This window comes from Hemitrygon akajei, chromosome 22 (assembly GCF_048418815.1).
Source record: "Hemitrygon akajei chromosome 22, sHemAka1.3, whole genome shotgun sequence".
In the NCBI taxonomy this organism is placed as follows: Eukaryota; Metazoa; Chordata; class Chondrichthyes; order Myliobatiformes; family Dasyatidae; genus Hemitrygon; species Hemitrygon akajei.
In genome coordinates this window covers 29,352,016-29,496,194 of record NC_133145.1, presented here as the reverse complement: position 1 = coordinate 29,496,194, position 144,179 = coordinate 29,352,016, and the positions used below count along the sequence as shown (strand labels likewise).

Genomic DNA, 144,179 nt, shown 5'->3' with positions numbered 1-144,179 from the left:
CAATATAAAATTTGGGCTGGCTCACCTTGATTTTAAAGTTTTCAATAAACACAAATGTTTCATTTTATTACATCCAGAAAAAGTATATCTGCTCAGATGCTACACCTTATTATTTACTGCAAGGCTTAAGATGTCACTCTTCTGGTTTTTGTCTACTTTTAAATTATCAGACCATTTTTCAAACGTTCAGCATTGAGAAACTAGTAAAGCAGATCAGAGGCTCTGAACTACAGCCCACGGATATCCTCTCCATAAATTAATTTTATTTTATTAGATGGAGAAGGCATAACAGTCACTGGGGCCAGGAGTTGGGGAGGGTTGAATTGTGTGTAAAGGCTCCAGCAGAGAAATAAGCATCAGAAACATTGGTGTGGATGAACATTCAGTTACTTCGTTGGATTATGTTTGGACTCTGGGGAGTATTTGTGCAGGGTCATCACATGGCACATGAAATGAATGGGGTGATATTCAGGAGATATTAGAGAGATTCTGTGGAAGATGAAGCTATTTTTTGGATAAATAGCCTCCGTTTTTTTCTGTGCTTCCTGATATCATCAATCCAGAAAGTCCACATGGAATACCAGCAACAAAGCTTCACAAGCTCTCTTCCAGACCTCTCAATGGGAACTCTTCCTCAATTCTACAGGAATTCAGAAGGAGGATTAAGCATTACATGTGGATCAAACATGAGCACTAGGACCATGCAAAGAGTCCAGTCTTACCTCTGCTATTCTAAAACAAATACCCAGAGTCTCTGATGCTCTTAGTAACAATCAGGATCAACTCTTCAGTTCAAATTTGCTGTGTTCAAATTCTGCTCCACATAAATATTTAAAGTTATGAAATATGAATGCAGATCTTCAGCCGAAGAATGAAGCCTTTTTTCGTCTTAACATAGCTAATCACATTTTTTTCCATTTAGAATGAGCTGAACAATCGGCACCGACAGAATTTTTCTTCCTCATAAGTCTCCTCTGCTCACTCATGCTTCAGTTTCAATCTCAGCTCTGCCTCTTGTAGAATGGAAATGGCTTGCTAAATAAAATTACAGTGAGAGATTAAAGATTAAACATTAGTTTAATTTTGTCACATGCACGTTGAAACATCGAAACATAAATCGAAATGCATTGTTTACATCAAAGACCTACGCAGTCCGAGGATGTGCTGGGATCAGCCCAAGGAGCATTCCCACAGCTTACTACCTAACCCTCACATCTTTGGAATGTAGAAGGAAACCAGAACATCTGGAGGAGTCCCACATGGTCACGGGAGAAAATACCAACTCCTTACAGACTGCAGCAGGAATTAGTGCTGTAAAGTGTTGTGCTAACTACCCCATTATTGTGCTGCCCAACAAGCTCTTCTCAAGCACTATATTTTTGTGTTCTCTGTATTCTTGCTTCTAGGAATAATAAAACACCCATTTAAGATTGAATGTCTGAGACTGCGTGGATCGTGAATTCCAGAACATTTGTTTTGGCTCTGCGCAGGGCCAGCGCTCAGGAAGAGTATGGACACTTGCCAAGAGGCACAGAGGTGTGAAACACACTCTTTGGAAGCCCGCACCATAATTTTCAATGCCATCTGTGAGCCATTCACGCAGAAGTCATTCCTCATAGTGCTTGTTAAGGGTGAATTACTGAGGCCTCTCTGAGCAGATTACTGTTGGGAAACTTTCTCCACTTCTCCTCACTCCAGCCCCCATTTTAGCAAGGTACTTCTTCATCCAAGCATGTGTACTTTACCCAGAACCCAATCCAATGATCTTCCATCTAGAGTAACCCAACGTAATCCCTACACTAACACCCCCTAACACTGTCCCACCCCATCCCTCAAAAAATGACCATACCTTCTCAACAGCAAACCCTAACCAATAGCCTGTCCAGAGTGACCCACCATCACTGGCAGTCACACACCCTGTAGCCCACCACCATTTGTTGGAGCCAGCCCTCACTCTAACTTCACAAACACAAGGAAATCTGCCAGATGCTGGAAATTCAAGCAACACACACAAAATGCTGGTGGAACGCAGCAGGTCAGGCAGCATCTATAGGGAGAAGTACAGTTGACACTTCAGGCCAAGACCCTTCATCAGAATATGAAGACGAAGGGTCTCGGCCCAAAACGTCAACTGTACTTCTTCCTATAGATGCTGCCTGGCCTGCTGCATTCCACCAGCATTTTGTGTGTGTTCCTCACTCTAACTTGTCTAGTTATGTGCTCACACCTGACACTATCACATATCACCAATCTCTCTCCACTATGGTTGCCTCACCCCAGCCTTATCCTATTTCCTTTATGTACTCTATACTGAGGAGCCACACATCAGACCAGTTCAGCAGTGCACAGAGGCCTTAAAGGTTAAGCAACTGAATTTCCAAGCATTAAACTCCAGAACAAAGTTCTCACTGGCTGCAGCCAAATGGCTGTTCATTTTGCCGTTGCATTGAACAGATTCTGGGCCCTGATCTCCTCACCTAATGACCCATAATAAACCTACATCAGCAACAGGTCTCTCCAGCTGAGAATTGTACACCTAGGCACATAACTGGAACAAATTAAATTCTGTATGTTGGACCTAGTGACCTTAGATAGGGAATTGTAACAGGAGGGTTTGCTCAATCTGACCTGCCAGCCCTTAGAATCACAGAGTTATTTATTAAAGAACAGGCTCTTCGGCCCACTGAGTCTGCACTGACCACTTAGCATCTTTTTACAATAATTCTACAGTAATTCTTTTTTTAATACTTCCTACATTCTCATCTACTTCCTCAAAATTCTAACACACATCTTAATACTTGGGGCAATTTAATCGGCCAATTAAAGCACCAGCCAATATGTCTCTTGCAATTGGGAGGGAACCCATAGTATCCCAGGGAAAACATGCAAACTCCACACAGAGGACACTGGGCATTAGTTTTGAATCTGGGCTTTTGGAGCTGTGAGATATGGCTGCTTTGTTGGTGTGGCATTTGCAAAAGTGAAAATGTTAAAGATGCAAGGTTTCAAGCCAATACATCGACAGCTCCTTTTCTTCCCACAGATGCTAAGGTCCATATTCCTCCATCAGAGCATTCGCTGCTCCAGTATGTTAAAACTGGGCATCCGAAAGCAAGGACAAGGCGTCTCTCTGTCACAGGGTGAATGTGCTGTTGGAGGGAATCATTACTGAGGGAGAAAGTGGATGAGGCCCTGAAGCTTCCTGTGAGCTCAAGAGAGAAGTCCTTTCATTCTTGGGCCAGAGCAAAATAAAGCCAAAACTAATTACCTCATTTCCACTTATCCTGACTGCTGTTCATGGGGTGGCCACATCAACTCCATCCATAGGTGGGTGTTGCATAGATGATGTCATATTCAAAGAGAGTTCCACCATTTCATGACCATGGGTAGTTAAGTTGCCTATTCAGTTCTAACATAGTTTCCCCATGCCCGCACCAAAATTCCTCCAGCTTTTTTCTCCAGGACCCCCAACCATTAAAATAAAATCTTTTCACATATTTTTGTGATTTGTTTTTCTCTCTTTCCCACTATTATCCACCTCTACCCTAAATTCAAGTCCAATAACTCTTTCCTCCTTGGTCTCTCTCCTCCTTGGTCTCTCCCCTATCTGGTGAAAGTTACAATGAAGCACGATGTACTCGGAGGAGTTCTGCAATCAAAGCACCCAAATAGATTTTGTTCTATCAGTAGTAATTGTTTTCTCTTGCTATAATTACCCTTCTTATACCCAGAATTGAGGTTATTTCATTTATTGTTGATGCAATGAAACGTCTCCAGAAAACACTGCACAGACCCATTCCACACACAAAACTTATCTCTGTAATTGCTCGAGGGAAACGTGCATCCCATGCAGATTTATCAAAGAGCTTCCACTCTCTTCAGTTCTTCATATCAGCACCGATAAATTGGAAGCTGCCAAGAAAAAATAATTACTTTGTTTGCAGATAAATGTTAAACTCCCACCTTCTGGTGATAGTGCTGTTCGTATTAACTACTTTCATTTCAGGCAACAACAAAAAAGACGAAGAGAACACAGCACGTTAAAATCCATGAACAGTATTATCATTAACAGAGTGTATCATACTGTCCCAGCTGAAGAAAAGGTGCTCAATGAATTTATTTAACTTTTCTTCAAATGGGAAATACGTAGACAAATCATACTTTTATTCCACCTTTGACCACAGTTTTTGTCTTGCAGAAAATCACCTCAAATTTCAGAGTGAGAAAAGTATCTGTAGTTCTGAGTGTATCTGTAAAGAATCATCAAACAAGTATCACAGAGAATGAGTATTTTAATGTTAAATAGTCCTCCATCTATACTTTGTGTGTCTGCAAAATTTCATTATGGAAGTGTAACGCTCACTCAATCGGCTGGTGTATGTCTAGGGGAAATTCCGTCCACCCGCCAAACCATGTCTCCCGTATACGTGGATGCTGTGAAATGCACACTAGCAAGCTCTCACACACACAATATCAAACCGCATACCAGGTATGTTTACGGAATACACTTTACATATCTTACTAGAACTAAGTGATTAATAGTGAGACAATATATATGAAAGAAAAGAAAAGGCTCCAGCACTTATCAGGGTTCAGTCAATTAGTGCACAATCATTGGAGCTCAACCATCGAAGTCTTCGGTCCACTATTCGATCTTCTCCAACCTCCACGACCCACTGCCTGGGACCACCCACAGTGATTGACCACAGCGCCTCCAGCACTGTCCACTTTCCTCGCGATCTCCTCTCCAACCCTCCAAAAGTCCGCGAAACCACAGCTCACAGACCCACAAGAAAGAATAACATCTGTCCCAATTGGTTAACAAATGAATACAATTCCCATTATCAGTAACTGGAACCCAAACTAGCTGCAAGAGAAAACTCTCTCTCTGCAGTTACATAACAAAGAAGCATTCCTACTTTTAACATAACAAAGAAGCCATTTTGATTAACATACGCAGTAACATACAAAACCCTCTACAGAAGCATTCCGTTTCCAAGAGTTCTTGTGCTTCATTAATTTAGTGGACGGGAGGAATTATAATTGTTTCATCTTTTTCTTTTCCATTTCCCTGCCAGGGAAAAACATGCATAAAAATTGGATCCATCTCAGTTACATGAAACGATTGAATTGTTGCTTGGCTTCACCCTCTTCAATTATGCCATAGGACTGAGTTGGAAACACCCTCAGCAACTAACAAGATGCTGGAGGTACTCAATGGCTCAGACAGCGTCTTTGGAGGAAAATGGACAATTAGCATTTTGGGTCTTGATTACTTAATTATTTAGATATTATCTTTGGAAGAACATGGGTGGGTGATCACATGGGTTTGGGCGGGATGAATAATAAAATAAAATGGGCGGCATGGTGCCCTGTTGGTTGGCACTGTTGCCTTGTGGGATTCGGTGAAAACTAGAGTTAAGATTGGATCAGCCATGATCTTGTTGAATGGCGGAGCAGGCTTGAGGGGCCGATTGGCCCACTCCTGCTCCTATCTCTTATGTTCTTATGTAAGAACAGATCCAGCAACCAGACTGTACCAAAGTCTCCGATCTTAGCTAAGGAAGTAATGAGAATCAAAATCAAGTTTAATATCATTAACATGTCGTGAAATTTGTTGTTTTGTGGAAGCTGTTCAATACAACACACAAAAATTATGTATGTGTATACATATATATATATATATATATATATATCGGGTTGGTTCACTGTCCATTTAGAAATCTTATGGTATGAGGAAGAATATGTTACTAAAATATTGTGTGTGCTTCTTCAGGCTCCTGTCCCTCCTCCCTAATGAGAAGAAGGCATGTTATTATGATAGACGCCACCTTTTTTGACATATTTTTTAAGATATCCTTGACGCTGGGGAGACGAGTGTCGATGATGGAGCTGTCTGAATGTGCAACTCATTACAATTGTTTCCAATCCTGTGCAATGGCCCCTCCATATCAGTAAGTGATGCAACCAGGTGCATGCTCTCTGTGGTATAGTACATATGCAGAAATATGCACTCTTTTGTTTTCATTCCATGTCTCCTCAATCTCCTAATAGAATATAGCCGCTGATGTGCCTTCTTTGTAACTGAATCAATTTACTAGGCACAGGATAATTCTTCAGCGACATTGAAACCCAGGAACTTGAACATGCTCATCCTTTCCACTGCTGATTCCCCATTGACTGGTATGTGTTCCCTCAACTTCCCCTTCCTGAAGTCCACAATCAGTTCCTTGGTCTTACTGTTGTTGAGTGCAAGGTTGTTGTTGCAATGCCACTCAACCAACTGATCTAACTCACTATGAGTTGTTACATTTAGCACGGTTATTACTGGAATGTGATATTGGCATGGAGAAAGACAACACGACAAATCACATCTCATCCCTGATAACAATTCATTGATGTCTACTTACAAAATCATGCAGCTTTCAGTAGGAGAAAAAATTGGACTGAGTTTGATGTGCAGAGGCTACTGTCTTAATTGTTTGTGATCAGAATGAAGCTATGAGAATCTGGAGAGGATGTTTAAGATAGTACAGTCAAAAGGGAGAATATCCTGGTAAGAAATTATTTGAATTTCAAAGGCAACATGGGTTTCGGCCCGAAACGTCGTCACTACCTCCTCCCATAGATGCTGTCTGGCCTGCTGAGTTCTGCCAGCATTTTGTGTTTTTATTTGAATTTCAATCTGTTTTAAATCATATGAGTTTGAATTTAAGGCTTGGGTTGCAAACACCTTTGTCTGATCAGTGTTGAAGAACATCTATTTGGATTTTAAACCAATTTTACAAATGATGCAATTGCATTTGTTAATTCCAAAACCCTTAATGGAAAACTAAAATAATTCTCAAATCCCATCCAACATCTCGTATTGTAGATGGTACACTTTAGATTATATCATCATAATGATGAAACTAGTATCCAGAATCTTGGATGAGAATCTGGAAGCATTAACTCAAATCCTACTATGGCAGGTAAAAAAAAAGATAAATCTGGATTTAGAAGCCATTTAATGGGAATTATGGCCTTGAAAATAGCATTTTGTTGTGAAAACACAAGAAGCTTAGTCTTCATAAACAGAATCAGAATCCAGTTTAATGTCATCAGCATACGTCGTGAAATTTGTTAACTTGGCGGCAGCAGTACAATAAAATACATAATAATATAGGGGACAAAAAGTAAATCAATTACAGTAAGTGTGTGTGTATATATAGTTTTAATATGTGTGTGTGTGTATTAAATAGTTTGATTAAAAATAGTGCAAAAACAAAATAAAAAAGTAATGAGTTAGCGTTCATGGGTTTAATGTCCATTTAGGAATTGGATGGCAGAAGGGATGAAATTGTTCCTGAATCACTGAGTGTGTACTTTCCAGCTTCTGTACATCCTTCCTGATGGTAACAATGAGTCTTGAGTAATGGGGGAGAAGGAAAATTTCAATCTTTTCTCAGATGTTCTCTGTATGACACCAGACCCACAACAATGTAACTAAAGCTTAATTGCCCTCAAAGTGGATTAACAATCCATTTAAATTCAGGGCAATGAGGAGTTTACAAGAAATACTGACCAGCCAATCTAGTCCACATGCTATGAATGAATGAATGAATAAAGTCTTTCTATTGTTGACTCTCTTTGTCAATAAAGTAAATTCATCAATCAAATTCCTTTATTTTAGTAACACGTTCACAGTCTCAGCAAGTTCAATTTTCCATGGAAAAGTATTACGCAGCTCTGAAATCATTGCCTTTAATTCCATAAACAGTACAGGAGGGACGGGCAGTCTGTGAAGTTTACAGCTCCAAAACCACATTGACTCAAACTCTGTTATTTACTGAGAAAACGTGTTTCCCAATATTATTGAGATTTCTGTTATTTTACTGGTAAATGGGGCCCTGTATAATATTATGATGAAAGTACAGTTGATTTGAGTCTACTCATATTTTGTACTTCACAATACTCCAAAGGTTAATAAATCATCAATGAATTGAAATTATTTAAACTTGTAATTCAATATTTTATCCCTTTTATGATTTCGATCTAAGAATATACCAAACAAGCACATGGTATGTTTATATAGAACTGTTACATTATTGCCCAAGTAATAATGCAAACTCCCAGTGCTGGCCTGGAAATTTGTACTCTGAAACATTCAACAGTATTGGAGAAACTACCGGTAATCATCAGCTGTTTACGTGCAATTACAAGTAACTTGTTGGAGAGAAAAGTCCAACTGGGTTCTATTTCTTTTCACATTATTAACAAATGTAGGTATTTGCTCTCAGCTTCTGCTTGGGTGTGCTACCAAGAGGTCCATGGTCCAATACTTGCAGTACTCATCAGTGCAATATTATTCTTCAGTCAATGTCATAAAAACAGGTTATTTGAACATGAACATATTGCTATTTTAAGGGACTTGCTGTGGGAAAACTTGCAGCTGGATTTCCTTCACTATAACAGTTTTTAACTTCCTTTGTTGTGAACTGTTTGATGTTTATTGACGTGAATGGCCTCCATTAACGCAACCTCCTCCTTTCTTTCAATATGCAGAAATCCTGGTGAGGGGAATAAAACGATGAAAGAGATCCCCTGCAGTTTTAAAATGTATAAATATTGTCCTAAGGCTCAAATGGTCAACATGATGCTTTGGCAAGCCTATCAAAATGAGAAAATAATGATTTATCCTAGGTGATTACAGAGTTATTGAAATAAGTAGAGGCATAACCATGGTTCCAATAACTTCCTTTATGCAGTCATCTCAACCAAGGTCCTTTCATACATTCAGGGAAATGAGATTCTATAATCAACATGAAAATGATTTGAATAATAAAAGCTACAAATGTTTTCAGCACTGAACCTCGTCGTTATCCGTACTAGTTTTTCATTAAAATTTCCTGTACAAGTTCAGATCCTCAATGGAACGACAAAACCTAGACGTGTTCCTCATCCAGTCTAGTCCAGCATCACTGGCTATACCTTTTAAATCAGAAATAATTAAATCAGTCTGTCAAAAGGATTGTCTGAGAATACAGCTTCATTTTATGCTTTGATTATCTCAATCATACAGTGCCACGTGCCTGTGCCTGCTTCTAGGAACTTTATTTTGTTTATTCACAGAACGTTGTCACCAATGGCAATGACAACATCTATTGTCTATCTTTCAGTGCGTCTGAACTGGGAGCAGAATTAAGAGTCAATCACACTGATGAGCTTAGAATCACAAGTAGACCGGAACACCAATGGATTTCCTTCTCTGAAGGGTATTTGTGAACCAGCAGCTTTTTAAAAATTTTTTTAGTATTGCTTCATGTCTTTTTCTAAATGAGACAAGTTCTTTAAAAAAGCTACAATTATGCTTAATTATTTTAATTTAAATTCTTATGTTGCCGTGGTGGGATTCAAACATAGGTTTTTGGAATAATGGTCTAAAACTCTAGTTATTAGCCCAGTAGCTAAACTATATCTTTTTTCTGAATTGTCCTACTTGCCTGTCTTACAAATTGTATTCTGAAACCAATCCAAGGCATGCAAACTTCCTCCTCATTTCCATTGCCAGATCTTTCAATTTAATTATGAGTTCCATTGGACTAGAGTCATGTCCGACCACATTGTTGCATTCTTGGTATTTTTTAAATGTTTCTTGGCCTGGGAAGATATGATAGTTTTATTAAAATGGCTTCAAATAACTGGAACAGGCCAGATAATACCGTGAAATGAGCACCACTTCTTTGACTTGACTGTTACCCTTTGTAGCTACAGTTCTGTGCCATTGCATACACCATGGCTTTATTCAAGTCTCACTCCCAATGCAGAACACAGGTCATTTTTCACTGAACCTCCTCAGAAAAGAAAGGTTTTTCTTTTGGCCAGGAACTTCATACACATAAATTTTGCCTTGACCTCAATGACATAAAACTGTTAGTACCCACTGGATGCTGATAAAACACAATTAATTGCCAGAAAAAAAAATGCTACAGTGAACAACCTTTAATGTTAATCTTTTTTTAAACACACAGTAAACTTTACTCCAAGCTTCTCAGCTTTGCTTATGTTCAACATCTGCTTATGCAATTTACTGAGCTCTTTCTTTCAAGTATTTTATTTAAGCTAAAGCTTAAATTACAACAAGGATCTACCATCATTCCACATTTTATAAAGAAAACACCACACTTTATATTTCTAAGCAGAATCAACTTGCCTGTATATCTGAATATAGTGCCTTTAAGAACAGGGAATGAAGAAACTGTATTTGACATTGAACTATACAGATAGATTTTGCGATCATCAACAAAATGCTGCTTTGCAGAAAATCCAAAAAAAACTGCAAATCCTAGAAGTCTGAACTAAAGACATAAAAATGCTGGAAGAATTTAGCAGATAAGACAGTATGTGTGGAAAATGATTCTGAAATCAGAAGAGCAAAAGGGTGCTAGTGCAGGACTCCCTGAAGGTTAGCTTGCATGTTGAGTTGCAAATATAATGTTAGCATTCATTTTAAGAGGACTATACTGTATGAGTATACTGTATACTGTAAGAGCAAGGACGTAACTAATCTATTGGAGTTTTTCGAGGATGTAACCAGGAAGTTAGACAAGGGAGATCCAGTGGATGTAGTGTACCTCGATTTTCAGAAGGCATTTGATAAGGTCCCACATGGGAGATTGGTGGGTAAAATCAGAGCTCATGGCATTGGGGCTAAGATATTGACATGGATAGAAAACCGGTTGGCAGATAGAAAGCAAAGGGTAACGGTGAATGGGTGTTTCTCAGAGTGGCAGGTGGTGACTAGTGGGGTGCCACAGGGCTCGGTATTGGGACCACAGCTGTTTACGATTTACATCAACGATTTAGATGAAGGCATTGAGAATAACACCAGCAAGTTTGCTGATGATACTAAGCTGGGTGGCAGTGTGACGTGTGATGAGGATGTTAGGAGAATTCAGGGTGACTTGGATAGGATGAGTGAGTGGGCAGATACTTGGCAGATGACATTTAATGTGAATAAGTGTGAGGTTATCCACTTTGGGAGTGAGAACAGGAAGGCAGATTATTATCTGAACGGTGTAGAGTTAGGTAAGAGAGAAATACAAAGAGATCTAGGAGTCCTTGTTCATCAGTCACTGAAGGTGAATGAGCAAGTGCAGCAGGCAGTGAAGAAGGCTAATGGAATGTTGACCTTTATTACAAAGGGAATTAAGTACAAGAGCAAGGAAATCCTTTTGCATTTGTACAGGGCCCTGGTGAGACCATACCTGGAGTATTGTGTACAGTTTTGGTCTCCAGGGTTAAGGAAGGACATCCTGGCTATAGAGGAAGTGCAGCATAGATTCACGAGGTTAATCCCTGGGATGTCCGGACTGTCTTACGCAGAGAGGTTAGAGAGACTGGGCTTGTACACGCTGGAATTAAGGAGATTGAGAGGGGATCTGATTGAAACATATAAGATTATTAAGGGATTGGACAAGATAGAGGTAGGAAATATGTTCCAGATGCTGGGAGAGTCCAGTACCAGAGGGCATGGTTTGAGAATAAGGGGTAGGTCACTTAGGACAGAGTTAAGGAAAAACTTCTTCTCCCAGAGAGTTGCGGGGGTCTGGAATGCACTGCCTCGGAAGGCAGTGGAGGCCAATTCTCTGGATGCTTTCAAGAAGGAGCTAGATAGTTATCTTATGGATAGGGGAATCAAGGGATATGGAGACAAGGCAGGAACCAGGTATTGATAGTAGATGATCAGCCATGATCTCAGAATGCTGGTGCAGGCTCGAAGGGCCGAATGGTCTACTTCTGCACCTATTGTCTATTGTCTATTGTAATGCTGAGGCTTTATAAGGTGTTGGTCAGATGACTGTTAGAGTATTATGAGCTGTTTTGGTCCCCATACCTAGGAACAGATATGCTGACATTGGAGAGGTTTACGAGAGTGATCACAACTATGTAAGGGTTACATATGGGGAGCATTTGATGGCTCAGGGCCTGTGCTCACTGGAGTTTAGAAGGATGGGGGTGGTGGGGGGGTGGGGGGGGGGAAATCTCATTGAAGCCTACCGAAATACTGAAAGGTCCAGATTGTGTGGATGTGGAGAGGATGTTTCCGGTAGTGGGAGAGTCGAGGACCAGAAGGTACAGAGGTAAGGATGAATTTCTTTAGCCACAGAGTGGTGAAGCTGAGAAATATATTGTCACAGAGGCTGTGGCGGTCAATTCATTGGATATAATTAAAGCAGAGTTTGATAGATTCTTGATTAGTAAGGGCATCAAAGATGACAGGGAGATGGCAGGAGAATGAAGTTGAGAAGGAAAATACTTGATGGGCTGAATGGCCTAATTCTGCTCTTATATTTAATGGTCTTTGGTCTTAAAAGAAACTGAGTTAAAGTTTCTGATCAAAGACCCTCATTTTAAATTGAGAAAGAGAGGAAACAAATTGGTTTTAAGTTACAGTGAGTGCTAGGGGTGACGAGGGGGAAGAGATGGATAAAACATTGAGAATGTCTCAGATAAGGTGAGCCCATGGTTGCAAGGAGATGATGTGTAAATTGACAACATCCCGTCAACAGGTTAACAAAATACAAGAGACGTCCGATGCTGGAATCTGGAGCATCATATAAAACTCCAGAGGGTTGTCCATTTCCCTCCATAGATGGTGCCTGTCCCACTGAATTCCTCCAGGGTTTTGAGTGGTGTAATGGGTTAATGAGGGCAGTTGGAGAAAGAGAACATAGCAGGGCTGTAGTACATATCCAGTTGTTCAGTCTGTGGTGACGGAGAGAGGAAAACTGAATCAATTACACAGGAGGACTAGCCAATTCAGAGAGAGGCAGAGAAAGCAAGATCAGTATAGCCTAACATCCTGGTCATGTGCAATGCAGATAAACCAATCAATTCAAATACAAAGCAAGATTAGCATAGTCTGACCTGCTGGACATAACTTACACCTCTGCATTTCACAACTTTTACATTACTTCACTTCTGTTCTTGCCTTTTGAAACCTTGACTTTATAGCTTATAGTTTCCTTTACTCAACCTCTTTTCTCTCTTTCCCAATTCTAATGAAAGGTCTTTGACCAGAATCACTTTTCTCTTTCCACAGATACTATCTAACACACTGAGAGTTTCCAGCATTTTCTAATTTTATTCATTTTTTTAAAAAGCAAAAAAAATCAATTGCAATGTGAGTGAGGTGTAGAAGCAAGGAGAGGTCCAAGGAGAGAATAACGTTGATTGTGATTCTGCGGAACAAAAGTTTAGTCGTTAGTGGTGGAGCAGACTTAACCAGGATGTAGAAAAAGATAAACCCAGAGATTCTGACAGGATATCAATTCTTGCAGAGTTCTAAAAATGGAGAGGGATAAACTTGTGGGATTTGATGGAAGTTCTTACACGATCTGAAAGGTACTCAGTTTACCATCTCCCCTGACAGAGCATTATTCCCTCACCAGTTTCCTGCATTGCATGCTTAAGGCACTGCAGCAGGACTTGAGGCAATAACCTTTTGAGGAGGGTGATATCAATAAGCTTACACTATGCTGCAGAAGGTCCAGGGGCACCTAATGTTTTCCAAGTAAAACACTCCTCACCCATTAGAGGAATGGATTTTCTATTTTGAAGGAACTTTACACCTAGTGAGAAGTTTTATAATAACCCCAGTCTCCAGGATTATCAATGTAGGTCTCAGCCTTTTGCCCATTACACAGCCCCAACATACTGGTTTTCATATCCACCGGAGTGCCTAATGTTCACCGGGCCACTACCTGATTTTTCACCAAATTGTGCAAGATCTTAGAATGTTTATATAAATCAGTACTGAAAGCATCAATGTGTCTGAACTATTTCAGTTTTTGTTAGATCTAAAACCACCTGTTAGAATACTACAACCACATAAAATAACTGCATCTTTAAAGAGGAACCATATCCACACCACAGCCTCTGCCATTTTATACTCAAAACATGGAGTTTGTACTTGAAAGGATGCTATGAGTTTGAAAGGCCCACCCCTGTCCCTCACCTCTAAACCTGTCTGCTATTCCTAAAGCAGTAAATCAGACCAATTTTCCTAAACAAAATAGCATTTAGTTCTATAGATTGCAATCAGGACATTAATGACACTTCAGCGATTTATTGTATCATAAATACACATCATAAAAATAAAAATTGTTGGAGTGTTGTCACTCCCGATTTATTTATTGTCTCATTAGGTTTGGATGCCTTTGTTCTTGACATTGCTCTCTGGGTCTTGTGGAAATCTGATAGTTCTCACCCGTCACTTAACCATATAAATGCTTTTGAATAAAACAAGTGCCACCCGCTGTGTAGGAGGTGATTTCAGATATCAGTTCAATGTGTTGTTTCTATTCACTGTGCAAGGTGTCCCCACTTAAAAAGAATCACCGCATGAGGTAGAGTTCAGCTATCAAGAAAACATCCAGTTCTAGTTGACACTGGGAGCTGCTCTGTGCTTGTCTCCAGAATTACTAAAGCTGCAACTAATCCTTCTTTCTTAGAAATTGTAGATCTGACTCTTGTGACAGTGGAAGTTACTGGAAACCTCCAATCAACAGTCTACCTGGCACTAGTGGTCACTTGCTAATTCTATGTCCAGGGTAATTTGCTTCTGAACCTTCAAGGTCTCTTGTCAATAATGTATGTCACACCTTCTATATTCACTTACTGTAAGCCAGATCCAGTTGGAAGCAATTTTACTTCCGACTCAGGAGACACAAGAGACTGTAGATGCTGAAATATGGACCAAAATCTATCTTACAATCCAGATCTCGACCCAAAATGTCGACAGTCCATCTTTCTCCACAGATGCTGCCTGACCAGCTGAGTTCCTCCAGCTGGTATTTTGTATTTCCGGCAGACTGCTTCAGACCTCTGAAAAGAAAAACTCATGTTAAAGCCAAAACAAAAAAACAGCACAATGTCTATAATGGTGGATCTATGAACAGATTAGTGTGGTTCCAAGTGTTCTACACACTCCTTCTCTGCTCCAGTCAGCACCTGTCCACTCGATTCATTATCATCATTATCTGACATGTCCTAAGATGTGAGCAATCACAGTCTTCCATCTGTCTTTAATCTGAGGTTCTAATAAACTCTTCAAACATTTTGCCTGTCCAACCCTTAATGCAACTCACGAATATGCACTGTCCACTGTGACTTTTTCTTTCATCAGTTTTTCCCGTCACAGCAAAGTGTTCAAGCTTCTCTTTTCTCAGTACATGTCCCAGAAATTCCAGCCGCCTTTTGCTGATTGATATCAGCTCTCTTCTTATTCTGGCTTTTCACAACACTTCCTCATTTGTTACCCTGTCCTTCCACGATATTTGCAACATTCTTCTCAAAAAACACATTTCTGCAGCTTTGAGTCTTCCTTCATTTTGCTTTGATATTGTCCAACATTTGCTCCCATATATTGGTGTGGCATGAACGTAGCACCCCAACACTCTGTGTTTCGTACGCACAGTAATGGTGTTATTTGTTAATATCTTATTCAAATGCTCATGTATTCATCAATCCTGATCCTTCTATTTTCATCATTAACCCCACCGTCAGTTGTTATCGTGCACCCTGAATAATTGAACTTCATTGCCTACTTTCAGTTTGCATTTTGGTATTTCTTTTGTCTTTCTGATAACCATACATTTGGTGTTCTTGGAGTTGATGGTCAATCCTCTCTTTGCACTTTCTTTGATGACTTTATCTAGTATTTCCTGGAGCCTCTAATTAGAAGTAGCTATCAGCACTGTTTTCTGCATATCGTAGGTTATTCAAATTGTATCCACCAATTATCATGCCAAAAATATTGCTAATTTCTCTTAGAATCTTCTCGCGATAAAGATTGAATAGGTTGGACAAGAGAACACCGCCCTGTCTGACTCCCCTCTTAATCTGGCCACTCTATTACCACCTACAAAATATACTGATCAAGGGGCATTAATGAAGCATCGGAAAGCTACATCAAGGTGGAGTCATTCTTTTGCACTGTGTAACTGTGGGCCAGGCTTTGATACCTTACATTCGGTTTTGTATGCTGTTTGTCTTAACCAAAAAAAAACAATCATTTCCAACATGTGCTATGATATGAGCATACATAGTCAGTCTCAAGGCATGAGAACTGCAGAGGCAAAAGGACTTGCATCCACAGATCCTGCTTGACCCAATTAGTTTTTCCAACATTCTACTTTCAGTGTCAAGGCTTTAATTCAAGGTTGATGCAAACCATTAGAATGTTAACTCCACCTCCCCTTGGCTACTTCTTTACTGCCCCAATCTTGGGATTCTCCATTCCTAACTTTATTTAAGCTTACTTACAATTGTGAACTGAACACATATGCAGCCAAATTAACGGTAGGGTACTCGGGACTTCAGGATCCTTTCAGAAAACAGGGCAAGAAACAGATGTTTCATCAACTCAAAGAGTAAAGCCAATTACTAAGTCAGCTAAGCCTTGAGACTGGATTAAATTCAAACCTGATATGCACTTTGATACGGTTTACATCTTTGGAATTCAGCTCTTTCATTACCACTGCTAATCACTACCATTATGCCTGTTATGTTCTCTTATGCAGTTGTGTGGTAGCTGGCAATAATAGACGCACAATGCAACATGCTGCAAGGTACAACAAACAGGGTCAGATGCCAAGAAGGCGGAGTGGATGGGGGATGGGAGGGTGGGGGCTGGTGACTGGTGCTGGCCTTGCCTGAAAAATAATTAATTTTTTTCCAAAGATCTCTGCATTGCTTATAACCCTGTAGCCAAGAAGGGATTCAAATATAGCAGATTATTTGTGTTTTCAAACAACGTGGATCCAGTTTTCTTTTTTCTTTTTTTGGCTTTTAAAGTTACAAAGAAAAGAAGACTTTAACCTTGCTATTAATGCTGTAAATACGGTTGCAACGATCATAAAAGGTAACTTAATGACAAGAGCAGCTCTGGTAGCTAGGAAAAAAAATCTGGTGGTGTTACAAGACAGCTGTCATCTTAAACCTAAGCTAATCCTGCAGTGTTGGCCGAGTGCTGACTACACTGGAAAGAGCGCTGAACGCCACATGGAGCAACTGCGCCACCTACAGGTAATGGCTGTGAAGGAGGAATAAAATGTCTAACCAACAGGAATAACAATGCATCATAATGCTGAAGAGAAAAGAAAACAGGAGGGGTGGGGGGGGGGGGGGGGGGAGAATATACATAAAAAGGAAGATAAATAATGGCTGTATTAAAAAGACAATGATTATGCTCAGAAGCGGGAGAAGTAATTGCTATATCAAAACACTGGATGAGATAACCCCAGCCCCAACCCCAATTGTTCTGGGAACATAAGAGACCACAGATGTTGGATTTTGGACCTACAAACAATCTGCTGGAAGAACTCAATGGTTCGGACAGCATCTGGGGAGGAAATGAATTGTCAACATTTCAGATCAAAACTGTGAATCAATCCTTTGCTCCCACAAATGCTGCCCGGCCTACTGGGATTCTCCAGCAGATTGTTTGCTACTCTATCAAGTACTTGAATCATTTTGTGAATTATGCATTTCAACTTGATCAAAAAACAGTCATGACACTTGTGTATAGCTAATGGAAATCAGGAAGTATGTCAAAGGTGCACTGTATTTACAACATACATGTAGACAGAAGATGCCAGACGTGTATAATGTCAATACATGCGCAGCTGGTATGAGCCAGAATGTAATTGACAGGGTTGATTTGACAGTAGTCTAAAGAATTGCAACCTTATCTGGCCTGCTGAGGAATCTCATCAGTTCCTTCCTGATTTTCTCAGTTCACAACCAGCAACTCCATCAGCATTTAAAGTCCCCAGCCAACACTCCCACCACAGTGGTCTTCCCAGCCAATCTCTACCTCTGTTCTGGACCCTGAACCCATTCGGCAACCTAATTCAGCACTGCTAACACACCACGCCACCCAAACCTCTTAGCACAATACCAAAATTTGATCAGTCTTCAAGACACCCGGCCCCACTAATGTTCATTTCTCTGCCAATGCCCCACTTCAGTCCACTCAGTGAACCCTTCAACTCCCCCCCCCCCCCATTCTTCCCCTCCCCCAGCTGACATGAAGCTCAGTTTGTTTTCCTCCTTTGGGTTTGGACTGGGAGAGATGGTGAAGGAAGGGCCTTTGTAAGCTCAGAGGCTGCAGAACCCATTCCTTAATAGCTGATTTCTTCATCTTCTTGTCTGATTTAGCCTGTCCAGGGCAGCCGCACAAAAGTGACAGAGGAGGCCTCCTTATGTGTTCAGGCATTGTACAATTCCCAGCCTGCTGAATGTTGTTTCCCTTTCTGAGAAAGGGAAGGATAAAGATGTTAAAAAATCTGAAACACAAAGAGTAAAAGGCTGGAACAAGGTCTACAAAATCTGAAAGGCACATTCAAATTCCCAGAGGAGTTTATAAACAGATGTCAGCCCATGGCCCATGTCAGCCACGTTGCCATTATAACACAAAACAGATCACTCACTTCATAATACCTGTATCACTCATACGTCTTCAACTCTTGCACTGTATTTCAGTCCAAACCCCTCAAATTTTTCCTTTAAATTTACAGGCCAATTTCCAAACAGATTTTCCTGGGGAAAAGAAAACATTAGCTGAGATCTCTCAGGTTCACAACCCATGATTTTTTTAAACATTTCAATGAATCAACGGAAAATTAAGTTACTTGGGCTGACAATATCCTAAAATAGGGCTTACTTATATGTACCACTCCGTAGTGCAAGCAGCCAATCAGAAATCAGTGTTACACTTTTCTCTTTTTCTAAAGCCCAGTGAACTCAATTTGAAATTATGTTTTTGACCTGGGATTTGTTGGCAGGGGCAAAGGCATTCTGTTACAAACTGCCAGCATTTACCCACATTAACAATGAAGTTTGAGACTTCAAAGTATATGTGGCTTAATACAAAAGTCCTGAACTTCTGACAGATTGCTGTCAGATTGCTGTTGGACAAATGGTTTATTGCAATTAAAGTTCAAAGATCAGAGTAAACTTATTATCAGAGAACATAGATGTCACCACATACAGCCCTGAGATTCTTTCTCCTGCAGGCATACTCAGCAAATCTATAGAATAGTAACTGTAACAGGATCAATGAAAGATCAATTAGAGCATAGAAGAAAACAAACTTTGCAAATGCAAATATAAATAAATAGCAATAAATAACCAGAGCAAGAAGTAACAAAATAAGGAGTCCTTAAGTGATGTTCCTACAAGCAGATCATTGGTTGTGAGAACATCTCAATAGATGGGCAAGTGAGTGTAGTTATCTCCCTTTGTTCAGGAGCTTGATGGTTGAGGGGTAGTAATTTTTCTTGAACCTGGTGGGATGAGTCCTGAGGCTCTTGTGCCTTTGACCTGACAGCAGCAGTGAGAAAAGAACATTGCCTGGGTGGTCAGGATCTTTGATAATGGATGCTGCTCTCCTACAGCAATGTTTCATGTAGATGTGTTCAGTGGTTGGGAGGGCTTTACCCATGATGTACTGGGCTGAATCCACTACCTTGTGTAGGATTTTCTGTTCAAAGACATTAGTGTTTAAATGCCAGGCTGTGATGCAGCCAGTCAATATACTCTCCACCACACATCTACAGAAGTTTATCAAAGTTTTTGATGTTATGCCAAACGTCTGCAGACTCCTAAGGAAGTAGAGGCGCTGTTGAGCTTTCTTTGCAATTATATTATATGATGGGTCTAGAACAGATCTTCTGAGATAGTAACTCCCAGGAATTTAAAGTTACTGATCCTCTCCAACTCCGATCCTCCGATGATTTCTGGCTCATAGACCTCTGGGTTCCCTCTCCTGAAGTCTGCAATCAGTTCCTCAGTCTTCCTGACAACGAGTGAGAGGTTGTTGCTATGATACCACTCAGCCAAATTTTCAATCTCCCACCTGTATGGTCATTCATCATCACCTTAGATACATGGATTTGTGACAGGAAAATCAAGTTTGATACAGTTCCCTGATAGAAGTACAGGGTTGATAGAAGGGAACCTGTAGACATAGTCCATTTAGATTTCCAGAAGGCATTTGATAAGGTAGCTCATAAAAGACTGTTGCAAAAGAGCCCATGGTATCAGTGACGATTGTTAACATAATTGAAGACTTGTTATCATGCAGATGACTCAGAATAAAAGGGTCATTTTCAGACTGTTAAAAAGTGGCTAGTAGAGTGCCACTTTGATTGTCAATTATTAAATAACCATACTTACTGATGAGGAAGAGGAAGTTGATGATAATACCAAAATAAATGAGAGGGCGCATACAGCTTTGAGGAAATTTGGGCACACATCAAGCTGTAAGTAGGTTGAGTGGAAAAGGTTTTGGCAAAAGGAACTTAATGTAGGAAAGTGTGAGGTCATACATTTTGGTAAGAGAAATCAGAAAACTATTATCTAAATGGAGATATATTGCAGAGGTATGGAGTACAGATGGATCTAAGTGTTCTTGTGCATGAAGCACTAAACATTAGCAGGCAGATACAGCAGGAAATTAAGAACGCAAATTTCAAATTGGCCTTTATCACTAGGGGCTGGATTTTAAAATTAGAGGAGTATTGCTACAATTACATGGTACATTGGTGTGGTCACATTTGGAGTCTGTGAAGAAAATATATACTAGCATTGGAGCCAGTCTGAAAGATTTTTGAGTAATTTCTGAGAGGATTATCTTACCGTAAATGGCTTTAAAAGTACTATCTATATTCTACGGGTTGGTTCCTCAGGGTTGTTATAGCTGGAAGTGATTGTGGGGACAAGCTCCCACTACCTTTTAAATGCTGCCCATGGCGTGAACCTCAAATAGCCTCTGACAACCAAGTCCAGCTCCTGGCCTTCACGTGTGGTTTAGCTACTAAGCTCGGCGGAACCGTTTCGATTGACAGAAAGATGGGTTACTGGCACCTTAAAGCCAGTCACTTGGAGCAGATGGAACTCGTCAGCTATGGTTGGCAGCTCATCTAGAAGGGAAGCTCTGATCTCAAACCTCCGCTGCCTTGAGCCTATACCCAGTCATGGGGAAGGCTGCAGGAGTACACCCCAAGGGAAAAGTTCAGAGTTGGTGTGTCTAAAGCAGTCTTACATTGAGTGCAATGCTGACGAGCAACTCCTGCAACGCTGCTGCTCACAAACTGTATCGGTCTCTGCCGTTCCTTTGGGTTCATCAGATGCATGGAGAGGGGGAGAATGCAACAGCTTGCTCTCCGTATCGTACTGCCTAGGTTTGCATATCTAGACAGCTAGCATGCAATATCCATGATCAAATCTGACTGATAGAGGCACTTATATTCTATGGATTTCAGGGAAAAAAAATTAAGAATGATTAAGAAATTATAAATAATTCTAAGAGGACATGAGAGGGTGGATGTTATGGTGATTCATTCATGAAAAGTTACTCAAAGAAGGGGCATAGTTGCAAAGTCAAGATTGTAAAAAAATCAAATGGGACTTTTTCTCACAGTGGGTAGTGAATCTCTGAAATGTTCTGCATTACTAGGTGGTGAGGTATATAAAAGGGAAAATATGTTTTTGAAAAATGTGGGAATTGAGAACTACATGGAATAAGCACACAAGAGGAATTGGAATATGGGACATATTGAATGGCAGGAAGAGTTTGAGAAAGTCAGATGGTCTGTTCCTGCTCCAATCTTCATGTGTACACTCAGCAATGGAGTCCAGCAGGGAAGAATAAACCTGTAGAAAATTCCCAGGAATTTAACTGAGAATTTCTGTCACGTTAGACCTCGCTCAGAAACTACAATTAAATTATTTTTTTTGTTTAATTGCAGGCTACCTTCCCGTTTGACTTTTATGCCATAATCAAAAATGAAACTCAGGAGCCATCAGGGCAGGCATTCATTTATTTCCTTTTGAAGCCATTCATCTCTCATAGATTTCTGCACTAATGGACAAAATGCAAAACCCACAAATAGGTCCAGTGTCCTCATCCTCCAGTGGAAGGCCGGTTACAAGTTATGGGCTAGTCTATCTCTCTCTGCAGGTTCCAGGTGTTGCAATGCTGCCCTGTTTCTCTACTCCATTATGTCAGAGCAACAGCAAAGGTACAAAACTGATTTAGGTTTTCCAGGTGATAATTTCACCTCCATTCATGCAGGAAGCTGCTTGTCAAAAAGCAAACATCTACAGACACTGGAAATCTAAAGTAAAAACCAAACATGGTGGAAATACGTAACAGCTCATCTCCACACTGGCCACACCGTCAAGGATGGTACACTGTGTCTGCTGTAGTCCTTGTGGGTTGTCTTGGTGGCAGTACTGTGTGTCTGTGTTTTCATTGAGATGCAGCATTTTCAGTGCTTACTGCTTGGTTGGTCACAACTCCCCAGCTGTTGGTGATACCCTTCTGGCAAAGACATAGTCAATGATGTTTGTATCTATTTATTTATTTATTGAGATACTGCACGGAATAGGCCATTTCAGCCCTTCGAGCCACACTGCCCAGCGATCTCCCAATTTAATCCCAGGCAAATCATGGGACAATTTACAATGACCAACAAGTACATCTTTGGACTGTGGGAGGAAACCTGGAGGAAAGCCACACTGTCATGGGAAGATGTACAGACTCCTTTCAGACAGCAGTGGGAATGAACCCAGATCACCTATGCTGTAAAGCATTGTGCTAACCACTATGCTACCTTAAGCAATACATAATGGGAAGGCTGTTAAAGATTGGGTTTCCAAAATCAAGATAAAATTTAACTTCAGAGTTCCAGAAGAAAATAATTGAGGAAATGAAATCTCACATCTGCAGAAGGTAAATTACACCAGAGGATTAAAAAAAAAACACTAACATTTCCTGACCTTATTTAACTCAGTAAATAACTTGATTATACCTTCCTTGCCATTCATTCATATTTTTCTCTCTCTCCATATAGGTTGAAAATTTAAGCGATCAATTAATGAATTCGATGTCGCTGAGCTCCTATACATTCTGTCTTTGAGTTACACTTCCAACAAAGTTTAGAACAAACAATGCAATCTAAATGACGAGGGGAAGAAAATCAAACCTAAAGAATTCCACCAAATCCTCATTCACTTCAACAAATTCCAAGCCAGTGCTAAGAAATGTATGTTCCCAATATGGAGACACAAAAACTATCTTCTTCTTCCTTTGGATATTTAAACTGAGGTCCTGGCAGATGTCTAAGGTCATTGTATATGATGGCATTCCACAGTTTCAAATAAGAGCTGGAAAGTTGTCACTGGTATCCTTGTCAATGATTATTGCCCAACTAACATTATCTAAACTATTATTGAGACCTTATTGCAGTCAGTGAGAGTCTTCCCTGCAGAGACTGTTTGTGGCTTTTCCTACACTATAATAGTAGCTACAATTCATAAGTACAAAATTGATCTTAGAACCTTTAGAGATAATATGAAAGGGATGTCAACGGTGATAAATAATTACATGCTTTCTTCCTTCCCCTCCCAACTTCCCTAATCATCTTTCGATAAGCAAGCTAAAAACTCTCAATCACTGAACCTGGCAGCCCCTAGGGTTTAAAAAAATATAAAATGAGATCATTACATTCCAAATGACAAATACATTTTTGTTTGTTTAGAGCAGCACTTACTGAAAAGTAGTTGGGATATAAGAGGTGGAAGAGTTGTTTAATTTCAAATCATTGGACTGGAGCCAAAACAAATTGATTGGCTCAAAACCATCAACAGAAAAATTCAGCTGACAAAAATTTGAATGTTTTGAACATATAATATTAATAAATTCTGTATTTACTTTCAATTAATCTGATAAAAGGTTCTGTGTCTTAAACTGTAAATCAAGGATATGGTAGTAAACAAGGACTGGGGATTTCTATCCAACTTTTCCTGTGGAGTTGCCTATTGAGATAGTCAAGCCAAGTCCTGAAGTCATTGTACAAGAAAGATGAATGTCTTGCACAGGTTAATAATAACAGACCCGCCAGGAAGAAATTATGTTACATAATATTTGACTCAAAGTATATCGAACAATGTGCAGTTGAAACATGAAGAGGATTGAAGTTTGATTGAATGCAAATAAGAAGCCAGGCCCAAATGTATTGCCAGATCAAAATGAGGCTATAAACTGTCACTTTCTGTTCAGTCTGTCTACTTGCACTCTGATTTATACCATGGTGGTTACAACATGTGTTAGCACTTACCCTAAATAAATCATTCCAGGGAGCAAACTGTATTTACTAGCCTGCTCCCAAAAACTGGGATATTTTTCACCTACAACCTGCCAAGTCATTTTTTAATTTGATGTTTTGTCTTCCAACTATCTTTCATTTTTGAGACCAAGCAGTCATTTTGTGTGAGCAAGAAGGAAAATGACCGATTGCAAAACAAGTTGTTTGCTTGTGAATTCCAGTCAGCTTTCCACACTTCACTGGCATTGAAGTTGCAATTGCAAAGGCTAACTGCGGATTCATAAGTTTATGCAACTTCAGGTGGCCAAGCATCGCATTGAGGACCTGCTGACTGGCATTTGGCTTCATCCAACTCACTGAACCTCCTGAGGGGCAGTAACAGAGCAGGGAAGCGAGGTGTGACAGCTCAGCCAGGCAAGGAACTGTAATCAAGGAGTGTTGAGTTGGAATTCATTCAAAATGGGTGCAATTGGGCAGTACAGGCTCATTGAACTGGAAGGACCTGTAACCACGCTGTACCTCTAAATAAAAATTAAGACTAGCTATGTTAGTGCAAAACAACCAATGACAGAGTACACAGAGGCCACCTCTGCTGGCTGAAGCTGATATTCTGCTGCTTGTACTGTCATTTTCTGGTCTAGATTCATGTTGGCAGGAACCTCCAGAGTGCTTATTTTTAAGCTCTTTTCTTAATATGACATTCATAAAATACCATTATATGCACATAACATGGTGTTAACTTCATTCACTGTGCCAAGCATACCATGAGATTCATGTACAATATATCAACATGCCTAATGTACCAATCCCAAGCATTCCACCAGCTTTAAGTTTCCAAGATTATTTCCCAGGATCCAGTCTCTCAGCATTGTTTGGTAGGACTCTTCAATATTGCCTTCCCCATGGAAACCTCGTGATGGCTGCATTGAGCTTCAGTAGAAGGGTACCAATCGGCAGCATTCAGTGACGTACAACTGAACAACTGGAAGACCGAAATCCATTCTTTGCCGAGCTGATCATCTTCCAGCAGCAAATGTTTGTTTCAGTCTGTGTCACTAGGAACAGCCCACAGAACCGCGTTACTCAGCTGCTTGCTACGAACAAGCAAGGCTCATTGCACCTCCTTTCAGCCTACAAAGAGATTGACGAACGCAAGGTATTCTGCAGATAGATGCTGGAAATCCAGAGCAAGGTACAAAATGCTGGAGGAGCTCAGGTCAGGCAGCTTCTACAAAGGAGAATAAACAATCAACGTTTTGGGCCAAGACCCTTCGGCAGGACTAGAACAGAAGGCGGAAGAAGCCAGAAGAAGATTGTGGGAGAAGGCGGAGTACAAACTGCCAGGTGATAGGTGAAGCCAGGTAAGAGGGAAGGATGGTGAATGGGAGCGGGGGGCGAAATGAGTTGGGAGGTGATAGGTGGAAGAGGTAAAGGGCTGAAGAAAAAATATGACAGGATAGAGGAGTGGACCATGGGTGAAAAAAGAAGGGACACCAGAGAGAGGTGATGGGCTGATGAGAAGAGGAGGGGTAAGCGGGGAGCTAGGATGCGGAATTGAAAATGAGAGAAAAGGAAGAAGAAAAAATTACCAGAAATTAGAGAAATTAATGGTCATGCATTCATGTTAAAGGTTATCCCGCACACTTTGAGGTGTTTCTCCTTCAACTTGAGAGTGGCCTCATTATGGCAGTAGAGGAGGCCATGGATCGAATGGGAATGGGAAGAATTAAAATGGGTGGTAACAGGACAATTTTTCCTATTGTGACAGAGTGAAGGTTTCTTGATGAAGCCATCTCGCAATCTACGATAGGTGTCACTAATGTAGAGGAGTATTGAATATAGTAGGTGACCCTAACAACCTCACAGGTGAAGTGTTGCCTCACCTGAAGGGACTGTTTGGAGCCCTGAATGTGGTCAGGGAGGAGGTGTAGGGGCAGGTGCAGATCTTGTCTTGCTTGCTAGGATAAATGGCAGGAGAGAGATTGGTAGGGAGGAGCCATGTAGATAAGGGAGTCATGGAGAGAGCAATCCCTGCAGAAAGTGGTATGTTGGGCGGGGGGCAGAGGAGGAGCAGGGAAAGATGTGTTTAGTGGTAGGATCCTGTTGAAGAGAGCAGAAGTTACAGAGAATGATATGCTAAATGCAGAGGTTCATGGAGTGATAGGTAAGGACAAGAGAAACTCAATCCCCTGTTGGAACCTCAGGGAGATGGGGTGGGGGCAGATATTTGGGAAGAGATTGAGGTGTTTTATCGACCTCACAGTCACTTCAAGGGCAGCCTGTAATGAAAATTCCATCTATGCAAAGGATTTGAAATGGACTGTCCTTCTGCCCAACAGACAAGTCAGATCTTAGTGCTTGTTTGAAAGTTTAGTGGCATTCTACCAAATAACTTCAGTAAGTTGCTTAAAGAACCACCTGGCAGAATCCTATCCCTTTGGTTCTTGAGAAAGTTCTGTACAGACCACTGACAAATTGCCATGTGGGAAAAGGGCCACCATTTCTACAAGGGGCAGATGATGGGGCACAGTAGAACTGAATGGAATACGTGCTGTGGTATGGACCTCAGCATGTAGGAATGGTTGGTGTTCATGTATACAGACTTCAGGTATACGATCATACACCAAAAGGTGGCCGTCAGAATGATGGTGACCCTGCATATATTTTTACCTCCATTCTCTGGAGTTGAAAGGATGGGTGGGAGATACTATAGGACCATAAGACGTAGGAGCAGAAATAGACTTACCCTAGACAAGGGCCCTTTCCTAGTCACAAAACTAGAACCAGGTTTTAGGGAGGAACCTTTGGGATACAACTGCTCTACATGGTCATCAGTTATGCAGAACAAATTAATGTGAGGAAATGGAAAACTTCCTGATCCAATCTGATACGGGTGAAGCCCCCTGTATTGGTTGTGTGCTGCGTTAGGCCTTTTGCCTAGTCCATCAGGAAGACATGGGCACAACAGGAAGTGATTGTGGGAATCTGTCCTGACATTCAAATTCTAGAAATATTCCTCCTTAAAGTTAGAACTCCATTCACTGTGGAAATGTCACAAGTAGCCTTTTGCAACACTAATCAGCAATGAAGAAACACACAATACTAACACTGATAAATAGAACACATGCTCACATTAACTAGTTTCAATCAAAAGACCTATAAATCCTGCAAAAAGAAACTTACATAGACCCTCAAGGCACAAATCTGCACTAAAATGGTGCTAAAAGGAGGCACATATTTGATTTATTTATTAATGATCACAGGAGTCCATTATATTTATTAAAGTCCATTCCCCCCATAGTGAGAATCAACTTAATAAAGTGCAGTTTCTCAGCCTTAAAGATGCACCTCCAAATGAGGCTGACAGACCCATAGAAGTTCAGGGACTTGTTAAAATAACCAGACACAAAGGTGACCAAATTTCTGATGGCCTAGTGTATCACTAAACACGAACAGGATCAACAGCTGGATTGCATCAGGAGGAACCCTTGAATCCACTTCACAAAAGAAGACGCTCCTTCAACTGTTTCTTGAGGAAACAATTCAGTACTAATCCCACCCATGTGTTTTGTGGCTGAAATAGTCCACTCTTCAAAAAAACTTTTCACTTGATGAGTAAAATGGAAAATTAATCAATGACATTACTTTTAATAAGAGACAATCATGGACTTCCGGTAAGATGGCAATTGTTTAGCTGCTCCGAACTTTTGTTTCGTTACTGTCGCTATCTTTGCACTAAATGTCTCCATGTTTTAAACCTTAGTTAGGAATTTTTTTCGGTATCTCTTACTTGCCTGTGAACATATCTAACTTATAATGTCAAGCAAGAGTTCTAAATCCGGGAGAAAGGAAGCTACGGCTCCCTCAGACGAGACTCTGGCTGCGCTTGGAAAGCTCTGAGATGAAATTTTAAAGGAATTTAAAACCGCTTTCAAACAGTTGGAAGACAAACTGGATCGGATCAACGATAAAGTGGACAAACATGCCGAACGCCTATCTCGCATCGATTCGACTTCTGAAGATTTAGAAAGTCGTGTTCGATACTTGGAGACTCTCTGTTCCAGCTTAGAGGAAAAATGTAACAAACTCCTTTCCAAAATGGTGGATCTCGAAAATCGCAGCAGATGCTGCAATCTTAGAATTCTTGGATTGCCAGAGGCGACTGAACATGGTCCAACCGTGAAGTTTTTCGCCAAGTTTCTCTGTGAGATATTCGGGAAAGATTTGCTTCCGAACCCACCCGAGCTCGAACGGGCACACAGAGTTTACGTTCCCCCCGGAATTCTGGGCTCCCGCCCGCGACCAGTAATCTTGTGCTTCCATCAATACCAGGTAAAACACAGTCTGATTGTAGAGGCACGTCGCAGGGGTTCTTTTCCTTTCCAGGATACAACCATTCGCTTTGTGGAAGATTTTGCACCCCAGACCTTAAAGATGCGCGCTGAGTTTAAAGGTGCAAAGAAAGTGCTTTTTGATCGTGGTTTTAAACCCTCTCTTCGCAATCCTGCCGATCTACGAATCAAGCTTAATACTGGAAAATACAAGTGGTTCAAATCAGTGAAGGAAGCTGAAGCACTTGTGGCAAGTCTTCCGGCTATCCAGTCATCTTTGGAATCCGATCGGACCTCCTAAAATGGTGGATAAGTACTTCTCGTAGTAAAATTACTTTTTCTGGACTCAGATTTTACTTGAATCACTCAGACATTATTCATTGAAACTCTAAGGGCTGTTGACAATCTCTCCCTGGATTTGGTGTGTGTGTAATCTATTTTTATTCTTGTATAACTTTATCTACAGAGTTCTACAACTGACTCTAACTTGTTTTGGAGGTTCGAAGTCTTTAGTGAAGGCCTCCCTGTTTGTTGGTTCACAGTTTAATTGCTAATTTATTTTTCCTTTTTTTAAATATTTATTTATTTATTTTTCTTTTCTTCACCCCTTTTTTCTAATCTCTGAATTTTTTCTCTCCTCTCTGTAAATGGTTGATAAATACTCGTCTTGAATCTATAACTTTCCTCTTCCTCTCCTTTTTTTTAACCTTTTTTTCCCCTTTCTCTTACTTTATTCTTCTATAATTTTTCGCGGGTAGGTTAGTTTTGGTTTTCTCCCGATTTTCTCTGTATTAAGTTTTATATTTCTGCAGAAGGTGTTCTAATCTGTAGTTATGTTTTCTAGTGCATAAACTAGTTACTATTTGCTATAGTATTTATACGGGACTGCTGTTAATGACACAGATCTGGAAGTTGTATTTGGGTTAATTTTTTTGGTAGAGCTAGCTACTTGTTTTGGTAGTCGTCTAGTTTTGGGTTGTGTGGGTGGGGTGGATTTTCCAGTTCCAACATCACTCACTGTACTTATTGTTTCTCTTTATTGCTCAGGACATGTATATGTTTTGATTTTACGAATCTATGTTTACATCTCTGCTCCCAGACTGCTATTGTACTGCTTGACTTTTTATATGCCTGCTGCCTTTTATGCATTAGTAATTGATAATGGCTAGTGCACTTAAATTCGTGAGCTGGAATGTAAAGGGATTGAATCACCCTGTTAAAAGGAGGAAGGTATTCTCACATATCAAACAACTCAAAGCTGGCATTGCTTTCCTTCAAGAAACTCATATTCGTTGTTCTGATAACTCCCGGCTTCTGTCAAAGTGGGCGGGTCAGCATTTTCATTCATCCTTTGCCGCTAAAGCTAGGGGAGTCTCCATTCTTATTAACTCAAATATTCCTTTTGAACTCCATAATAAAATATCTGATACAAATGGCCATTTTATTATTGTTTCTGGTAAACTATATAACACTAAAATTGCACTAGCAAACCTGTATGCCCCCAACTTTGATGATGTTAACTTTTTTGAACGGTTTTTTTCCTCACTACCAGACTTAAACTCATACTCTCTTATACTGGGTGGTGACTTCAACTGTTGGTTGGATCCTAATCTGGATCGGTCGTCCTCTGTTACCAGATCACCTACTAAATCTGCCTTAGCTATCCGATCGTTTCTCTCTAATTTTGGTATCTCTGATATATGGCGTTTCCTCCATCCTACGGAGAGAGATTATTCTTTTTTCTCACATATTCACCATACCTTCACTAGAATTGACTATTTCTTACTCGATAACCAACTTATTCCATTTGCCCACTCTTGTGACTATCAGAGTATACTGTTTTCTGACCATGCCCCAATTACCCTCTCTCTGAACTTTCCTGGTCTCCCTCAGAGAAATAAACACTGGTGGTTTGATTCAATTTTATTATCGGATGATGATTTTAAAAAATTTATTAAGGATCAGATAACCTTTTATTTTAACACTAATACATCACCTGAAGTGCCATCCCAGATTGTCTGGGATGCCATGAAAGCATATCTGAGGGGTCAAATAATCTCTTACACAGCAAATCTCAACAGAAGATCCCGTGCAGATCGATTAGACCTCACCAACCAGATTAAAGATTTGGATCAAATATATGCCCAAACTAAGAACCCTGAATTATACAAGAAGCGCGTTGAACTCCAAACTAAATTTAACCTTCTGTCCACTCAACCTGTTGAACGCCAACTTCTCGAAAGCAAGAGTCACTTTTACATTCATGGGGATAAGTCTGGTAAATTCCTAGCCAATCAGCTGAGGCGTTCCAAAGCCAAACAACATATTACAAAGATCCGGAAGGAGAACGGAGACTTTACATCGGATCATTTAGAAATTAATGATGCATTTAAAAATTTTTATTCTCAGCTTTATTCCTCTGAATCTCTGAATGACAATATCTCTGTTGATCAATTTTTACAGAATCTGAATATCCCCTCACTTTCATCTGATTTCAAAGCCAAACTCAATGCGCCTATATCATCAGAAGAAATATCTTTTGCAATTTCTGCACTGTCCTCAGGGAAATCTCCTGGACCTGATGGGTTCCCTGTAGAATTTTATAAATCATTCTCTTCACTTCTTTCTCCTCAGTTACTTTCAGTATTATCTGACTCATTTAATTACGGCAAATTGCCACCCTCTTTCAATGAGGCATCTATTATTCTTCTCTTAAAAAAGGGCAAAGACCCAACAGAGTGTTCCTCGTATAGGCCGATCTCTCTGCTCAATGTTGATGTAAAGATCTTAGCTAAAGTTTTGGCTCATAGATTAGAAACCGTTATTCCCTCCATTATCTCTGATGACCAAACAGGCTTTATTAAAAACCGTCTCCCTTTTTTTAACATTCGGCGTTTATTTAATATCTTATACTCAGCTCCAACTGGGATTCCTGAATGTGTTATTTCCCTCAATGCGGAGAAAGCATTTGATCGTATAGAGTGGAACTACCTTTTTGCAGTCTTAGAAAAATTTGACCTTGGCCAAAATTTCATCTCTCGGATCCAATTGCTGTACCTGTGTCCTACTGCTTCTGTTTTAACTAATTTTCAGAAATCCCAAGTATTTAATCTCAAACATGGCACCCGTCAGGGATGCCCCTTAAGTCCCTTTCTCTTTGATTTGGCTATAGAACCTCTGGCGATAGCATTTCGAAACTGTCCTGAATTGACCGGGATTTGGAGAGGGGGTGTTGAGCATAAAGTTTCTCTCTATGCTGATGACTTATTACTCTTTCTCTCAAATCCGTCTACATCCTTACCTCTAATGTTTTCACTTCTTGACCAGTTTAGCCAGATCTCTGGCTATAAACTTAACTTACATAAGAGTGAACTTTTCCCAATTAATAAAGAAGCACAAGAACTAACATTTCATGGTCTCCCTTTTAAAGTAGTCCATAATCAATTTACTTATCTTGGAATTACAGTCACAAGGAAGTTTAAAGATCTCTTTCGTGAAAACTTTGTCAATCTTTCATATACTATAAAACAGAGTCTGGTACAATGGTCACCTCTATCTATGTCTTTGGTAGGTCATATTAATGTTGTTAAAATGTATGTTCTCCCCAAATTTTTATACTTATTTCAATCTATCCCAATTTTTATTCCTAAATCTTTTTTTGATTCCTTAGACTCTATTATTTTGTCATATCTGTGGCAGAATAAGCGCTCTAGAATTAATAAAATCCATCTCCAAAAATCTAAAAAAGAGGGTGGCATGGCTTTACCTAACTTTTGTTTATATTATTGGGCAGCTAATATACGTTGTGCTACCTTTTGGTCTTTCTTCCTTGGCCAACCCGAGTGCCCTAACTGGGTGGCAATGGAGTTGAGCTCCACTAAAGAATTATCTATCTCTGCACTTCTTGGCTCTGCACTCCCTAGTAGTCTGCCCAGATCAATAGCTAATCCTCTTGTTAGACACACTTTGTGTATATGGGCTCAGTTCAGGAAATGCTATGGTTTCCAGGGGTTTTCCGTTTCCAGCCCTGTCGCACATAATCACCTTTTTTTACCTACTACGTACGATTCAGCATTCCATGTTTGGTATAGGAAGGGCATTAGACATTTTGAAGATCTTTTCATTGATAATCGCTTCGCCTCTTTTCAGCAGCTCTCTGTTAAGTTCAATCTGCCTAAAGCTCATTTTTTCAGATATCTCCAAATCCGACACTTTATTGCTCCTTTAATTCCTAACTTTCCTGAAATGCCTGCGAAAAATGCTATGGACCTATTTCTTTCCATTAATCCACTAGGTAAAGGTTTAATATCAATTATCCGAGATAAACTAGCAGCCTTACGACGGGCCCCTGTGGATAAAATTAAAATGGCCTGGGAGCAGGATTTAAATATCTCCTTAACCGAGGAGAGCTGGGACTCAGTTCTCAAATTGGTTAACTCAACCTTTCTTTGTGCTCGCCATTGCCTTTTACAGTTTAAGATTGTCCATAGAGCCCATATGTCTAAATCTAAACTATCTCGATTCTACCCTGGCATTAGTCTGCTCTGTGATAAATGCAAGAGGGGCGTGGCCTCTCTCATCCATATGTACTGGTTCTGTCCTAGCTTGGAGAAATTCTGGAAAGATGTCTTCACTACGTTATCGTGTATTCTGAATCAGCACCTAGAACCAAACCCCTTAATTGCTCTGTTCGGTTTTTGGGGTGAGACAGATTTATATCTGGGTCCGACCAAATGCCGAATACTATCCTTTGCCTCTCTCCTGGCTAGACGCTTGATCCTCCTTAGATGGAGAGATGTTGCCCCGCCCACCCATGCGCAATGGCTTAACGACATTATGGCCTGCTTGGACCTCGAAAAAATTCATTATTCAGTTCTTAATTTGGATCTAAAGTTCCATAAGGTCTGGGGACCTTTTATCGAGTACTTTCATAACCTTCCTCTTGACTAGGGCTTTTTTTTCTTCTTTTTTTCGGTCCCTTGCTTTCAGCTCCCTTTTTTTTTCTGGTAGTAGACATTATTATCCTCTGTTGCTAAGTGTATTCACAGTCTGGAAGTTTGACTGTCCTGACTTATACTCTCTATATTGTGTTGTGGTCGGTCTGGAGTTGTTTTTTTTCTTGTGTTGTGGGGCTTGGGGAGGATACTAAGCTTACCTGTCTTTAATTTAGGTGCTTTTTTGTTAAATTCTCTTCCTTTGTAGCATATTGTTATTGTATGCTTAATTTTGCACTGTATTAATGTTCCTCATTGGATTTGGGGTTTTTAATTTGTAAAATGTTTCGAAAAACTAATAAAATTTTTTTTTAAAAAAAATAAAAAATAAGAGACAATCAGCACCTACACCCAAAGTTTCACTAAAGACTAGAATCTTAATTGGAATAGTTGGCAATGTGACAGCAGCTTCCAGGACCACTTCCTAAAAGATTGTCACGTACAATACACAATAAAGTCCACTGCTCTACTTTCTCTACAACCATGACTCTGTGGCTAGGCACTGCTCAAATGCCATCTATAGATTTGCTGATAATGTAACTTCTGTTGGCAGAATTTCAGATAGTGATGAGAGGGCCCACAGAAGTAAATCAGCTAGTTGAGTGGTGTTGGAACACTCAACATCAGTAAGATCAAAGAACTGACTGTGGACTTCAGAAAGGGTAAGATGAGGGAACACACAGCAGTCCTCATAGAAGGATCAGAAGTGGAAAGTGTAAGTAATTTCAAGTTTCTGGGTGTTAATATCCCTGTGGATCGATCCTGGGCCCAAAATATCAATGGAACTACAAAGGCAGCTATACTTTTGTAGTATACTAAGCTATACTTCAATACAAATTTGAGGAGATTTGGTAAGTCACCAAAGACACTAATTTCTAGATGTACTGTACAGAGAATTTTAACTGGCAGCATCACCATCTGGTATGGAAGGGCTACTGCACAGGATCAAAATAAGCTACACAGAGTTGGAAACTTAGTCAGCTCCATCATGGGCACTAGTGTTCATAGTATCCAGGACACCTTCAAGGAGCAATGTTTCTAAGAGGCAGCTTCCATCATTAATAGTTGCACTTCTTTGGCCTTAACATGCACCTCAGAATAATGGCTACAGACGAAGTTAGATTCCTCAATAGTGAAATCATAATCAGTCCACTTGGCCAATGGTGGTCATCCCCAGTATGCAACAATGACAGGAAACCTGAGCACATCTTAAAAGCAGAAAAGCCATTGCGCAGGGGCAGTTCCACTCTCTTAACCCTGGAAATCCAGGTCCAGTGGTATGGGTAGCCATCACAAACTGGAGTCTTCCTTGGTTGCAGTGGATGGCCATGATTTCTTCTGCACCTCATCGTGCCCTTCACTCTCCAAAGAACATTGTAGAGCTGCTTTCCAGGCCACGGTATCTCACTATTGAGCTGCTTGGGCAGTACTCTATCCAGATCAATAATTGGATTCTGCATTTCAGTGGTATGCAGTTAAACAAGTTGCTTCAGCAGCACCTCTTAAACCTATAGGTAAGAGCACCAAATTCTCTACCAAATTATGCACTAATCCAACTTAATTATACATTATCATTCCCCCTTTGCCAAGGGATCAAAGTCCTGGAGTTCTCCACCTGAAGCTTTGTTCGGGTGTTTTCACCACATGGACTGCAGTGGTACAAGATGGCTCATTTGGCTCTTTGTCACCTATCTTATAAAATTCCATAATCTGCAGCTCATACATCACCCCATCAACTCCCAGAATCTGTAGGCATCTCCACCCTTCCTTCCCCCACCTGACTCTACTTATCAAACACTCTCCTGGCTCCGCCCATCACTTGCCAGCTATTTCCACCACCCCTACCTACCTTTTCATACTGGCTATCTCTCCTTTGTAAAGATGAAGCATCTCAACATAAAACGTTGTCTGTCCATTTCCTTCCACAGATGCTGCCTGATTTTCCGTGTTCCTCTAGCAGCTCGCTTATGTTTGCGCGCAGGAAGATGGCTCAGTTCAACTTCTCCAAGTATACAGACATTAACCAGCTTTACAATGACAAAATCCTCAGAATAGCTGGGGCTAAAGGGAGTGATGAAGTGTTATGCCTTGTAATTGGAAGTTCTCCTCTCAGCTTATAGTAAATGACAACTTGAAATTTTAAAATGCAGATTTAATTTCAAATTAAATGACAATTCATATAAACACCCCACAACAGACAATTTACAATTAAATAAACACAGTTTGCTTTATGATTTTCCCTATCATTAGCCCTTTCCCTGACCGTACCATTGTACAAATTTTTATGGTTCAAGTTGGTTACTGAAACTTCCCTTTACTAGAAAGATTTTGTCTGATATTTTAAGTGAAGATAAGAGACATAGTAATAGCATACAAATATTTCAAACATTCTTTTAAAAATGAACTATTCCATGTTTTTGTAAAGATAATAAATGATGGCTTATTATTCAAAACTATAAAGTGTCAAGTCAATAAGTGAGTTGCATGTCGCAGTCACCCAGAAGAGTCAATGGAATGATAGACTGCTTATCTGGAACTCATGAAACAGAGTTACAAGACCTCCATTAAGTTTTTAGTCCACGTACAGATATTCACACAAAAAAAGCATTTACTGATGTCCTGCAAGAAAAAGCAGATAAGGTGCCTGATACAAGGAAATATCCAAATGAAATTGGGTGAGTTTGTTTTTAAAAATGGAAATCAGAAAATGAACAATTCTTACAGCTCCCACCTTCACTCCATATCAGAGTTGTCGAGAACTGAACTGGCAGTGATGCAGGACTCAAAACTCAAATGGAAAAAGCCGAGATTCTTACCCAAGGCTAATCTATAAAATATCTTGAAGTCATAATCTTGAAGTCTTGAGGTAGCAGAGTTACAAGTAGTTCACTTATGTTTCTAATTCACATTAGCAAACAGATTCAGAAGTAATGAATAGGCAAAATGATAAAAGTTAGAACTTGTGCGAGTTAACTTTAACAAATACAGCACCAAGGGAAAGGAAACACATAGTATTATTATTCAATAGATCTCATAACAGCTGAACATTACTCAAAATACAATTTTGAGATGTTAGAAATTCTCAGCATATTAGACAGCAATAGAATTAACACTTCTGGTCAATAGGGTAGAGACTAGGATAAACTAATGACTATGTGAACAGATCAAATCTAATTAACAATCCTTCACACCCTCTTTGAGAAACCACCACCAAATTTTCTTCCTAAAAGGTTGCTAGCTGTGCTACCAGTTGTGTCAGGATACAGGGACCTATAGAATGAGTGTGTCAGTAACTAAATTCTAGAGCAAGCATAGCCCATAAACTCTGTGGTCTATGTACTGTGATCAGTCTTCAGTACTTTCAGAAGCTACCTAGTCATGTTTTCAGAATGTGTTGCTTTAGATAATGTTAAAAGTGCTATGTATTCCTTTTGCACAGATTAGCCACATAAAGCATGGGTGAGGGAGAAAATGGGTATTGTATGACAAGTAACATACTGGACGTGCATCTGATACTGGAAAATGACTAGTGGATCAACACAATTGGATACTAATGTGCCTTGGACAGTTTACCTGGAAATAAGCTTGAATACAACTTAGACTGTGTTAAATAGACTGTTCCATGGTCTCTGCTTAAAAATAGCATTAAATCAATTTGTAAGCTTCTGTGTACTGGAGAGTGATACAATCAATTAAGCCAACAGTTTAAAATAAATAATTTGTCTTACAGTTTTCAAAAAATATGTACAGAAGTTCCATTTTGAAAATAGATTCCTTGGAGAGATGAATGCCAATATGGGGAAATATAAAAGATGTTGGTTTATTTTTTATTAAATTCCAACACCGGCCATGCTCTCTTCTCGCTGCTGCCATCAGGACTCACAGGACCAGGATCAAGAACAGTTACTACCCCTCAACCATCGGGCTCTTGAATAAAAGGGAACAACTACACTCACCTGCCCCATCATTACCAATCACTTTAAGGACTCTTTATTGCATTAACTGATGTTTCATTATTTATTGCTATTTATTTATATTTGCATTTGCACAGTTTGCTGTCTTCTGCACTCTGGTTGATCTTTCATTGATCCTGTTATAGCTACTACTCCATAGATTTGCCGAGTATGCTCACAGGAAAGTGAATCTCAGGATTGTACTGTATACGGTGACATATATACTTAGACAGTAACATTTACTCTGAATTTTGGACGATTCTATTTTAATGCTCTAAATAAGAATGCAGATTTTTTAAAAACCCTCCTCTGAGCCACATTAATTGTCAAGAATGACCCTGGTATGCTGCCTGCCAGGTGCCAGGGTCAGAGATGTCTCAGATCAGACCCATGGCATTCTGAAGGGGAAGTGTGAGCAGACATAAGTCTTGGTAAATATTGGCACCAATCACAATCTCCTGAAGGGAGATTTTAGGAAGCAAGGAAAAACATGAATAGCAATACCTCCAGAGTAGTAATCTATGGATTGCTGCCTGTGTCACGTGCCAACAAGGGTAAGAATAGGATGATCTGGCACATGAATACGTGGCTGAGGAACTGGTGCAGGGGTCAAGGGTTCAGATTTCTGGATGATTGGGATCACTTCTGGGAAAAGTATAAACTGTACGAAAGGGATGGATTACACCTGAACCTGAGGATGACCAATATCCTTGTGGGCAGGTTTGCTAGAACTGTTCGGGAAGGTTTAAACTAATCTGTCAGGGAAATTGGACCTAGAGTGATAAGGCTGAGGATGGGGTAGTTGGTTTACAAACAGAAGAAGTGTGCAGTGAGACTGCTAGCAAGGGGAGGCTGACGATAGGGCAAAATTGCAGTCAATGGGATGAGCTGCAACGCAAAAGGGGGACAAAATCCAAAAAGTGTGATGAATACAGCACTGAAGGTATTATAGCTGAACGCACACAGGACTTAGGACACAGGGTTAGGACTGAGCTTAAGTTACCATTCAATGTATTTTAGTAAACTATTTAAGAACTTTTTAAAAGCTATTTATTAATGCTTTTTTTGAGAGGGTGATTTTAGATGCATATCATATTTATACTGAGTTAAGTATTGTATGTAATTAGTTTTGATACAATAAGTGTATGGGACATTGGAAAAATGTTGAATTTCCCCATGAGGATGAATAAAGTATCTATCTATCTATCTATCTATCTATAAACAGAACAAGGTACATGAACTTGTAGCACAGTTACAGATTGGTATGTATGACATTGTGGGCATCACTGAATCATGGCTGAAAGTAGATTATAGTTGGGAGCTTAACGTCCAAGGATACACATTGTATCAAACGGACAGGCAGGTAGGCAGAGGGAATTGAGTGGCTCTGTTGGTAAAAAGAAATCAAATCCTTAGGAAGAGGTGACATAGGATCAGAAGGTGCAAAATTGTTGTAGGTAGAGTTAAGAAGTTGCAAGAGTAAAAAGACCCTGATGTGAGATATATAGACCTCTGAATAGTAGCAAAGATATGGTCTACAAATTACAACAGAGGATAGAAAATGCATGTCAAAAGGGCAATGTTATGATAATCATGTTGGGATTTCAATATGCAGGTATATTGTGAAAATCAGGTTAGTGGGATCCCAAGAAGAGGAATTTGTAGAATGCCTGCAGGAATTTTGGAATGGGTGTTGTGCAAGGAACTGGAATTAATTATAGAGCTTAAGGTAAAGGAACTCTTAGAGGCCAGTGATAGAACTCACCTTGCAATTTCAGAAGCAGCAGCTAAAATCAGATATATCAGTATTACAGTGGAGTAAAGGAAATTACAGAATGGAGAGAGTAGCTGTTTAAAGTTGATTATAAGGGGACACTAGCAGTAATGATGGCAGAGCAACATGACTGGAATTTTTGGAAACAATTCGGAAGCCACAGGATTGATACATCTTAACAAAGAATTCTAAATGCAGGATGATGCAACCGTGGCCGACAAGGTATGTCAAAGCCAGCATAAAAACCAAAAGAGAGGGCATATAAAGGAGCAAATATTTGTGAGAAGTTAGAGGATTGGGAAGCTTTTAAAAACCAACAGAAGGCAACTAAAAAGTCATAAAGATGCAAACAAGGATATCAAAAGATTTTTCAGATTTACAAAGTGTAAAAGAAAAGCGAGAATAGATATAAATTGTAAATGTCACACCACTCTTCAAGAAGGGAGAGAAGCAGAAGAAAATAAAATATAGGCCAATTAGTCTGACCTCAGTGGTTGGGAAGGTGTTGGACTCAATTGCTTAGGGTGTTGTTTCAGGGTACTTGGAGGCACATGATAAAATAGGCCAAAGTTACATGGCTTCCTCAAGAGAAAATCTTGCCTGACAAATCTGTCAGAATTCTTTAAAGTAATAATAAGCAGGATAGACAAACCAGAATCGATGGATGTTGTGTATTTGGATTTTCAGAAGGCCTTTGACAAGGTGCCACACAAGAGGCTGCTTAACACGTTAAGGGCTTATGGTATTACAGGAAAGATACCAACATGGATAGAGCATTGGCTGATTGGCAGGAGGCAAAGTTGTGGAATAAAGGGAGCTTTTTCTGGTTGGCTGCTGGTGACCAGCGGTGTTCCATGGGGCACGGTGTTGGGATTGCTTCTTTTTACATTATGTCAATGATTTGGATGGTGGAATAGATGGCTCTGTGGCCAGGTTTGCAGGTGATATGAAGATAGGTGGAGGGGCAAGCAGTGCTGAGGAAGTAGACAGGCAACAGAAGGACTTAAAACAGATTAGGAGAATGGGCAAAGAAGTGGCAGTTGGAATACGGACTCCGGAAGTGTATGGTCATGCACCTTTGTAGAAGAAATAAAAGCATAGACTATTCTCTAAGTGGAGAGAAGATTCAAAAATCTGAATTGCAAAGGGAGTTGGGAACCCTTGTGCAGGATCCCTTAAAGGTTAATTTGCAGGTTGAATTGGTGGTGAGGCAGGCAAATGTAATGTTAGCATTCATTTCAAGAGGACTTGGATATAAGAGCAAGACTGCAAGGTTGAGGCTCTATAAGGCACTGGTGAGGCCTTACTTGGAGTACTGTGAACAGTTTTAAGTCCTTGTCTAAGAATAGATGTGCTGACATTAGAGACAGTTTAAAGGAGGTTCACAAAAATGATGCCAGGATTGAAAGGGTTATCATATGAGGAGCATTTGATGGCTCTGGGTCTGTACTCACTGGAATTCAGAAGAATGAGGGGGGATCTCATTGAGGGAATTCTTCAGCCAGAGAGCAGTGAATCTGTGGAATTCGCTGCCACAGGCAGCTGTGGAGGCCAAGTCATTGAGTATACTTAAGGCAGAGGTTGACAGATTCTTGACTAATTAGAGTATGAAGGGATACAGGGAGAAGGCAGGAGATTGGGGCTGAGAGAGAAATGAACAGCCATGATGAAATGGCAGAACAGGCTCAATGGGCCAAATGGCCTAATTTTTCTCCTATGTTTTATTGCCTGATGAATAGGAGACCCAGAAAATAAACACTCGCTGGTGCATCACATCAACAATTCCATTATAAGTCCTTCTCGCAGTTTTTTCTCTGCACGAAACAATTCTAGACTATGGGCAACTTCTGTTGGAGTGCTGGCCAAAATCATCTGGCTTCAGACTTCACTTAAACCCTCCCTGAACTATCCAGTATCTGTCCATGCTGGTTTCAAAATGAGTCCTAGCAATAAACCACCAATGTGATCATCAATTCTTTCATGCAGACCTTACTGCAAACTGAACAGACAGCAGCTATTTGATACAGATTTGGCCACTGTAATTGGTGATGTAAGTCCCGTCTGCTGCTTCTTACTTCTTCTGATTTGTGGTACCTTTAACCATTCTTTTTTTCTGAAGGAAGTACTTCCGAGCCTGATGTCTCTGTAGAACAGCTATAGCTTCATCAACCTATTTAGAGCCAGAGACCACAGAGAAAGTAAATAAGGCGAGCACAGCAATAAACTGATCACAGTTACATAATTTTCACTATTAAAGTGCTACTTAAGTATTTCAATCATTACACCATGTATCTATCTGTGTGTAAATATAAAAACCTGAATACAATAATTTCAAAAAACCTGAGTGCACAGCCAGCTGGCAGGACACTAACCACTACGTTTAGCAACACTACCACCACATTGATCACTTTGCACTACATGGCACTCTTTTGTTATATTTGTCTTCTTTCTTGTAAAACGAAGCATATAATTTATGGTTAATTGATGACTGTTCTGCGAACACTGCTTTTATTACTCTGAGTCTGTAATGCTGCTGCAAGTAAGCTTTTCACATGTGCATATGACAATAAATTCAGATCATCACTGCTGATCTTCAAATAGAGTTAACATATTCTGAAGCTCTTGGAGTCTCCTAGAGTTTACTTCATGCAAAATGCATCAGCTCTACAACAGTCATTCACAGCTCACTTCCCAATAAACTGCAAATGTTGACCAAAGTAACTTTGGGCAACAAAGATCTTGCCTTCTGAATACTTTTGGGTGTATCTTATGGATTTTGGACTGCTGATCATGAAAATCGCTATGAAATTTCCCTATCACACACCACTTTTTTGAAATCACCTAAATTTGTTATTTCAATTCATAATTCAAGTAAGAATAACTGATGCCAGGATTAAGGAAGACATTTTTGTTGGTCTACAAATCAACCAATTCATCATCAACAGGTGATTAGAAGAATGAAGAAATTCATGTGGAAGGCATTCAAGGATTTTGTTGGCAACTACAGAGCATCAAACTATGTGCAGATGGTTGACAACATGCTTCAAGCATACAGAACCATGAAATCACTAAAGATTCATTTTCTGCATTCCCATTTAGGCTTTTTCCTTGGCACTGTCAGTGGTGAGCATGGTGAAAAATTTCTCTAGGACATTGTGGTCATGGAAAAATGGTATCAAGGCAACTGGAATCCATTAATGCTGGCTGATTATTGTTGGACACTTCAACAAGGAGCCACGGGCACTAAGAACAAATGAAAATAATCAGCACGAGGAAATCAGCAGTTGCTGGAAATTTAAGCAACACACACAAAATGCCACTGGAATGCAGCAGGCCAGGCAGCACCTACAGGGAGAAGCACTGTCGACGTTTCGGGCCGAGACCCTTCGTCAGGACTAACTGAAAGGAAAGATAGTAAGAGATTTGAAAGTAGGAGGGGGAGGGGGAAATACGAAATGATAGGAGAAGACCGGAGGGGGTGGGGTGAAGCTGAGAGCTGGAAAGGTGATTGGCAAAAGGGATACAGAGCTAGAGAAGGGAAAGGATCATGAGACACGAGGCCTAGGGAGAAAGAAAGAGGGAAGGGAGCACCAGAGGGAGATGGAGAATAGGCAGAGTGAAGGGCAGAGAGAGAACAAAAAGGGGAGGGGGGAAAATAAATAAATCAGGGATGGGATAAGAAGGGGAGGAGGGGCATTAATGGAAGTTAGAGAAATCAATGTTCATGCCATCAGGTTGGAGGCTACCCATCTGGTATATAAGGTGTTCCTCCAACCAGAGTGTGGCTTCATCTCAATAGTAGAGGAGGCCATGGATAGACATATCAGAATGGGAATGGGACGTAGAATTAAAATGTGTGGCCACTGGGAGATCCTGCTTTCTCTGGCGGACAGAGTGTAGGTGTTCAGCGAAACGGTCTCCCAGTCTGCGTCGGGTCTCACCAATATATAAAAGGCCGCACCGGGAGCACCGGACGCAGTATACCACACCTGCCGACTCACAGGTGAAGTGTCGCCTCACCTGGAAGGACTGTCTGGGGTCCTGAATGGTGGTGAGGGAGGAAGTGTAAGGGCAGGTGTAGCACTTGTTCCGCTTACAAGGATAAGTGCCAAGAGGGAGATCGGTGGGAAGGAATGGGGAGAACGAATGGTCAAGGGAGTCGTGTAGGGCGCAATCCCTGCAGAAAGCAGAAAGAGGGAGGAGGGAAAGATGTGCTTGGTAGTGGGATCCCGTTGGAGGTGGCGGAAGTTACGGAGAATTATACGTTGGACCTAGAGCCTAGTGGGGTGATAGGTGAGGACAAGGGGAACCTTATCCTGAGCAGGGTGGCAGGAGGATGGGGTGAGGGCAGATGTGTGGGAAATGGGAGAGATGTGTTTGAGAGCAGAGTTGATGGTGGAAGTATTTTCTTCGGCAGTTTAACGGGGGCACGAGTGCGCAAGTGCTTGTAAGTCAAACTGTGAAGCAGTGGAAGTATTTAAAGAGAGCAGTTAGACGGAGCGGGTGACGGAGTAGAGGGAGACAGAGTAGGAAGGCTTTGTCTCGAGAGGTTTCGGCAAGCAGTGGCTGAGGACGAGCTTCACTCCAAGTGAGGTAAGGCCCGGTAAGTTCCTTTAAAAGTTGAGGCAACGTATTGGGTAGGTCATGACAGCTGAGATTGGCCCCGTGGTTTGTTCATCCTGCAGCATGTGGGAAATCAGGGATACTTCCAGTGTCCCTGACGACTATGTGTGCAGGAAGTATGTCCAGCTGCAGCTACTGGCAGACCGCATTGAGCGTCTGGTGCTGCGACTGGATTCATACTGGAGCATCCGCGATGCTGAGAAAGTCGTGAATAGCACGTTCAATGAGTTGGCCACACCACAGGTAAAGGCTACACAGGCAGAAAGGGAATGGGTGGCCACTAGACAGCATAGCAGTAGGCAGGTAGTGCAGGAGTCCTCTGAGGTCATCTCTCTCCTAAACAGATATACTGTTTTGGATACTGTTGGGGGAGATGTCTCATCAGGGGAAGGCAGCAGCAGCCGAGTTCATTGCACCATGGGTGGCTCTGCGGCACAGGAGGGAAGGAAAAGGAGTGGGAGAGCTATAGTGATAGGGGATTCGATTGTAAGGGGAATAGGTAGGCATTTCTGCGGCCGCAAATGAGACTCCAGGAGGGTATGTTGCCTCCCTGGTGCAAGGGTCAAGATGTCTCTGAACGGCTGCAGGACATTCTGAAGTGAGAGGGTGAACAGCCAGTGGTCGTGGTGCACATAAGTACCAACGATATAGGTAAAAAACGGGATGAGGTCTTACAAGGTGAATTTAGGGAGTTAGGAGATAAACTAAAAAGTAGGACCACAAAGGTAATTATCTCTGGATTACTACCAGTGCCACGTGCTAGTCAGAGCAGAAATAGGAGGATATTTCAGATGAATATGTGGCTTGAAAAATGGTGCAAGGGGGAGGGATTCAAATTTCTGGGGCATTGGAACCAGTTCTGGGGGAGCTAGGACGGGTACAAACAGGACAGTCTGCCCCTAGGGGGAGCGTTTGCTACTGCTGTTCAGGAGGATTTAAACTAATGTGGCAGGGGGATGGGAACAAGTGCAGAGAGACAGAGAGGTGTAAAATGAGGGTAGAAGCAAAAAGTAGTAAGGTGAAAAGTAAAAGTGGCAGGCAGGCAAATCCAGGGCAAAAATCAAACAGGGCCACTTTTCAACATAATTGTATAAGGGCTAAGAGTGTTGTAAAAACAAACCTGAAGGCTTTGTGTGTCAATGCAAGGAGCATTCGTAACAAGGTGGATGAATTGAATGTGCAGATAGTTATTAATTAATATGATATAGTTGGGATCACAGAGACATGACTCCAGGGTGACCAAGGATGGGAGCTCAACATCCAGGGATATTCAATATTCAGGAGGGATAGACAGGAAAGAAAAGGAGGTGGGGTAGCATTGCCGATTAGAGGGTAGATTCATGCAATAGAAAGGAAGGACATTCGCCTGAAGGATGTGGAATCGATATGAGTAGAGCTGCATAACACTAAGGGGCAGAAAACGCTGGTGGGAGTTGTGTACAGGCCACCTAACAGTAGTACTGAGGTTGGGGATGACATTAAACAGGAAATTAGAAATGCGTGCAATAAAGGACCAGTAGTTATAATGGGTGACTTCAATCTACATATAGATTGGGTGAACCAAATTGGTAAGGGTGTTGAGGAATGCCTTTTTGCAAAGGCTGAGGAAAGTCCATCTCCCACCCCCCATCTTCATCACATTCTACAGGGGTTGTATTGAGAGCATCCTGAGCAGCTGCATCACTGCCTGGTTCAGAAATTACACCATCTCAGATTGCAAGACCCTGCAGCGGATAGTGAGGTCAGCTGAGAAGATCATCGGGGTCTCACTTCCCGCCATCACGGACATTTACACTACACGCTGCATCCGTAAAGGAAACAGCATTATGAAGGACACCATTCACCCCTCATACAATCTCTTCTCCCTTCTGCCACTTGGGAAAAGACTCCGAGGCATTCGGGCTCTCACGACCAGACTATATAACAGTTTCTTCCCCCAAGCGATCATACTCCTCAATACCCGAAGCCTGCACTGACACCTTGCCCTACTGTCCTGTTTATTATTTATTGTAATGCCTGCACTGTTTTTGTGCACTTTATGCAGTCCTGTGTAGGTCTGTAGTCTAGTGTAGCTTTCTCTGTGTTTTTTTTAATTACATAGTTCAATCTAGTTTTTAGTACTGTGTCGTGTAAACCATGGTCCTGAAAAACGTTGTCTCATTTTTACTATGCACTGTACCAGCAGTTATGGTCGAAATGACAATAAAAGTTGACTTGACTTGACTTGACTTGAATGTGGGATGGTTTTCTGAACCAACAGGTCGAGGAATCAACTAGAGAGCAGGCTATTCTAGATTGGGTATTGAGCAATGAGGAAGGGTTAGTGAGCAATCTTGTCATGCGAGGCCCCTTCGGTAAGAGTGACCATAATATGGTGGAATTCTTTATTAAGATGGAGAGTGACATAGTTAATTCAGAAACAAAGGTTCTGAACTTAAAGAAGGGTAACTTTGAAAGGTATGAGACGTGAATTAGCTAAGATAGACTGGCAAATGATACTTAAAGGGTTGACGGTGGATATGCAATGGCAAGCATTTAAAGATCACATGGATGAACTACAACAATTGTTCATCTCAGTTTGGCAAAAGAATAAACCAGGGAAGGTAGTGCACCCGTGGCTGACAAGGGAAATTAGGGATAGTATCAAGTCCAAAGAAGAAACATACAAATTAGCCAGAAAAAGCTGCACACCTGAGGACTGGGAGAAATTCAGAGTCCAGCAGAGGAGGACAAAGGGCTTAATTAGGAAAGGGAAAAAAGATTATGAGAGAAAGCTGGCAGGGAACATAAAAACTGACTGTAAAAGCTTTTATAGATATATGAAAAGAAAAAGATTTGTTAAGACAAATGTAGGTCCCTTACAGTCAGAAACAGGTGAATTGATCATGGGGAACAAGGACATGGCAGACCAATTGAATAACTATTTTGGTTCTGTCTTCAGTGAGGAGGACATAAATAATCTTCTGGAAATAGTAGGGGACTGAGGGTCTAGTGAGATGGAGGAACTGAGAGAAATAGATGTTAGTAGGGAAGTGGTGTTAGGTAAATTGAAGGGATTAAAGGCAGATAAATCCCCAGGACCAGATGGTCTGCATCTCAAAGTGCTTAAGGAAGTAGCCCAAGAAATAGTGGATGCATTAGTGATAATTTTTCAAAACTCCTTAGATTCTGGATTAGTTCCTGAGGATTGGAGGGTGGCTAATGTAACCCCACTTTTTAAAAAAGGAGGGAGAGAGAAACTGGGGAATTATAGACCGGTTAGTCTGACATCGGTGGTGGGGAAAATGCTAGAGTTGGTTATCAAAGATGTGATAACAGCACATTTGGAAAGTGGTGAAGTCATCGGACAAAGTCAGCATGGAATTGTGAAAGGAAAATCATGTCTGACAAAGTGAAGATGTAACGAGTAGAGTGGATAGGGGAGAGCCAGTGGATGTGGTATATTTGGATTTTCAAAAGGCTTTTGACAAGGTCCCACACAGGAGATTAGTGTGCAAACTTAAAGCACATGGTATTGGGGGCATGGTATTGATGTGGATAGAGAATTGGTTGGCAGACAGGAAGCAAAGAGTGGGAGTTAACGGGACCTTTGCAGAATGGCAGGCAGTGACTAGTGGGGTACCGTAAGGCTCAGTGCTGGGACCCTACTTGTTTACAATATATATTAATAATTTAGACGAGGGAATTAAATGCAGCATCTCCAAGTTTGTGGATGACATGAAGCTGGGCGGCGGTGTTAGCGTTGAGGAGGATGCTAAGAGGATACAGGGTGACTTGGATAGGTTAGGTGAGTGGGCAAATTCATGGCAGATGCAATTTAATGTGGATAAATGTGAGGTTATCCACTTTGGTGGCAAGAATAGGAAAACAGATTATTATCTGAATGGTGGCCGATTAGGAAAAGGGGAGGTGCAACGAGACCTGGATGTCATTGTACATCAGTCATTGAAAGTGGGCATGCAGGTACAGTAGGCGGTGAAAAAGGCAAATGGTATGTTGGCATAGCAAAAGGATTTGAGTACAGGAGCAGGGAGGTTCTACTGCAGTTGTACAAGGCCTTAGTGAGACTGCACCTAGAGTATTAGGCAGACAGACAGACATACTTTGTTGATCCCGAGGGAAATTGGGTTTTGTTACAGCCGCACCAACCAAGAATAGTGAAGAAATATAGCAATATAAAACCATAAATAGTTAAATAATAATAGGTTAATCATGTCAAGTGGAAATAAGTCCAGGACTAGCCTATTGGCTCAGGGTGTCTGACACTCCAAGGGAGGAGTTGTAAAGTTTGATGGCCACAGGTAGGAATTGTGTGCAGCTTTGGTGCCCTAATCTGAGGAAAGACATTCTTGCCATAGAGGGAGTACAAAGGAGGTTCACCAGATTGATTCCTGGGATGGCAGGACTTTCATATGAAGAAAGACTGGATCAACTAGGCTTATACTCGCTGGAATTTAGAAGATTGAGGGGGGATCTTATTGAAATGTATAAAATTCTAAAGGGATTGGACAGGCTAGATGCAGGAAGATTGTTTCCGATGTTGGGGAAGTCCAGAACAAGGGGTCACAGTTTAAGGATAAAGGGGAAACCTTTTAGGACCGAGATGAGGAAAAACTTCTTCACACAGAGAGTGGTGAATCTGTGGAATTCTCTGCCACAGGAATCAGTTGAGGCCGGTTCATTGGCTATATTTAAGAGGAAGTTAGATATGGCCCTTGTGGCTAAAGGGATCGGGGGTATGGAGAGAAAGCAGGTACAGGATTCTGAGTTGGATGATCAGCCATGATCATACTGAATGGCGGTGCAGGCTCAAAGGGCCGAATGGCCTACTCCTGCACCTATTTTCTATGTTTCTAAGAAGGGAAGCCCCTTTGTTTAAAAAAGGAAGACTTCTCCTTCATCCTGGAATGAAAAGCCTCATCCTGAGAGCAGATGCGGCGGAGACGGAGGAATTGTGAGAAGGGGATAGCATTTATGCAAGAGACAGGGAGGGAAGAGGAATAGTCCAGGTAGCTGTGAGAGTCAGTGGGCTTATAGTAGATATCAGTAGATAAGCTGTCTCCAGAGATGGAGACAGAAAGATCAAGAAAGGGGAGGAAGGTGTCAGAAATGGACCAGGTAAATTTGAGGGCAGGGTGAAAGTTGGAGACAAAGTTAATGAAATCAACAAGCTCAGCATGTGTGCAGGAGGCAGCGGCAATGCAGTCGTCGATGTAGCAAAGGAACAGAGGGGGACGGATACCCGTATAGGCTTTGAACATGGACTGTTCTACAAAGCCAACAAAAAGGCAGGCATAGCTGGGACCCATGCGGATGCCCATGGCTACACCTTTGGTTTGGAGGAAGTGGGAGGAACCAAAGGAGAAATTATTGAGAGTAAGAACTAATTCCGCTAGACAGAGGAGAGTGGTGGTAGAGGGGAATTGGTTAGATCTGGAATCCAAAAAGAAGCGGAGAGCTTTGAGACCTAAGCCTGTCTTTTTGGCCTCCTCTACTGTCAAGATGAAGCCACGCTCAGGTTGGAGGAACAACACCTTATATACCAGCTGGGTAGCCTCCAACCTGATGGCATAAACATTGACTTCTCTAACTTCAGTTAATGCCCCTCCTCCCCTTCTTACCCCATCCGATTTATTTATTTTTCCCTCCCCTTTTTGTTCTCTCTCTGCCCTTCACTCTGCCTGTTCTCCATCTCCCTCTGGTGTTCCCCTCCCCCTTTCTTTCTCCCTAGGCCTCCCGTCCCATGATCCTTTCCCTTCTCCAGCTCTGTATCCCTTTTGCCAATCACCCTTCCAGTGCTTAGCTTTACCCCACCCACTTCAGTCTTCTCCTATCATTTCACATTTCCCCCTCCCCCTCCTACTTTCAAATCTCTTACTATCTTTTCTTTCAGTTAGTCCTGACGAAGGGTCTCGGCCGGAAACGTCGACAGTGCTTCTTCCTATACATGCTGCCTGGCCTGCTGTGTGCGTGTTGCTTGAAAATCATCAGCACCGTTTTGCAATTAAATACATTATATTCACTAAATTTAATTTCTTGTTCTCCAAATTCCTATGAGACACAAGTAGTCTGAAATATTATTTGTATTCAGCTTCAAGCAGTCTATCATAAACAAAAAAAATTCCTGAGGCAGCAACACTTTTGAAAAGAAATGTCCAGTGTAATCAATAAAATAACCAAAATGTTCTTCCCATTAAGGTTCGTAAGCCAGGCTAAATATTCACTTCATGACTAAATATTCATATACAAATTTCCTTCATTTGAAACATTATAATGTGCATTGAGCCTATCAAAGTTCATTTGTTCACATGCCACATTATGCATAGTTAAGTATATTTAAGCATACCTGTGTATATTAAAAGTAAAATTACCATGGTAACCAATGCAGAAGTAGGTTTAATGGTTTTTAATATTTAAGATGCAACTTGGCTGAAAATCACAAACAATCTATTGCACAGGTTATTTTTTCCCCCTATCAAAGTACTTTATGCTTTAAATGAGGTCTTGGGCTAGACATTATATTAAAATTCTTATGCTGGGAGTCAAGGTACCGTAGATTCCGGATTTTAAGCCGCTACTTTTTTCCCACATTTTGAACAGCTTTGAACTTTGCGGCCAATAATCCGGAGCGGCTAATGCAAGGTTTTTTTCATGCCGCCTCGTAAACATTTTGCCTCGTAACAGTAGACCAATAAAATTGATGAGTAGTTCACAGAGGTCCAATGAAATTGTACGATAAATCAAGTGCACTTTCACAATTAAATTATTGTAAATCAGTCATTTGTACTCACCCTCATCAACATGGAAAACACTCGAAGCATTGTGCTACCTACCCTACTTAGTTTAAACTATATTTGTTTTCTGTACTACATCGCGGGATGCTATGACGTCACACCCGGTTTCGCGGCGTCTTGTGGGAAAATGCCGTTTGCGATGAAACGGAAAGGAGGGGGGAGCGGATTCCGCGAGCGGCTTTGGATCCGAGCGAAATCTGCTTTTAAATGCCGTTTGCGATGAAACGGAAAGGAGGGGGGGAGCGGATTCCGCGAGCGGCTTTGGATCCGAGCGAAATCTGCTTTTAAATGCCGTTTGCGATGAAACGGAAAGGAGGGGGGGAGCGGATTCCGCGAGCGGCTTTGGATCCGAGCGAAATCTGCTTTTAAGTTAAAGGTATCAATAACTTTTCCTGGTAGGCTGCAGTATATATATTTTTTACCAGTCGTTAGGAGATATTGGAATGTTGTTCAGTAAAGAAGTATACGCAACGTATATTTAAAAGTAGCCGCGTACGGGCACGGTTCGAAAAAAAGCATTTGCAATATGTATTTGTTTTTGTTACCATATGGATTTAATTAAAAGTTAAAAAAATCCTCACGTGTAATATCTTTCTGTGTAAATATCTCATATTACAACGTGGGACACCTGCGGCCGAAAATCCGGTGCGGCCTAAAATCCGGTGCGGCCTTTACATTTAAAAAAATGATTTTATTTCTAAAATTAGTGCCAGCGGCTTAAAATCAGGTGCGCTCTGTAGTCCGGAATCTACGGTACATACACTTAGTGGCCAATTTATTAGGCGTCCGTTGTACCTAATAAAGTGGCCACTGAGTGTACGCTCATGGTCTTCAGCTGCTATGGCCCATCCACTTCAAGGTTCAGCGTGTTGTACATTCAGAGATGCTCTTCTGCACATTATTTCAGTTAGTGAAGTTATATATTCATAGTTATATTCATGAAGTTATTATATATAGCTGATAAGAACATTTTCTACTTTCTGCTTCCCTAATTTTCTTTAAGAATGCTTTTAATGCAGACACAAGTATGTGATGGAAGCAATAAGAAATTTCTTTATCCAGGCATCTAAATGGAAAGAGAAGGAAATCAGAAGCTTGAGAGTTCTTGGTTCAGGATTCCCTTCAAAGTTAGCTTGCAGATTAAATTGGTAGTGAGAAAGGCAAATGCAATGTTAGCATTCTTTTTGAGAGGACTAAAATATAAAAGAGCTCTGCAGTGCAAGAGTGATAGATCCGTGATTGGTAATGGGATTGAGGGTTACAGGCAGAAGCCAAGAGAATAGAATTGAAAAACTCTGCTGTGATGAAATGGTAGAGGAAATGGATGCATCTTAGCTATGACAGGGTTTGCAAACATTTACTTCCTGTAAGGTGAAACCTAACATCATTAATAATTATGGTGTTTCACTCCCCGATGAGCTGAATGCCTTTTAAGCAAACATAGGAAAGGAGAACAAAAATATACCTGTGCAGCGGAGAGAAAATGAACCCGGGTCACCTGCACTAACCACCTTGCTACCGTGCCACCCCACCTTGACAAAGAGGGAGAGAGAGAGAGGAATAAGAAAGACAAAAATTGGCATGTTGGGAAATTGGAAAACTTGTCTCTTCATCAACTCCTTGGGAAAGCATTGTATAAGAAACAGGACCAGAATTAGTCCATTTGGCCCAAAGAGTCTGCTTCAGTTCAAGTCTGAAATACTTAATGATACTTTCTTCAAACTGCAGGATTGGCATTTATCCACTGTAATATACTAGAACAATAAATGATGTTAAGTTTATTGGAGAAGTGAACCAACAATCATTGATTTTCAAAAAAAAAAGTCACAGAACTGAGTCAAGACATCACCTCCAGATCAATCCGAAACATAGACCCAGACAGAGTAAAAAAAGGTTCAAGTGTCTCGAAGAAAGCAGTTACTGATGGAACCTGTAATACCTGTGGACTTCCACATATATGTAAAACAGTCTTTCAAAGAGGGAACCCAGTGTGGTGTACGATGTTACCAGACTTCAATAAAGAGATGATACATAATTTGCAGCTGCTGCTGTTTCAGAGTTTATTTACTATAAATTCACAAACCAGCTTTGGGTCATTTGGGCACAATGGACCTAGAAATACTTACACTAGAAAATCTGCAAATACTGGTTGCTATAACATACTTACCTCGTTTAGTCTTAAATCCTAAGATTATTATTCCTGTCATCCTACACTAAAACATGCTAAGAATCACATGCTTTATAACATGCTCTTAAGTTGGCTACATTCTTCATTTCATTATAATTCTTAAAATAAAATATTTCTTTGCTTTGAAATATGTTATTTTCTGTATCTTCAAGTCCAAATTTGATTTTCTCATACAATGTTGCACAAAATTACTAACAATTTCTTTATTTTGGTAATACTTTCTCGATTGCAGATTCTGAGTAAAAGGATTTTGCTTTTTAGATTTCAAGTTTTAAAAATCCATTCCAGCATTACCTTTGAGCGGAGAGAATCTGAGCTTTCCAAGTAATGCAGCAGTTCTAAGTTATCCATCTCCAACAACATCCCAGTGAGCTTTCCCGCCAGGGAAGGGTGCATAACATGGATTAACTTGTAAAGCTGTTCGCCTGAAAATAAATGCACAGAAAAGAATGCTAAAGGATGTTAGCTTAAACAAGTTAGACTGTCCAAAGGACAAATAACTTGCTCTTTTTCACATAAGAGTTCTATCAGCTGATAAATAACAAATAAGGGTGCATGGTGTTAAGGTAAAACGAGGCAGAATTCAGATTTGGAAGCAGCTGAAGACAGTTGATCTAGGTCAATATGGCAAGGAACTCTTGCAACAATATCAAAAGGCTGAGATAACTGATCCCCGACATTTACCAACAGATATTTTCCTCATGAAAGACACAACTCCAACTCATGTTTATCAACATTAGTTCTACTAGGGCTTCCTGGCACTAGATCCAGTCAAATGCTCCCTTGGTAAAGAACGGTTACTCTAACCTCATTCAAAGAATTCATTTCTTTGCTCCATGTTTGGAGAAAAAAACTGAAATGAAAACTGAAACAAAGTGTCTTGTAAAATCCAAGCTGAACATTAGTGAGAAGATTTTGATGAGTGGATTCAATGAGCCGAATGGCCTAATTCTACTCCTGTGTCTTATGAGTAAGTTCTCCTTGATGGTCCTGTCTATAACACTGGGACCAGGTTGAATCTGACCTTCTTTTCATAGAATGGGCAATATTTCATCCTGCTGGATACATTTTCATACCATAACTGTAGTGTAAAACCTTGGCTGGAGATATTATTAAAATTTAAGCTCAGGTCTTCAGTGTTACAGCGTATTCTGGAGATATTCAATATAGCACATATTAATTTCAACAGCAACCACTCTTCAGATCTGCATATGGATTGTAGGATGAATTTAAAATGCAACTCAGCACAATGATCTTCCTGAAGCTGCATTTTAGAGTAAACTGCAGAGCAGGAAACACCCAATTAGCTGAAATGTCTGCATATGCATGAATGTAATCAACACCCGTTGACCAAAGATTCTGTACAGACATGAATAGAATTTGGAGACAACAATTAACAATACTTTTGGATGTGTTGGTGGGAAAACCCAGATATCTGAAAAATTACATGCAACTGAAAAGAAGAATTATGAAGGCATTGTAACTACAGAAATTGTCTTGCTACTTTGTTTTTTTAACAGAGGAAAATGTGCTGTAATGTTGGATCATTCTCCCTCTGGTATAGTCTAAAGTTTAGTGAAGTAAGGGAATAAACTGACATGGAGATTAATGGCATAGGACCTATCTAAATGATATTTTTCTGTCTTATAAACAAAGCTTAATCCATGAATAACAAAATCTCACATACCCAAGAGTTGCTTCTGTTCCTTCATGGGAAGTCCTGAAAGCATTGTGGCTGTGAGATGCTCATCTTCCTTAGCAGATGTCCCTGAATACTGTGTGAAAATTCAGTGAGAAAATACAGTTGAAGTTGGAAGTTTACATACACTTAGGTTGAAGTCATTAAAACTCATTGTTTAACCACTCCACAGATTTCATATTAGCAAACTACAGTTTTGGCAAGACGTTGAGGACATCTACTTTGTGCATGACACGAGTAATTTTTCCAACAATTGTTTACAGACAGATTATTTCACTTTTAATTGACTATATCACAATTATAGTGGGTCAGAAGTTTACAAACAAAATCAAAAGAAATCAGCCAAGACCTCAGAGAGAAAAAAATTGTGGACCTCCACAGGTCTGGTTCATCCTTGGGAGCAATTTCCATACGCCTGAAGGTACTACGTTCATCTGTACAAACAATAGTATGCAAGTATAAACACAATGGGACTACACAGCCGTCATACCCCTCAGGAAGGAGATGCATTCTGTCTCCTAGAGATGAATGTACTTTGGCACGAAAAGTGCAAATCAATCCCAGAACAACTAATTGACCTAAGACAGGGAATGTTTTCTAGGATTAAATGTCAGGAATTGTGAAAAACTGAGTTTAAATGTATTTGGCTAAGGTGTATGTAAACTTCTGACTTCAACTGTACAAGCAATAGAAATCTAGGGTTATGGACCCACTCCACAACAGAGATCTTTCCTTTAGCAAATACCCTTTGTGTGGGGATGCACCTTCATCAAAAAGCAAGATGTTTTTTTTCTTTAAGTAACACTTTTTGGAACATATTTAACAACAGGTGATACATCTTGGTAATGTATAACACTCCATAGTATCCAGGGAATCTTCACGGAGCAATGCCTCAAAAGGCAGCGTCCATCATTAAGGACCCCCAATACCCAGGTCATGCATTGTTCTCATTGTACCATCAGGAAGGAGGTACAGAAGCCTGAAGGCACACACTTGATGATTCAGGAACAGCTTCTTCCCCTCTGCCATCCGATTTCTGAATGGACATTGAACCAATGAACACTACCTCACTACATTATAATTTCCATTTCTGTACTACTTAACTATTTAATATCTATATTAACTCCAATTCTGAATTGGATTCTTCTTGTGTCTGTAAAGACACTGTTTATCAACAAAGACCCATTTCTTGTTATAATGTTTCTATGTGCTACCCTAAACTCAAATGTATGTTTACAACATTGTCATGTATAACATTATGCTGTAATACACCCTCTACCAGGAGCAGACTGTACCACTTCAATTTGTTTAACCCTGTAGTTCTTCAGATTACATTGTTATACATACCAAAGTAATTGTTGTGTTTATCACGTAGATAAAGTAGTAAAATTAGGGTTAAATGAACCAATTTTAAAAGGTGCTGGAAAAACCCTAATCAACAATGGCCTTAATAAAATGTTTAAAGGTGACTCTCCTTTTTAGAACTGGTGATCGATCAGCAATGAGGGGAAATAAAAGGTACACCTTAAGAGCTTGTATCATTGCTGGCACAGTTTGACCCATCATGGATATCCTAGATTATACAGCAATTTCTTACTGACATAAATCCATGTTGCACCATTGGTCAACAAACTAATTTCAAAACAAAGGCAAATGTGAGCACTCAAGGACTGCAGTTCCAAGTAAAGAAGTTAATAAATATTATGGTAATAGTAGAATAAAACTAAAATATTTATATTTCAGTAGCATGCTTAAAAGATACTGTTCATACCTGATATCTAACCTGATTTAATGCTGGCATTGATGGTACGACTGGAGGAGCACCGCATGGAGCAATGACATATCGGCTACCCATTGTGACACCTGAAATTTAAAATGTTTGCACCATTATATTCTATTTAACTAATTTTTTTCTTTTTATGATTCATGGGAATATTTCTGAGAGTTATTAATACTTGCTTAATTTTATATCCTGCGTCACTAAGCATGGCATGAACTTCAAGCATAAGTAACATTTTCAGAGATCTATTTACATCACTGGATAATACTTCTGACTGCCAAATGCAATGTTCCTTTAATTTTCAGGTACAAACAGCCTGTCCCACGTGTGACTATTCTTCAGAAAAGTTAGGTATTTACACTCAGTGGCCACTTTATTAGATATACCTAATATCTGCTCGTTAATGCAAATATCTAATCAGCCAATCATGTGGCAGCAACTTAATGCATAAAAGCATGCAGACATGGTTAAGAGGTTCAGTTGTTGCTCAGACCAACAATAGTCTGAGAATGGGGAAGAAATGTGATCGAAGTGACTTCGTCTCTGGATTGATTCTTAGTGCAAATGGGGTAGTTTGAGTATCTCAGAAACTACTGATCATCTGAGATTTTCATGCACAACAGTCCCTAGAGTTTACAGAGAATGGTGTGAGAATCAACAAAACATCCAGTGAGCGGCAGTTCTGTGGGCAAAAACGTCTTGTTAATGAGAGAGGTCAGAGAAGAATGGCCAGACTAGTTCAGGCTGACAGAAAGGCAACAGTAACTCAAACAACCACCTGTTAACTAAAATAAACATGTTACAACAGTGGATGGGCTACACCAGCAGAAGACCATAAACATACAGAAGGTACATAATAAATTTGCCACTGAGTATATTTTTATGGCAAGTATTTCCCTAAACAATTCAAGCACATACTTGCAACGAAGTTCATCAAAGCCTGAGAAATATTATGAATTGATATGACATCATTAGCATAAGAACTTCTGCAAGGTGCTTCATGTGATTTAAGAAAGGACAAATTTTCTGAAACCCAAAAATTATTAGCCATTTGCCTCAGTGTCAATAGTGTCTCTACAGCCCAGCTACACTGGAGTACAGGCAGAAGGTTTGTAACCCAGTATGAGTGGATAGCTAGGTTCTCAACATTCAGGCTCGTTTGCTGTCATTGTAATTTAATGTTTGTAAATGCCTAACATTTACAAAGGACCTGTCAAAATATTAATGTTAAGATATATAAAATATTCTGAATATCAATTTACAACACTGAAACTAATTAAGTGACGATGTTATTGTTCTGCTGGCATGGACTTCATCAATCTATACGAATTGAGGTTGCTTTGTTTCAGCTAGATTTAACTAGAATTCAGACAGCCACAACAGAGGGGGGAGCAGTTAATATTTCAGGTATGGGCCTCTTTTCCACCTCTGATGGAGGGCCCCAGACCCGAAACATTAACTGTTTCTCCTCCCAAAGATGTTGTCTGGCCTGCTGAGTTTTTTCCCAATGTTTTATGTTTATTTCAGCATTTGTATTTTTGCTCACTTTTTATAGAAGTTGGTCATTTATTCTAGCCATATTTTTTCAATTAGATATTTATGAAATTCAAATTCCCCTTCAAAGCTTACTATTTAATATTAATCCGCCATGTTGTCAGACTACAGATTTTAACTTACAATCACTCTGTTCTTAAAAAAAAATTCCCTTCATTTTGGTTCTGATTCTTTACCAATCATCTTAAAAATCTACTCTCTAATTTCAACCCCACAGCTTTGGTATCTTGAAAGACCACGCTTAGCAAGTAGAGGAATTCTAAATCAAGCAGTTACTGCAAACTTGTTCCAAGATTCTATTCTTTAGTATTAGAGCTAAACATGAGTTTTGAAATGTTCGCTAAAGAATCACTAGGATGTTCCATTAGCAAAATAGTCAGCTGCAGCTGCACCACAACTCCACAGTGAAATAAACCCTGTACAAATTCATTGAACAATGTAGCAGAGGCCAGTCAGCCCATGGTTCCCCTAGCACTGCTTACTAAGGAAACTACTCAATGCTCTGGCATCATTTCCCTACCCTGCCCCCAAGGTCTTGCAAACATTGCCTTTCAAATGGTTATCCAGTTTAGCTCTAGACCTGATGGCATTACTCTGATGCACAGTACATTCCACATCAAAACAACCCCTTAGGCAAAACTTCTCTCCTCATCTTGCCCCTGTACAGTACTTCAATTTTCTCTCATTAGATCTTCCCATCAATTGAACGAATTCCATTCATCTGAAGGTTTTCAATGCTCTGCATGATTTTGAATACCTCTATGAACTCTCCTTTCTCTGCTCTGGGAGAGGAGCTGCATAGTTAAGGACATGTGAAGAGAAGTACATTGGGAACATACAAAAAGAAACAACTTCAATGCAAGGATCTCAGTGGGTTGGGGAGATCTTCAGAAATAGAGATGGGCACTTTCCAGTCACATATACTTTCCATTTAAAATTTTTCCTATTAGAATTTTTTTTCTCTTGTCAGCAAGGACAACATGACAAGGTGACATTTGTACCTCAAGAAGATTTTGAGTTTTAATCCTACTCAAGATACTTAACGACATAAACTGAAAACTCAATGCAATACTGCAGAAAGTATTAATTTTACATGAATATTTAAAATCAAAGCTGCAACTCTTATGTGTATGCAAAAAATCACAGGACACCACTTCAAGGAATAGCAGAGAAGGACCAATCAGCCACCATCCCTCTAACCTCACTATGATCAGATTAGCTTATTATCACATACTCAGGTGCAATTAAATAACTTGCTCACTTGAAGCTTACAGAGTAAATGGGATACTGCATGTGGTAATGATAAACACAGAGATGAGCGAAGAACAGATTGGTGGATAGGAATGCAATCTGTCGTAGTGCGAAAAAAACCTCCAAGTAATTACAATAGAAGAGGTAAAACTAAGAATTTTGAAGAAAGCAGGGAGGAGATGTGAAAGCAATGATAGGTTCAGAAATCAGATACCAGTTAGAAAAAAGCTGTTCCTGAGCCTGAGTTAGGGGTCCTCACCACTACAGGAATTATCAATAATATTTATATGGTCATTAAATGGGAGTACAAATGGGTTGCTGTCATTCTTGAGTTATATAAGCAACTACATTCTAGAAGTATTTCATTAGGGTGTTTAAGATGTTGAGAAAGGTGTTATATAAATGCAAGTCTTTCATTGTGTGTTCGTTGTGCTTCATTCCCCACACCAAACACTTCCACCCTTACCCTTTTGCTGATTGGCCGAGAGTCCTCTGAGACTGAGAACGTTTGTAGCCGAGGCTGGAGGTGGCCAAGACATGAGCCTGTCAGCATTGTTTGGCAAGGGCTGGAAAGATGCTGAGAAACAAAAAACATGTACTATTAGTAATGCTTCCCTTAAATAATTTTCAACATTGGCAAAGTATAATCAAGTACATTTAAGTAAAAAATACAAAAAGTGGTTAAAATCTGTTAATAAAGCTTCCTCATGAACAATAGCAGACACTCCTTGATATCTGTCAAAACGATGGTGAAATACTGTTCACTGCATTCTAGTTCACCAGAATTGCAAAGCAACTTAGACAGATATGTGCTCGTGTAATTTCCAAAAAATTTATACCAAAATGCTGCATTTCACATTAAAACAATTTTGTCTCCCAGGAGAATGTCAATTTGCTGTATTTACATAAGTGCTAGGCAGGTTATAAATCTGTACGTAAAATTTTCAACCCAAAGTACATTTCTGACCGTGTATGGAGATTTTAAGGCTCTTTTCCCCATTTACAAAGAAGAGAAAATCTGCGAGTGCTGGAAATCCGAGCAACACACAGAAAATGCTGGCATTCACTGGTAAAAGAGACAGAAGGCCACGGAAGAAAGAAAAAGGGGAAAGGAACACCAGAGAGAGAGGATGGGCAGGCAAGGAGATAAGATGGCCACCCATTTTAATTCCACTTCCCATTCCCATTCTGATAAGTCCATCCATGGTCTTCTCTACCGTCGTGATGAGGCCACACTTAGGTTGGAGGAACAACACCTTATATTCCGTTTGGGTAGCCTCCAACCTGATGGCATGAACATCGATTTCTCAAACTTCCAGTAATGCTCCCCAACCGTACCCCCTCCATTTCCCATTCCCTCTCACCTCATCTCCTTGCCCTACCCCCCATCACCTCCCTCTGGTGTTCCTTCCCTCTTTTCCTTTCTTCCATGGCCTTCTGTCACTTTCACCAATCAACTTCCCAGCTCTTCATCCCTACCCCTCCAGGTTTCACCCACCACCTAGTGGTTCTCTTTCCCATCCTCCACCTTTTAAATCTACTCCTCAGTTTCTTTTCTCCAGCCCTGCCGAAGGGTTTCGGCCCGAAACGACTGCATTTTTTCCACAGATGCTGCCTGGCCTGCGGAGTTCCTCCAGCATTTTGTGTTTTCAGTTCCCTTTATTAGGAATTGCACTGTAGCTTTCGTAAGTTGATAAATTTATTGCATCAGAGTACACGACTTCATAGATGAAAAAACTGTAACAATTTCAATCAAATATTCTGAAATGCGTGTTTAGATGGTTTAATGTTTGTTTGTTTATTTAGATACAGCACTGCACAGGCCCTTCCAGCCCTTTAAGCCATGCCACCCAGCAATCCCCAATCGCAGGACAGTTTACAATGACCAATTAACCTACCAACCGGAATGTCTTTGGACTGTGGGAGGAAACCAGAGTACCCAGAAGAAACCCATGCGATCACGAAGAGAATATACAAACTCCTTACAGGCAGCGGTGGGAAATGAACCAGTGTTGCCTGCACTGTAAAGCGTTGTGCTAATCACTATGTTACCACACCGAGATTTTAAGTAATCCTCAGGTATAAAGTACTTGATGGTTGAAAAAGTACATTTTAAAAACACGCAATATATGGAAGCTAAGTTATTGGGTATACTTAAGGCAGAGGTTGATAGATTCTTGATGAGTCAGGGCATGAAGGGGTATGGGGAGAAGGCAGGAGATTAGGGCTGATAGGAAAAGTGGATCAGCCATGAAGTAATAGCAGAGTAGTCTTGATGGGCCAAATGGCCTAATTCTGTTCCTCTATCTTCTGGTCATATATCCACTTTCAAAGTAGGGTCCAGGTTCAAAAGTTTGTCCATCTTAAAAGTACAGTGAATTCTGGTTAATTGGGCCATTGTTAATCAGGGCAGCCACTTATTTGGAGAAACCCCTGAAGAACAAAAACTAATTAAGAAAATAGCCAGGATAGAGGGTAGCCAAATGAGGGTAGTGCAGTGGATGTGATCTACATGGGTTTTAGTAAGGCATTTGACAAGGTTCCACACGGTAGGCTTATTCAGAAAGTCAGAAGGCATGGGATCCAGGGAAGGATCTGTTCTGGGACCTCTACATTTTGTGATTTTTATTAATGACCTGGATGTGGGGGTAGAAGGGTGGGTTGGCAAGTTTGCAGACGACACAAAGGTTGGTGGTGTTGTAGACAGTGTACAGGATTGTCGAAGATTGCAGAGAGACATTGATAGGATGCAGAAATGGGCTGAGAAGTGGCAGATGGAGTTCAACCCGGAGAAGTGTGATGTGGTACACTTTGGAAGGACAAACTCCAAGGCAGAGTACAAAGTAAATGGCAGGATACTTGGTAGTGTGGAGGAGCAGAGGGATCTGGGGGTACATGTCCACAGATCCCTGAAAGTTGCCTCACAAGTAGATAGGGTAGTTAAGAAAGCTTATGGGGTGTTAGCTTTCATAAATCAAGGGATAGAGTTTAAGAGACATGATGTAATGATGCAGCTCTATAAAACTCTAGTTAAGCCACACTTGAAGTACTGTGTCCAGTTCTGGTCGCTTCAGTATAGGAAGGATGTGGAAGCATTGGAAAGGGTACAGAGGAGATTTACCAGGATGCTGCCTGGTTTAGAGAGTATGGATTATGATCAGAGATTAAGGGAGCTAGGGCTTTACTCTTTGGAGAGAAGGAGGATGAGAGGAGACATGATAGAGCTGTACAAAATATTAAGAGGAATAGACAGAGTGGACAGTCAGCACCTCTTCCCCAGGGCACCACTGCTCAGTATAAGAGGACATGGCTTTAAGATAAGGAGAGGGAAGTTCAAGGAGGATATTAGAGGAAGGTTTTTCACTCAGAGAGTGGTTGGTGCATGGAATGCACTGCCTGAGTCAGTGGTGGAGGCAGATACACTAGTGAAGTTTAAGAGACTACTAGACAGGTATATGGAGGAATTTAAGGTGGGGGGTTATATGGGAGGAAGGGTTTAAGGATCAGCACAACATTGTGGGCCAAAGGGCCTGTAATGTGCTGTACTATTCTATGTTCTATTCCCTTTGTTTATTTAGGACAATGCTTAATTGGAACAGTAGATTATTGACGAACAGATTCTAACTAGTGTCAATCCTGTACACTTGTGCATGGCTATTAGACACAGCACCACGCTTCAAGCAAACAGTTTTTAAAGTTTGTGTTCAAAAAGCAGGGATTCTTGTCACTGATTGTTGGTGAGAAATAAACAGTAAGACAATTTAAAACTGTTTTGCTCACTGTAGTTTCAAGCATTCATTCTTGAAAATGCCAGAAATGGCCGGGAACAAAAAGAAAACAATTTCACTACTTCAACAAGTTAGAAACTGTGAAGGTATCAAAAATCATCTTGAATGTAACAATGAAAGTGAAGATTTGGAGGATGCGATCATTGACAGCTTTGTTTGATAGCAACCCATTATCTGCACCAGGTGTCTGCACTGATTTTGTTCATTTACAGTCAAAAGAACACAACATGGATGAATTCCTTCATTGATAACTCTTAGGAACTAATGCACAGTTTTATGGTACTGGTAGTGTTCTAATTTGTTCTGTATTTTATTTAAATGCATAATCTGTTACTCTGTTTCTCTTTTTTATACCCTCTTAACTATTTCCATGAAATGTTGACTAATTGGGACAGCCACTTAATTAGCCAAAATATACTAGTCCCTTTGTGTCTCAGTTAACCGGAAACCACTATATATCCCCATGACACACATTCATTGGTTGAACAGGGGGGCAGTATTCTTTTTCAATCAAGGGATGTAGGCTTCGCAGGCTGAGCCACTATTTAATTGCCCAATCCTAGTTGCCCTTAAGGAGGTGGTGGTGAGCTGCCTCCTTGAAAAGCTGCAGTGCTTGAGTTGAGTGTGCTGTATGCCTACAATACAGTTAGGGAGCTCCAAAATTTTGGTAATAACCATGAAGGAACAGCAAGATATAAACAAGTGAGATACGGTGTAGCTTGGATGACTACATCAACATGAATGTGGGAATGTGGGTATTTAAAGGAAAACCAGTACTGATATCCAGACATCTGCCCTCACCCCATCCACCCGCCACCCCACTCGGGATAGGGTTCCCCTTGTCCTTACCTACCACCCCACCAGCCTCCAGGTCCAACATATAATTCTCCGTAACTTCCGCCACCTCCAACGGGATCCCACTACCAAATACATTTTTCCCTCCCCCCCACTTTCTGCTTTTCGCAGGGATCGCTCCCTACGTGACTCCCTTGTCCACTTGCCCCCCTCCCCATCCCTTCCCACCGATCTCCCTCCTGGCACTTATCTTTGTAAACGGAACAAGTGCTACACCTGCCCTTACACTTCCTCCTCACCACCATTCAGGGCCCCAGACAGTCCTTCCAGGTGAGGCGACACTTCACCTGTGAGTCGGCTGGTGTGGTATACTGCGTCCGGTGCTCCCGGTGTGGCCTTTTATATATTGGTGAGACCCGATGCAGACTGGGAGACCGTTTCGCTGAACACCTACGCTCGGTCCGCCAGAAAAAGCAGGATCTCCCAGTGGCCATACATTTTAATTCCACGTCCCATTCCCATTCTGATATGTCTATCCATGGCCTCCTTTATTGTCAAAATGAATCCAAACTCAGGTTGGAGGAACAACACCTTATATACCGGCTGGGTAGCCTCCAACCTGATGGCATGAACATAGACTTCTCTAACTTCCGTTAATGCCCCTCCTCCCCTTCTTACGCCATCCCTGACATATTTAGTTGTTTGCCTGTTCTCCATCTCCCTCTGGTGCTCCCCCCCCCTTTCTTTCTCCTGAGGCCTCCCGTCCCATGATCCTTTCCCTTCTCCAGCTCTGTATCACTTTCGCCAATCACCTTTCCAGCTCTTAGCTTCATCCCACCCCCTCCGGTCTTCTCCTATCATTTCGCATTTCCCCCTCCACCCACTACTTTCAAATCTCTTACTATCTTTCCTTTCGGTTAGTCCTGACGAAGGGTCTCAGCCCGAAACGTTGACAGCACTTCTCCCTATAGATGCTGCCTGGCCTGCTGTGTTCTACCAGCATTTTGTGTGTGTTGTCCAGATCAAGACCCGGTGTCTGATGGTGGTGTCTGAAAAGAGGATGCTGTCCAAGTTGCATGCCATCTTGGACAATGTCTCCCATCCACTCCATAATGTACTGGTTAGGCACAGGAGTACATTCAGCCAGAGACTCATTCCACCGAGATGAGTGTCATCACTGAGCGTCATAGGAAGTCATTCCTGCCTGTGGCCGTCAAACTTTACAACTCCTCCCTCAGAGTGTCAGAAACCCCAAGCCAATAGGCTGGTCCTGGACTTATTTCCACTTGGCATAATTTACTTATTATTATTTAATTATTTATGGTTTTTATTGCTATATTTCTACACTATTCTTGGTTGGTGTGACTGTAACAAAACCCAATTTCCCTCGGGATCAATAAAGTATGTCTGTCTGTAATTCAAAAACAATTCAAAGGTTTTTTTTAAAAATACCACGATAGAAAGCTATTGTGCCAAATCTGCTAGATAGCAAATTTTAAGGACGATATATTGTTAGAATCAGGGAGAATTAACAACTTTTAGAACTCAGGTTCAATATAAATCATATTATTGCGTTGTTTCAATAATTACATTTACCGTAGATTCCGGATTTTAAGCCGCTACTTTTTTCCCACATTTTGAACAGCTTTGAACTTTGCGGCCAATAATCCGAAGCGGCTAATGCATGATTTTTTTCATGCCGCCTCGTAAATATTTTGCCTCATAACAGTAGACCAATAAAATTGATGAGTAGTTCACAGAGGTCCAATGAAATTGTACGATAAATCAAGCGCACTTTCACAATTAAATTATTGTAAATCAGTCATTTGTACTCACCCTCATCAACATGGAAAACACTCGAAGCATTGTGCTGCCTTATGGCATACTTAGTTTATAATATTTTCGCTTAGTAATTCATTTTCTAGTTAAAGTTAGAAGAGTTTTAACTATATGTTTTCTGTACTACATCGCGGGATGCTATGACATCACACCCGGTTTCGCGGTGTCTTGTGGGAAAATGCCGGTTTGCGATGAAACGGAAAGGAGGGGGGGAGCGCATTACGCGAGCGGCTTTGGATCTGAGCGAAAACGCTGCTTTTAAGTTAAAGGTGATCAATAACTTTTCCTGGTAGGCTGTAGTATATATATTTTTTACCAGTCGTTAGGAGATATTGGAATGTTGTTCAGTAAAGAAGTATACGCAACGTATTTAAAAGTAGCCGCGTTACGGGCACGGTTCGAAAAAAAGCATTTGCAATATGTATTTGTTTTTGTTACCATATGGATTTAATTAAAAGTTAAAAAATCCTCACGTGTAATATCTTTCTGTGTAAATATCTCATATTACAACGTGGGACACCTGCGGCCGAAAATCCGGTGCGGCCTAACATCCGGTGCGGCCTTTACAATTAAAAAATTGATTTTATTTCTAAAATTAGAGCCAGCGGCTTTTAATCAGGTGCGCTCTGTAGTCCGGAATCTACGGTATTTTATAAAAATAAAGGTAGTTATTTAAATGAAATAACACCTTTCAGTCTCTAACACAAACAAGAGAGAAGGTACTTGAACAATTACAGAATACTTTCTTTCTTCATTAGATACTGTATGTCATGCTCCCCCTTAAGACTCATTCTTTCCAAGTTAAATCTCTCTTCAGGTTCTATCAGGAACAGTGATACACAGGAGCTATTAAGCACTCTCTGAAATCTGAGAAACTCATTATAAAGCTGCATTTAAATTCTCTTATGAGGTTCCATATGAACAGCATTGGACACATTGGTGTTGTTTGTGTATGAACCCACTATGCAATGATGTATGTTATGTCCAATACCTCATACAATAACATCACATAAAGTGATGGAAAGAATAATTCTTCCCTGCTCCTTGGGATCATATATCAACATTTTTAATCAATACTTTAACAGTAAGCACATCGGTGTTATTGTGCAGAAAGTCACAAGTGACAGTAGATAAACAAATGAGAGTATAAAATAAGTGTGTACTGCTGTATAAAATGAAAAATTCAAGTAAATCATTAATCTTTTGATTTTGATATGAAGGGAACTTTTTTATTTGAATATATTATGCTTTAATTGGGTTCTATATTCAGCAATACTGTTTGCAGATTTGTAAATAAAGGTACATTTTATTGAAGAGAATAGAGTATGTAACCGTAAACCATCAGATAAATCATGTCTGTAGTACATATTTAAGAGACAATATGCTATATTGGAGGCAGGACAGAAAAGTGTCATTACTTTGGTTCTCGAGTTGTCTTATGAGGAAAGATTAAGCATGTTGGGCCAATACTTGTTGAAGTTTAAAACACAGAAGGCGATCTTACTGAAATGTAAAAATTTCTGATGGGTGTTGACAGGATAGTGCTGAGAAAATGCTTCCCTCATGGCAGAAAGTGAAAATGGGAGGACAGTGCTACAAAATAAAAAGATGACCACTGAATATAGAGATAAGGAAGAATTTCTTCATAGATGGTTAATGAATCATTGGAATTCTGTACCCAGAGAGCTGTGGCAACTGTGAGTCGCTATCTAATTAAGACTGAGATGAAGAGATGCTTTACCCATTGGGGTGGAAAAGGGTGGTTCACAGGATAGGAAAAATCTCCTGAATAGGACAAGAGGACAAATGACCGCACCTGTTTTTCATTTTAAGTTTATATGCCTTGATGCTTTTACACAATTAGCTCCTTTCATTTTCTGTTTCACTATTGCTCTCAAAATAAAGCTAAATGCCAATTTGACATTTTCCACACTAACAATTATGTTGTCCATGGCAGTGAGCCAATTTAATTCAGAAATAAAAATGGTTGTTCAAGTATAAATTTCATACTCATCAGGGAATAAACCAAGATTATTGAAAATCAAATGAGATTGAGATTGCAAGAATGAAAGCAAACTTTGTATTCACCGTGATAATTTGGATTCAAACCCACTTCCCATAAGAGAAAGGCTAACATTTTGCTGTTAGCATGACTCAGGATCATCCATCTCCACACTTGCTCCATAACTTTGCTAACAGGATAGATGTATTTAATTTACACCCAATAATAAATGAAGACTTTCTTACCATTTAGCTGTGAAGTGCCCACTGCCCAAAGATCTGGTGAGAGCATTAATGGCTGTTGAACAGGATTCAACAAGGACTGGAAATCAGCTACAACAGAGAAAGATATCCTTGTCTATTACTGTTTATAAGGCTTCAAACAAAAATCTTCACATTCAATTTTAAAAGAAACATAATCATTGAATCAGTGATGAGGAATACAGCAGTTTGGTTTTTAAGTATTTTAATGTTATACCTGCAATTTCTCAACACGTTTTTGGCCACTGGGATTTGCTATTTACTAATTTTGGCACTCCAGTGAAGGATGAAGAAACAAGATTTATTGAAGCAGTTCATTGCAGGTGGAATGAAGGCAGCATTTTAAATCCATAAATTATGGACTTACAGTCTACTATCTATCTCGAATACTATGACAAAATTGACATGGTATGAAAAATGAAGCTGAAATATTGATGCTCCATATGTAAGTCAAGAGGTCAGTAGATACAAAACTAAGATGATACACTACCATTACACTATGAAAGGTAATCATTGTTTGATTGCTTCAATCTAATGGAAGGTAAACAACTGTAAGTTCTTTCCTACTTTCTTGGATGCTGGCAGCACACAATCATTTCCATCGATTCCTGTTTTAGTGCCATTTACCTGCTGGTGACCGGTCTCTCCCTCACTCTTGCTCACTGCTCCAGAGGATGGTGCCTGCATTTGATCGGCCTTACTCTCCCTCTCGCTCATTGCTGCCAGGGTGTTGGGTTTTAGGCAAGGGTTAATTGATGCGGTTTGTGGACTGAACTCTGTAATTCATGCTATGGTTCGTTTCTGGTTTCGGGTGGCTCCTTTTTTACTTGCTATTTTGTTTGATTTTGATCAGAGCAGAAAGGCTCTGCGGACTGCAATCAACGAACAACAGTGCCGGACTGAACTGAGCTGAGCTGAGCTGAGCTGAACATTCCTGGACTCTTTCATTGACTTTGTGGTTTGATGTTTTATATTCTGTGTTTTGTGCTTTTATTGCCATTTGCGTGATCTGCTCTTTTTTTTGCACATTGGGGGTTTCAAGTTTTCCTCTGAACAGGTTCCATGGCTTTCTTTGCTTCATGGCTGTCTGTGGGAAGGCGAATCTCAGGGTTGTATACTGCATACATACTCTGATAATAAATGTACTTTGAACCTTGAACCTTTTAATTCCTTGTTACACCATTGGTTCATCATCACCAAGAGGTACAATAAATGGGCTATGACATAGTAACTGGAAAAAACGAGGAAAACTAAAAACAAAATTAAGGAAAAGCCAAGGAATTGATTGTAGACTTCAGGGAGGGTAAGTCGAGAGAACGCACACCAGACCACTCAACACTTTAGGAGCAGCTTCATCCCCTCTGCCATCTGGTTTCTGAATGGACAATGAACCCATGTACACTACCTCAATAATTATTTTCAGATCCTTTTTGCTCTCCTTTTGCACTTAGTTAACTTTTTAAAAATATAATTCTTATTGTAATTTATACTTTTTCATAATTATTATGTATTACAATGTGTGTGTGTGTAGGCCTCCATTAGTCTCGATAGACCACGGATTTGCACCTTGGAAAGTTTCCAGGGCGCAAGCCTGGGCAAGGTTTTTTTTATGGAAGACCGGCAGTTGCCCAAGCTGCAAGTCTCCCCTCTCCATGCCACCAATGTTGTCCAAGGGAAGGGCATTAGGACCCATACAGCTTGGCACCAGTGTCGTCGCACAGCAATGTGTGGTTAAGTGCCTTGCTCAAGGACACACACGCAAGCCTCAGCCAAGGCTCAAAGTAGAGACCTTCAGATAACTAGACGAACGCCTTAACCACTTGGCCATACACCAACACATTACAATGTACTGCTGCAACAAAATGACAAACTTCACGACATAAGCCAGTAATATTAAACCTGATTCATTTTCTGAATAATTTCACAAGCTGTGATAAATAAATTAATAAAAGCATTCACAACAATAAGGCAGAGGGATCATTAAAGTTGGATGGGTTTGTTGAACATAGATGCACTTTTGAAATAAACCAAATGGTATATCCACCAGATAAAAGACAAATATTACTCTCAGTAGTTCAAACCAGTAAAACAATACACTTTTAACAACCTGCTGAGTTCTTCCAGCACTTTGTCTGTTCCTTCACACTTTTACGAAAGTGTGTTGCTTCACACTACTAAGAAATAAACGTGCACATGTTCTCACGATATTCATCCTCTTGTATAATATTGTGCTATTCAGTGTCATATATTCCATAATAGCTTTCTTACCAGTTATTAAGGAGTTCGGAATTGAACAAAAGCTCTGAGGACAGGATGACATTAGAGGTTGAGAAGTGCTGCAAGGGGTAGCAGTTGGCATCGACTGAAGATCAACTGGAACAGGAAATATGAGTTAAATGGGAAACAGGCAAATTATTATTTTACATAAAAATACTCCAAAATAGCATAAAACACCTATTAAATGCCAGTAAGTTGGAAAATACTGTACTCTGGCTCCTCAGTGGGCAGGCCCATGAACTGGCATGAATTAAAACTTCGCACTTGAACTGAATGATATCACGCAAGCTTGAAAGCCCACAATACACCCATTATGCTGGAGGAACTCAGCCGGCCAGCAGCATCTATGGAAAAAAAGTACAGCTGAGGTTTTGAAAAGTCGACTGACCTTTTTTTCCATAGATGCTGCCTGGCCTAATGTGTTCCTCCAACATTTTGTGTGTGTTGCTCGGATTTCCAGCATCTGCAGATTCTCTCGTTTGTGATTTGAATACACTCATTATGTTGCTGGTAAATGGAAACAGCTCCACTTATGTACTGAATATTACTGATCAGAAGATCACTACAGATAAAGGAAACTAATTTGCTCAATACCATTTAATTAAACAATCAAGAATAAAAGAGAAGATCCACCATTTTGTAGCGCATGGTGTAAGACGCGTTTTACAGCAGCTCCACTTTTCTTTATATTTTACGTCCCACTGACAGATTCCTTTTAAGTTTGATGATTTATTACTTCTGCTGAAGGATTTACGATTTAATTACGATGGCCGGAAGTCGATCTGGTATTGAATTGAGAAGCGGCAAGACTTTTCTTGAAATGGAGCAAACTGAACAAATAAAGAAATCGGAGGAACCTGTTACTTCAGCAGGAATATTTTCTTCAATACAAGATATGAAGTTTGAATTTGGATCACTCAATACTAAGATTGATAAGCTGACGGATACCAACGGGAAGCTTGAAAAATCTATCTTTAATGTCCAAGAATCTCTGAAGAATTTGGACTTTCAATTTCAGACGCTTAAGCAGACTACAAATCGAATTGAGAACAAACATGAACAATTCAGGCAAACTATTAAAGAACAAGGAGTGAAGATGTCTTCGATGGAAAAGAAAATTAATGAAAATACCTCAAAACTACTTAAAACGAAGAAAAAAATGATTGATTTACAAACCCCATTTCCAGAAAAGTTGGGATATTTTCCAAAATGCAATAAAAACAAAAATCTGTGATATGTTAATTCACGTGAACCTTTATTTAACTGACAAAAGTACAAAGAAAAGATTTTCAATAGTTTTACCGACCAACTTAATTGTATTTTGTAAATATACACAAATTTAGAATTTGCTGGCTGCAACACACTCAACAAAAGTTGGGACAGAGTTCAAATAAGATTGAAAAGTGCACAGAATATTCAAGTAACACTGGTTTGGAAGACTCTACATTAAGCAGGCTAATTGGCACCAGGTGAGGTGTCATGACTGGGTATAAAAGTAGCATCCATCAAAGGCTCAATCTTTGCAAGCAAGGATGGGTCGTGGCTCACCCCTTTGTGCCAGAATTCATGAGAATTGTTAGTCAGTTCAAAAAGGAACATTTCCCAATGCAAGATTGCAAAGAATTTAGGTCTTTCAACATCTACAGCACATAATATTGTGAAAAAATTCAGAGAATTCAGAGACATCTCAGTGCATAAAGGGCAAGGTCGGAAACCACTGTTGAATGCGTGTGATCTTCGAGCCCTCAGGCGGCACTGCCTAAGAAACCGTCATGCTACTGTGACAATTATAGCCACCTGGGCTCGGGAGTACTTCGGAAAACCATTGGCACTTAACATCAGTGATGGTATGGGGATGCATCAGTGCCCACGGCATGGGTGAGTTGCATGTATGTGAAGGTACCATTGACTCCGAGGCGTATATTAGGATTTTAGAGAGACATATGTTGCCATGAAGGCGACGTCTCTTCCTGGGACATCCATGCTTATTTCAGCAGGACAATACCAGACCACATTCTGCATGGGCTACAACAGCGTGGCTTTGTCGACACAGAGTGCGTGTGCTTGACTGGCCTGTTGCCAGTCCAGATCTATCTCTTATTGAAAATGTATGGCGCATCATGAAGAGGACAATCAGACAACGGAGACTACGGACTGTTGAGCAGCTGAAGTCTTATATCAAGCAAGAATGGACAAAATTTCCAATTGCAAATCTACTACAATTAGTATCCTCAGTTCCAAAACGATTAAAAAGTGTTATTAAAAGGAAAGGTGATGTAACACAATGGTAAACATGCCTCTGTCCCAACTTTTGTTGAATGTGTTGCAGCCATCAAATTCTAAATTTGTGTATATTTACAAAATACAATTAAGTTGGTCAGTAAAACTATTGAAAATCTTTTCGTTGTACTTTTGACAGTTAAATAAAGGTTCATGTGAATTAACATATCACAGATTTTTGTTTTTATTGCTTTGTGGAAATATCCCAACTTTTCTGGAAATGGGTTTTTTCGATAGTAATGCACATCAGAGGAATTTGCGTATACTAGGATTGCCTGAAAATACTGAAACTGGTGATCTGTTAAAGTTCTTCTCAGATATGCTGTATTCACTTTTTAGTGAGACCCTGGAAGCTAGCCCTTTACTCGATAGAGTCCATAGAGTTCCAAGATTTCGGCGTTCATCTGAACTACACCCTCGGCCAATCGTACTTTGTTTGCGTTATTATACAACCAAAGAAGCCATACTTCGAGAGACCAGAAGAAAGCGAAAGATAATCTTCAAATCAACAGAGATTCATATAGTCGAAGATTTTCCTCCTGAGATTTTTGCCGAAAGAAAGAAATACCGAGAAGTCATGAGCGAGATGTATAAGCTAAATTTACATCCATCTCTTCGGTATCCAGCACGGCTGATAATCTTTCCTGCAGGGTCTCAGTCACAGAGAATCTACTCCCCCCAGGAAGGATGGGAGTACATTAAAAATCTTTAAGTTAAACCGATTGCTGAATAGGTAATTCTGATGTATGAGATGTTTATAGATACCCTGAGTAAAGTTTATTCTATGCTTTTTGAATCTCTGGTATGGGATGTGGCTGAGTATTTTTTTTTACTCATTAATAATTTGTATATACTTAAAATTGTTTTGTAGGGAACTCTTACAGTATTATACTATAGAGGTCCGTATAGGACCTGCCGTGAACTACTCTTTTTATTTTTTTGTTTGTTTCAACATTAATATAGTTTTAGGTTTGTTATATATATATTCAATTATTTTGTTCTTTTTGAAAGAAAGAACTTTAGTTGTAATATTATTTGCTTGGATTTACTTTTCTTTGAATATGTGATTAATATACTTCAGATGAATTTAAGATGGCCATCACCAGTTATGTTTTTATTACTGTTAGACATAACATTGCAGTATTTCAAATTTGTTTGTCCCTTTTATTATGGCTAAATTGGATGGGATTAATATTTTAATTTTAATATACGTAGCTGCAAAATGGAGGATAGGGTCAAGGGTCACTAGGTTAGCATGTGACCAGCTTATTGGTTGCTGTTTTTCTGGCTTTGTTGGATGTTAATAAAATTAATATAATCTCTTGGAATCTGAATGGTGTGAATCATCCTATTAAGTGTAAAAAGATTTTTAAGAAATTAAAAACACTTAATGCAGATATTATTTTTGCGCAAGAAAATCATATATGGAGCCAGGATGAGGACTGTTTTTTCAAATTTTGGAAAGAATCTTACTATTACTGATTCAATTGGAAGATATTTAATTGTTACTGGTTTATTATGCGATCAAAAAGTAGCCTTGGTGTGTGTATACGCACCTAATGTAGATAGTTCTGAATTTTTTAAGAAGTTTATTTCTGAGCTACCAAATTTGAATGAATATAAGTTGATCATGGGCGGTGACTTTAATTGTTGTCTGAACCTGGCGATTGACAGGTCATCAACCAATCCGTCACTTCCTAATAAAGCGGCGGCTTGTATTAATTCTTTTCTACTAGAATATGGCCTGGTCAATATCTGGAGATATAAACACCCTACCAACAAAGATTTTTCTTTTTTTCCCCCACATTCATCATAAATACTCTAGAATTGATTACTTTTTTCTAGACACACGTTTGTTACACTCCGTTGTTGAGTGTGCGTATGACATCATTGCGTTGTCGGATCACGCGCCTTTGAAATTAACCATGAAGCTTTCTGATAGCTTTTTGAAAATGTCACAGTGGAGACTGAATGCCGTATTGTTACAGGATCCAGCTTTTGTTAGCTTTATTAGGGAGCAAATTTCTACATTTTTTGAATTTAATACAACTGAAGGAATGTCAAACTTGGTTATATGGGACACGATGAAATCTTTTCTTAGGGGACAGATAATTTCATACTCAGCAGCTTTAAGAAAGAAAACTAAAGCGGAACTGTCAGTGCTTACTAATAAAATTAGAGAGACAGATAAAGCGTATTCACTAAAACCTACTGAAGACCTATATAAAGAAAGGTTCGAACTTCAATCACAATATGATTTGCTTCTGACCTTTCCCATCGAACAGCAAATTCTTAAATCTAAAAGTCTATTTTATATACATGGAGATAAGTCAGGTAAACTTTTGGCTGGTCAGTTAAAGGCTGGTATGGTTAGAAGACAGATTTTAAAAATTCGTAGACCAGATAGAACTGAAACCTTAGATCCTTATGAAATTAATAAGATATTTATTGATTTCTACTCTAACCTTTATAAATCTGAATTCTCTGACAATACTATTATGAATAAATTTTTGCAAAAATTAAATATACCCAAAATTTTGACTCAAGATGTTGATATATTAGATGCACCTATTAAACAAAAGGAGATAGCTAAAGCTATATCCACTATGCAATTAGGGAAAGCTCCGGGACCAGATGGTTATACGATGGAATTTTATAAAAATTTTCCATGAAATGCTTATACCACATCTTCATCAAACTTTTACTGATTCTATACCCTCTGGGAATCTTCCAAAAACTTTTTATGGGGCATTAATTTCATTGATTCCTAAAAAAGGAAAAGATTTATCGTAATGTGCATCCTATAGAGCTATCTCTTTACTGAATGTAGATTTTAAAATTCTCTCTAAGATTCTAGCCAATAGACTTGAGAATTTTTTGCCTACTGTTATCTCAAATGATCAAACTGGATTTATTAAAAATAGGTACTCACGTTTTAATATTCAAAGACTGTTAAATATCATTTATTCCCCCTCAGTTAAAGAATTTGAATGCATTGTGTCTCTGGATGCAGAGAAAGCTTTTGATAGGGTGGAGTGGCCTTATCTGCTTCAGATTTTGAAGAGGTTTAATTTCAGTCCGGGATTTATTTCCTGGATTAAACTGATTTATCAAGCCCCGGTGGCTGCAATTATAACTAATAATCAAAAGTCTCCTTATTTTAGGTTATATAGAGGAACCCGTTAGGGTTGTCCTCTCAGTCCTTTCTTATTTAATTTGGTTTTAGAACTACTTGTTACCGTTCTTAGGGATTCTAATTCTGTGCAGGGTATTAAGAGAGGGGATAAATTACATAAGGTTTCATTGTATGCGGATGATTTATTAGTTTACATTTCAGATGCTAGGAAATCTATTCCTTTTATGTTATCTATATTTACGGAATTTAGTATTTTCTCTGGATATAAACTCAACTTACATAAAAGAGAAATATTTCCTATTAATAATTATTCTGATTATTATGATCAAATAACTTTTAATATTGCTAAAAACTATTTTACTTACCTTGGTATTAAAATTACTAAAAATTTTAAAGACCTATATAAGTATAATTTTCCCCCTCTAATTGAATATACTCAACAAGCGCTTTCTAAATGGTCACCTATGTCGATGTCATTAATTGGTCGAATAAATGCTATAAAAATGGTTATTTTACCAAAATTTTTATATACATTTCAAGCAGTTCCATCTTTTCTTCCGAAAATATTTTTTGATAAAATAGATTCCGTGATCTCCAGAGTACATTTTTATTGCAAAAATCAAAAAAAGAAGGGAGGACTGGTACTACCAAACTTTAGATTTTATTATTGAGCAATTAATATTCGTTATATCACCTTCTGGATTCATGGTATAGATAACCAGGATTGCACTTCATGGTTACATTTGGAGGAGAATTCGGTAACGGGGTTTTCTTTAGCTTCTTTACTAGGGAACTCCTCTTCCTTTTTCATTCTCCAGGATAGGTAGACAAGGTCTTAGTTCTATTGTTAAACACACTTTAAAAATTTGGTTTCAGTTTCATAGATTTTTTGAATTAAATAACTTTGTGCTCTCTAGTAACATCTATTCTAATTTTTTCTTTAAACCATCAAGTCTGGATAAGGCTTTTTTAATATGGAAAACTAAGGGAATAAAAACTTTTTCAGATTTGTTTTCAGAGGATTGTTTAATGTCTTTTTCGCAGCTAATGGATAAGTACGATATATCTAGTACACATTTTTTTTAGATATTTACAAGTTAGGAATTTTTAACGTGATTTTTTAAACGAAATATCCATTGGCTTATTCACCAAATTTGGTTTATGTTATTTTCCAGCTTAAGCCATTTCAAAAACAATTAATAGCTATTATATATAAACAGTTAATGAATTAATAAGATTAAACGTACTTGGGAAATAGAACTTCAACATTCACTTTCAGGTGATCAATGGGGTTCACTTTATTATCTAGTTAATAATTCATCTATCTGTGCATGTCACTCCCTAAATCAGTTTAAGATAGTACACAGGGCCCATATGTCAAAGATAAATTAGCGCATTTTTTTTCTAATATAAGCCCCACCTGTGACAGATGCAACGCTGAGGTGGCTACTTTAACTCATATGTTTTGGTCCAGTGTAAAGTTAAATAATTTTTGGAGGGATGTGTTTAGAATATTATCAAAAGTTATAGGTGTGGATTTACAACCCAATTCACTTACGGCAATCTTTGGGATTATTCCAGAGGAAACAGGTAGAGTTCCTGTTTCCACTCAACATGTGATAGCCTTTTCAACTTTATTGGCTAGGAGAGCTATCTTGTTATACTGGAAAGATTCTAATCCACCTACTGTTTTTAACTGGCTCTCCTCTACTATGTCCTGTTTAAGTTTGGAGAAAATTAGAAGCCAGACATTTGACACATCTTTTAACTTTGAGCAAGTCTGGCGACCCTTTATTCAATATTTTCAAATTATTTAATTTTTTTTTTAAAAGGGAATTTTTTTTTCTTTTTTTTTGTTCCTCCTTATCCGCGAAGGTTCGGAGATGACTGGAGGGATGTTTTCTTTCTTCTTTTTTTCTAATTTTATCCTCAAAAAGTCTTTCTTTTTTTTGTCTTAGGTTAGTTTAGCGGGGTTTTTTTTTCTCCTTATTAATAAAATATCCAATCTTTTTTTTCTCTTTACGATTTGTCAAGAGGAGTTGTGGTTTCTTGTTTATATACTATATACAACAGCTTAATATTATATTTAATTGACCTTGACAGTATTTTTTTGTTGTTTCTACGTTTTTTTGTATTATGTGTTTGCTAAAACTTCTCCTCTGACTTGTATTTTTTTCTCTGTTGAAAAATTAATTTAAAAAATTGAAAATGAAAATAAAAGAATAAAAGATGATTACTTAGGTTCCTTTAATATCAGAGAATGTATACTGTATACATCCTGAAATTCATACTCTTCATAAACATCCATGACATAAGAGATCCATAAAATGAATGATAGAACATCAAAACCATGAACACCACTCCCCTTACTCTAATTATGAAACTAATATCCTATCTGGCACAGCAATCATCCTTCAGAAAAATCTAGTACCTTTACCCTGTTTGTCCTTTATTAATCTAGGCCAACATTAATTTGGTTGACTCAAAACTGCCCTCTAAAATGACCTAGCAAGTCAGCATGACAAATATAACAGGATTTTAACCACAAGGACAACAGCAATTCAATGCAATGGTTTATTTCCACGTACTCAAAGTCTAATTAGATAATAAATAACTGGATTTCAAATAAACATTCAATTCAATCAACGTCCTGAAATTCACCATTTAAATTATTTCTTCTCTTAAATGATACCAATGTTTTGCCTTTTTATTTTCTATGTTTTATTCTGACCTACTCTATCTCAGCTTCCACCTGCTAGCTTGCCAGCTTGTACTCCTTCCTGTCTCTCCACCTTCTTTTTCTGGCTTCTGCCCCCTTCCTTTCTAGTTCCGATGAAGGGTCTCAGCCCAACACATCAGCTCTCAATGTTAAGTATTTACATATATGAACTTCTAATATTTCAATTCTCATTTAAACCCTTGTCCAAAGAAAAATGGGGTGGGGGAGAATCTCATTGAAACCTGTCGAACATTGAAAGGCCTAGATAGAGTGAATTCGAAGAGATTGCTTCCTGTGGTGGGGAGTCCAGGACCAGAGGGCACAGCCTCAGAATAGAAAGACATCCAATTAGAAAAGAGATGAGGAGGAATTTCTTTAGTCAAAGGATGCTAAATCTGTGGGATGCATTGCCACCGATAGCTGTGGAGGCCAAGTCATTGAGCATATTTAAAGCAGAGGTTGATTGGTTCTTGATTAGTAAGGATGTCAAAGGTTAGGAAGAGAAGATGGGAGAATGGGTTTTAGAGGGATAATAAATCAGCCATATCGGAATGGCAGAGCACACTCAACTGGCAGAATGACCTAATTCTATTCCCAATCCTTATGGTTCTTCTGTCTTTCCTTTTGATTTAAACCCTGATAAATGTGAGGTGGTTCATTTTGGTAGGTCAATTACGATGACAGAATATAGTCATTATAGAATATAGTATTCTATATAATAATATAGTCATCACAGAATATAGTATTAATGGCAAGACTCTTGGCAGTGTGGAGGATCAGCGGGATCTTTGGGTCCGAGTCCATAGGACTCTCAAGGCTGCTGCACAAGGTGACTCTGTGGTTAAGAAAGCATACGGTGCATTGGCCTTCATCAATCATGAGATTGAGCTTAGGAGCTGAGAGGTAATGTTACAGCTATATAGGACCCTGGTCAGACCCCACTTGGAGTGCCATGCTCAGTTCTGGTCACCTCACTACAGGAAGGATGTGGAAGCCATAGAAAGGGTCCAGAGGAGATTTACAAGGATGTTGCCTGGATTGGGGAGCATGCCTTATGAGAATAGGTTGAGTGAACTCGACCTTTTTTTCTTGGAGCAACAGAGAATGAGAGGTGATCTGATAGAGGTGTATAAAATGATGAGAGGCATTGATCGGGTGGATAGTCAGAGGCTTTTTCCAGGGCTGAAATGGCTAGCACAAGAGGGCACAGTTTTAAAGTGCTTGAAAGTAGGTACAGAGGAGATGTTGGGGGTAAGTTTTTTTTAATGCAGAGTAGTGAGTGCATGGAATGGGCTGCTGGCGATGGTGGTGGAGGCGGATACGATACAGCCTTTTATGGAGCTCAGAAAAATAGAGGGCTATGGGTAACCCTAGATAATTTCTCAGGTAAGGACATGTTCGGCACAGCTTTGTGGGCCAAAGGGCCTATATTGTGCTGTAGGTGTTCTATGTTTCTATTCTATGTTAATGTCATATCCAGTTTATGATTTCCATAAACCAGCCTTGTGCAAATTTTTCACAACAGCCACATGAGTCCTAATGGAATGAAAATATGAGCCTATTGTTGCTTTTGCTATATTGCCATCATTGTTCAGTACACTTGTTTAGTACAGATTTTTTCCTGTACTTTTGGGGGCACTAAATGGTGAAATCCCCGCTCCATAGACCACTCAAAAAAAGTCATCATACGCACTACCCATCTTACAACCATTACTGAAATCAGGTTATTATCATAATTCTCTATACTGCAGATCAACTAATTTCTCTTCTCTGCTCTTCTGTTTGTGCACAAACAGCTCAATCCTGTCTCAGAATTAGGACTGGTAGCACAGGTGCAGCCTGAGCTGACTGCTGCACTTTGATCTCTTCAATAAATGTAACAACATGACTAGATCAATAATTGTGGTAGAGCCAGATACCATAAACCCATGTAACTATTAAATTTATGGAACTATTTCCAATTAGGTTTTGAATTTGACTAATTCAGTCATTAGAAATCCCAATGCACATTAACAGAGATAAATCACTAGTTACTAAACCTGCCAAGAACTACATAATAAATATTAGCCATTTAACACTCAAGAGATTTTAATGGCTTAAGACAAAGCTAACACTTTCAAAATTCTTCCATTCATTTTTCAATGTCCTTTTCATTACTTTGTATCTAAATGACTTCAGTCGTATCCCAGGCCCCTTCATTGAAATGAAATTAAAAATCTCATCATGCACAATTGAGATAGGATACTGGTCTGTAAACCAGCCAGAAATTAAACATATAGTTTCTATTCAATTCAACTTTGTGCACCAGTGTTGCTTGTCAATGAGGAGATGGTATTTCTGATCTGCACTGACTGCAGTTTCCTGATGAGAAAGTCAGTTGCAGAGGGAGATACAGAAACCCAGGTTTTAGAGCATGCTGGTTAGTACTGAGGATATGACGGTGTTGAGCACGGAGTTGTAATCAATAAACAGCAGCATGCCGTAGGAATTGTGATTGTCCAGGTGATTCAAGGCCAGTGAGATCTGCTGTAGACCTATTCAAGGTTCTTTTGAAAAACCTGACCTGGAGTTACACTCTGACTTCGGGAATGGGACCCAGTCTCAGGGCCTCACAACTGGCCGCTTTTTGATATCCCAAGGACGAGACCTGGAAGGCAAGCATGTCTTCAGGGTTCTGGATTTTCGTGGTTCTGAAGATGTGCTGATTCTAGGCCGGTGCCCCTGACTGAAATGTTGCGGGTGAACACGGAACATCAGGAGCAGCGGGTTAGCTGCTGGGGGTTGTGTGTCCGGAGAGCTGTGCCTTTCTGGTGCCGACTCTCTGGGTGCAGAACTCAGAAAAAGTGATGAAACAGACTTTTAACATCATAAATCAGCGAGTTGTTTGTTATGTCTCCCCTCTCGCTGTAAAACGGGGACACCTCTCTATCCCATTTTAGGGAGAGAGAGAGAGCTGTGGTATGTCAAGTTATCAGGTGAACGAGTACTTCTTGGGGTACTGCAAGTCAGTGTCTTTATTGATGCTTGCTGCATACTTGAGTGCTCAGTGGAGGGTGCAGATGCTTTCTTGTTGGTGGGGTGGGGGAGGCATTGCCTTGCTGCTGGTTGTGTGTGGGAGGGGGAAGCTTTGGGGTTCTTACGTTTTAACTGTCATTCTTTCTTTGGGGCACTCCTCTTTTTATAGATGCGAAGAAGAATTATTTCAGGATGTATATTGTATACATTTCTCTGACATTAAATATATCTGTTGACCTATTGTGATAGGCAAATTGCAGCAGGTCCACATCCTTGAGCACGCAGGAACTGACTGTGGCTACGACCAACCTCTCAAAGCACTTCATCACAGTACATGTGACTGTAACTGGGCGAAAGTCATTGAGGTCGTTCACGTTGTTCTTCCTACACAGTGGTATGATTGTCGTCCTTTTGAGGCAGATGAGAAACTCGACTACAGCAGTGAGATTGAAAATGTCCTTGAACACTACCACCAGTTGGCCAGCACAGATTTTCAGTGCCCTACCAGGTACACCATCAGGGCCTAACATCTTGCAAGGGTTCACCCTCATGAAAAATATTCTGACGTGATAGAGATCACAGGGTCACCAGATGTTGAAGGAACTCACACAGGTGTAGTTTTATTCTCCTTTTCAAAGAATGCATAAAAAGTGCTTAGCTCATCTGGGAGTGAGGCATCACAACCATTCTTGATGTTAGGTTTCATACTTTGTACGAAGTAATGGTCTGTAAACCCTGCCAGAGTTGCTGTGCATCCGATTCCATCTCTCACTTCAATCAGAATTGTTTTCTCGCTCTTAAAAAAGCCTTTCGAAGGTTGTATCTGGATTTCTTGTATAGTTCTGGATCACCGGTCTTGAATGCTACAGATCTAGCCCTCAGCAGACTACGAATCTCCTGGCTCATACACGGCTTTTGTTGTGGGTTCGTCCAAAATATTCTGGAAGCCTCACACTCATCCACATAGGTCTTAATGAAGTTGGTGATAACTGTGGCGTATTAATTCAGATTAGAGACGAATCTCTGAATATTGTCTAGTCCACTAACTCAAAGCAGTACTGTCGTACTCCTCTGCCTCCCTTGACCATACCTTCTTGGTCCTCACTACTGGTGCTGTGGTCTTTAACATTTTACAGCAAGACATCTGCTTTGTTTGATCTGTTGGCACCAATTCCCAATTGATGGGATGAGTAAATGTTCACAACAGTTTTATCCCACTACAATGAGTTAATTTTTAAAACACTTTAGAACACACCAGAATTTCCAGACAGACACCTTCAGGAATAATATACAAGAGAAGGAGAGAGGTTCCAGGGGTGTGGGATTGAAAGATCACTGGGAACAAAATCAGATTTGACAGTAATCTGCCAAGATTCAACATGAGGACTGATCATCCTTATTGGAAGGCTCATGGAATGCCATCAACACTTTCCGAGGAGAAAGAGATTGGGAAAATATGAGAATAAAAAGGTAATACCATTTTCTTTACTTGCAGGCAGCTTCTCATGACAGGCTCTGTGCAGTTGTGCCATAATATCTTTAGTCAGCTCGACAATTATGCACTTTAAATTGGAGAGCTGTTTATCAATATCAGTGTCCAATGTGGGTAAAACCTGATCTGTCTCCATTTCTTCCAGAGTTTGAAACTCCTACAAAGCAAACCATCACAAAATTTAGGACATCACTTACTCTTATATAAATTTCACAATTTACAGTTGTGAATAATGAATGCTTCTTTTTCTCCACAGATTCATTACCAACTAAAAGTGATCACCACACGAGCTAACTAGTTAGTCTTGTTGCTCCACTCATTTTCCCATCCTTGATGTTAGAAAGTGGACCTCCCATTAATGAGAGGTATGGACACTAACTCAATAAATCAGTAGCAACATTATTGTATATGCTGCCTGGACAGAGTTTCTTAAAGCACAAGATTTTCCAATCGTAGGAGAATACTAGATGACAATTAAAGGGTATTTTCTAACAGACAGACTGGAACAACTTGATTCAGGATCGACGGGCATGCAACAAGCATCTACTTAATCAGAAATAAGACTCACTTCTCTCTCAACACACATAAAATGCTGTAGGAACTCAATAGGTTAGGCAGCATAGTTAACATTTGGTTACACAAGATGACATCCAACCAAATTCCATTATGTGATCTAATGAGACCAACAGAGCAAACTTCCTGAATATGGAGTGGGGGGAGGAACTTTGTATGAGGAGTTCCAGCAATCTATAAGTGCTTTGTAACTTAAGAGGCTAGAAGGTATCCAAGCTTCTATAAAGCCATCTGGAAATCAGGGAATGAACATAATACACAAGAAGCTTTCCCATCAGCCTAGTGATACAGGTATGCACTCAAATGCATGCCCTTCAAAAAGGCATTTGCCTTCAGATTCCTTAGGGCTTTCAGTCACTGACATTCATTTCAGACCATTGTTCCACAATGTTCATTGTTCAGGATTTTGCCTACCTTTAAGAGTTGAATGCCATCAGATTTCAAGAGCTGGTCTATTTCATCAGTTTTCCGCTTTAGTCCAATGCATCTCCGGCTCAGCCAGCTCTGGATGCTGTCAGTTTGTGCCAAGGCAACAGCCTCCTCACTGTCGATGATGTTTGTTACAATGTTCTGCGACTCTTTAATGCAGTTGATCAGATTATCAAAGTGTTTATCAATGTCAGATCTCACCTGACATGTTGTTTCCTGATTAAGGAAGGGAAGATTGTAAATACATACACTCAGAACAGAACTACTACTATACTTTTAAAAACACATAAAGGTAGGATTGATACTCACTTTGATAGAAATTATATTGTCCTTTAATTTAAGAATTGCTATATTAATATCTTCAATTTGGTTTTGCCTTCTTAGTTTTTCTTCCTGAAGAAGATTCTGAATAGAGAACATAATCACATTTTTAGTATTTATCCAAACGCAATAAATGTGCCAAAAGATGTCAATTTAAATATATTAGTCGTAAATCACAATGAACTTCTACATATAAGAGCTGCAATCACCCTTTGTTTTTCTTTTGAATGATCTAATTACCATATGAGTCACACAAAGTGCATGGAAACTGTCATTTGAAGGAAACGTCGGTCAAAATTCTTACTGTATCAGGTTAAGCCATTTGCTCACTCAGTGAAGGGCTTTAAATGACTACGCACTGTACTTTTTTGCTAGTGAAAATGAGTGATCCAAACCCGTTTTCAAGGCCGGTATTAGGACGCTGGAGACATGAGCAGCTGCAGATGCTGGAAACTGAAGCAAAAACAAAGTGGTGGAAGAACTCAGAGAAGCAAGCAGCAGAATGGATGATCTATACCACAGGTTGAGACCCTGCATCAAGGCCTCCTCTCCAAGGCACGATACCCAGAATATACAAGTGAGAAGTGGCGCTGAGAAAGAGACTCATAGTGGATAACTAGAAATAAAAGAGGGGAAAAAACTAGGCAAACAGAGCTGAGTTAGGGAAAGGGAAGGGTAGAGACAGGGTGCTTGGTGATAAGGGAAGGCTAATGGGCAATGGAGCCAGCTTGGAGAGGTGTTAGGAGAGCAGCGTCTGCAGGTCCAAAGAAGCCTCTGTTGTAGCCAGGAGAAGGGAGTGGTGGAGGAGTCAGAGCTCAGAAGGTAGGGATGCAGAATGGATGAAAGCAAATAGCTTATGATGGTGGAGAGACAGAAAGAGACATGAATGAGGAACACAAATGGTCACAGACGTCCATGTTGTGTATTTCTTTAATGGCAAAGGAAGCCACTAAGCCCATCAAATCTACAGTAGCTCTGAGCAATCTCATCTTTATGTAGTTTTTCATAAACTCTGTTGTATCTCTTTATCTGTAAATACTTGCAAGAAAATGAATTACAAGGTAGTATATGGTACTCTATATGTATGTCGATAATAAATTTTACTTTTACTTTTACCACTCTAATTCCCCACCAATTTCTCTGTAACCTAGTGTCTATAAAAAGTATTAACCCCCCCGGAAGCTTTCATTTTTTATTGTTTTACAACATTGAATCATGGTGGATTTAATTTGGCTTTTTTGACACTACTCAACAGAAATGACTCTTTTGTATCAAAGTGAAAACAAATTTCTACAAATTGATCTAAATTACAATTAATAAACACAAAATAATTGATTGCTTAATTACCTACCCCCTTCAAGTCAGGATTTAGTAGATGCACCTTTGGCAGCAATTACAGCCTTGAGTCTGTGTGAATAGGTCTCTATCAGCTTTGTACATCTGGACACTGCAATTTTTCCCCATTCTTCTTTACAAAACTGCTCAAGCTCTGTCAGATTGCATGCGGATCATGAGTGAACAGCCCTTTTCAAGTCCAGCCACAAATTCTCAATTGGATTGAGGTCTGGACTCTGACTTGGCCACTCCAAGACATTACATTGTTAAGCCATTCCTGTGTAGCTTTGGCTTTATGCTTGGAGTCATTGTCTTGCTGGAAAACAAATTTTCTCCGAACTTGCAGTTCTCTTGCAGACTGCATCAGGTTTTCCTCCAGGATTTCCCTGTATTTTCCTCCATTTATTTTACCTTCTACTTTCACATACTTTGCAGAGCCTGCTGCAGTGAAACATCCCCACAGTATGATGTAGCCACCGCCATGCTTCACAGTAGGGATGGTGTATTTTTGATGACGTGCGGTGCTTGGCTTACACCAAACATAGCATTTAGTTTGATGGCTAAAAAGCTCAATTTTGGCTTCATCAAACCATAGAGCCTTCTTCCAGCTGACTTCAGAGTCTCCCGCATGCCTTCTGGCAAACGCTAGCCGAGATTTCATGTGAGTTTCTTTCAATAGTGGCTTTCTCCTTCCCACTTTCCCCATAAAGCCATGACTGGTGAAGCACCTGAGCAACAGTAGTTGTATGCGCAATCTCTCCCATCTCAGCCACTGAAGCTTGTCATAGGTCTCCTGATGGACTACCTCACTATTCCACTTCTTGCACATTCATTCAGTTTTTTGAGGCTGGCTTGCTCGAGGCAATCAATTATTTTGTGTTTTATGTTTGTAATTAATTCAGATCACTTTGTAGGGATCTGTTTTCACTTGATACAAAAGTCTTTTTCTGATCAGTGACAAAAATAGACATTAAATCCACTGTCTTTTAAAAAGAAATCTTTTTATTGATTTTCAAACAAACAGAAGAAGAAAAACAGCAAATACAGAGAGCTTGAGAGTACATAGTTAATAAGGCTGGAATGCAAATACGAACAGTCAATAACACAAATATAATAACCTCCCAAACTCATACTGTATTACAAAAGTAAACCCCCCCCCAAAAAAAACAACTAACCTAACCGACATGGGCTATTGTATCATATCAGGTATACACAGTAGTGTCAATAACTCCACACCTCTATCCAAATAACTAAAGATGATAAGAAAAAGGTTCGGGAAAGGTCAGTTTAGTTCATATGAAAGTGTTGAATAAATGATCTCCAGGTTTCTTCAAATTTGACCGAAGGATCAAGAATGACACTTCTGATTTTGTCTAAACTCAGACAAGATATAGTTTGGGAAAACCATTGAAATGTAGTCGGAGGATTAATTTCTTTCCAGTTCAGTAGAATGGATCTTCTAGCCATTAGTGTGACAAACGCAATCATCTGCCGAGCTGAGGGGGATAAGTAACTATTATCCACCATTGGTAAGCCAAAAATTGCAGTAATAGGATGAGGTTGCAAATTAAAACTCAGAACTGTTGAAATGATACCAAAAATATCTTTCCAGTATTTTTGCAAGCAAAGGCAAGACCAAAACATGTGGGTCAAAGAGGCAACTTCAGAATGGCATCTATCACAGATTGGATTAACGTGAGAATTAAATCGAGCAAGTTTGTCCTTAGACATATGGGCCCTATGTACCACCTTGAATTGTATTAGAACATGTTTGGCATAAATAGGAGTTAACTAACTGTAAAATTTTCTCCCATTGCTCTGTAGGTAAGGGGCATTGAAGTTCTTTTTCCCATTCATTCTTAATTTTATCTGACAACCCTGGCTGTATTTTCATGATCATATTATAAATGATGGCTGTTAAACCCTTCTGATAGGGATTTAAACCTAGAATTTTTTCCGTAATGTCAATTGGGCATGAATTCAGAAAGGACTGTAACATATTATTCAAGAAGTTCCTAATTTGTAAATATCTAAAGAAATGGGCTCTAGGCAAATTATATTTATTAGACAGCTGTTTAAAGGACATGAAACAATTATCTAAGAATAAGTCACGAAAACATGTTATACCCCTCATTTTCCATGGCACAAAGGCTTGGTCCATAACAGAGGGCTGAAAAAGAAAGTTAGATATAATAGGGCTTGATAAGATGAACTTATTCAAACCAAAAAATTTACGGAATTGAAACCACACTCATAGTATATATTTAACTATGGGGTTAGTCATTTGTTTATTCGGTTCAGAAAGGACAAAGGGGAGCGAAGATCCTAAGATAGAGACCAATGAAAAACCTTGTACAGATTTACACTCCAGATTTACCCATTGAGGGCTCTGTATTGCCACCAAGTCCTGTGTCCAAAATATTAAATATTAGGTATTAACTGCCCAATAATAAAGTCTTAGGTCTGGCAAAGCCAAACCACCTTCTTTCTTTCTTAGACTTCTGTAAATATTTTTTACTTAATCTAGGATTTTTATTCTGCCATATATATGAAGATATTTTAGAGTCAATAATATTAAAAAAGGATTTAGGAATAAAAATTGGTAATGCTTGAAATAAGTATAAAAATTTAGGTAAAACTATCATCTTAATAGCATTGATTCGACCAACCAATGACAAAGACAATGGGGACCATCTAGTAACGAGTTGCTTAATCTGGTCAATTAAAGGTAAAAAATTAACTTTAAGTAAATCCTTATGTTTCTTGGTAATTTTAATACCCAAATAGATAAAGTTATCTGTAACTACTTTAAATGGTAGAGGTTTATAAATTTAAATTTGCGTATTTAATGGGAATAATTCACTCTTATTAAGATTCAGTTTATAGCCAGAAAAGCTACTAAACTGAGCAAGCAAAGATAAAACAGGAATAGATCTCTCAGGATCAGAGATATATAGTAACAAATCATCGGCATATAATGATAGCTTGTAAGTCCCTTCCCCATGGGTAATACCAAAAATGTTAGGTGAGTCATGAATAGCAATAGCTAAGGGTTCCAAAGCAATATCAAATAGTAGAGGGCTTAAAGGGCAGCCTTGCCTCGTGCCACGAAACAACTGAAAAAAGGGAGAACTTTGATTATTGGTAAGAACCAAAGCCAAAGGCTTATAATATATTAATTTAATCCACGATATAAATGTCGGGCTAAAATTAAAATTCTGAAGCGTATTAAATAAATACGGCCATTCAACTCTGTCAAATGCTTTCTCAGCATCTAAGGAAATGACACATTCTGAGATTCTAGATGGAGTACAAGCTATATGAATTAATTTTCTAATGTTAAAAGATGAATAACGATTTTTAATAAATCCAGTCTGGTCCTCAAATGATTTGAGGTAGCATGTTTTCCAATCTGGTGGCCAAAATATTGGTGAAAAAATCCACTGTTATTCAATGTAGTAAAACAATAAAACACGAAAACTTTCAAGGAAGATGAATACTTTTTATAAGCACTGTGTTCACTTACATGTCTCTATAAATGCCCTGTAATTCCCTGGCACCCACCATCACTGAGAATAATTTACAGTCACCTGTTAATTTAACAAAGGGCATATTTCTGGGTTATGGAAGGAGTTGGAGAGAGCTCCTAGTGGACTTTACAGGCCAGTTTTAAAAAGCACTTGGGGCCTGTTGGGACATTCTGCGGAGCGGGAGGTTACAGAGAGTTGGAGACAGTTCCTTGTGGGCTTTGTGCGTCAATTTTAAAAAGCAAGCACGGCTTCTCGATACTTTCTGCAGAGCAGGAGATAGAGAGTGTGCTGGAGACAGTTCTTTTTGGACTTGACACAATGGTTTTAAAAAGCGAGGTGGACATGCCGGGACTTTCTGTGCAGCAGGAGATTGCTTGGGTTATTAGTAACTCAGCAAGGCTCAATAGACAGTAGTTAGGATTAAACAGTTCAACTATTGTGGAAATGGCAATTGTTGAAATGGGAGGCTTTGGCTCAACAGGCAAGAACAGTCGGAGGCTAAAAGTGCTGAGTTGTCTGGAATCATGTATTTGATTGAAAAACTTATACTTGAAAAGTTAGAACCAAAGGTATAACAAGCTCGGAGAGAAAAGGCTGAGTAAGTGACCTAGGTCAGTGGTTATCAATTGGGCCCCAGGGAGCCATGCCAGATTTCGTAGGGGCCACGGGAATTAATGAATGGGCCATAAGTTTACAGTTTTAATTAAATGTTACTGAAATATACAAGAAATATATGAACAAATTTAATTTAGTTGGAACCCTGAATGAAACGAATGGGAAAATATGCTAGATGATGTTAAAGGCAAAAAAACAGCTTAGCCTATGTATGTGGGGGAGGGGTGGTACATGTCAACAGTTATCTCTGCTCCTACTTGACCAGACAAATCACCAGTCACACCCTCCAGAATAGCTTACCGAGACCCGCTCCACACCCACCCCCACATCACTGATTAGACAGTGAACAGCCAGGCGTGACCCAACAGGACAACCCGTAACGTACTTCATCAGCTCGTGATTATGATTACTTTGTTATAGATAACTACATATTAATATGGAAACATCCACGTCTAATTTCAACTGAAAAGATGTCAGAAGTTACCATGTTTCCATATCAAAGACTTTATCAGAAGGGATTATACGGAAAGCCTGGCATGGCCCATGCTGTAGTTTTAATCTAATTAAAACCATTATGAATATCATAAAAAGACTGAAGATCGGGCAAGGTCAATCAGCAAGTGTGCAGCAGGAGGCTGGTTCTGTCTGCCTTCCACTGACCCATGCATGTTAAGACTTATAAAACACGAAGACTACAGTTGCTGCAGTGGGGTTACTGCCAGAAACGGCTAGGCTGTAGAGGTGAGAACCCAATACAACTTCCATTAAATCCCTGATATTTATCATATTTTGAAGGGAGTTCAATTCACATTACTTGGTGAGTACACACTCTTTATGGCCACATAGAATTCATAGATTCTAAGTACATTTATTATCAAAGAATGTAAAAATTATACAACTTTGAGTCTTGACTCTTATAGGCAGCTACAAAGGAAAAAACCTAAAAGAACCTAATAAAAAAAATAAAGTCCAAACCCCAATGCACAGAGAAGGAGGGGGGAAAAAAAGCACAAAACATGCAAACAACAGAAGCAAGTACCTGCAGCGTTCCAAACCAAATTGAATAGATCCATATTCCCGGAGCAGCCTGGACTAGGCCCAAAGCCTCTGTATTCAGCTCATCATACTGGCAGGGCAAATCGCCAGAAAGTTTGCAGACACAAACCACAGCAGCCGGGTCCAGTCTCACAGCATCAACATCATGAAGAGAGGAGCCCCCAGTCTATCCACGCCACTGCTTAAATTGTCCGAACAGTGAATCATACCTCGTATAAGACCTGTGCGCCGCCATGGCAAATCTCTCCAAGCCTAGAGAACACTGCCCAGCAATTTGCTTCAGGCCTAGATTTCGCTGCCAAAGAAACCATTCTCCAAATCAGCCTGGTGCCTAGAGTGGTCCAACCTCGCTCAGCCCTGTCTTTCCAATCTATCTGGGCCAGTGTTTACATTTGCATATATAATAGTATTTTTTTAAACGGATTTTTTAAAAACATTTATGACATGTATCTAAGAGCTACCTAAAAAGGTAGTTTTATTTTCACATGCATATTCAATACAGATATATTTTCACGTGAGATTGCACTTATTACAATTCTTAAATGTTTACTAGTTTTCGGTACTCACATAATTGTGTTGTTGTTACTATGTATGTATACACACATGCGCACAAACACATTTTTTTTAATATCAGATTACTCATGGATACTGCAGCAAAGAAAAATATTGGCAATATTCCATTGATCACCTTGCCCGTGGTTTTATTCCATCCCCACGGGACAAAAGGATGCTACTGTGTCTGATTTGTATGACTGCACTTTCAAATGAAAGCATGTAGTCATGTAAACTGAGGAAGCGCATAAGCTCAAGAAAGACAACTTCAAAAAACCACTTGATAATTTTCAATCAAGGCTGATGGTAAAGCAAATGTTTAGTGAAAATGCAGCCAAGATAGAGGTTTACTTGCATCCAATGAGATTTCAAACTGAATTGCGAAAGCTGGCAATCCACATAATATAAATATATAATATCATATAAGTAATCAATATATTGATTCTGCCTGCAGCCTCTGTTGTAATTTCTACTGTTAGGAATCTGAGCACAAATGAAACTATTCAAGCTGCCCCTTTGAGCAACTCATCAGTATTGAGGAGTATTGATGAAATGTCAGATGATGTGGAGAAACAACTAGTTACACAACTGTAAGAAGTTTGCCCTGCAAATTGACAAAATCACATAACGTGAAACTGAAGCCTGTCTGAGGCTAAGTCGCAGCAAGAGGCAGAGAGGGAAGAGGTAAAAGAAGCTCAGAGAGAAGCTGTTTTTTTTAAAAAAACTGATCGCAGCAAAGAGTCTAGACTGCAGGCATGTAACGTAGCGTGCCAAAGGTTTAAAAAGAAAGACCGCCATATACAGCGGCCATCATCGTAGCGGCCATTGTCAGAGTGGACTGAGGCAGTGTGGGATGGCTTTGGCTCAATCAGGCTTCGGTGAGAACAGGCAGAGGCGAGGTTTGAATGGGGCACAACTGCGCAAGTGCGTGAAAGTCGGCCCATAAGGCAGCAGGAGAATTTAAATAGCGAGCAGAGGCTGAGTACGAGCTTCACTCCAGGTGAGGTAAAGCCGGGTAAGCTCCTTTGATTAATCTAATTAGCTTAGGAGTAGGTAATGGAGGCAGCAGTTAGGGCAGTTGAGTGCTCCGTTTGCAGTATGTGGGAAGTCAGGGCGAGCACAGCTGTCCCTGATGACTACACCTGCAAAAGGTGCATCCAGCTGCAGCTCCTGACAAACCGTGTTAGGGAACTGGAGCTGGAGCTGGATGAACTTCAGATCATTCCGGAGGCAGAGGCAGAAATAGACAAGAGTTTCAGGGAGATAGTCACCCCTAGGAGCCAGGAGACAGGTAATTGGGTGACTGTCAGGAGAGGGAAGGGGAATAGACAGGAAGAGCAGAGCACCTCTGTGGCCGTTCCCATCAACAATAAGTATACCATTTTGGATACTGTTGGTGGGGACGACCTACCAGGGACAGGTTGCAGTGGTTGCGTCTCTGGCACCGAGACTGGACCCTCAGCTCAGAAGGGAAGGAGGGAAAACAGGAGAGCAGTAGTGATAGGGGATTTGATAGTTAGGGGGACAGATAGGAGGTTCTGTGGAAGAGATCGAGAATCCCGGATGGTCTGTTGCCTCCCTGGTGCCAGGGTCCGTGATATCTCGGATCAACTTCTCAGTATTCTCAAGAGGGGAGGTGAGCAGCCAGATGTCGTGGTGCACATTGGCAGTAATGACAATAGGTAGAAAGAGGGAAGAGGTCCTGTGCAGTAAGAGTTGGGAGCTAGCAAAGAGGTTGAACAGCAGGACCTTCAAGGTAGTAATCTCTGGATTATTTCCTTGGCACGTGCTAGTCAGGGCAGGAACAGGATGACAATGCAGATGAATGAGTGGCTGAGGGACTGGTACAGGGGACAGGGTTTCAGGTTCTTGGATCATTGAAACCTCCTCGCGTGCAGGGAGGCCTGTACAAGAAGGACGGGTTAAACCTGAACTGGAGAGGAACCAATATCCAGGAAGGTTTGCAGTGCTACTCAGGAAGGTTTAAACTAGTTTGGCAGGGGGATAGGGCCAGAGCATCAGGTCAGAAAGTGGAGGGATGGAAAGGAAGGTAGATGTCAGGGCCAGTAAAAACAGGCAGGAGCAAAGTAATAGATGAGATGGATAGCTTATAGTTTGTCTATTTTAATGCTAGGAGTTTTATGGATAAAGGTGATGAACTTATGAGCATGGATCAGTACGCAGAACTATGAAGTTGTGGCCATTACAGAGACTTGGTTGAGGGCGACAGGAATGGGCGCTAATGTCCCAGGGTTTTGATGTTTTAGAAAAGACAGAGGGGCAGGTAAAAGGAATGGGGGGGTAGAATTACACTACTAATCAGGAACAACATCACAGCTGAACTCAGAGGGGACATACCATTAAGTCTGCAAAAATTGAACTTAAAATTAGGAAGAGCGCAATCACTCTGATGGGATTGTACTACAGATCCTACCCCCCACCACCACCTCCCGATAGCCACAGGGACATTGAGGAAGAGATGTGCAGGCAGATTAAGGAAAGGTTTAAAAAAAGTGTACTTGTCATGGAGCACTTCAATTTCCCTACAATAAACTGGAATCTTCTTAGTGCAAGAGGTTTAGATGGGGCAGAATTTGTTAGATGCATCAAAGAGGGTTTCTTAAATTAGTGTAGATAGTCCAACAAGACGAGGGCTGTACTGGACCTGGTCCTGGGTAATAAGCCTGGCCAGCTGACTAACAGCTCAGTGGCTGAACAGTTAGGGAATAGTGACCACACTCCTTGAGGTTTAAGAAAGCTATAGATGAGGATAAGTATAGATCTTCTGGGATAGTATTAAATTGGAGCAGGGCAAATTACAAGAGCATTAGGCAGTAAGTAGGGAGAGTTAACTGGGATCAGCTGATTTTGGGCAAGTCCACATGTGACATGTGGAGGGCGTTTGAAGACCAGATGCAGAGTGCAGGACAGGTATGTTCCAAACAGAAGGAAGAACAAGGATGGCAATGTAAGAGAACTCTGGATGTCGAGAGAGGTGATGAATTTAATCAAGGAAAAGGAAAACTATGTAAAACATGAATGATGTTGTAGGCATCACTGAATCGTGGCTGAAAGACTATTATAGCTGCAAATCAATGTCCAAGGATACATACTGTGTTGAAAAGACAGACAGGAAGGCAGAGGGGGTAGTGCTGTTCTGTTGGTGAAAAAGTGAAATCAAATCATTAGAAATAAGTGACATGGGGTCAGAAGATATTGAATCATTGTGGTTAGAGCTAAGAAACTGCAGAGGTAAAAAGACCTGATGGGAGATATGTACAAACCCTCAAACAGTAGTAAGGATATAGCCTACAAATTACAAGAGAGAAAATACATGCAATGTTTCAACAGTCATGGGGGACTTCAACATGAAGGTGAATTGGGAAAATCAGGTTGGTGCTGGATTCCAAGAGCGAGAATCTCTGGAATGCCTATGAGCTGGCTTTTTAGAGCAGCTCGTGGTTGAGCCCAGGAGAGAATCAGTGATTCTAGATTGGGTTTGGTGCAATGAACCAGAATTGATTAGACAGCTGAATTTAAAAGAAGCCTTAGGGGAAAGGGATCATAATATTATTGAATTCACCATGCAATTTGAAGAGAAGCTGAAGTCAGACGTATCAGTAAAACAGTGGAGTAAAAGGGATTACAGAGACATAAGGAAGAAATTGGCCAGGTTGACTTGTAAAGAACACTGTCAGGGATGATGGCAAAGCAGCAATGGCTAGAATTTCTGGAAGTAATTCAGAAGGCACAGGATATATACATCCCAAAGTGGAAGTATTCTAAAGGCAATATGACACAACTGTGGCCAACATAAAAGCCTTCTTTTAATAGAGCAAAAATAGGGCATTTAATAGAGCAAAAATTGTGAGAAGTTAGAGGATTGCGAAGCTTTTAAAAACAAAAGAGAACGAAAAAAGTCATTAAGGTAAAGATGGAATACAAAAGTAAGCTAGCCAGTAACATTAAAGAAGATGCCAAAAGTTGGAGATAGCAAAAGTTTCTTCAGATACATAAAATGTATAAAAGAGGCAAGAGTCGATACTGAACCGCTGGAAAACGAAGATGGAGATGTAGTAATGGGGGACAAGAAAATGGTGGACAAAATGAATAAGTATTTTGCATCAGTCTTCAATGTGGAAGACACTAGCAGCATGGTGAAAGTTCCAGGTCTCAAGGGTCATGAAATGTGTGAAGTTACCATTATTAGAGAGAAGATTCTTGGGAAACTGCAAGGTCTGAATGTAGATAAGTCACCTGGACCAGATGGTATACATCCCAAAGTTCTGAAAGAGGTGACTGAAGAGATCTTGGAGGCATTAGTAATGATCTTTCAAGAATCACTAGAATCTCAAATGGTTTCGGAAGACTGCAAATGTCACTCCACGCTTCAAGAGCGGACAGAGGCAGAAGAAAGGAAACTATAGGCCAATTAGTCTGACCTCAGTGGCTGGGAAGATGCTGGGAGTCGATAGTTAAGGATGTGGTTTCGGGGTACCTGGAGACACACATTAAAATAGCCCATGGTTTCCTCAAGGGAAAATCTTGCCTGACAAATCTTTTTGAATTCTTTGGAAGAATAACTTGTAGGATTGACAAAGGAGAATTAGTTGATGGTGTGTACCTGGATTTTCTGAAGGCCTTTGATAGTCCAAAGACTTTGCCTGTTTATATTTCACGATCCAATCCTCAATATTTCTTGAGACAAACCTTTTTATTTATTTATTGAGATAAAGCGTGGAACAGGCCCTTCAAGCCGCACCAGTGAGCAACCCTCTACTTAATCCTGGCCTAATCACAGGAAATTTACAATGACCAATTAACCTAACAACCATTTGGACTGTGGGAGGAAACTGGAGCAGCCAGGGGGAAACCCATGCAGTCACAAGGATAGTGTACAAAGTCCTTACAGGCAGTGGTGAGAATTGAACCTAGGTCAGCAGTACTGTAAAGTGCTTGCCACTACACTACCACACTGTCCTAACCCTGTTTGACTTATTGGTCTTTCAGCATTACAGGATCATGTTAGTCTTAAACTTTTTCGCTATTTTTGGCAGCATCCCTGTATACGGATGAAAGAAAATGGGAAGGTTATGGGCTGTGTAGGAGAGAGGGGTTAGATTGATCATGGAGAAGATTTATATAGGTCAGCACAATATCGTGGGCTGAAGGGCCCATAATATACTGTTCTACATTTTAAATGGGGTATAAGTGGGGCTTACCTTTTTCTCACTGGTCTCCTCTTCCAGGGTAACAATTTTGTGATCCCGATGTGCATGCAGGATGCACAGACTACAGATGCACATCTGATCAGTCTTGCAGAAGAACTCAAGGAACTTTGAGTGCATTTTGCATTTTCTCTTGTCCAAATCCCTGACCGGGTCAGTGAGCTGGTGGTCCTGAAGGGCTTTATCCTCAAGATGTGGCCTGAGATGAACCTCACAAAATGTAGACAAGCAGACTAAACAGGACTTTGCTGCCTTGGACCCGTTGAGGCAAGAATCACATGGGATGTCCTCCGCCAAGGTCAGCCTGGCTGCTTTCTGGCCCATCTTGTGGAACTCATCCACAATCCCACATAGGACAATGTTTTTCTGCAGATTGGGCCTGGTGGTGAAGGCAGCCCGGCATTGTGGGCACAAGTTGACCAAGCCAATGGGATTCTGATCCCAAGTTTTCTGGATGCAGTCCAGGCAAAATGTGTGTCCACATGGAAGATTGACAGGATTGCTGAAGATCTCCAGGCAGATGGAGCAGGACAGCTGTTGCTCCAGGGAGAAGAGGTTTGCTACAGCCATGGTGTGGCCAGACTAGGGCTGAGGCCTCAGGTTCTCAGCTTGACTCCCAGCCCATTCTTGGCTGCAGGTTGTCCCCTGCCCAAAAGAAAAGACAGCAATTACCACCTCCTGTCCCTCAAACACCCGGATCTGCTCTCCTCAACCGTCAATCCGAGATCTCTCCCTCAAACACCAATCGTTGCCCTGTCCTCAGCACCTAGATCCTTTCTCAGTTCAAACACCAGGACCCGCACACACCCGGTCCCCGGGCACTAGGACCCGGCTGTCCGGCACCAGGACCGGCACACACCCGGTCCCCCAACACCGGGACCCGCCCCTCCGGCACACACCCGGTCCCCGGGCACTAGGACCCGGCCGTCCGGCACCAGGACCCGCACACACCCGGTCCCCCGACACTAGGACCCGGCCGTCCGGCACCAGGACCCGCACACACCCGGTCCCCCGACACCGGGACCGGCCCCTCCGGCACACACCCGGTCCCCGGGCACTAGGACCCGGCCGTCCGGCACCAGGACCCGCACACACCCGGTCCCCTGACACCGGGACCGGCACACACCCGGTCCCCGGGCACTAGGACCCGCACACACCCGGTCCCCTGACACCGGGACCGGCACACACCCGGTCCCCGGGCACTAGGACCCGCACACACCCGGTCACCCTTGGCCCACTGACACCAGGATTTGCAGCCCCTCGCCACTCGGACACCAGAATCAATCCTCCAAGAAAAAAACAAACACCAGGCTTTCCTGCAACGCCCGCACCTCAGATACCGGGATATCTCCCCCCTCAGATACCGGGATACCTCCCCCCTCAGATACCGGGATACCTCCCCCCTCAGATACCGGGATACCTCCCCCCTCAGATACCAGGATATCTCCCCCCTCAGATACCGGGATATCTCCCCCCTCAGATACCGGGATACCTCCCCCCTCAGATACCGGGATACCTCCCCCCTCAGATACCGGGATATCTCCCCCCTCAGATACCGGGATATCTCCCCCCTCACATACCGGGATACCTCCCCCCTCAGATACCAGGATATCTCCCCCCTCAGATACCGGGATGTCCCTCCCGTCGGATGCTGGAATAATCCTCAGACACCGGGATATTTCACGGATGCTGGGATCCGTAAAAACCGGTGTGTCTCGCTTGTCGGGTGCCGGAATCCTCGGCCTCTCGCACGGCAGGAACCTTGACCCCCTTGATTCACGAAAACGCCAACTCTCTTCCAGGGCTTCCTTTTTCTGTGAAGTTTAATGGCGGCTGACAGACCGGCATTGGGAGCGTTACCGCCACCTACTGAGGTGGAGTGCGGAGCAAGGAGACAGAAATTACTGTATAACTAAATTCCCCACTACAAAAGAACTCAAATGATATCAAAAAGTCCAATGCTTTTCAGATAATCATTATATATATCACGATACGATTTGTAAATGGAGATTGAACTCACGTTACACACAAAATGCTGGAGGAACTCAGCAGGCCAGGCAGCATCTATGGGAAAGAGTGCAGCTGACGCTTCAGGCTGAGACCCTTCATCGGGACTGGAGAGAAAAACAACTTCCAGTAATACCCCCCCCCCTCACCATTCCTCTCTCCCACCCCATCCTTGTACCCGCCCATTACCTCCCTCAGGTGCTGCTCCCACCTCCTCAGTCCTGCATCCCCCTCAGCTTTCCACCCCATCCCTCCCCCCCCCAGCCCCACATGCCACCCCGTGCCTCGTCCTCCCCACTCTCCTCCTCAGTCCAGCCTTCATGATTGGTCTAGGCTGGGGATTTTGACTCCATAGGTCAGTTTCCCAATCTTTTTTTTATGTCATGGACCCTTACCATTAGCCAAGGGTTCTGTGGGCCCTGGGTTGGTAAGCCCTGACACAGATGCTGCCTGACCTGCTGAGTTCCTCCAGCATTTTGAGTCAGGGGTTCCCAACCTGGGGTCCACAGACCCCTTGGTTAATCCAGGATTGCCGGCATCTGCAGAGTATCAGCAGGCCAGGCAGCATCCATAGAGGGTCGTGTAGTCAATATTTCGGGCCGGGATACTACATTGGCACTGGGGAGGAGAAGTTTGGGAGTCAGAGTTGGAGAGGGAGGGGGAGGAAGAAGCATGGGGTGGTGGGTGGGGCCTGGGGGGGAAAGGTGAGGTGGAGAGCAGGGGAGGGAGATGCAGGGCTGGAGGAGGGGGGAGTCTGATTGGTGGGGGAGAGATCGGAGGTCTGGGGAGTGAGCACAGGAGGGAGGTGATAGGCGGTTACAGGAATGGGGTGGGGTGGGAGAAGCATTACCAGAAGTTTTTTGTTCTCTTGGCCTGATGAAGGGTCTCAGCCCGAAACATCAATTGTACTCATCTCCATAGATGCTGCCCGGCCTGCTGAGTTCCTCCAGCATTTTGTGTGTGTCACTTAGATTTCCATTGTCTGCAGGTTTCCTCTTGTTTGTGATTGTACCCATGCACACAATCTCATTTTTATATATATTATGCTCTTTTGGTCTTATAATTTCTGTTTTGATCTACTATAATCTAACTATTTAATATACATATATATGAATGTACATATATGTGTGTGTGTATTTACTGTAATTGATTTACAGTACAGTACTTATTTTTTCTTTCCATATTATCATGTATTGCATTGTACTGTACTGCTGCTAAGTTAACAAATTTCACAACACATGCCAGTGATAATAAACCTGATTCTGATATCCCAGCAAACTTTCCATGTTAAACTGTGTCTTTCCCGAAGATCTCAGGCTACATCCACACTAGACTGGATAGTTTTGAAAACGCCAGTTTCGCGTAAAAATAATAGGCGTCCACACTATGTGTTTTAAAAAATATCTCTATCCACATTGAAACGGAGATTTCGTCGAATCTCTTCCTACTGCGCATGCACAGGACACATCTACCGAAAACAAGCGACATGTTTGGTGTTGAATCTCGCTGTGAAAGACGGTGCGTGTTTGTTCAGTTACAGACTAGAAAAACTTAAACAACGGGCAGCTGTTGGCTCCCACGCAGGAAGATTTAAAAGTTTTAAAAAAACAAATACTGAAGCGTATGAAGGCAACCGACAGGGAGTTCACGGACAGATTGACCCGGCTGACGACGAACATTGAAAAACTGACTAACTCTGTTGCATTAATAAAGCACCCTGTTAAATGTGTAAAACATGTCTGCATCAGTATTATCTTGTATTCCCATACAATGTTACATTAGGTGTTACACATCTATTGTCAGAGAAGTACTTGCATAAATAGGTAAACCACCTTCATATGAGCAAGGACAGAAAACAGGGCAAAGTGAGCACAGTATACTTATTTATTCAGTAAGTTACGGGTCGAAGTATTTGATGAGTACATTTCTAACTCTTCTGGCTTCAGTCTCGTTGCCGTCTGTTCTGAAATTGTTAGGTTGCGTTCAAGAAAACAATGAAATAGCGCGCTGCCGTCGGATAGCATTTTCAGAAGTCTCTGGTTACCCCATCCACACTGATCTGCCCGAGCAGCGTTTTCAAAAATACCCACCCTGGAAAGCGTTTCTGAAAAGCTCCAGTTTCGGGGGACGAAAACGCCGTTTTAGTGTGGATGGAGGGTAAAAACGAAGAGAAAGAGCTTCGGTTACGGATTTATCTGGTGTAGTGTGGACGTGGCCTCAATTCAGCAACTGGATCGCAAACAAGAGAAAATCTACAGATGCTGGATATCGAAGCAACAGTACAAAATGCTGGATGAACTCAGCACGCAGACAGCATCTACGGGAAAAAGTACAGTCGACGTTTTGGGCCAACACCCTTCAGCAGGACTGGAGAAAAAAGCTGAGGAGTAAATTTAAAAGGTGCGAAGAAAAGAGAGAGAAACACAAAGAGATAGGTGAAACCGGGAGGGGGTGGGTGAAGTGAAGAGCTGGGAAGTTGATTGGTGAAAGAGATACAAGGCTGGAGAATGGGGAGTCTGATTGGAGAGAACAGAAAGCCATGGGAAAAAGAAAAGGGGGAGAGAAGTGCCAGAAGGAGGCGATGGGCAGGCAAGGAGATAAGGTGAGAGAGGGAAAAGGCATGGGGAATAGTGAGGGGGGGCATTACTGGAAGTTTGAAAAGTCAATGTTCATGCCATCAGGTTGGAGGCTACCCAGCGGAATGTAAGGTGTTGTTCCTCCAACTTGAGTGTGGCCTCATCGTGGCAGTAGAGGAGGCCATGGATTAACATCTCAGAATGGGAATGGGAAGTTAAATTAAAATGGGTTGTCACAGGGTGATCCCACTTACAATTTTTTTTGGTAATATGCATATTATGAATATTGAAAAATCACATACTTTGATTTTATTTATTAACTGAAGGGTACAATAAAATACAGCACAAATGAAAATCTTAGACATTTTCCAACAACGCAAAAAAATTGAACTCCTCAAATTCTTCATTTCTAAGCACACGTGTAGTTCAACATAACACTCAACCACTAAATTGAACCAGTCTTAACTTTCTCAGAAAAGACAAATTTGACATCACAGTATTGCTACGATGTTTTATGGCAACGCTTTTGTCATAGTTTGTAATAGAAGTTGAGTATTTTTTGTCAGTCATACAAAGTTCTCATTTCCTAATTCAGAATTGGTTGCATTCACAATGGCAACAGGGTTAAAAGCTTGCCAGTCTATAAACTTGTCGTCAGGAAATCTATTATCAAAATGATTACACACATTTTGAATGAATTGAATAATAGATAGATAGATACTTTATTCATCCCCATGGGGAAATTCAACTTTTTTTTTCCAATGTCCCATACACTTGTTGTAGCAAAACTAATTACATACAATACTTAACTCAGTAAAAAATATGATATGCATCTAAATCACTATCTCAAAAAGCATTAATAATAGCTTTTTAAAAGTTCTTAAGTCCTGGCGGTTGAATTGTAAAGCCTAATGGCATTGGGGAGTATTGACCTCTTCATCCTGTCTGAGGAGCATTGCATCAATAATAACCTGTCGCTGAAACTGCTTCTCTGTCTCTGGATGGTGCTATGTAGAGGATGTTCAGAGTTTTCCATAATTGACCGTAGCCTACTCAGCGCCCTTCGCTCAGCTACCGATGTTAAACTCTCCAGCACTTTGCCCACGACAGAGCCCGCCTTCCTTACCAGCTTATTAAGACGTGAGGCGTCCCTCTTCTTAATGTTTCCTCCCCAACACGCCACCACAAAGAAGAGGGCGCTCTCCACAACTGACCTATAGAACATCTTCAGCATCTCACTACAGACATTGAATGACGCCAACCTTCTAAAGAAGTACAGTCGACTCTGTGCCTTCCTGCACAAGGCATCTGTGTTGGCAGTCCAGTATCTTAGATGCATAGATGCGGTATCTTATGTCAGAACTTATAGATGCCAGCAGATCTTTCAATTCGTCACCCCAGTGTTAAACATGTTAAACATGGGACTTCATCCTGGCCTGGCTAAAGTGGCTAGACCACTGCTCAGTGCAGATCTCATGTGTGCCCAAGGACTGTTTCTTGATCTTAAGAACTGCCGGCTTGTGGATGTCAAGGACCTTGGGTCATTCCCCTACTCCCCCAGTAAGTTCCCACAATGACTGTCAAGCACATGCACCACTGCATGTGAGTTGACTCGACCGCTGGGTGAATTTCCAAACCTCATTAAGCCCACATTTTCCACTACAGATTAAAAACATGGGGTTGAGCACCACATTCCCACAACTGGCCCGCCAGTCCATGCCTGCATGCATAGACTGGACAGAGAAAAGCTGGCAACCGTGAAGGCTGAGTTTGCCAACATAGATAGCCAACATGAATAGCCCCTGGGCTTCACCCGTCCATATTGTCCTTTAGTCTGACGGAGGTTGTCGCCCATGTGGAGATTACTGACGTCTTAATGAAGCTACCACCCCCAAGACCATAAGACATAGGAGCAGAATTAGACCATTTGACCTATCAAGTCTCCTCCTCAACTCCACTCCCCAGCCTTCTACTCATAACCTTATATGCTGAGTCCAGTCAAGGGCCTATCATCTTTTCTTTTTCAATCTTTTTATTAATATCAACATGATAAGATTAATACATAGATAATGGGATTACACACTTACAAAATTAAAACGAACATAAAAGGATACACAAGCAATTAGTACAATATAGTTAAGTCTCCCAAATCATGAATGATACAAATATCATATAAACGAAACAAACAACAACAAAAAACTAGGTATATCATGTTGGAAAAAAAACAGAAAAGAGAAAAAGAGTAAAAAAAAATTAATACCCTAAGAAAAACTACCGTAGATTCCGTACTACAGAGCGCACCTGATTAAAAGCCGCAGGCTCTAATTTTAGAAAGAAAATCAATTTTGTACTTGTACAAGCCGCACCCGATTTTAAGCCACAGGTGTCCCACGTTGTAATATGAGATATTTACACAGAAAGATATTACACGTGAGGATTTTTTAACTTTTAATTAAATCCGTATGGTAACATAAACAAATACATATTGCAAATGCTTTTTTTCGAACCGTGCCTGTAACACGGCTACTTTTAAATATACATACGTATCGGTAACACACAAATTACGTTGCGTATACTTTTTTACTGAACAGTGCACGAACAACATTCCAATATCTCCTAACGACTGGTAAAAAAATATATACTGCAGCCTACCAGGAAAAGTTATTGATCGTCTTTAACTTAAAAGCAGCGTTCTCGCGCGGGTCTAATGCGCTCGCCCCCTCCTTTCCGTTTATCGCAAACCGGTATTTTCCCACAAGACGCGGCGAAACCGGATGTGACGTCATAGCATCCCGGGATGTAGTACAGAAAACAAATATACTTAAAACACTTCTAACTTTAACTAGAAAATACTAACAAATGAATTACTAAGCGAAAATATTATAAACTAAATAACTGCCATAAAGGCAGCACAATGCTTTTCTTCGAGTGTTTTCCATGTTGATGAGGGTGAGTACAAATGACTGATTTACAATAATTTAATTGTGAAAGTGAGCTTGATTTATCGTACAATTTCATTGGACCTCTGTGAACTACTCATCAATTTTATTGGTCTACTGTTACGAGGCAAAATGTTTTTGGCGGCATGAAAAAAAACCATGCATTAGCCGCACCGTAGTAAAGGCCGCAGTGTTCAAAGCTGTTCAAAGCGTGGGAAAAAAGTAGCGGCTTATAATCCGGCATCTACGGTAATTTAACAAACTGATCACTAACTAATAAAGAGAAAAAAAAGGAAAAGAAAAAGAAGGGGAAAAAATGGGCTGTTTATAATATCTATAAAAAGATACAAAATCATCAGTGTCCCCAACTCTGATCCTCTCAACATATATATAAACAAAACCAGAAAAACAAATAGGATTGGAACAGGGTCAAATTACATCATGTGAAAATATTGAATAAATGGCCTCCAAATCTTTTCAAATTTAATAGAAGGGTCATATATGACACTTCTAATTTTTTCCAAATTTAGACATCACATAGTTTGAGAAAACCAATGAAATATGGTAGGGGGATTAATTTCTTTCCAATTCAACAAAATAGATCTTCTAGCCATTAATGTAAGAAATGCAATCATCCGACAAGCAGAAGAAGATAAATGAATTGACTCCATCATTGGTAAATCAAAGATTGCAGTAATAGGATGAGGTTGTAAATCAATGTTCAATACCGTGGAAATAATATCGAAAATATCTTTCCAATATTTTTTCAAAAGCGGACATGACCAAAACATATGAGTTAAAGAAGCTATCTCAGAATGACATCTGTCACATATAGGATTTATATGGGAATAAAAACGAGCCAATTTATCCTTGGACATATGAGCCCTGTGCACAACTTTAAACTGTATGAATGAATGTTTAGCACATATAGATGATAAATTAACTAATTGAAGAATTTTATCCCAATTCTCAATAGGGATAGTAAGGTTAAGTTCTCTTTCCCAATCATTTTTAATCTTATAAAAGGCCTCTGAATGTATTTTCATAATTATATTGTAAACATTTGATATTACACCTTTCTGAAAAGGATTTAATTCTAACAATTTCTCCAAAATACCCAAAGAATCAAGATTTGGAAAGGTAGGAAGTACAGTGTTTAAAAAATTCCTAATCTGTAAATATCTAAAAAAATGAGTTCTAGGCAAATTATATTTATTAGATAATTGTTCAAAAGACATAAAACGATTATCCAAAAATAAATCAGAAAATCGTAGTATTGTGGCGACCCACTTCCTAGCGCACTCGAACCGGCTCACAAATAGCCAGCGCATAAAGGCCAGTCCCAAAAGGGCGCCAGGTCTGCTTCACCAACAAAGGGAAAAGCCCGCGCGGGACTGTGAATACGTGCCCACTACAGCATCCACGCGCGGGACAGGACTGTGAATACGTGCCCCCTACAGCATCCACACGCGGGACAGGACTGTGAATACGTGCCCCCTACAGCATCCACGCGCGGGACAGGACTGTGAATACATGCCCCCTACAGTATCCGCGCCCGGAGAGGGCGGGATCAGGGAGGCTTTAAAGCGAGGCCGCGAAGTTCGAATAAAATCTTTTTTAACTGCAGTTTACCGACTCAGTGTCGTTATTTCAGCGCTGCGTGTAGCACACCACTACAATTGGTGACCCCGATGGCCCAAACGATATTTGGGCCAAAGATGAACAACACCACATCTGTTCATGCGGTTTTGTTGAAACTGCCAAGCTTCTGGACGCTGCGACCTCACCTATGGTTCCAGCAAGCAGAAGCCCAATTCCACATTCGGCAGATAACCTCAGAGGACACACGTTACTACTACGTGGTGAGCTCCCTCGACCAGGAAACAGCGGCCCAGGTTGAGGAGTTCATACAGTCTCCCCCAGCGGATGGCAAATACACGGACTTCAAAGCCCTGCTCATAAGGACTTTTGGACTCTCACGGCGCGAGCAGGCTGCCCTTTTACTGCACCTGGATGGTTTGGGGGACAGACCTCCATCGGCTTTAATGAATGAGATGTTGTCTCTGGCCGGAGGACACAAGCCCTGCCTCATGTTTGAGCAGGCATTCCTGGAGCAGCTGCCCGAGGAGATACGCCTGCTGCTGGCCAACGCGGATTTCAGCGACCCCCAGAAGGTGGTGGTCCGGGCAGACGTGCTGTGGAAAGCCAAGAAGGAGAGTGGGGCGTCTGTCGCACAGATCACCAGGCCACACTCCCAGCAGCAAACCAGACCTGGCCCGGCCACAGAGCCCGCTAACCCCAGAGGCAGGGGTGAGGAGACCAACCAACAATGGTGCTTCTACCACCAGCGGTGGGGCGCAGAAGCCTGCCGCTGTAGCCCGCCCTGCAAGTTCCCGGGAAACGCCAGGGCCAGCCGCCTCTGATGGCTACGGCGGCTGGCCATCGGGATAGCCTCCTGTATGTGTGGGACAAGAGGTCGGGACGCCGTTTTTTGGTCGACACCGGTGCCGAGATCAGCGTCTTACCTCTGACGAGTTACGACACCCGCAACAGGGCACCAGGTCCCACCCTGAGGGCCGTGAACGGCAGCACAGTGAGGACCTACGGCACCCGTACGGTGCAGCTACAGTTCGGCTCCAGCCGGTTCATGTGGGACTTCACACTGGCCGCCGTAGCCCAACCACTTCTGGGTGCGGATTTTTTGCGGTCTCACAGCCTGCTGGTCGACCTGCCGAGGCAGAGACTGGTCCACGCCAAGACCTTTCAGAAGTTCTCCCTGGGTGCAGCCCAGTTGCCAGCCTCTCACCTCGACTCCATCACGCTGTCTGACAACGACTTCACCAGGGTCCTGGCAGATTTCCCATCGGTTCTGGCACCGCAGTTCACGGCAGCCATGCCCCGACACGGCGTACAGCACCACATCCCGACCCAGGGACCACCCCTCCATGCCCGTGCTCGAAGGCTTCCCCTGGACAAGCTCCAACTGGCGAAGGAGGAGTTCAAGAGGATGGAGGAATTGGGGATCATATGGAGGTCCGACAGCCCATGGGCCTCCCCCCTGCACATGGTGCCCAAAGCAACAGGGGGCTGGAGACCATGCAGCGACTACCGCAGGCTGAACGAGGCTACCACACCGGACCGCTACCCTGTGCCGCACATTCAGGATTTTGCAGCAAACCTGCACGGTGCACGGATCTTCTCCAAGGTAGACCTCGTCCGAGGATACCATCAAATCCCGATGCATCCGGACGATGTCCCCAAAACAGCACTCATCACCCCGTTCGGCCTTTTCGAGTTCATCCGCATGCCGTTCGGCCTGAAGAATGCCGCACAGACGTTCCAGCGGTTAATGGATGCGGTGGGACGCGACCTGGACTTCGCTTTCATCTATTTGGATGACATCCTCATAGCCAGTAGCAGTCGTCAGGAGCATCTGTCTCAGCTCCGTCAACTCTACGCCCGACTGAGTGAATATGGTCTAACAATCAACCCGGCCAAATGCCAGTTCGGGCTCGACACCATCGACTTCCTGGGCCACAGGATTACTAAAGAAGGGGCAACCCCTCTGCCAGCTAAGGTAGACGCAGTCCGCCATTTTCCCCGACCCACCACAATCAAAGACCTTCAGGAATTCATGGGTATGGTAAATTTCTACCACTGCTTCCTCCCTTCAGCTGCCCGAATCATGCGCCCTCTGTTCGCCCTGATGTTGGGTCCGGGCAAGGACATTACCTGGGACGAGGAGTCCGCCGTCGCTTTCATTACAACGAAAGAAGCTTTGGCAAACGCCACGATGCTAGTGCACCCCAGAATGGACGTCCCTACCACCCTCACAGTGGACGCATCTAACACGGCAGTCAGTGGGGTACTGGAGCAACTCATCGCGGGTCGCTGGAAACCCCTGGTGTTTTTCAGTGAACACCTGCGACCACCCGAGCTCAAATACAGTGCTTTCGACCGGGAACTGTTGGCGCTATACCTGGCAATCCGGTATTTCAGGTACTTCTTGGAAGGTAGGCCCTTCAGCCCTTCACCACGTTCACGGACCACAAGCTGCTTACCTTTACGTTCACGAAGGTGTCTGACCCCTGGTCGTCCCGCCAGCAGCGCCATCTGTCCTACATCTCTGAATACACGATGGATGTCCGGCACGTCTCGGGTAAGGACAATGTTGTGGTGGACGCACTCTCTCGCCCTAACATTCATGCCCTTTCCCCAGGGGTAGACTTTGAGGCGCTGGCAGAGGCGCAGCAGGCAGATGAGGAGATCCCTAGTTACAGAACCGCAGTCTCTGGTTTGCAGCTTCAGGACCTCCCCGTAGGCCCAGGTGAGAGGACCCTACTCTGTGACGTCACCACCAGCCAACCCCGTCCCATTGTCCCAGCAAACTGGCGGCGACGCGTTTTCGACTCCATTCATAACTTAGCGCACCCCTCCATCAGGGCAATTGTCCGGATGGTCTCCAGCAGGTTCGTTTGGCACGGACTCCGCAAGCAGGTCCGTGAATGGGCCAAAACGTGCATGCACTGCCAAACAGCCAAGGTGCAGCGGCACACCAAAGCTCTGCCGCAGCAGTTCCACCCCACCCACCGGCATTTTGACCATATTCATGTGGATATCGTGGGCCCCCTGCCAGTGTCCTCACTATCGTGGACCGGTTCACAAGATGGCCAGAGGCGATCCCGCTCACCGACACCACTTCCGAATCTTGCACCCGGGCACTGATTGCCACCTGGGTGTCCCGCTTTGGTGTACCGGCCCACATTACCTCCAACAGAGGCACCCAGTTCACCTCCAGCCTGTGGTCAGCTATGGCCAGCCTTTTGGGGACACAGCTGCAACACACAACTGCCTACCACCCACATTCGAACTTAAGCTGACTTTAACTTTAACTTTAACTTTAGCCGTCACCTAAAGTCGGCTCTCATGGCCCGCCTGCGAGGAACTAACTGGGCGGACGAGCTTCCCTGGGTCCTACTCGGCATCCGCACGGCGCCCAAAGATGATCTGCACACCTCGTCGGCCGAGTTGGTGTACGGCGCACCCCTGGTCATTCCCGGGGAGTTCATACCAGCCCCAAGGGGGCAAGAGGCAGAACCCGCAGCAGTCCTGGGCAGGACTACGCGAGAGGCTCGGTGCCCTGGCCCCCATACCCACTTCACAGCATGGGCAGCACCCGACCTGCGTACCCAAAGACCTGCAGAACTGTAAGTTTGTGTTTGTACGACGGGGCGGGCATCGGCCACCGCTGCAACGGCCCTACGAGGGGCCGTTTACGGTGATCAGAAACGATGGGTCCACGTTCGTGCTGGACGTTGGGGGGAGAGAGGAGGTTTTCACGGTGGACCGACTCAAACCGGCCCATGTGGACGTGGCGCAACCGGTCGAGTTCCCGGCACCGCAGCGCAGGGGCCGACCTCCCAAACAAGGTCCGGCCCAGACTGTGGACATTGGGGGGTGTATCGCCGGTTCTGGGGGGGGGGGGGGGTTATGTGGCGACCCACTTCCTAGCGCACTCGAACCGGCTCACAAATAGCCAGCGCATAAAGGCCAGTCCCAAAAGGGCGCCAGGTCTGCTTCACCAACAAAGGGAAAAGCCCGCGCGGGACTGTGAATACGTGCCCCCTACAGCATCCACACGCGGGACAGGACTGTGAATACATGCCCACTACAGCATCCACGCCTGGGGAGGGTGGGATCAGGAAGGCTTTAAAGCGAGGCCGCGAAGTTCGAATAAAATCTTTTTTAACTGCAGTTTACCGACTCTGTGTCATTATTTCAGCGCTGCGTGTAGCACACCGCTACAGTATACCTTTAGTCTTCCAAGCTGAATAAGCTTGGTCCATAATAGAGGGATGAAAAAAGAAATTGGATACAATAGGAATAGTTAAAACAAATTGATTCAACCCAAAAAAATTCCGAAATTGAAACCATATACATAAAGTGTGTTTGACTATCGGATTGTCAATTCATTTATGCAATTTAGAAAGAGCAAAGGGAAGGGAAGTCCCTAAAATAGAACCCAATGAAAATCCTTGTACAGATTTAGTTTCCAGATTTACCCAATGAGGGCTAGGAGATAAATCCCAATCCCTTAACCAACATTTCAAATATCGAATATTAATTGCCCAATAATAAAATCTAAAATTAGGCAATGCCAATCCACCTTCCTTCCTTGACTTCTGTAAATATCTTTTACCTAATCTAGGATTTTTGTTCTGCCATATATATGAGGAAATTTTTGAATCAACATTGTCAAAAAAGGATTTTGGAATAAAAATTGGTACCGCTTGAAATATATATAAGAACTTGGGTAAAATAATCATCTTAATAGCATTAATCAGATATAAAGACAATGGTGACCATTTAGTGAACAAACATTTAATCTGATCAATTAAGGGTAAAAAATTAACCTTGAATAACTCCTTATGATTTTTTGTAATTTTAATCCCTAAGTATATAAAAAAGTCATTAACTAATTTAAGAGGTAAATTTCCATAAATTGGAACCTGTCTATTTAAGGGGAACAATTCACTCTTATTAAGATTCAATTTATGCCCGGAAAAATTACTAAACTGAGCCAACAATGATATAACTGCAGGAATAGATTTCTCAGGATCAGAAATGTATAATAACAAGTCATCTGCGTATAATGATAACTTGTGTAGATCCATCCCGCGAGTAATGTCAAAAATGTTAGGTGATTCTCTAATATCAATTGCCAAAGGTTCCAAAGCAATATCAAATAATAATGGACGAAGAGAACAGCCTTGCCTGGTACCCCGAAATAAACGAAAAAAGGGAGATCTTTGATTGTTAGTAAAAACCGAGGCTACTGGAGTATGATATATAAATTTAATCCAGGATATAAATGTCGGACTAAAATTAAACTTCTCAAGCACAGTAAATAAATATGGCCATTCAACTCTATCAAATGCTTTCTCCGCATCTAATGAAATGACACATTCTGAGGCGCTGCGTGAAGGAGTATAAACAATATTCAATAATCTCCTAATATTGAAAAAATAATAGAGATTTTTAATAAAACCAGTTTGATCCTCTGAGATAATTTGAGGTAATACCTTCTCCAGCCTGGTCGCCAGTAACTTGGAAAAGATCTTGGAATCTACATTCAATAAGGATATTGGTCTATAGGATGCACAGTCAGTAGGGTCTTTATCTTTTTTCAATATTAAAGAAATGGAAGCTCTATAAAAAGATTGTGGTAATTTACCTAGTCTAATTGCTTCTTCAAAAACCCTGCATAACCAAGGAGAAAGAGTAGAGGAAAAAACTTTTAAAATTCCACTGTATACCCATCTGGACCTGGTGCTTTCCCCGAATTCATAGAGGAAATAACACCTTTAATTTCTACATCCGTAATAGGAGTTTCTAATATTAAAAGATCTTTTGATGATAATTTTGGAAAATTCAATTTCCCAAAAAAATCATGCATAGTATTATGATCATGAGGAAATTCAGAGTGACACAGGGAGGTATAAAAATCTTGAAAAGATTTGTTTATCTCGTCATGATTAACTGTCAGTTCACCATTCTGTTGACGATTCTTAATAATTTGACGTTTAACCGAAGCATTCTTCAATTGATTAGCTAACAGTTTACCCGATTTATCACTATGTATATAAAAATCACTTCTGGTTTTCATTAATTGATTTTCAATCAAAGATGTAAGTAATAAACTGTTTTCCATTTGAAGCTCAACCCTTTGTTTGTGAAGCTCCTTACTAGGAGCAATCGAATATTTCTTGTCAATTTCTTTAATCTTATCAACCAATAAAAGAGTTTCCTTCTTAATACGTTTTCTCAAACCAACAGAATAGGAGATAATCTGTTCAAGTATATATGCTTTAAAAGTGTCCCAAAGTGTTCTGCAGGAAATTTCATTCGTGGAATTAGTTGAAAAGAAGAAATCAATCTGTTTCTTCATAAATTTAATGAAATCCGGATCTTGCAGTAAGGTAGAATCAAATTGCCATTGCTTAGTACTAGAAGCTGTATCCATTTATTTAATAGAAAGTTTCATTGGAGCATGATCAGAGATGGCTATAATGTCATAATTACAACCAGTTACAGATGGAATAAAATGAGAGTCAATGAAAAAATAGTCAATCTCGAGTAAGAATGATAAACATGTGAGAAAAATGAAAACTCTTTGTCCTTAGGATGCAGAAATCTCCAAATATCGAAAATTCCATTATCAGTCAAAAAAGAATTGATGTAAGTGGCCGACTTATTTGGTAAAGTCTGAATGGATATAGATCTATCCAGCAAAGGATTTAAATAGCAGTTGAAATCACCAGCCATTATTAACATATATTCATTTAGATTGGGTAGAGAAGTAAATAAAGACTTAAAGAAATCAGGATAATCCACATTTGGAGCATAAACATTAACCATAGCAACCTTCTTATTAAAAAGTAACCCAGTAATTAACAAAAATCTACCATTCAGATCTGAAATAATATTGTGTTGAATAAATGTAATAGAGGAGTCAATAAAAATTGAAACTCCTTTTACTTTGGCATTTGAATTCGAATGGTACTGTTGATCCCTCCAAAACCTTAAAAAACATTGATTATCCTCTTTCCCCACATGAGTTTCTTGTGCAAAAATAATATGCACGTTCTGTCTTTGGAATACTTTAAAAATCTTTTTCCATTTAATCGGATGGTTTAAGCCATTCGTATTCCAAGAGACAAAATTAATGGTTTTAGCCATATTTCTAGAATCAACCCTTTGGTATATAAAGAGTTAACCAAAGTATGAACTCATGCACCTGGAAGAGGAACAAAAATAAGGGGAGGACCCAGAAATGACGACACAGCGGACATTTTAGTAGTTTGAAATCAGCCCAAATGAAAAAACTGGAAAAACTAATAAAAAGACCATAAGAATTAGAAAGGATTAGAAAGGACCTATCAATCTCTGCCTTAAACACACCCGATGACCTGGCCTCCACAGCTGCCTGTGCTAATAAATTCCACAAATTCGCCACCCTCTGGCTAAAGACATTTCTGTTTTAAATGGAGGCCCCTCTATCCTGAGGCTGTACCCTCTCATCCTAGACTTTCCCCACCATGGAAATCATCCTTTTCACATGTACTCTGTCTAGGCCTTCCAACGTTTGAAAGGCTTCAATGAGATACCCCCAAACCTTCTAAATTCCAGTATGTACAGACCCAGAGCTATCAAATGTTCCTTGTGTGATAACCCTTTCATTCCCAGAAGCATCCTTGTGAACTTCCTCTGAACCCTCACCAATATCAACACATCTTTTCTTAGATGAGGAGCCCAAAACTGTTCACAATACTCAAGGTGAGGCCTCACCAGTGCCTTATAAAGACCCAGCATCACATCCCTGCTCTTGTATTCTAACCTCTTGAAATGAATACTAACATTGCATTTGCCTTCCTCACCACTGACTCTACCTGCATGTTAATCTTCTGGTTGCTCTGCACAAGGACTCCCTATTTTCTTTGCATCTCAGATTTTTGGATTTTCTCCCTGTTTAGAAAATGGTCCGCACATTTACTTTTACTACTAAAGTGCATGACCATGCATTTTCCAACATTGTATTTCATTTGTCACTCTCTTGCCCATTCTCCTAATCTGTCTAAGTCCGTCTGCAGCCTACCTGTTTCCTCAACACTATCTGCTCTTCCACCAATCTTTGTATCATCTGCAAATTTGGCAACAACGCCATCTATTCCATCATCTAAATCATTGATATACAGCATAAAAAAGAAATGGTCCCAACACCGACCCCTGTAGAACACCACTACTCACTGGTAGCCAACCAGAAAAGGATCCTTTTATTCCCACTCGCTGCCTCCTACCAGTCAGCCAATGCTTTAACCATGCCAGTAACTTTCCTGTAATACCATGGGCTCTAACTTGGTAAGCAGCCTCTGTGTGGCACCTTGTCAAAGACCTTCTGAAAGTCCAAATATACAATATCCACTACATCCCCTTTATCTATCCTACTTGCAATCTCTTCAAAGAATTCTAACAGATTCATCAGACAAGATTTTCCCTTAAGGAAGCCATGATACTTTGTCCTATTTTGTCCTTAAAAATTGACTCCAACATCTGAGGTCAGGCTAACTAGTCTATAATTTCCTTTCTGCTGCCTTCCTCCTTTCTCAAAGAATGGAGCGACATTTTCAATTTTCCAGTCCTCTGGCACCATGCTAGAGTCAAATGATTTTTGAAAGATCATACTAATGCCCCCACAATCTCTACCGTTACTTCTTTCAGAACCCTGGGGTACAGTTAATCTGGTCCGGGTGACTTATCTGCCCTTAGGTCCTTCTGTTTTCCGAGCACCTCCTTTTAAACAGTAACTGCACTCACTTCTCTTCCCTCATACCCTTCAACACCTGACATACTGTGAGTGTCTTCCACAGTGAAGGCAGATGCAAAATACTAATTTAGTTCATCTACCATCTCCTTGTCTCCTGTTATTATTTCTCTTGCCTCATTTTCTAGTGGTCCTGTATCCACTCTCATCTCTCTTTTATTTTTTACATACTTGAAAAAGCTTTCACTGTCCACTTTGATGTTGTTTGCTAGCTTGCTTTCATATTTCATCTTTCCCCCCCCGATGATTCTTTTAGTTTCTCTCCTTTCCCAAAGTCGATCTAGTTAGTTACTATCAGGTGCTGGTGTATTTGGAGGGTATTCCCAAAACAGCAGTGATAATCCCGTCTGGCCTTTTTGAGTTTTTGTGCATGACATTTGGACTGAAAAATGCAACACAGACTTTCCAAAGGCTAAATGACTCCATATTAAAAGACTTAGATTTTCCTTTTGTTTACCTGGTTGACATACTTGTCTCCAGCACGTCCAAATCCAAACATGTATCTCATCTCCGCTTTTCAAGCACTTACGCCAACAGGGATTGATTATTAACCCTGCTAAATGCCAGTTTGGGTTGTCAGCATTGAATTTCTCAGCTGTGACATTTCCGCCGAGGGTGCAAAACCCCTCCTATGAAATGTAGCTGCTATTATGGATTTCCCACCAATCCGCACTACTAAAAAACTACATGAATTTTTAGGCATAATGTATTTCTATCACCCCTTCATTCTGCAAACTGCTGCACTTTGCTCCCCACTGTATAGTACACTTAAAGGCAATGCCCCTGATCAAGTGCTTGACTGTTCGCGGACACGACCAGAGCATTTAATGATACCAGACGAGATCTTTCTAACACGACCCTACCGGTGCACCCACTCCCCAGCTGTGCATGAACAGCTGGGCAGAGCCCTGTGCTCTCCTTCTTCAGTCGTCAGCTCTGTACCCCCAAAAGCAAGTACAGCACGCTTGACCGCGAACTTCTCGGTCTCCATCTGGCAGTCTGCCATTCTGGTTTTCTCCTAGATGGGTCGCCATTTTGCAGCGTTCGTTGACCTCAAACCCCACGTGCATTCCATAACCAAAATATCAGACCCTTGGTCTGCCTGGCAGCAACACCACCTGGCTTACATATCCGAGTTCATAACGGATGTACAACATATCAAGGGGGAAAATAATGCAGCGGCCGATTGCGTCTCACAGCAGTTGAGGCCGTACACATAGGGATTGATGTGCCGGTATGTTACTGACCCAGAGGCCCAGGCTTACCGGACAGCAGTCATTGGCTTGCGGTTAGCTGACATTAAGTTTTGGGAAGGTAGGTTTTCTCTCCTGAGCAACGTCTCAAACAGTCGCCCTTTCCCCATCGTGCCCGCAAACTGGAGACGGACTGTTTTTGATTCCATACATGGCTTCTCGCATCCAGGCTGGAAGGCCTCACAGAAACTGGTTGCACCAAAGTTTGTCTGGCACAGTCTCAGAAAAGGCACACGTGATTGACTGCAGCTTGTGTGGTGTGCCAGTGGGCAAAAATTAACCATCGTGTTCAGGCTCCACCGGCACATTCTGAGGCCCCTGAGTGATGGTTTGACCGTGTCAATGTGGACTTTGTTTGTTCTCTTCCTCCCTTCCGTGATTTCACGCACCTCCTTACCATGGTGGAGCATACCGCCAGGTGGCTAGAGGTCATCCCTCTAGCATCGACAATGGCTGAGGACGTGGCTCGGGCACTCATCAGCACCTGGGTTCCTCAGTTTGGCACCCCATCTGATATTTCCTCTGACTACGGTCCTCAATTCATTTCAGACTGTTAGGATACATCACATCACAGTGTATCACCTGCGACCTATGTGAGCGGTTTCACCACTCCTCAAAGGCTGCTCTGAGGGCTTCCCTGACCGATGAGTGTGTTGGCATGATTATCTCCTGTGGGCCTGCTGGGGCTCAGAACAGCTCCAAAGGAGGACCTGCAGTCGTCCGCGGCTGAGCCGGTGTATGGGCAGCCATTACGAGTGCCAGGTGATTCCACTCCTGATGCCATGACCTCCTGGTCAGCCTTTCAGCAGCGTTCCATCCTCCTCAATAAATTCAATTCCTTTTCACCTATTCCAACCTCCATTATGGGGTACAGCACTCTTCTGTACCCGTTGACCTCCGTTCTGCCTCATTTATTTTCATCCACCATGACACATACCAACATCCTCTTTTAGGCCACCATATGATGGCTCATTCTGTGTTTTTTGAATGGGGAGAATAGACTTTCATCATAGATAAGAAGAGTAAACAGGAATATATTTCGGTAGATCACCTTAAGCCAAGATTTGGAGTATTCTGCTGCCAGGCCACTGGTGTCACAACATGACCTTGAGCGTGTCAACGCACCTCTGGATGAACCTGAGGCTCCTGCAGCTCCTCCATCCATGAAACACAGGACTCAAGCTGGGCAGCTCTCTGAGCTCCAGACAGGCACACAATGCTCTGAAACCCCCTTTTACCGGGCGTTTCTGGAAATGCAGCTAGTTAGCCCATCGTTAACAGCCATGGGACTCCGCAGTGAGGAAACTGCCTTTCTCAGGCTCCGTACGTCTAGGGTACATATGTCTTTGGTCCTTCCAAAACCCGTGAGGTTGGGAAGTCTCACCCATCCAAACCCCAGTTTGTGTGATTTACCGCCCCCCCCCTGCAATCGCCCGTCGGCAGGAAATAACAGATTGTACACTGCATATAAAGAAAGTATATTTCTGACTGTTAACTTAACCAAAGGGTTATTAAAGAAAGAAAAGAAAAAAAACAAAAAAAAAGCCCATTATAATTAAAGAGTCAAATGTGCAAATAAGTTGGAGCTCTCCTTGAAGCTGCCTGTAACTCGTGCGGTGGACCCTCACACCACGTTCCGAATGTTGCTCGAAGTCCATTTCAACCAAAGGGCTCTCCCACAGGAGTATTGGTCCTTCCTCCTTGAAGCCTTTCGTCTTCACAAAGCACCTCGTGCAAAAGGGATGGCACCTTCCTTCCTGTCTTCTCCCAGCTCCCGCCAAGAAAAGACTTCAACCCACACCAGTGTCTCTCACAAAAGCTGCTCCCCACCCCCCCCCCTGCATTCTCTAGAACCTTCTCCCAATTCCACCATCCTGATTGGCTGACACCACATTCCTAAGTTGAACGACAAAGCCCGTTTCCTCAGCTCAAACCCAAACAGGCTGGAAGCAGAAAAGACTGACTTTACAGAACTGCTGGAATGAAATACCTGCAGCATGACAGTAAAAATTTTAATCGGGGCGTTACAGCTGGTTTTAGTGAATTTGGGGGGGGGGGGGAGAGGGAGAGGCGTTGTTGTGCAGGGTAACGTAATTGAGAGAGAGGGTCATAATACACAACCACCGACATTGAGTTGGGGTTTCGCTTTAAGAGGCTGGGCTGACATGGTGACATTACTACGTAAAAGGTTTTTAGCACCCTTTTGTTGTGTATCTGCCATTTCTCAGCCCATATCTGCAAATGATCTATAACAAGTTGTATTCTTTGCCAGTCTTCTATACTATCCACAAATCTATCAATCTTGGTATCATCCACTAAGTTACTCTATATTTTCATCCAGATTATTTATATACATTACAAACAGCCGAGGTTCCAGCACAGATTCCTGCAGAACTCCACTAATTACAGACCTCCTGCTCGAATAAGTCCCTTCAACCACTACCCTCTGGTTTTCATGTGCAAGCCGGTTCTGAATCCAAACAGCCGATTCGCTGTGGATCCCATGCATCTTAATCTTCTGGATTAGCCTGCCATGAGGGACTTTGTCAAACGCCTTACTAAAATCCATGTCAACAACATCCAACGCCTACTCTCATCACCTTGTCAAAACACTCAGTCAGGTTGGTAAGGCACAACCTGCTACACACAAAGCCATGCTGGCTCTCCCTAATAAGGACATGGGCATCCAATGCTCATATATCCTATCCCTAAGAAATTTCTCCAGCAATTTCCCTACAACTGATGTGAAACTATAGTTTCCAAGATTTTACCTTGTTTCCTTCTTAAGTAGAGGTACAATGTTGGCCTCTCACCAGTCCTTCAGGACCTCACCTGTGGCTATAGAGGACACAAAGATACTGGTCAAGGACCCAGCAATCTCATCTCTTGCCTCCTTCAATAACCTAGGGTAAATCCCATCAGGTCCTGGAGACTTATCCACCTTCATACTCAATAAGAGGCCCAACAATTCCTCTGCCTTGACTTCTAAACACTCTAATGCATTTATACACTCAGCTCTGATCTCCTGGTCCTCCATATCCTTTTCCTTGGTAAATACTGAAGCAAAGTGCTCATTAAGTACCTCACTCACATTCTCTGTATCCAAGCAAATGTTCCTCCCCCCCCCATCTTTATCTTTGAGTGGTCCCACCATTTCCTTAGTTATCCTCTCACTCTTTTGTATGTATATACCAGTAAATGGTGTTATGTATGTCTCTCCCAATTTCATTACCCTACAAGGTGAATGCAGGAATAAGTGGCAGGATGGAAATTAGTAAAGAGGGATGAATGGACAAGGGAACCATGGAGGGAGTAATCTCAGTGGATAGTGCAGAATGGGGTGGAGCTAATGATGTGTTTGGTGATGGGGTACCATTGAAATTTTTTTTTAAACAAAATATACTTTATTCAAAAATAAAATTATATACAATGAACCATTCAATGACTCTCAGTCCTTTACAAATGTTTCCGTTACGGTCTTTACATTTCCACACTTTTTGCCACCCAAGTGGCATTCTGTTATTCCATATTTACATACATTTGTTTAGGGGTATACACCCTGCCCCCCTACCCCTCAACTCCTGCAGGAGAAGAACCCTAGACTGTGGTCCTTCCCCACCAGGTCCTTGCAGTGGCTGCACCGAGTTTGAGTGCGTCTCTCAGCACGTACACCTGCAGCCGAGAATGTGCCAGTCGGCAGCGTTCCCCCACGGACATCTCCGTGTGCTGGTAGACCACCAAGTTTCGGGCCGACCAAAGAGCGTCTTTCACCGAGTTGATGATCTGCCAGCAGCACCGGATGTTGGTCTCGGTGTGCGTCCCCGGGAACAGCCCGTAGATCAGAGAGTCCTCCGTTACGCAGCTGCTGGGGATGAATCTCGACACTGTCCCTTCCATCCTCCTCCACACCTTCTCCGCGAACCCTCAGTGTGCAAAGAGGTGAGTCACCTCTGTGGTGGTGGAAGTTGGTGACGGTGAAAAATGGTGGAAGTTGCGGAGATTAATGTGCCAGATGCAGAAGCTCCTGGGGTGGTAGGGGAGGACAAGAGGAACTCTATCCCTATTAAGGCAGTGGGAAGATAGGACAAGGTCTGTGAAGATAGGTGATTTTAACTTTCTACATATTGACTGGGACCCCCACACTGCAAAAGGCCTGGATGGGATAGAGTTTATCTAAAGTGTTCAGGAAATTTCCCTTATCGGTACATAGAGGTCCCAACTAGAAAGAGTGTGGTACTAGTTCTCCCATTAGGGAATGACGTAGCATAGGTGACAGTAGTTTGTTTAGAAACACTTTGCATCTAGTGATCATATTACCATTAACTTCAAGATAGAGATGGTGAAGATCCTCGGGTTGAGATTCTAAGTTGGAGAAAAGCTAATTTTGATGGTACCAGAAAGGATCTGGTTAGTGTGGATTGGGACAGGTTTGTATGTTCCTGTCAGGATAAAAGGCAAGTGTAACAGGTTTAGGGATCCTTGGTTTTCACGAGATATTGAAGCCCTAGTTAACAAAAAGAAGGAGATGACCGGAAGGAGCAAATGAAGTATTTCAGGAAGACAAAAAGGCATGAGGTTACTCTAGTAGACACCATGAAGGAGAATCCCAAGGTTGGGGTGACACATATATTACGAGAAAGAGGATAGCAAGGTACAAAATTGATCCTCTGAAAGATCAGATCTATGCATGGAGCCAAAAGAGAGAAGGGAGAATTTAAGCATATTATTTGCAGCTGGATTTTCTTGGGAGATGGACACAGTCTAGAAATGAGACGAAGCAGGAGTGAGTTTATCGATCATATACAGATTATAGAGGAGGAGGTGAGGCAAGATAGGGTGGATAAATCCCCAAGGTATGACAAGGCGTTCCCTTGGCTCCTGTGGGAGGCTATTACAGGGGCCCTCTCAAAGATACCGTAGATTCCGGATTTTAAGCCGCTACTTTTTTCCCACATTTTGAACAGCTTTGAACTTTGCGGCCTATAATCCGAAGCGGCTAATGCATGGTTTTTTTTCATGCCGCCTCGTAAACATTTTGCCTCATAACAGTAGACCAATAAAATTGATGAGTAGTTCACAGAGGTCCAATGAAATTGTACGATAAATCAAGCGCACTTTCACAATTAAATTATTGTAAATCAGTCATTTGTACTCACCCTCATCAACATGGAAAACACTCGAAGCATTGTGCTGCCTACTTAGTTTATAATATTTTCGCTTAGTAATTCATTTTCTAGTTAAAGTTAGAAGAGTTTTAACTACGGTATATTTGTTTTCTGTACTACATCGCGGGATGCTATGACGTCACACCCGGTTTCGCGGTGTCTTGTGGGAAAATGCCGGTTTGCGATAAACGGAAAGGAGGGGGGGGAGTGCATTACGCGAGCGGCTTTGGATCTGAGCGAACGCTGCTTTTAAATGCCGTTTGCGATAAACGGAAAGGAGGGGGGGAGCGCATTACGCGAGCGGCTTTGGATCTGAGCGAACGCTGCTTTTAAGTTAAAGGTGATCAATAACTTTTCCTGGTAGGCTGCAATATATATATTTTTTTACCAGTCGTTAGGAGATATTGGAATGTTGTTCAGTAAAGAAGTATACGCAACGTATATTTAAAAGTAGCCGCGTACGGGCACGGTTCGAAAAAAAGCATTTGCAATATGTATTTGTTTTTGTTACCATATGGATTTAATTAAAAGTTAAAAAAATCCTCACGTGTAATATCTTTCTGTGTAAATATCTCATATTACAACGTGGGACACCTGCGGCCGAAAATCCGGTGCGGCCTAAAATCCGATGCGGCCTTTACAATTAAAAAATTGATTTTATTTCTAAAATTAGAGCCAGCGGCTTTTAATCAGGTGCGCTCTGTAGTCCGGAATCTACGGTACTTCAAATGTCCTTAGCCACAGGTGAGGTGCTGGAGGATAGATAATGTTGTTCCGTTGTTTAAGAAAGGCTCTATGAATAAACCAAGAAATTATAGTCAGTGAGCCTGACATCAGTGCTGAATAAGTTATGGGCAGGTATTCTGAGGGACCAGACATATAAGTATTCAGATAGTCAGCGGCTGATTAAGTATAGTCAATGTCGTGTTGTGTGTGTTGTAGGTCATGTCTAACCAATCTTATAGAGTTTTTACAAGGAAGTTATCAGGAAAGTTGATGAATGTTGTCTACATGGGCTTTAGCAAAGCCTTTGCAAGGTTCTGCATGGGAGGTCAGTCAAAAAGGTTCAGTTACTTTGCATTCAAGATGAGGTAGTAAATTCGATTACACATTGGTTCATGGGAGAAGCCAAAGAGCAGTAATAGATGGTGGCCTTTCTGACTGGAGGCCTGTGACCAGTGGTGTGCCACAGGGATCAGTCCGGTATCTGTTTTGTTTGTCTTTTATATCAACCATCTGAATGGTAATCTGGTAAACTGGATCAGCAAATTTGCAGATGACAACAAGATTGTGGGTGTAGAGGACAGTGACGAAGCCTATCAAAGCTTGCAGCGGGATCTGGACCACCTAGAAAAAAGAGCTGAAAAATGGCAGATGGAATTTAATGCAGTCAATGGAGTGCTGTTGCAGTTTGGGAGGATAAACCAGGGTAGGACTTGCATGGTGAGTAGTAGGGCATTGAAGAGTTTGGTAGAACAGAGGGATCTGGGAATACACGTCCATAATTCCTTGAAAGTGACAATACAGGTAGGTAGATTTGTAAAGAAAGCTTTTGGCACATTGGCCTTCAGAAATCCAAGTATTGAGTACAAGAGTTGGGATTTTATGTTGAAGTTGCATAAGATATTGGAGAGGCCTAATGTGGAGTATTGTGTGTAGTTTTGGTCACCTACCTACAGGAAAGATGTAAATGAAATTGAAGGAGAGCAGACGAAAATTTACAAGGATTTTGCCGTGTCTTGAGGACCTGAGCTATAGGGAAAGGTTGAACATGTTGTGAATTTATTCCCTAGACTGTTGAACATACTGGGAGATTTGTTAGAGATCTACAAAATTATAATGGGTATAGAAAGGGTAAATGCAAGCAGACTCTTTCCATTGAGGCTGGGTGAGACTAGAACTGGACATCATGGGTTAAGGGTAAAAGGTGAAATGTTTAAGGAGATCATTAGGGGAAACTTATTCACTCATAGGGTGGTGAGAACAAGCTGGTAGTGCAAGTTGTAGATGTGGGTTTGATTTCAACATTTAAGGGAAATTTGGATCGGTATATGAATGGGAGAGATGTGGAGGGCTATGTTCTAGGTGCAGGTCAATGGGACTAGGCAGATGAATTGTTTGGCATGTACTAGATGGGCTGAAGGGCCTTTTTCTGTGCTGTAGCGCTCTTTAACTCTATGACTCTTAAGTTATGCTGGTTTAGGAGCCAGATGACTGAAGGGTAATAACTGTTACTGAACCTGGCAGTTCTTTCAGTAGTCAGCTCAGGATATCAGTCACCTCAAAGACTGTGTTCAGCCTCTGCTCAAACCAAAAGGCTGCAGGTTAACTGATCTAAAAAAAAATGATCTCAATGATCTGGCGGCAGTGGTGGAGGCGGAAACGATAGGGTCTTTTAAGAGACTCCTGGATGGGTACATGGAGCTTAGGAAAATAGAGGGCTGTGGGTAAAGCCTAGGCAGTTCTAAGGTAGGGACATGTTCGGCACAGCTTTGTGGGCCGAAGGGCCTGTATTGTGCTGTATGTTTTCTATGTTTCTATGTTTCTAATCCAGATTGAGGGGGAGAAATCAGCTAGAATCTCATTGAAATAGAATTAGGACAGGGTCAGGCTGTGACGTCTGAAGGAGTGAGATGGGGTACAGGCTCTCACTGTCCAGGACCTTGTATGAAGACCTGGGGAATAGATAGTGATGTACCACTGGAATATATTGAAGCCGCATCCAAAGTAAAATTACTACACAGAGATAAAAGCTGTCAACATGAATTAATGAAAGCATACAGTTTGGTTGTGGTCGGTCCAGTCCCACTGGCTGAACTGCCTCACATCTCCATCTAGATCACTGGCTGTCTGCAGCCGGACCTGAGGTGATAGAATGCACATTGCCCCCTCCCACCCTCAAACCTGATGGGGCTTTCACAGCCAACAAAGGTAGGCCAAGCCGACATTGATTTTAATGACTTTTTAATGTCTCTAACTTCCATTTAAAAGCTATCACCAATGAAACAATATTATTAATTAGAATTAAATGATTCAAGATAAATAATTATATAAAAAGGTTTAAAGTATTAAATTAAATCCCTTGCCTTTGAATGCACAGGTTAGAATCCTCATTGAGCTCTGTGTGTCAGGCAGTGTAATACTGGTTCAATGTCAGAAAGGTGATTCGTTTTCAGTAAGTCCAGATTCACCTTTGGGTAGCATGACCGAGGGCACAACACCATCATGTGGTGAATCCCTGAATTCCGGCCGGAGAAGCACGCGAGTAAAACGCTGGGACTTCTGGGTGTTTAAACACCAGCAAAGCTCAATGATATTGCCCCATCTCTTTTTAGAGTACTTTTAAATTCCAAAATATTCATTTATCAGAAAGGTTTATGTGATGAAAATTACTCAGTGAATATAGTTGTTAAATAATCAGATTAATAACTGTCAGTTAAGAACTGATTCTTCTTAGTTCAATAAAACTTTAAATTTCATGTTGCAACATTCTACATGGAATTTGGTCTGGAACTATGTGAATATCAACTATGCAGTACACATGCACTTAAAAGAACAACATTCATTTGAGTAGACAGCAGCATATGGGTATGAACTTAGAATTTTGAAATTTCAGGTATCCCACATCAACTGTGTTATTTTCCCATCCTTCTGACCCACTGAGGTTCTTTCTCCCATTATTCACCTTTCCAATTTCCATCTGGTCATCATCCACATGGGTTTCTTCTCCCCCACCTGCCATTCCTAACTCTTCCCCCATCTAGTTCCAATCTGCCCATTATTCCTCTCCTGACTGTTTTCACTTGGCATTTTCCAGCTCAGTCTCTATCTTCCACACCAACCCCACCTCCTTCCCACCTCCCAACCACCTAACTCTGTCTGCCAACTCTTTTTCTTATCTGTTTACTCCTATCACCAGTCTCTAAACTACCCCCCCAACTACCTATCTCCATCTACCCATCATCTCCCACATCACTGTGTTTCACTTATTATCTACCAACAACCGTCTCACCCCCCCATTCTCAAAAATTCAGACGTTCATTTATTATCAAAGTATACAACTTTGAAATTCTTCTTCTCCAGATAGCCGTGAAACCAAGAAAGAAAAGTACGGCAGTATGATCACTAACACCCTCCCCTAATCCCTTTTCCATGCACAAAAAAAATTTAACAAAAACAGAGCGGGCACATCAACCCCCAAATCCCCTCCCCTGCACAAAAAAACTTGAAAGATCAGGTGGGGGGGGGGGGAATCAGAATATAAAAAACTATAATCCTGAAAAAGAAACTCTAGAGTCCAAGTCCACATCCAAAACGCAGAAAACCTGGCTAACATTCTCAAAGCCCAATGGCAGCCTCTCCCCTCTCCGATAGCAGAGCCATCTCCCAGCAATCAAAAGGCAGGCAACTGATGCTCACCTTCCACGTTCACCTCTCTGTTTCAATTTCACCTTGTCGCCTCTGTATCATCTCTGTTTCAATCTCACCTCAGTATACAGGCTATCTTCCCTCTTTGTTCTCAGTACTAATGTAGGGTTATGACCTGAAATGTCAACCATTCCTTTGTGTCTATAGATGCTGCTTGACACACCAAGTTTCTCCAGCAATTTAATTGTTTGCATGCAGTGCACATAGTTAGCCTTCAAGAAATCATAATTATTTTAAGCAGGATAACAATCTAAAGATAGTCTTTAACAAGCAAACCTTACAGTTACTGATTTTAATTGTGTTGTTATCTTAGTTGAAGGAGAAAGGAATCTGGGGAGAAAAATATTGATATCCAGTGGCTTAAATTCATTACCACCATGTTTTGATGCTGATCGTACTGTTAAGTCAAAGGCTGTTTCTATGCAGGGTTTAAATCTGCTAATTAAAAACATTCCTTGACTTTTATTTCTCCACAATTTATTATTCAGCCCTTTTTCCTATCTGTTTGTCAAAAAAGATAATTTATCAAAAATGTCAGATTTTACAGCCTCAGCAAACCCACATGTGCTTCTCATTTGGGGGTCGATGAGTTTTGAAAGGCTTCCTTCCTGATTTTGAAGGTTGAGATGAGAGACTGATAAGAAGTTCACTGAGTGATTGAGGAAACAAAATCAAAGATGAGATTAACATTACCTAACTCAGCTTTCCCACCCCAATCATGCATCAAATTAGCACAAGCTTACTGGGACATTTGAGGACAGATCATTTTACAAAAGATATTATAAGTGTTATAAAATTTCAACAAGGATTCATTTGCATGTACCAATGCCTCCAATAGTTATTGTACTTATCCAGCGAGTATTCAGTGGATATCGGGGCTGCTACAGTGGTCCTGCTTTCCCTAAGCTGTAGATTGGAAGGTCAACCAGGCTTTAAGCACCACAGTGGCATATAGTGAATCCTGCTGAATGAACTGATACATTATGTATCACCAGAGCTAACTTGTTTTGTTTTTGTGCTTTCTACATTTGATAAATAGAAAAGCAAAATATTGATGAAGAAACTGGGAAAAATCATTATGTTGATGTTAGACTGTCTAACTATTTCAAAATTATCATTATAAAACTGCTGAGACAAAGCAAACTGTATCTCCAAGTAAGAAAATGGAAACACTGATTTGACAAGTATCAAGTGCTGTGGGTACAATAGTTTCTTTATCAATATTTTCTTTTCTATGAATCAAAAGTAGAAAGTGTTGTGTATTTAACATTTCAGTAATATTTGAGTAATATTGTAAATATGCTGTTGATTAAGCTTTCATTATTTGTTAAGCTAATTCATTATGGGTTATATGTAAAAATAATGTGGATTGCATACATCATGATGCTGTCAGAACCATTCCAGTAGTCCCAGAGTCAACTCCGACAACCACCACAAGGAGGCCCTAGAATCTGAGATTGTTTCATAGCCACAAAGCAAAGTTGTATCCCCTGTCAAGAAATGCGCTATCCCACAAGAGTAAGAAAGCCTCTTTAGACCTGAATGTGACAATTTAAAGATTTACTAAGCTGTGAATGTCTGTATAGTGGTTGTATTAGATAGTATACTGTATATATAGTTGAGATGCATTCTGCATTGAGTTGGAGTTTATAACTAAGCAGGGAAGAGTGTTGTATATTTAATATTTCAGTAATATTTGAGTAATGTAAGTATGCTGTTGATTAAGCATTCCTTATTTGTTCATGTAATTTATTATGGATTATACGTAAAAATATGTGAATTGCATAATGACGTTACCACATGATATGTGCGTGCCTAAAGTAAAAACTTAAAAGTAAAAACTAAGTTAGGCTCGCATTTCAGAATCTCTGTCTTTTCCTTTTAAATTAGTTTAATGTTTTGGAGTTACAAACCATAACAAAAAAGCACAAAAATCAGGTTAGCCCTGGTGGTACATAACGTATCAGCTGTTGCAGCATTAAGGTTAGGGTTAAATATATAGAACTGAGGTGTTTTATGAAGATGATGCGTCAGGCAGAACAGCCTCAAAGTGTGAGTGGCATACTACTGCTTCCTATTCAATTCATCTTACCTTCAGACTTTCATGTTTCATGTTAAACAAAAAAAAAACAGATCATCAGGGGCCCAAGTATCGAGAATGTGTTTTCATACCTGTCATTTGTGGCAAACTGACTTGATAGCCTTTTACACTTCCCCGTCACTCATCACACTTATTAGGTGAATGAGAACCTTCAACATGGACTTGAACACAGCCTGTAATATCACCAATAAACAGCACTACAATGTTCCATACAGTCTCAAAGATGATCTTATTCAGTTTCAATTGTCAATGAATCTTCTCCAAGTACACCCAGAGAAACTGACGCTTCTTTCTTGGGAAGATAAAATGCGGGATATAGTGGTTCTGTGAATGAAGATTCAAATTTATGTATCAAGACCATGGTGTCTGCCACTCCATAAAATGACAGAACCCTGTTTTGATAGTCCAGATATACTCCTATCCGGCTAAACTTCTCAACCTTCCCTGGCACTTCCACGTCACCATGCCAAACCGAGAATTCCTTGCCCGTCCACTGTATGCACCAGGAAAAGTCATTCCCTGTGATGCAGCCATTGCTCTCAGCTCCTTTCCTGTCAATGCTTTTGTAAGTCATGCCAACGTAAGTTCCTTCTGCGTGGATCTCCACTTCCCAGTAGCATCGGACCATGTAAAAGCTCTCTGTGCACAACACCTGCTGCCAGTGTTCAAACCTCTCTGGGTGATCGGGGTAGGGCTGAAGCCACGGGCAGGTGTTGGAGACTTTGCAGTTGTTGTTCACCAAGCGAAGATACCTGTGAGCCGTATTTGGGTCAAACACCAGTGTTGCAGCATCTGGAAATTAAAAGAGGTATTCACAAGGAGGAAGGAATCATTTTTCCCCTTAAGTTAGTTCTACAGTTTTGCAAGACAAAGTAACATCCTTGGCACTTCTCCGCATGAAGGTAAGGAAATTAAATACTTCAGTCATCATCCCCTGATGCGGTGATATTTTAGTTACATTACCACACTAAGTAATAAATCTAGAGATTCAAGTTCAAATCCCATCTTCCCAGGTTTTTGTTTTTCATTTCAAGGGATCTGGGGTGTTACTGGTAAACCCAGCATTTCTTGCTCATCCCTAAATGCCCCTTGGAAAATGCTGGGGAGCCATCTTCATGAACCACTGTGGTCATGGTGGCTCAGGTGCTCCAAAATTTTAGAAGCACTGACGATGGAGAGTGGCAACACGGTTTGTTTCCAAGTCAGAATGGTATGCGGTTGGAAAGGAATCTGTAGCTGGTGGAGTTCACGTCCACCTGCTGTTTTTGTCTCGTGTGGTACAGGCTGTGATCAGAATAAACTAGTCGAGTCTCTCCGGTACATGCTGTGATGGTGCATGCTGCCTGTGCTTTGTTGGTGCAGAGAATGAATGTTTACGTAAGTTAATGTATGGGACACCAATTAAGCAGGCTGCTTGTCCTGAATGGCATTAACTTTCTTGACTGTTGTTCAGCCAGTGGGGTAGTATTTCATCATGCTCCTTATAGATGGTGGAAAAACTTAGGTGTGTGAGGATGTCAAATGTTAATCTGTGCTTATAACCAAAGCATTTATGTGATCAGTGGTGCCCCCTATTCTATAACCCATCCACCTCACCACCACCAAAATGTTGATGGTGAGGTACTTGGAGATGTTACTGCCTGTGACAGAGAGTCATCAGTGCATGAAGGAAGTATGCACTCCAACAGCAACTGATCGTCTTAGTCGCTTTTCTCGTGGTCGTGTTGGACATTGATGGTGTGGAATGCAAGTCCAATTCATTGGTTTATTAGCGAATGGCAGGGGAGCTGCAGCGTCTCGGTTGTAAGAAGGACTAGGCCTCAGGCCACGATACTGCCTGTTTGCAGATGCCCAAGCAGAGTCGTTAGAGTCAGGCGTTCCTCTGGAGTGCTGGAGGTGCTGTAGTGCAGCGTCCATACTGGAGTCAGTGCTGCCCCCCAGTGTTCACTTAGCAGAAGACAAACTGTATTGTGTTCGACTGTAGACTACTGCAACATTCATGGACTCAGGGATTTGGGCTACTTTCTTCCATGACTAATTTTACTGATATCCAATATGTGCTATATGTGCCTTGTACTGTTGTACTGTGTATGATTTGGTACTGTGGTTTGTGCCTTGGCCCCACTGCCAGAAAGAGAAAAAGAAATGCTTTTGGTTGCAATACATTTAAATTCAGGTCCAAGAATTGTTAATGTATTCAAAGTTAGAATTCAAAATTTTGCTCATGTTTGACAACACTGAACTTGCTGCCTGATAAATCTGGTCGACTAATAACCTCACTCACTAAGAATGGGAAGGAGATAGTGTCCCAATTTCCTGCATCATAAAGAAAGCTTGTTTGATTCTTCTAAACTTGGCTGACAGTACAAAAGAGAAATACATAAATGATGTGGACATACACAGCCTGTTTGATTTTATCCAAGCACAGAAATTAAGATTTAAAATAATAAATCTCAGGGGAGATGACAGTTACATTTGTCAATATGAAACAGACCTCTAGGAAAATCAACGGATGATGTATTCATGCTAAGAAAAGGGGAACAGAATAATATCCAATCTCCTTCAGTTATAGCTCTACTTTTCTTGTACATATTTCACAGGTCCTTAAATCTCCCTATTAGTAGATCAATACTAATTAGTAGTCGATGCTCAAATAATACTGTCTGCTTTTTCATGATTGCAAAATAATTTTACACATCAGGATTAATTAGTTTACACTCAGACTGTGGTGAATAATCATTCACCTGGTGTCAGGCTGCAAAATGGCTCATTCAGATGAGTCAGTTGATATATCTTTGGAGTGCTCCAGTAGAAAACAATATGGATTAAAGGAATGAACTGACCAAATTTATATTATTGCAATGTTCATGCACCCTCAGTAGGACGATAAGCATTTCTAATAAGCAAGTATGTATACAGGAGGAAGAATTATTCTTGGGCCATGAACACTAAACACATGTGAGTCAATGTTATTTGCTTTCTGTTCATTTTAACACCACCAAAGGCAATGGAACATGATTGTCCATCATCCTCTCCCCATTTGGTTCCATTTGGTTCCATTTATTACCCAACAACCTCTATACCATCATTCCCATCCCTGATAATGATGCATACTGACTATCATTTCTCTTCCCTCCCAGTGCTGATCCAGGGTTTTACTGTTGACTTGCACCCGTTGTTTCCACAAATATTGCCTGCCCCATTGTGTTCTTCCAGCATTCTGTCATTTTGTTCCAGATTCCAGCATCTGTGTTTTCAGTGATATCCCCTCCAATCAGCATTATGTTGTAAACAACTTTTAAAACAAGAAGAGCCAACTATTTGGTGCAAAAGCAAAGTCAAGTTTAAGGTTCTTACATTTCAGAAATTCATTTCTTGTTTTTGGTTGTTTTTTTGCAAGGCAGCGTTTTGAACCACGAATCACAGCAACTGTTGTTTTGAATCCCAGTTTATCTGAAAGGACAAAATAGAATAACCACATGGAACTTTCATGATTATTTGAAATTTCCCAATTAGATTTTCAATTCCACTGTTTGATGTTATAATTTTGCAGTTATATGAAAGCACTGTTGGTCCTAAAGCATGGCTAACGGAGAGACCGAAGCATTCAGACACAAAACCAAGAGGCTAAAGGGAATGATCTAAATAGATATTAATTCCTACTGAGCAAAACAGTCTTTGATGACAGCTGAAAAATGAACTCATTACCAACAACCTGATCCAAAGTTTCACATCTCAATATCCGTATGCATGCCCCAAATATAAACCCCATGTCTGACATATATCTGTACTTTTGTAAGATATAACATAGTCTTAGAAATTCATTTACATGGTGATTATTTTTCATTGTGCTAAATGAACAAAAATTGATTTGAACTAAATGATATACAGTATGTGATTGTTTATCAGTCATATCATTCCGTATGGAAATTTCAACAAGACAAGTATGGGCATCAGTCCCCTTTCAGCTCAATCCAATTTCTGTGTCATTTCTGACATCATAGAGCATAGTACATAGAACAGTATAGCACAGTACCGTCCTTTTGGCCCACCATGTTGTGACAACATTCTAACCAACTCCAAGATCAATCTAATGCTTCCCTCCTATGTTGCCCTCCATTTTAATTTCATCCATCCTATCTAAGTGTATCTTAAATGTCCCTAAAGTATCTGCCTCTTCAACCATCCCTGGTGGTGCATCCAGCACTCTGTGTAAAAAAAAAAATTACTTCTGACAACTCCCTATACTTTTCTTCAATCACACAGTAGTCGTTTCCACCTTGGGAAAAAGATGCTGGATGACCACTCTATCAATGTTTCTTATCAGCTTATACACCCTATAAGTCACCTTTCCTCTTTCACTCCAAAGAGAAAATTCCTAGTTTACTCAACCTTTACCCATGTGATATGCTCACTAGTACATACAACATCCTGGTAAATCTCCTCTGCACCCTCTCTAAAGTTTCCACATCCCTCCTAAAATGAGGCAACTAAACTCCAAATGTGGTCTAATAGAGTTTTATAGAGCTATAATATTACCTTTTAGTTCTTGATCTCAATCCTCCAGCTACTGAAGGCCAACATACATACACCTTCTTAACCACACTATCAACTTGCGTGGCAACTTTGAAGGATCTATAGACATGAACCCCAAGATCCTTCTGTTCCTCCACACTACTAAGAATCCTGCCATTAACCCTGTAATCTGTCTTCAAGTTCGACTATCTAAAGTGAATTACTTAACACTTTTCCGGATTGAACTCCATCTACCACTTCTTAAGTCACTCTGCATCCTATCAATGTCCCATTGTAACCTACAACAACCTTCTACACTATCCATACAACCATCAACTTTTGTGTCATCTGCACCTTTCTCCTCCTCATCCAGATCATTTATAAAAATCGCAAAGAGCAGGGGTCCAAGAACAGATCCCTTTGGAACACTACTGGTCACTGACTCCAGGCAGAAAATGCTCCATCTTTTGCTGCCCTCTGGCTTCTGTGGACAAAACAATTCTGAATCCATAAAGCCAAGTTTGCCTAGCTCCTATGCTTCCTGACTTTCTGTAGGAGCATCACATATGGAACCTTGTTGAATGGCTGACTAAAATCCATATACACCACATCAGTGTGTTTTGTCTCTTCCTTGAAGAGTTCAGTCAGGCTTTTGAAGCACAATGTGACCCTCCCAAAGTCATGCTGACTAATTTTAATGAGCCTATGCTTCCCCAAATGTTCATTAATACTGTCTTTAAGAATAGTTTGACCACCACTGATAGTCTATAATTCCCAGGATTATCCCTATTATCTTTCTTGAAAAAGGAATGACATCTGTCACCTTCCAATTTTTTGGTGCTACTCCTGTGGCCACTGAGGATGAAAAGATCTTCTCCAAAGTCACAGCAATCTCTTCCCTCGCTTTCCATAGTAACCTGGGGTATATCCATCTGGCCCAACGATTTATCTGTCCTAATGTTGATAAAATTTCCAGTACATCTTTTTTAATATCAGCATGTTCCAGCATATTAGCCTGTTCTACACTGTCCTCACTTTTGTCAAAATCCCTTCCACTGTTGAATACTGAGGCAATGTATTCATTAAGAAACTTGCCAACCTTCTCTGACAACAAGCACAAGTTTCTTTTTTTTATCTTTAATCATTCCTGTCATCCTCCTGTTATTCTCATATGTGTAGAACTCCTTTGGGTTCTCATTAATCATTTTTGCCAAGGCCTTCTTATGCCCCCTTCTAGATCTCCTAAGTCCCTTCTTAAGGTCCTTCCTGGCTACATTATAGCTCTTCAAAGCTCTCTCTGTTCCTTGCTTCCTAAACTGTAAGCATGCTTCATAGTTCCTCTTGACTAGATGTTCCATATCGCTTGTCATCACAGTTCATTCAGCCCACCATCCTTTCCTTGTCTTAACGGGACAAACCTATTTGTAACCCCATGCAAATGCTCCCTGAACAACCTCCAGATTTCAGTTGTGCACTTCCCTGAGTACATCTATTCCCTACATCAACCCCCTTGCAATCTTTCCCTGATCGGCAATGATTCTGCTGGCCCAATACCCACAGGGCAACCTGTAATGATATCCCAACCATAGCCTCAATGAGAATACCAAGTGGGTTATTCTTGATCAAGTGTTGCACCAAATAACTTGCTACAAGTCCTGCTGTTCTAACATAATTTGACGGCACCCTTTGGGTTACACTGGAAATAAAACATAATGGTCTGCAATGATTCTAGACAGCAATATATCATTAAACAAAGCTTTATAAACATGAAAATCCTGTATGAGTTTACAAAACAAATTGTGCAAAAAAGATTACCATGAAAATTGGGCACATCCTGTGGCAATGTTATTTTTCTATGAGTCCCAATAGTCAATGGCTATTGACTTCTTGCTTGTGTAAAGGAGGGAGGCCAGCTTGTCCTCTGCAACTTATGCCCAGGGCATCCCCAGTATTACCTTATCTGAGAAATTCCCTCTCTCCTAATCATCCCTTCACACCTAGCCTCTCTATGTAACTTAAAACAAACCTCAGCAACACACACAAAATGCTGCAGGAACCCAGCAAGCCAGGCAGCATCTATAGAAAAACAGTGCTATCAACACTTCGGGCCAAAACCCTTCAGCAGGATTTCGACAGGACTTTGGGCCGAAAACAATCCTGCTGAAGGGTTTTGGCCCAAAACGGCAACTGTACTTTTTTCCATAGATTCTGCCTGGCCTGCTGAATTCCTGCAGCATTTTGTGTGTGTTACTCAGATTTCCAGCATCTGCAGATTTTCTCTTGTTTGTAGTTAAAACAAACCTATCTTTTTTCTTGTTCCCAATTCTTATGAGGGTTCTCAGAGTTTGAATAGTTCCCAGGTACAATAAGGTAGACTCTTGATCTCACAATCTACAGTACTTCATTATGATCTTGTATCTTATTGTCTACCTTTCTAGATGTACAAAAACGGATGCTGCCCGACCTGCTGAGTTCATCCAGCTTTTTTGTACGCCTTGATTTGACCACAGCATCTGCAGTGTACTTTGTGTCTACCTTTCTAGCTGTTAAACTTTATTCTGCATTCTGTTATTGTTTTGCTTTGTACTACCTCAATGCACATAATAATGAATTGATCTGTAGGAAAAGTATGGAAGACAAACATTTCACTGTATCTCAGTAGATCTAACAAAAATAGGGCAATTACAAGTCCAATTCCAATTCTGTTTCTCTTTCTATGGATGCTGCCTGACCTGTTAAATGTTTCTGACAATTTTTGTTTTTGTTTCAAGAGGAAGAATCAGATTTAGATGGGAAAGGGTGAGGGCTTTTATGGTTGGCAAGTAATCTCACACAAAGAGACAAGAGGGGTGCGGGACTTTGGTGGAGGGATGGGCTGCCAATCAATAGCTGTAGCTGTAACTCTAAGAAGCCAAAGTATCAAGAGCCGAACGCTTCAGCCTAATGATGTAAGATAAAGTCTAAACCTGAGATGTCCAGATCCAGCAATTTCCAGCCCATTGCTAGTGAAAGTAATTATTTATCTACTTACGACATAAATTTCATTCAGTGCTTCTTGGGCGGGGGGAGTGGGAAAGAGAATAATTTGCACACTGAGCAGTGCGGAGCAAGAAAAATATTACATGTAACCAAAAGGAAAAGAAATACTGACTGACCTTCTCTTGCAAATTCCTTTAGTTTCTCTTTGTAGGAGGTCTGTAGCAACTCTAAGATGGTCTCTGTCGATTCTGAAACAGCCGCACTAATTCCAGCAAGTTTGTCTATCAGTCCAATGTATACACTAGGCAGCTTATCATCTGGCACATTTTTCTTCCATTCACAAAATTCCTAAAATGAATAATTTCCACAGAACACTGAAAAAATCTTAAATATGCTAAATGCAATGAATATACAGAGAATTGTGTGATAAAGTTCAGCTGGTTTCTTTAAGGATTTTGATGTGCTTGGACTGGAAGAATCCTTCTGTTTTTATCTGCATCTCCATGGGTTTCATCAATTAGGAAGAGAGCTGTTGTATCTGTCTATCTCTTATCACAGAAACCTGCAAGATTCCCTGCTAACTTATAAAGATGTTTTCCACAAATACTTAGCTATCACTGAAATATTGGTTTTTCCATTGTCAACAATAATTTGTCTGATGTCATCTTCAGTAGGTTTGCAGCATTCAGCCAATATGATCTCATCAAACAGACTGAGCTGCCGATCAAACTTAAGAACTCTCTCTAATAGCAAAATAAATAAGAAAATACTCTAATTTTTATTTATGTTACCAAAGGTGACATAAAATTTAGGCCAAATCCATGAGTATCGGTTACAAGGTGAACCAATCTTACAATAAATAAAGTTCTCTTTCTAAGGTATTTTTGAATCAAGGGCCTGAAACTTATGTTAGGATGACACAGCACTAAGTACAGTTTAGTTTCATATAAGGCCGTGAGCGAGTTAGTTCAACAAGCAGGTAATCTGCTGCATGAGCACATTCTCCCACTATTGTGGTCGCCAACAGCTGGTTTAGAACAGATTTGGTAGCTGAGTGATGATATTGAATACAATGATATTCCTTGGTGAGATAAGCACATAGGGCAGGAACTATTGTGGTCAGAATACCCCACAAAGAGGGGTAGGAGTTGTCTTTAAAGAAGGAAAGCAGCATGCTCTTCCATTAAAAATCCCATAGTCTTTCTCTCTTTGAGTCCCTGAGAGCAACTCTGTTGAGATAAGTTCTGTGAATCACTCTGCAGCTGGCCTTAGTATTTTAATCATAGTCAATTTCTCAGACTGAGGCTGATGCCTTTCACTAAGCATATATCTGTTCTAGAGTATTGTATCAACCGTGCATTGGATAAGCATGGATGTGGAGGAGTCTCAGGCCAGAAGGTATGGCCTTGGAATTTAGGGACATCTCAACAGAGGTGATGAGGATTCATTTCATTAGCCAAAGGTTGGGAATCTGTGGAATTCATTGCCACAGATGGCTGTGGAGGCCAAGTCATTGGGTATATTTAGAGCAGAGTTTGGTTGGCTCTTGATTAGAAAGGGTGTTAAAGGTTAGGGGGAGAAGGCAAGAGAATGGGGTTGAGAGGGATAATAAATCAGCTGAGAATAAATGGTGGAGACCATTTCATCACAGTTGATTTATTTTCCCACTTGATTCCATTCTCTGATTCGATGAGCTGATTCTGCTCTTATGTCTTATATGGTCATTGCTTGACAAAAAACATATTTGCAGAAGTTGTTATAAGTTTCACTGTGTGATAGCAGTGAATCTTGGTAGTTCTGCAAACAATAGAATTATGCTGCATTTAATAATAAATAGTTTTTTACATTGAACAATAATTTAAGATTATTCATGAATGACAAAAAAAAGCATTTCAGCACAGAAACAAGGTTCTTGGTTCAAAATATCATTGGTAGTGTTTAAGTAAATATATTTTATTTTTAATTGAGATGGAGAATTAACTTCATATTTCTATCCTGCCTTTCTGAATAACTGACTCAGCTTTATCCACTGATGATGATAGTAGGCTATTTTTTTTTCTGGTATCTCAAAGCAGGAAGAGTTAACAGCAAGTATCAGAGTGTAATAAGTGTTCAGACATAATTGCCAATGTGAATTCATGCTGACCACGAGTCTGGCCCCCCCTCACCTGTAAAAACTGCACTGTGTTCCTCTGCTTCATCAGTGCTTCAACCTGGTCCTTTGTCCTTTGCAGCTCAGCACACTTCTGTTCCAGGTGAATGCGAATTCCATCTGCCTGCTTCAGCGAAGCACACTGCTCGTTCTCCAAAAATTTGAGCACCTCTTTCTGAGCATTTTGGACAGCTTCCATGAGGTCACTGAACTGTCTTTCAATGTTGGGTTTCACCTCTGACACTGAATTCTAGAACAGATAATGCATTAAAACAAATAAAAGATCAAAGCATTAAAATCAAGTATTGTTAACTTGCCTCATAGAATATGCCTATTCTGCACTAGAACATGTGATTTGAAAGATGGGTGCCTATTTCAAATGAACAAACAGGCTAAAATAGACCTTTAAAAAAGTTCTGCCTGTGACATGATTAGGAAAAATACCCTGCACACATTATAAATCCAAAATAAAATCTAATATTGCTGGAAACTCTCAGCAGGTGAGCTGAAACATGAATTTATTTGTCCTCTATGCTTGTGGACCAGTGATTTTATGTCACAATTAGCAGGCATTTGTCCTGATGACATTGCTCGCTGTAATTCGGTACAGAGTGGCAGGCTTTCTATGAGACAGGAATGAAACTGGTTATTATCATAATGTGAAACTGCAGTATCATCATATTACTGTCATAAGCAGCACTCCCGAGAGCATCAGGATAGAGACGGACAGAGGACATGGGCCTTGTCCTTTGATAGGATGATAGTGTTATGAGTGGCTGTAATGTTCCTAGATCAGAATGGACAGAGCGGGATTGTACACGATAAAGAAACAAACTGAGTTCCCATTCCGAACTTCTGCTTAAAGCTCTCTGCTTGGAAATGTATATGGGTGAATATGGAGCATGAAGGGAATCAGGCTAGGCATTGTCGCTATGTAATATTCATCTTCTTAGGTCATATATGGGTCTTTGTTGAAGAATAGGGGTCAACTTGCATGTGTGCCATTCCACCACAGTAGATAACTGCACCTTTAGGAAAGGACTTCAGAGAAAGCCCAGGAGGAAATGTGTAGATATTAATCTGGTATCTGGTAATATGGTTAAATCATTCTCAGCATTTAATGTTGGGATGGTTCTCTCTCCCTGTGAAATGAACATTTCACCACAAATGTTAATCTCCTATTATGTGCTGATGGTTAATGTCAAGTGCAGATGGTGTGAGTTATGAGATGGGAGAAAGTTTCTTGACTTACTACAATGGAGGAGGAGTTATTCTGGAGTTTCTCAATTGCATTCTTTGCAACATTAATTTTCTTGTCAATTTTAAGTTTTGCTTCCCGGAGTTCATTCTGGAATAACAATATGAGAAATAAGAAGTTATAATATGCGACAAAGGACACAGAAGACAAGGGGCATCTTAATGGGAATTTATAGCACCTAATCATATCAAATTTTTGACTAATCTGTGATTGAATTATCATATTTGGTGGGTTTTCCTACTCCACTCTTTAGACATGGCCAGCATGTAATGTCAGGGACAAAGCTCCCAAAGCATTTGGCTTCAAAGAGTGGATTTTGTCTAAGTACTATATTAAATGAAATAGCATAATATCTGTGGTTAGTAGTACAAGAAAGTCAGCACAAACTACCGTAGATTCCAGATTATAAGCCGCTACTTTTTCCCCACATTTTGAACAGCTTTGAACTCTGCGGCCTATAATCCAGAGCGGCTAATACATGGTTTTTTTTCATGCCGCCTCGTAAACATTTTGCCTCGTAACAGTAGACCAATAAAATTGATGAGTAGTTCACAGAGGTCCAATGAAATTGTACAATAAATCAAGCGCACTTTCACAATTAAATTATTGTAAATCAGTCATTTGTACTCACCCTCATCAACATGGAAAATACTCGAAGAAAAGCAAGACCCGAGCGCGTCAGACCCGATTAGACCCGATCGCATTACGCAAGCGCGTCAGACCCGATTAGACCCGATCGCGTACGCAAGCGCGTCAGACCCGATTGGACCCGATCGCGTTACGCAAGCGCGTCAGACCCGATTAGACCCGATCGCGTTGCGCAAGCGCGTCAGACCCGATTAGACCCGAGCGAAAACGCTGCTTTTAAGTTAAAGTCGATCAATAACTTTTCCTGGTAGGCTGCAGTATATATATTTTTACCAGTCGCTAGGAGATATTGGAATGTTGTTCGTGCTGTTCAGTAAAAAAGTATATGCAACGTAATTTGTGTTACCGATACGTATGTATATTTAAAAGTAGCGGTGCGGCCTAAAATCCGGTGCGGCCTTTACAATTAAAAAATTGATTTTATTTCTAAAATTAGAGCCTGCGGCTTTTAATCAGGTGCGCTCTGTAGTCCGGAATCTACGGTATGTATCAATAATTAATCTATCCCATGTTACACAGCAGCAAGCCAACAATACCTGCCTAATTGTATGTTGTTGTGACAAAGATTCCAGAACCAATATGGCTGACTACAGATTTCAAAATGCCTTTTTCTCAAGATTCAGCAAACGGGTTAAGAATTATGGACACCTCATGTACATTGCAGACCATGTAAGTTCTACCTATGTTCCTACCTGAAATTTTGGATGAATGAGTTTTGAATCCAAATCAGTGCAAGATGGTGATTACTCTAAAATCCAGCTAAAGTCATGGAGAGTGGGAGAAAGTGAGCAGGAAATAGTAATCTTCAAAGTGTCTGAGCAGGAAATGGAGGTGATGAACAAATGAAGAATACTATTATTGGTTAGAGTGATATAAGCTCTGAACCAATGGAGAGAGCAGAGTGGGATTGAAGTGTGAATCAATAGGTTGAGAGACAGCCAAGAGGCCTGGGCCAATAGGAAAAGGGAGAGTCAAAGGAAAAGTGGTCAGACCCTAGTTTGAACATCTAAACCAATTGAAAAGCAGTAAAGTGGGCAAATGGAAAAGTGGTTGGTTGTGGATACACAGTCATATGGCCAAACCACAACACAGCCACATTGAGATAAGGCAATATATTTTTGGCTCTTTTGAAAGGGAGATCTGCAGGTCTGGTCTGAGAAATGCCATAAGCATGAGAATTCATTTAAATTACCTCATCTAAACAGAGTTGCTCTAATACTGTAATATTCCAGGGGAATAACTTGATATCTGCTGGAACAGGGATCATGAAAACACTTACATGCCTATTACAAAGATTTTTCACAGAAAACTAAGATTTAATTTAATTAATGAAAATGGGCTCAAATTTATTCACTGTCTTATGGAGTTAATAATCATGAGTTTTCACTAAGATGCTTCCCGTCTTGCTTCTACACATCAGGATAATCTACTAGGTAAACCCAAGATCTTTATATTTCCTTGTCTGCATACAGTAATTAAATGCAAAATAACAACAGCATTGAAGGTGGGCATGTAGGTACAGCAGGCAGTGAAAAAGGCAAATGGTATGTTGGCATTCATAGCAAAAGGATTTGAGTACAGGAGCAGGGAGATTCTACTGCAGTTGTACAAGGCCTTGGTGAGACCGCACCTAGAGTATTGTGCGCAGTTTTGGTCCCCTAATCTGAGGAAAGACATTCTTGCCATAGAGGGAGTACAAAGAAGGTTCATCAGATTGATTCCTGGGATGGCAGGACTTTCATATGAAGAAAGACTGGATCAACTAGGCGTATACTCACTGGAATTTAGAAGACTGAGGGGGGATCTTATTGAAACGTATAAAATTCTAAAGGGATTGGACAGGCTAGATGTAGGAAGATTGTTTCCGATGTTGGGGAAGTCCAGAACGAGGGGTCACAGTTTAAGGATAAAGGGGAAGCCTTTTAGGACCGAGATGAGGAAAAACTTCTTCACATAGAGAGTGGTGAATCTGTGGAATTCTCTGCCACAGGAAACAGTTGAGGCCAGTTCATTGGCTATATTTAAGAGGAAGTTAGATATGGCCCTTGTGGCTAAAGGGATCAGGGGGTATGGAGAGAAAGCAGGTACAGGGTTCTGAGTTGGATGATCAGCCATGATCATACTGAATGGCGGTGCAGGCTCGAAGGGCCAAATGGCCTACTCCTGCACCTATTTTCTATGTTTCTATGTTTCCATAGATGCTACCTGGCCTGAAATTATTGTTTAAATTTCAGATTTCCAGCATCTACAGTTTTGTTTTCATCTCAAGTCCAGTCAAGTCAAGTCACTTTTACCTTCTACCTTACTGCATTTGGGTACTAAACTCTTCAATTCAGAGACATTCCAATCATTATATGAAGCAGTTCTCTGCCCCAATAGGATTAACAGTGTGTTTGAAACTTCCCAATGATTTATATTTGCTTTTTGTCAATACCAACATCTGCTTTAGGTGGTTTGAGATTTTGAAGGTTTAGAGCATAAGATCATAAGAGATATGAGCAGAATTAGGCCATTCAGCCCATCAAGTCTTCTCCAATATTCCACCATGGCTGATTTATTATTCTGCTCAATTCCATTCTCCTGCCTTCTCCACGTAACTTTTGACACCCTGTTCAATCAAGAATCGATCAACCTCCACTTTAAGTATACCCAATGACTTGGTCTCCACATGCGATGCCCTCTAGTCCTAGACGCACCCATTATAGAAGCATCCTCTCCATATCCACTCTATCTAGGCCTTTCAATATTCAATAGGGTTCAACAAGATCCCCCCTTCCTTCTTCTGAAGTCCAGTGAGTACAGCCCCAGGACCACCAAATACTCCTCATATGTTAACCCGTTTATTCCCAGAATCATTCTCGTGAACCTGCTCTTGATCCTCTCCAATGCCAGCGCAGATTTTCTGAGATAAGGGGCGCAAAACTGCTCACAATACACCAAATGCCATCTGACCAATGCCTTATAAAGCCTCAGCATTGCATCATTGCTCATAAATTCTAGTCCCCTCAGAATGATGCTAACACTGTATTTGCCTACCTTACCACTGCCTTAACTTGCAAGTTAACCTTTAGGGAATCCAACACAAGGACTCCCAGGTCCCTTTGCACCTTTGGTATTTGAATTTTCTCCCCATTTAGAAAATACTCTACTCCATTATTCCTTCTACCAAACTGCCTGACCATACACTTCCCTGCACTATATTTCATCTGCCAATATCGTCTAGAGAAGTGTAGCATTAATTTAGCCGAAATTCACTCGGTGTTTTCTGAAGACAATTCCTTTGTCGAAGTGTCAAGAAGAATTCCAATGTATATGATCTTTCTTAAGCATTTTTAAGTTCTTGTCAGCAAAATATGGGACTTCGTAAAATATCTATTCAGAAGGTTAAACCTATTTATGTTTCAAACACGTTGCTTCTAAGGCAGAAGGAAAGTAGTTCATATTTCAAGTCCAGGCCCTTATTCAAAACAAGAAGAAACAAACCCTCCCACTGCCTTAGGTCAGGTGTCCCTTAGCCCTCAGAAAATGAGGTTATAACTTGTTTTAATCAGCCCTCTTTCATTACTGTAGGACACCCCAAACTGTTTTCTGGCTGACAGTGTGGGTCGCTGCTGTAGCGTTGGAGTCTCAATCATTATTTGCATAAAATAAGTGCACTTAAAGAATAGTAAGAAAATGATAAATTATTTTTAAGGGGATTTGTGATGATTATCGGCCAAGATGGCAGAGGAATTGTCCCTTTTAAGCGGTGCGTTTGGATCTTTTGCCTCTACTGAGTTTAGCAGTCAAGCTGAAAAAAAATGGTGAAGGGAGGATGTTGAAATTAACTGATTTATATCTCCCCCACAAAATGTATTCAGCATAAATCCTGTCAGATGTACATACCTTGTGTTCTAAGTCATGCCCAAACAAATACTATTAAAAAGGAAGTATTTACAAAGAATAAGAAATGAAACCTCCGGCTTCTGAATTACCATCCCAGAAACCATTGGTAAAGGAAACAGCACATTTCACTGTGATCTTATTGACCGTTTAAATCCTGGTTTGATTTTGATTCAGTTTAGATCTAGATTTCAAGTTAAATTCTTAATTGAAATTCCTTTTTATCCAACACTACAACAGGAACCTTGTGATGAGTTTGTATTGAAGTTTAAATTAAACTCATACAGAGTGGGTGTAAAAAGGCTCACTGTTAATTGATTGAATTCTTGTGAAGGAGCTCATTTGCTGCGTTTTCAGTTTTCAGAAAACTGAGACGGATTAGTTTGCTCATTCCCCCTGTCCTCACCACCCTTCAAGAGTTTCTCACACTGACCTCTTTTTCGGCCTTTGCCCTTGCAACAGGAATGATTTCGTGATATGCATGCTTGTCCAGCGTGCATTCCTTACAGACACAGCTCTGATCATTTTTACAGAAGAACTCCAAATACTGGTCATGCAGACAGCATTTTCCCTGTTCGATGTCTTTCATGGGGTTGATCAGCTTGTGATTCTTGAAGGCAGTGTTTTCAAGGTGAGGTCTCAGATGAGCTTCGCAGTATGAAACCATACAGGTCAGACAAGACTTTGCAGCTTTTAATTTCTTGTCAATGCAGGAATCGCAGAGAACTTCATCAGGATCAGTGAGAGGATTGTCTCCTTGCTCGTCTTTGATTGTGTTCTCACTTTCTAACTCAGCGTTTCTTCTCTCCTCATTTTCCTCCTGTGGTTTACAAGCCAACTCTTGTTGACAGTCCTCACCTCGTCGCAGTTCAGCCTGCTTCTCCTCGCACCCCGTCTGGCAGTTCTGTTTCTCGTCGGTCTCTTGTTCAGCTTTGCACTCAGTTTTCTGCGTCTCTGCGATGTCCTTTTTCCACTTTTCCACTAAGCCATTTAAAGCCGCGTTCTTCTGCAGAGGTAGATTCGGGTCGAAGGTTTCTCTACATTGCGGGCAGCTGTGAATATGGATCATTTCCCAGAAATGCTCAAGGCAGTCTTTACAAAAGTTATGTCCACAAGATGTAGTCACTGGAGATCTGAACAAATCCAAGCAGATAGAGCAAGTGAGCTGCTCTTCGATTGTTGAGCAAGCGGGATCAGCCATTGAAAAGCAGTTTATGGGCCCCGTCACCTGAAAAATGTGAACCACACCTGGAATACTGTATGCAAGAAACAGAACGTCAGGACACAGTTAACTCTTTCCATTCTGGTGACTTCTTTATAAATACAGAAAATAGCTCCAACTGAATGCCTGAAATCATGGGGGATGAAGCTTAAAAATAATAGGCACATACAAAATAAAACTTAGGCCCTTGTTCTTTAGTACCTAGCACCCAAAGTAAGAGTTGTGTTTCTCTGACAGATTAACAGAAATAAATTGATTATTTTGTTCTGTTTCCTGAATGCATTCACATTTAGAGTTGTAAATAAAAGTAATGTTTCAAATTCAAAGCTATG

General features: G+C 40.9%; 2 protein-coding genes across 4 annotated transcripts; both read right to left on the bottom strand.

The window, feature by feature from the left end:
• Positions 1 to 35,614: 35,614 nt before the first annotated feature.
• Positions 35,615 to 98,161, bottom strand: LOC140714588 (E3 ubiquitin/ISG15 ligase TRIM25-like). Of its 2 annotated transcripts, XM_073025899.1 has the most exons (12): positions 97,970 to 98,161; positions 96,336 to 96,986; positions 84,014 to 84,109; positions 83,690 to 83,920; positions 82,688 to 82,859; positions 70,052 to 70,156; positions 67,769 to 67,855; positions 59,566 to 59,676; positions 56,286 to 56,377; positions 54,503 to 54,590; positions 53,110 to 53,240; positions 35,615 to 41,380 (listed from the first exon to the last, which is right to left on the bottom strand). In XM_073025899.1, exons 2-12 carry the CDS (start codon positions 96,909 to 96,911, stop codon positions 41,282 to 41,284), a joined length of 1,788 nt encoding a protein of 595 aa, XP_072882000.1. In that variant the 5' UTR covers positions 96,912 to 96,986; positions 97,970 to 98,161; the 3' UTR covers positions 35,615 to 41,281. The 2 variants fall into 2 exon arrangements, with proteins under 2 accessions (XP_072882000.1, XP_072882001.1); XM_073025900.1 differs by lacking the exon at positions 97,970 to 98,161 and having other exon boundaries at positions 96,336 to 97,217.
• A 28,698-nt stretch (positions 98,162 to 126,859) lies between these two features.
• LOC140714587 (tripartite motif-containing protein 16-like) lies at positions 126,860 to 143,833 on the bottom strand. 2 transcript variants are annotated; one of them, XM_073025897.1, is made up of 6 exons: positions 143,059 to 143,833; positions 138,090 to 138,185; positions 136,854 to 137,087; positions 134,862 to 135,033; positions 130,549 to 130,644; positions 126,860 to 127,983 (listed from the first exon to the last, which is right to left on the bottom strand). In XM_073025897.1, the coding sequence occupies exons 1-6, from the start codon at positions 143,824 to 143,826 to the stop codon at positions 127,421 to 127,423; spliced, it is 1,929 nt and encodes a 642-aa protein (XP_072881998.1). In that variant the 5' UTR covers positions 143,827 to 143,833; the 3' UTR covers positions 126,860 to 127,420. The 2 variants fall into 2 exon arrangements, with proteins under 2 accessions (XP_072881998.1, XP_072881999.1); XM_073025898.1 differs by having other exon boundaries at positions 130,549 to 130,620.
• Positions 143,834 to 144,179: the final 346 nt, after the last annotated feature.

What these genes read in the sequence shown, in the direction of transcription:
- LOC140714587 (XM_073025897.1), bottom strand. Translation starts at nt 143,826, where the DNA reads ATGGCTGATCCCGCTTGCTCAACAATCGAAGAGCAGCTCACTTGCTCT. An exon ending in ATAACTCCTCCTCCATTGTA is followed by an intron (nt 137,088 to 138,089) that starts GTAAGTCAAGAA and finishes TATCTGTTCTAG; the next exon opens with AATTCAGTGTCAGAGGTGAA. An exon ending in AAAGGAATTTGCAAGAGAAG is followed by an intron (nt 130,645 to 134,861) that starts GTCAGTCAGTAT and finishes TTGTCCTTTCAG; the next exon opens with ATAAACTGGGATTCAAAACA.
- LOC140714588 (XM_073025899.1), bottom strand. Translation starts at nt 96,911, where the DNA reads ATGGCTGTAGCAAACCTCTTCTCCCTGGAGCAACAGCTGTCCTGCTCC. An exon ending in GCCTGCAAGTAAAGAAAATG is followed by an intron (nt 70,157 to 82,687) that starts GTATTACCTTTT and finishes TTCCTGTTCCAG; the next exon opens with TTGATCTTCAGTCGATGCCA. An exon ending in GGAACAGAAGCAACTCTTGG is followed by an intron (nt 53,241 to 54,502) that starts GTATGTGAGATT and finishes ATTTATTTTCAG; the next exon opens with GCGAACAGCTTTACAAGTTA.